This window comes from Aspergillus pseudonomiae, assembly GCF_009193645.1.
Source record: "Aspergillus pseudonomiae strain CBS 119388 unplaced genomic scaffold BDV37scaffold_83, whole genome shotgun sequence".
In the NCBI taxonomy this organism is placed as follows: Eukaryota; Fungi; Ascomycota; class Eurotiomycetes; order Eurotiales; family Aspergillaceae; genus Aspergillus; species Aspergillus pseudonomiae.
The window spans coordinates 1-127557 of NW_022476075.1; the positions used below are offsets into that span (position 1 = coordinate 1).

The 127557-nt window shown below is 49.5% G+C and overlaps 45 protein-coding genes across 45 annotated transcripts in view; 24 read left to right on the top strand and 21 right to left on the bottom strand.

The window, feature by feature from the left end:
* Positions 1–3240: 3240 nt before the first annotated feature.
* Positions 3241–6077, top strand: pxa1 (putative peroxisomal ABC transporter (PXA1)). The gene has a single exon (XM_032083039.1). The coding sequence runs from the start codon at positions 3440–3442 to the stop codon at positions 5900–5902; it is 2463 nt and encodes an 820-aa protein (XP_031937444.1). The 5' UTR covers positions 3241–3439; the 3' UTR covers positions 5903–6077.
* A 162-nt stretch (positions 6078–6239) lies between these two features.
* Positions 6240–7410, top strand: BDV37DRAFT_258374 (uncharacterized protein). Its single transcript, XM_032083040.1, has 3 exons — positions 6240–6586; positions 6974–7050; positions 7110–7410. Exons 1-3 carry the CDS (start codon positions 6388–6390, stop codon positions 7296–7298), a joined length of 465 nt encoding a protein of 154 aa, XP_031937445.1. The 5' UTR covers positions 6240–6387; the 3' UTR covers positions 7299–7410.
* Positions 7411–7650: 240 nt separating this feature from the next.
* BDV37DRAFT_274659 (transcription-silencing protein Clr2-domain-containing protein) lies at positions 7651–10878 on the top strand (the record flags this gene model as incomplete). Its single annotated transcript, XM_032085275.1, has 5 exons — positions 7651–9082; position 9298; positions 9590–9717; positions 9810–9962; positions 10040–10878. The coding sequence occupies 5 exons, from the start codon at positions 7651–7653 to the stop codon at positions 10876–10878; spliced, it is 2553 nt and encodes an 850-aa protein (XP_031937446.1).
* A 53-nt stretch (positions 10879–10931) lies between these two features.
* Positions 10932–13101, bottom strand: BDV37DRAFT_211468 (putative lysyl-tRNA synthetase). The gene is made up of 4 exons (XM_032080021.1): positions 12527–13101; positions 12305–12469; positions 11823–12248; positions 10932–11756 (listed from the first exon to the last, which is right to left on the bottom strand). Exons 1-4 carry the CDS (start codon positions 12825–12827, stop codon positions 11014–11016), a joined length of 1635 nt encoding a protein of 544 aa, XP_031937447.1. The 5' UTR covers positions 12828–13101; the 3' UTR covers positions 10932–11013.
* A 188-nt stretch (positions 13102–13289) lies between these two features.
* On the top strand, positions 13290–14180 carry BDV37DRAFT_258379 (Tim10/DDP family zinc finger protein). The gene is made up of 3 exons (XM_032083041.1): positions 13290–13332; positions 13383–13514; positions 13645–14180. The coding sequence occupies exons 2-3, from the start codon at positions 13417–13419 to the stop codon at positions 13829–13831; spliced, it is 285 nt and encodes a 94-aa protein (XP_031937448.1). The 5' UTR covers positions 13290–13332; positions 13383–13416; the 3' UTR covers positions 13832–14180.
* Position 14181: 1 nt separating this feature from the next.
* On the bottom strand, positions 14182–17280 carry BDV37DRAFT_258381 (putative Sin3 complex subunit (Stb2)). Its single transcript, XM_032083042.1, has one exon. The coding sequence runs from the start codon at positions 16770–16772 to the stop codon at positions 14202–14204; it is 2571 nt and encodes an 856-aa protein (XP_031937449.1). The 5' UTR covers positions 16773–17280; the 3' UTR covers positions 14182–14201.
* A 1201-nt stretch (positions 17281–18481) lies between these two features.
* Positions 18482–20501, top strand: BDV37DRAFT_258382 (ubiquitin-protein ligase RMD5). Its single transcript, XM_032083043.1, has 4 exons — positions 18482–18907; positions 19016–19143; positions 19215–19982; positions 20039–20501. The coding sequence occupies exons 1-4, from the start codon at positions 18787–18789 to the stop codon at positions 20255–20257; spliced, it is 1236 nt and encodes a 411-aa protein (XP_031937450.1). The 5' UTR covers positions 18482–18786; the 3' UTR covers positions 20258–20501.
* A 565-nt stretch (positions 20502–21066) lies between these two features.
* BDV37DRAFT_258386 (BTB/POZ domain-containing protein) lies at positions 21067–22543 on the top strand. The gene is made up of 4 exons (XM_032083044.1): positions 21067–21395; positions 21475–21825; positions 21930–22203; positions 22268–22543. The coding sequence occupies exons 1-4, from the start codon at positions 21220–21222 to the stop codon at positions 22307–22309; spliced, it is 843 nt and encodes a 280-aa protein (XP_031937451.1). The 5' UTR covers positions 21067–21219; the 3' UTR covers positions 22310–22543.
* A 31-nt stretch (positions 22544–22574) lies between these two features.
* On the bottom strand, positions 22575–25090 carry csn12. Its single transcript, XM_032083045.1, has 6 exons — positions 24207–25090; positions 24079–24151; positions 23875–24027; positions 23756–23817; positions 23288–23708; positions 22575–23208 (listed from the first exon to the last, which is right to left on the bottom strand). The coding sequence occupies exons 1-6, from the start codon at positions 24776–24778 to the stop codon at positions 23122–23124; spliced, it is 1368 nt and encodes a 455-aa protein (XP_031937452.1). The 5' UTR covers positions 24779–25090; the 3' UTR covers positions 22575–23121.
* Positions 25091–25441: 351 nt separating this feature from the next.
* On the top strand, positions 25442–26139 carry BDV37DRAFT_286884 (60S ribosomal protein eL20; the record flags this gene model as incomplete). Its single annotated transcript, XM_032088014.1, has 3 exons — positions 25442–25493; positions 25559–25920; positions 25981–26139. 3 exons carry the CDS (start codon positions 25442–25444, stop codon positions 26137–26139), a joined length of 573 nt encoding a protein of 190 aa, XP_031937453.1.
* An 819-nt stretch (positions 26140–26958) lies between these two features.
* BDV37DRAFT_258393 (cytochrome b5 reductase family protein) lies at positions 26959–28232 on the top strand. The gene is made up of 4 exons (XM_032083046.1): positions 26959–27056; positions 27117–27390; positions 27444–27521; positions 27575–28232. Exons 1-4 carry the CDS (start codon positions 27012–27014, stop codon positions 28141–28143), a joined length of 966 nt encoding a protein of 321 aa, XP_031937454.1. The 5' UTR covers positions 26959–27011; the 3' UTR covers positions 28144–28232.
* A 189-nt stretch (positions 28233–28421) lies between these two features.
* BDV37DRAFT_297134 (uncharacterized protein) lies at positions 28422–28875 on the bottom strand (the record flags this gene model as incomplete). The annotated part of the gene is made up of 1 exon (XM_032090266.1): positions 28422–28875. Exon 1 carries the CDS (start codon positions 28842–28844, stop codon positions 28422–28424), a length of 423 nt encoding a protein of 140 aa, XP_031937455.1. The 5' UTR covers positions 28845–28875.
* A 376-nt stretch (positions 28876–29251) lies between these two features.
* BDV37DRAFT_297138 (serine carboxypeptidase S28-domain-containing protein) lies at positions 29252–31171 on the bottom strand. The gene is made up of 3 exons (XM_032090267.1): positions 30915–31171; positions 30640–30854; positions 29252–30582 (listed from the first exon to the last, which is right to left on the bottom strand). Exons 1-3 carry the CDS (start codon positions 31131–31133, stop codon positions 29319–29321), a joined length of 1698 nt encoding a protein of 565 aa, XP_031937456.1. The 5' UTR covers positions 31134–31171; the 3' UTR covers positions 29252–29318.
* A 240-nt stretch (positions 31172–31411) lies between these two features.
* On the bottom strand, positions 31412–31959 carry BDV37DRAFT_258397 (uncharacterized protein). Its single transcript, XM_032083047.1, has one exon. It carries the CDS (start codon positions 31711–31713, stop codon positions 31438–31440), a length of 276 nt encoding a protein of 91 aa, XP_031937457.1. The 5' UTR covers positions 31714–31959; the 3' UTR covers positions 31412–31437.
* A 5668-nt stretch (positions 31960–37627) lies between these two features.
* On the top strand, positions 37628–39694 carry BDV37DRAFT_297140 (FAD-linked oxidase-like protein; the record flags this gene model as incomplete). The annotated part of the gene is made up of 5 exons (XM_032090268.1): positions 37628–37839; positions 37972–38241; positions 38299–38671; positions 38725–39257; positions 39307–39694. The coding sequence occupies 5 exons, from the start codon at positions 37628–37630 to the stop codon at positions 39452–39454; spliced, it is 1536 nt and encodes a 511-aa protein (XP_031937458.1). The 3' UTR covers positions 39455–39694.
* Positions 39695–43403: 3709 nt separating this feature from the next.
* BDV37DRAFT_211658 (uncharacterized protein) lies at positions 43404–44985 on the top strand. Its single transcript, XM_032080022.1, has 2 exons — positions 43404–44138; positions 44205–44985. The coding sequence occupies exons 1-2, from the start codon at positions 43590–43592 to the stop codon at positions 44673–44675; spliced, it is 1020 nt and encodes a 339-aa protein (XP_031937459.1). The 5' UTR covers positions 43404–43589; the 3' UTR covers positions 44676–44985.
* A 775-nt stretch (positions 44986–45760) lies between these two features.
* On the top strand, positions 45761–48604 carry BDV37DRAFT_274671 (urease Ure; the record flags this gene model as incomplete). The annotated part of the gene is made up of 6 exons (XM_032085276.1): positions 45761–45781; positions 45877–45963; positions 46035–46439; positions 46495–48171; positions 48227–48286; positions 48344–48604. The coding sequence occupies 6 exons, from the start codon at positions 45761–45763 to the stop codon at positions 48602–48604; spliced, it is 2511 nt and encodes an 836-aa protein (XP_031937460.1).
* A 151-nt stretch (positions 48605–48755) lies between these two features.
* Positions 48756–51750, bottom strand: BDV37DRAFT_297142 (putative DNA repair protein; the record flags this gene model as incomplete). Its single annotated transcript, XM_032090269.1, has 4 exons — positions 48756–50090; positions 50140–50730; positions 50782–51050; positions 51723–51750. 4 exons carry the CDS (start codon positions 51748–51750, stop codon positions 48951–48953), a joined length of 2028 nt encoding a protein of 675 aa, XP_031937461.1. The 3' UTR covers positions 48756–48950.
* A 534-nt stretch (positions 51751–52284) lies between these two features.
* On the top strand, positions 52285–52625 carry BDV37DRAFT_258444 (uncharacterized protein). Its single transcript, XM_032083049.1, has one exon. The coding sequence runs from the start codon at positions 52299–52301 to the stop codon at positions 52461–52463; it is 165 nt and encodes a 54-aa protein (XP_031937462.1). The 5' UTR covers positions 52285–52298; the 3' UTR covers positions 52464–52625.
* A 724-nt stretch (positions 52626–53349) lies between these two features.
* BDV37DRAFT_211685 (uncharacterized protein) lies at positions 53350–54660 on the top strand. The gene has a single exon (XM_032080023.1). It carries the CDS (start codon positions 53625–53627, stop codon positions 54516–54518), a length of 894 nt encoding a protein of 297 aa, XP_031937463.1. The 5' UTR covers positions 53350–53624; the 3' UTR covers positions 54519–54660.
* Positions 54661–55291: 631 nt separating this feature from the next.
* On the top strand, positions 55292–57438 carry BDV37DRAFT_211687 (nitrogen permease regulating protein NPR2). The gene is made up of 3 exons (XM_032080024.1): positions 55292–55582; positions 55650–56284; positions 56336–57438. Exons 1-3 carry the CDS (start codon positions 55540–55542, stop codon positions 57332–57334), a joined length of 1677 nt encoding a protein of 558 aa, XP_031937464.1. The 5' UTR covers positions 55292–55539; the 3' UTR covers positions 57335–57438.
* A 30-nt stretch (positions 57439–57468) lies between these two features.
* Positions 57469–60188, bottom strand: BDV37DRAFT_211708 (histone acetyltransferase NGG1). The gene is made up of 3 exons (XM_032080025.1): positions 59288–60188; positions 58717–59165; positions 57469–58666 (listed from the first exon to the last, which is right to left on the bottom strand). Exons 1-3 carry the CDS (start codon positions 59814–59816, stop codon positions 57683–57685), a joined length of 1962 nt encoding a protein of 653 aa, XP_031937465.1. The 5' UTR covers positions 59817–60188; the 3' UTR covers positions 57469–57682.
* An 818-nt stretch (positions 60189–61006) lies between these two features.
* Positions 61007–62513, top strand: BDV37DRAFT_286895 (RING-H2 finger protein; the record flags this gene model as incomplete). The annotated part of the gene is made up of 3 exons (XM_032088015.1): positions 61007–61099; positions 61158–61695; positions 61753–62513. The coding sequence occupies 3 exons, from the start codon at positions 61007–61009 to the stop codon at positions 62511–62513; spliced, it is 1392 nt and encodes a 463-aa protein (XP_031937466.1).
* A 523-nt stretch (positions 62514–63036) lies between these two features.
* BDV37DRAFT_258449 (uncharacterized protein) lies at positions 63037–64403 on the top strand. The gene is made up of 2 exons (XM_032083050.1): positions 63037–63515; positions 63643–64403. The coding sequence occupies exons 1-2, from the start codon at positions 63136–63138 to the stop codon at positions 64091–64093; spliced, it is 831 nt and encodes a 276-aa protein (XP_031937467.1). The 5' UTR covers positions 63037–63135; the 3' UTR covers positions 64094–64403.
* Positions 64404–64492: 89 nt separating this feature from the next.
* On the bottom strand, positions 64493–66118 carry BDV37DRAFT_258451 (uncharacterized protein; the record flags this gene model as incomplete). Its single annotated transcript, XM_032083051.1, has 8 exons — positions 66096–66118; positions 65969–66017; positions 65699–65906; positions 65626–65641; positions 65359–65559; positions 65158–65303; positions 64792–65104; positions 64493–64741 (listed from the first exon to the last, which is right to left on the bottom strand). Coding segments are annotated over exons 5-8 (686 nt in total), but the record flags the coding sequence as incomplete, so codon positions are not given.
* A 1680-nt stretch (positions 66119–67798) lies between these two features.
* Positions 67799–71477, bottom strand: BDV37DRAFT_274678 (uncharacterized protein; the record flags this gene model as incomplete). The annotated part of the gene is made up of 3 exons (XM_032085277.1): positions 67799–68718; positions 68768–70855; positions 70919–71477. The coding sequence occupies 3 exons, from the start codon at positions 71475–71477 to the stop codon at positions 67799–67801; spliced, it is 3567 nt and encodes a 1188-aa protein (XP_031937469.1).
* Positions 71478–72709: 1232 nt separating this feature from the next.
* Positions 72710–73654, bottom strand: BDV37DRAFT_286899 (60S ribosomal protein eL15; the record flags this gene model as incomplete). Its single annotated transcript, XM_032088016.1, has 4 exons — positions 72710–72850; positions 72913–73139; positions 73213–73369; positions 73568–73654. The coding sequence occupies 4 exons, from the start codon at positions 73652–73654 to the stop codon at positions 72710–72712; spliced, it is 612 nt and encodes a 203-aa protein (XP_031937470.1).
* Positions 73655–74996: 1342 nt separating this feature from the next.
* BDV37DRAFT_286900 (PSP1 family protein) lies at positions 74997–77711 on the bottom strand (the record flags this gene model as incomplete). Its single annotated transcript, XM_032088017.1, has 2 exons — positions 74997–75519; positions 75577–77711. The coding sequence occupies 2 exons, from the start codon at positions 77709–77711 to the stop codon at positions 74997–74999; spliced, it is 2658 nt and encodes an 885-aa protein (XP_031937471.1).
* Positions 77712–83456: 5745 nt separating this feature from the next.
* On the bottom strand, positions 83457–84586 carry BDV37DRAFT_286901 (NifU family protein; the record flags this gene model as incomplete). The annotated part of the gene is made up of 3 exons (XM_032088018.1): positions 83457–83612; positions 83689–84225; positions 84290–84586. 3 exons carry the CDS (start codon positions 84584–84586, stop codon positions 83457–83459), a joined length of 990 nt encoding a protein of 329 aa, XP_031937472.1.
* Positions 84587–85258: 672 nt separating this feature from the next.
* Positions 85259–87445, bottom strand: BDV37DRAFT_212162 (Zn(II)2Cys6 transcription factor). The gene is made up of 4 exons (XM_032080028.1): positions 87087–87445; positions 86483–87010; positions 86278–86418; positions 85259–86221 (listed from the first exon to the last, which is right to left on the bottom strand). The coding sequence occupies exons 1-4, from the start codon at positions 87144–87146 to the stop codon at positions 85373–85375; spliced, it is 1578 nt and encodes a 525-aa protein (XP_031937473.1). The 5' UTR covers positions 87147–87445; the 3' UTR covers positions 85259–85372.
* A 267-nt stretch (positions 87446–87712) lies between these two features.
* BDV37DRAFT_274683 (zinc finger HIT domain-containing protein) lies at positions 87713–88433 on the top strand (the record flags this gene model as incomplete). The annotated part of the gene is made up of 2 exons (XM_032085278.1): positions 87713–87828; positions 87941–88433. The coding sequence occupies 2 exons, from the start codon at positions 87713–87715 to the stop codon at positions 88431–88433; spliced, it is 609 nt and encodes a 202-aa protein (XP_031937474.1).
* Positions 88434–92288: 3855 nt separating this feature from the next.
* Positions 92289–94433, top strand: BDV37DRAFT_212231 (putative Ras guanyl-nucleotide exchange factor RasGEF). Its single transcript, XM_032080030.1, has 3 exons — positions 92289–93783; positions 93834–94262; positions 94316–94433. The coding sequence occupies exons 1-3, from the start codon at positions 92698–92700 to the stop codon at positions 94397–94399; spliced, it is 1599 nt and encodes a 532-aa protein (XP_031937475.1). The 5' UTR covers positions 92289–92697; the 3' UTR covers positions 94400–94433.
* Positions 94434–94704: 271 nt separating this feature from the next.
* On the top strand, positions 94705–95301 carry BDV37DRAFT_212237 (LYR motif-containing protein). Its single transcript, XM_032080031.1, has one exon. The coding sequence runs from the start codon at positions 94803–94805 to the stop codon at positions 95130–95132; it is 330 nt and encodes a 109-aa protein (XP_031937476.1). The 5' UTR covers positions 94705–94802; the 3' UTR covers positions 95133–95301.
* A 246-nt stretch (positions 95302–95547) lies between these two features.
* Positions 95548–97931, bottom strand: BDV37DRAFT_274685 (putative PP-loop ATPase superfamily protein; the record flags this gene model as incomplete). The annotated part of the gene is made up of 3 exons (XM_032085279.1): positions 95548–96670; positions 97118–97451; positions 97649–97931. The coding sequence occupies 3 exons, from the start codon at positions 97929–97931 to the stop codon at positions 95548–95550; spliced, it is 1740 nt and encodes a 579-aa protein (XP_031937477.1).
* Positions 97932–98176: 245 nt separating this feature from the next.
* Positions 98177–99983, top strand: xgeA (putative endoglucanase). The gene is made up of 2 exons (XM_032083052.1): positions 98177–99112; positions 99165–99983. Exons 1-2 carry the CDS (start codon positions 98793–98795, stop codon positions 99562–99564), a joined length of 720 nt encoding a protein of 239 aa, XP_031937478.1. The 5' UTR covers positions 98177–98792; the 3' UTR covers positions 99565–99983.
* Positions 99984–101519: 1536 nt separating this feature from the next.
* BDV37DRAFT_274688 (GNAT family N-acetyltransferase) lies at positions 101520–104983 on the bottom strand (the record flags this gene model as incomplete). Its single annotated transcript, XM_032085280.1, has 2 exons — positions 101520–101796; positions 103548–104983. 2 exons carry the CDS (start codon positions 104981–104983, stop codon positions 101520–101522), a joined length of 1713 nt encoding a protein of 570 aa, XP_031937479.1.
* A 499-nt stretch (positions 104984–105482) lies between these two features.
* On the bottom strand, positions 105483–107265 carry BDV37DRAFT_212286 (putative proline utilization protein PrnX-like). Its single transcript, XM_032080033.1, has one exon. The coding sequence runs from the start codon at positions 106911–106913 to the stop codon at positions 105513–105515; it is 1401 nt and encodes a 466-aa protein (XP_031937480.1). The 5' UTR covers positions 106914–107265; the 3' UTR covers positions 105483–105512.
* Positions 107266–109177, bottom strand: BDV37DRAFT_212285 (uncharacterized protein). The gene has a single exon (XM_032080032.1). The coding sequence runs from the start codon at positions 108897–108899 to the stop codon at positions 107619–107621; it is 1281 nt and encodes a 426-aa protein (XP_031937481.1). The 5' UTR covers positions 108900–109177; the 3' UTR covers positions 107266–107618.
* Positions 109178–109764: 587 nt separating this feature from the next.
* Positions 109765–111468, bottom strand: BDV37DRAFT_258494 (DnaJ family domain-containing protein). Its single transcript, XM_032083053.1, has 2 exons — positions 111043–111468; positions 109765–110992 (listed from the first exon to the last, which is right to left on the bottom strand). Exons 1-2 carry the CDS (start codon positions 111397–111399, stop codon positions 109811–109813), a joined length of 1539 nt encoding a protein of 512 aa, XP_031937482.1. The 5' UTR covers positions 111400–111468; the 3' UTR covers positions 109765–109810.
* Positions 111469–111497: 29 nt separating this feature from the next.
* BDV37DRAFT_258497 (mitochondrial 37S ribosomal protein mS37) lies at positions 111498–112557 on the top strand. Its single transcript, XM_032083054.1, has 3 exons — positions 111498–111840; positions 111995–112074; positions 112179–112557. Exons 1-3 carry the CDS (start codon positions 111714–111716, stop codon positions 112275–112277), a joined length of 306 nt encoding a protein of 101 aa, XP_031937483.1. The 5' UTR covers positions 111498–111713; the 3' UTR covers positions 112278–112557.
* A 42-nt stretch (positions 112558–112599) lies between these two features.
* BDV37DRAFT_258498 (cytochrome P450) lies at positions 112600–114703 on the bottom strand. The gene is made up of 3 exons (XM_032083055.1): positions 113993–114703; positions 112822–113924; positions 112600–112761 (listed from the first exon to the last, which is right to left on the bottom strand). The coding sequence occupies exons 1-3, from the start codon at positions 114322–114324 to the stop codon at positions 112625–112627; spliced, it is 1572 nt and encodes a 523-aa protein (XP_031937484.1). The 5' UTR covers positions 114325–114703; the 3' UTR covers positions 112600–112624.
* Positions 114704–114847: 144 nt separating this feature from the next.
* Positions 114848–117318, top strand: BDV37DRAFT_258502 (uncharacterized protein). The gene is made up of 4 exons (XM_032083056.1): positions 114848–114964; positions 115026–115139; positions 115190–116323; positions 116377–117318. The coding sequence occupies exons 3-4, from the start codon at positions 115251–115253 to the stop codon at positions 117116–117118; spliced, it is 1815 nt and encodes a 604-aa protein (XP_031937485.1). The 5' UTR covers positions 114848–114964; positions 115026–115139; positions 115190–115250; the 3' UTR covers positions 117119–117318.
* Positions 117319–117342: 24 nt separating this feature from the next.
* Positions 117343–118868, bottom strand: BDV37DRAFT_258504 (nucleolar and coiled-body phosphoprotein 1 family protein). The gene is made up of 2 exons (XM_032083057.1): positions 118734–118868; positions 117343–118673 (listed from the first exon to the last, which is right to left on the bottom strand). The coding sequence occupies exons 1-2, from the start codon at positions 118779–118781 to the stop codon at positions 117552–117554; spliced, it is 1170 nt and encodes a 389-aa protein (XP_031937486.1). The 5' UTR covers positions 118782–118868; the 3' UTR covers positions 117343–117551.
* An 850-nt stretch (positions 118869–119718) lies between these two features.
* Positions 119719–124405, top strand: BDV37DRAFT_274696 (GTP-Rho binding exocyst subunit SEC3; the record flags this gene model as incomplete). Its single annotated transcript, XM_032085281.1, has 4 exons — positions 119719–119800; positions 120020–122226; positions 122310–123427; positions 123478–124405. 4 exons carry the CDS (start codon positions 119719–119721, stop codon positions 124403–124405), a joined length of 4335 nt encoding a protein of 1444 aa, XP_031937487.1.
* Positions 124406–127139: 2734 nt separating this feature from the next.
* BDV37DRAFT_286919 (guanine nucleotide exchange factor DCK1) overlaps positions 127140–127557 on the top strand; it is a gene marked incomplete at both ends in the record, with an annotated part of 6354 nt that continues 5936 nt past the window's right edge. Inside the window, one exon of the mRNA XM_032088019.1 lies at positions 127140–127557. This exon is cut by the window's right edge and continues 5936 nt beyond it. Coding sequence (XP_031937488.1) covers positions 127140–127557 — 418 coding nt within the window.

Sequence of the window (127557 nt, forward strand, 5' to 3'; positions counted from 1 at the left end):
AAAAAAAAAAAAAAAAAAAAAAAAAAAAAAAAAAAAAAAAAAAAAAAAAAAAAAAGAGGAAAAAAAGATCACAACAGTCAAGGTTAGTCTCTCGGTCTGGACCAAGGATGCAGGGCTGCAGAATTGGGGCCGTCGAACCAGCAGCACCGGCACTAACAAGCACTGCGCCCGCTTTGACTGGTAGCTCCCAAAGCAGGTTTAGACGCTGTTGAACCTCACCAAACCTTGATATCAAAGCAATCTGATGGAGAGATACATCAGGTACTTTTGTAAGTCTAGCATAGTGTCATACCTTCTCCGGTAGTTGTTGATGCAGATTGATCGTCACAATTCAAGGAGGAAATCCCAATACTAGACGAAATGAATGAATGCATGGGTGTATGTATGTATATGTAGGCGTGCCCTAATATTATCACGCTAGCCCGGTGCTACATATTAGCTGGTCTGATGAAAGATAAGTGAGCTACTACCACCTTAGACCCAGGGAGCTTGCATCAGCTTGCATCCACTCCTATTATTGCTCACTAAATCCTGTCTTTCCCCCCATGATTCACCAATAAGAGAATCTCGATCCTGTCGTTCATCAGGGAAATGAGCTCTCCCAATCAGCCAGGTTGTTATTTCTTTACATCTGCCCTGCTTGATGTATGTATCCTGTCCGTACTCGGACTCCACAATCCATGAATATACAGACAGACAAGATAGACATACCTTCATCAGACAGGTGGGCATTTTATTCGCATTGTACCTGAGTGGGTATGAGTATTGGTATGGACGGGCGGGGGCGACAACCAGGGGTGACAATTCAGCGTTGGCTTAAGATTGGCTCGTTCCAACGGCGATGGCTCCATCTGAGCGCTTAACAAGGGGAAATCTGGGAAATTGTTATTCGTTCGTAGAAATAAAGATCTTAATAATACCGGTATTTCCTTTTACTTTTTTTTTTTTTTTTAACACTTTGCTTTTTTCATTTTCATTTTTTTTATGGCGTGCTGTGCTGAACTCAACTAATTTCAGTAGAGGTACCGATGAGGTACAGTAATTCTAAGGCCAAGTCACGGTTTGTTTAAGTAATACCACTGCCACCCTGCACCCTCACACCCTCACACCCTCTCCAACTACGCCCTGTACCATTCCTCATGATCAGATCAACCACAAAGATCTTCAATAGTTACCCGAATTCAACCCCCCCCATCTCAGTTATTTGAATATCACTTCCCGACTAGGTGACAACTCTCATTCCAAACCCCGTGGGTCACATCCGGTACGAAACGCCAAATAGTTTACGGTTATCATGGAGATCGTTTCCAATTCGGTGATACGGGATCTTAAATTAACTTCCCCCTTCTAAGATCCCAAGCCCAGCTCCACCCTCGAGGTGTGCAGGATAACCTGGCATTCATCCTATTTGTCTTCGTCTTACCGGAAGGACAATGTGTTCCGCAAATTTGCGCCTTCAGCTAGTCGTGTTATATGCAGTCTGCTCCTCTGACAATTTCTCATTGGATCAAACTTACATCCGTCCCATTTAAGGTACCCAACCTAAGGATTGCGAAGGAGACCTGACATTAGGGACGCACGCTGTCGAAGTATCATACTGTACGGGATACGAAGCTCGGAGCCCTGAACTCCACCTAACTTTCCTGGTTGATAGCCTTGAGTTTGGAGCTCCAGTATCAGTGCATTCCTACACCTGAGCTCGCACCACTAGCCTATTTACTAATCGCGGGCGCGAACTGACAGATTCAAAGTCTCCGTAGCTTTACCCATCTCAATCTAGGCGCTACCTCGTATCTTCTCTATGGACATACTCAACTTGCTAGAAAAGGCGTTGCTGTTCTCTTTTCACTTGAAGGGGGTTGGGTTCTATAGAACGCCTTGAATAAACGCTACCCACCAATGGAGATGGTCTCAGATATTCTTGGGCCAAGGAAGATCCCCATAATATTTGTTGAGCATAGCAGTAATTAATAGCAGGGTCTGGTTCAGCAGACCAAATGATCCCGGCTTTGGATATAGTATGTGGGATAGTGGATTCGTTGATATCCATGTGGATAGATTTGACGGTTCTGTATGCATCATTATTATCATTTGATTGATATCTCGTCATCCCACTACTCGCTGCCGATAGAAGAGCCAGCATTCACAGTTAATGCATTCCAAGCGGACTCCTCCGTACATTCCATTGGATACAAGGCATGTGGGGAGATGTAGGATGACAGGGAACGTCACAACCTGAGGCATTCGATATCCTCCAAATGTTAAGCGCTTAATATCTTGGCAATAGTAGAGACCTCCTCAGTCTCGGTTTTTTATCTCTAGTGTTGCTCCTACTTCATAGTCTCTGACCTGTAGTCCGACTGTGTACAGTACACTGATTTTGGGACGGTGGTACAAACGTAGATATATATAATAGTGCCCCTTCATGTCCGTGTTCATTGACTGCGACTTGAAAAGTACTCACTATTGACTCAGAAAAGAGCTCGACAACTCATCTAGTCTATAGATGCCGCCGCTATTGCTAGGCATATGATGTATATACCAGCCAGTCTTGATCCGGAGCTGGACATACGTGATCTGGCTTCCAACATGTAGGTATCGTGATGGCGCCCTTCTATGAATTTATGGGCCTATTCGCCTACTAATATTGAACCATCTTGCCAAGTAGAGGGGTCACTGCTACTATCTTTGCATGATAGGGATTGGCATTAAGTACTCGAATAGCACCAAGCACCCATTACTGCACGGATAAAGAGCCCGGCGCTTACGCGGACATAAGGCTAGGACAGCGATCAATTCCATAAATCCCGGATGCGATACCGGTTGAATACCGGTGAATCACCCTGTCTACTATCTACTGGTTGTGCTCTGATGTCCCTCGCGGGAGGCTACAGTAGAGTTCAATTCCATTGTCATTAAATGTAAAATTTTCCACGTGGCTCAAGGAATATAGCATCACACATAATGATACTTTGATGATTTTTTCTGAATAATTTTAACGATATGTTTAGGTGCCATAGGAAATGGCTATCTACGTGATGGTTTTTTCCTTTCCATTTATTTCTCTGCTCTGTAACAAATGAACCCTAAACATCATTGTTTCTTTTTCTTCGGGGTTGAAATCTGGGGAAACACGCCCGCACGTGAGCCCTCCGCCACTCCGCAATTTCAACAATCGACCCGAGGTTTTCACATGCAACTGCGCGATGCCGTCAGCAGCACCCATAATGTGACTTGTTCGGCAGATCGCCAACTTATCCGTGAACGAATCCATTCTTTACTATACTCCTTCACGACCACCTTGACTGAACACTCACCATACAACTCTCAGACGCGTCCTACTCAGACGCTTTCCTCATGGCCTATGTCGCCTTGGCCTAAGGAAGGGCGCTGTGTGAGCTACCCGCTCGACTCCAAGTGGCCCAGTAATTAAGTCAAAATGGCCGCCCAATCAACACTACGCTCCCGGGAGGATCCCCTCGCCACGCTATACCATTACTACCTCAACTTGTTTCGTTCTCGGTTTAAGCGTTCATCGAAAACAACCAAGCTGATCGCTACCGCTGCGCTACTGCTCTCGATCATAGCAACTGGATATGGAGGCTACAAACGACTACGCCAGAGGGCGAAGGAACGCGCCCAGGGCAGACGATTGTTACGGCGAAACTCCGGAATTAGGGGAAAGGATGGTTCTCGCACCATATACGTGCCTTACAAAGATTCCCTGACATCTAAAGTTACTATCCACCCAACGAAACCTACGACATTTGATGCGCACCGGAGGCTATTCTTAAACCCCCCAGCTCCAGCTCGCGCTGGAGATGGCGAATCCAACCAGATCCCACCACCGACAACTAAGCCGGGCCTGAACCTCGCTTTCCTTCACCAGTTTCTTAGTCTTGGAAGTATCATGGTCCCTAGATGGGGTAGTAAGGAGACCGGCCTCCTCATGGGTCATGGCGTATTTTTACTGCTACGAACGTACTTATCGCTGTTAATTGCAAGGTTAGATGGCGAGATTGTGAGAGATCTCGTTGCAGGGAAGGGCCGAGCGTTTATGTGGGGTATTGTTAAATGGTGTGGCATTGGCACACTTGCTTCGTATACGAATGCCATGATCAAGTTCCTGCAGTCGAAGGTGTCTATCGCATTTCGAACGAGACTCACCCGGTACATTCACGATCTGTACCTCACTGGTGATGACAACTATTACAAGTTGATGAATCTGGACGGTGGCATCGGTCAGGGTGCGGACCAGTTCATCACGCAGGATCTCACACTCTTCTGCTCTGCAGCCGCAGCTCTGTATTCCTCCATGGGGAAACCACTGGTGGATTTATTTGTTTTTAATTATCAACTGTACCGCTCTCTGGGGCCTTTGGCCCTTAGCGGAATCCTCACGGGCTATTTCAGCACTGCAATTGTTCTGCGCAAACTGTCACCTCCGTTCGGCAAGCTCAAGGCTGTGGAGGGCAAAAAGGAAGGAGACTTCAGAGGGCTTCACTCTAGATTGCTTGCGAATGCTGAGGAGATATCGTTCTATGGGGGAGCTGACATCGAGCGAGTCTTTTTGACGAGAAGCTTCAAGGATCTTCAGCGCTGGCTGGAGGGTATTTACAGCCTGAAGATTCGCTATAATATGCTCGAGGATGTTATCTTGAAATATTCTTGGTCTGCCTTCGGCTATCTGATCACGTCTTTGCCTGTATTTCTCCCTGCCTGGGGTGGCCTAGGTGGCGCCCTGGAGTTAGCCGATACACCTGAAACGGTCGGACGAGAACGGGGCCGTATGAAGGAGTTCATCACGAACAAACGGCTGATGCTGTCTCTAGCAGATGCCGGCGGCCGAATGATGTACAGTATCAAGGACATTTCGGAACTGGCTGGTTACACCTCGCGTGTCTACACACTGATTTCGACCCTCCATAGGGTTCATGCAGACGCATATTACCCTCCACGTGGCTCCCATGCGGAGTTGTACTCTCTGGCAGATGCGCAGGGTACCATCCACAATGGCTTTGATGGAGTGCGTCTCGAACATGTTCCAATCGTGGCACCATCTCTCTATCCTCATGGTGGCGATGAGCTTCTTGAGTCACTGTCATTCGTTGTGCATTCTGGAGATCACCTTCTTATCTCTGGACCGAACGGCGTTGGCAAATCTGCCATTGCTCGTATAATAGCAGGTCTATGGCCGGTTTATCGTGGGTTAGTCAGTCGACCAAGGGGATTTGGGCTGGATGGAATCATGTTCCTCCCCCAACGACCCTACCTCAGTGTGGGTACTCTGCGTGACCAAGTCATCTACCCTCACACGGAGGTCGACATGCGTGAGGGAGGTATATCGGACGCAGGTCTCCAAAAGATTTTGGATGATGCCCACTTAGGTTACCTCCCTACCCGCGAGGGTGGATGGGATTCTCGGAAGGAGTGGAAGGATGTCCTGAGCGGTGGTGAGAAGCAAAGAATGGCTATGGCACGTCTCTACTACCATGAGCCCCGTTACGCCTTCCTCGACGAAGGGACGTCTGCTGTCTCCTCGGATGTTGAGGGCCTGCTGTACGAACGGGCCAAGGAGCGTGGAATTACACTCATCACGATCTCTACACGTGCGTCTCTCAAGAAGTATCACACTTACAACCTCACCCTTGGCCTGGGCTCCGAAGGGGAACAGTGGGAGTTTGAGCGGATTGGCACGGCTAAGGAGAAGATGAATGTTGAGAAAGAGCTGCAAGAACTTCGTAAGCGGCTGGATAAGGTTGATGAATGGAAACAACGCCGAGAGGAGATCGAGAGCGAACTACGTAAGGTTTGGGTTGAGGAAGGAGAGCTGGCCCCACCGCCATATACAGAAGAGCCGGAGACAACTGAAAGCCAAGCGGTCGAGGAGTCTTCGAACTAATGTTGATTTTGGAACGGGGCAAGAGCAGTGAGTATATAATGTTTTGGACGTATTGGTATGTGCTTGAGATAGAAGTCAAGGTGCTGTAGTGGCTGCCACCCACCACGCCTCACTATTCAATGGAAATTAAGATTTATGTGAATTCTGGTAGTTCTTGAGTCTTCTTTGATTCTACCTTACTGCAGTGGGATTGATCCATCACCATCATTTCATTGTTTGCATCCATATGTAGTCACATGACCACCGGCCACTCAGAAGGGGCACAGCGGATCATCGCAGCTTTGATTTACGGGAAATCAAAATAAGAATTATTTTTACATCTATCAGAAGATCCACCCTTATACTTCTCTGAAAAATAACCTAAGGTCATGCGCTATCTGACCAATCAGTATTTCTACTCCTCTTAAGAATGGCATGTCTACACTATTTCTAAATTAAAGTCCGATACTCCAAAAAGGTGTCGGCTTCTTCAATTCTCTACTAAAATGTCCCTGCCACAACGACTACCCCTGGTAGAGGAAGGGCACGAGAGCGAGGATGTAGTAATAATCCCGATAGGATCTGTCAGCGATGGGGATAAGTCAACTTGGCCCACTGAAGCCAGGTTTGGCATGCCGGATGATAGCTCTTACCGGGAGAAATTGGCAATGCTATGGCTGCAGAAAATTGGAACATATGAAGAGGGTATGGATCACTTCTATTCTCTAATCTCTACTACGACTTTGTTGCCACCTATCGATTCTAGCAGCTGTCATGATCGTCCCTACTATTGCAGCATTTCCCCCAGCATGAACAGCAGTCCTCTTTAGTACCAATTTTGCTCGCCTGAGTTCAATATCAGCTGGCTATGCCTTACGCCACGCTGTTTATTTCACTGCTTTTGAATTTGCTTGATGTTGTATTGTGTATCTCCATTCACTATCTCGCCATATTTTGCCGTTCGACGCATGAGATAGATCCTGGGTCTAAAATTGTTCCTGTGGTTGCTTTGCACTGGTTTTTCTTGCTTTTTTGTCGATTAAAATTCACACATGGTCCTCAACTTCATTCTAGCTAAGCATTGATCTTCAGGGATGAGATATATGCTCAACCGCTTGCCAGATGGTTACGCCCTCTTTGATAGACCGCGTGGGACGGATCCTACCATTGTAAGTCTTTGTCCTACTATTGTACAAAACTTCTCTAGGTCTAACAGTATTCAACTCAGCGTGATAGATTCCTTTGGGGTCATCCAATTGGGCAATACTTCCCTTCGATACTCCAGTTCTTTCCACACTTTTATCATCTGATGACGGGCGCGGCGGGACCTTGCCATTGCATGCTTTGTGACAAAGTAGCAAAGCGTGAACAGGGTTCGGTGCTCCTTCAGTATTTTACATTCAAACCTTTTCGCTAATGTACTTCCAGCGATATTAAATGGTTCCCTACGAGGACGAGGACGAGGGAGAGGACGAGGGAGAGGAAGTTCAAATATTGCCAGGTCGGTCGACACGCCCCCTGGAGGGACACCACATCGGCTTCCTGGGCGGCCTCCTGGACGGCCTCCTGGACGGCCTCCTGGACGACCATATGGTAAATTATCTGGTAGGCCACCCGGAAGACCGCCTGGCAGGCCGCCTGGTAGGTCTGCTGCGGCCGGAGTGCGCGGTATCTTTGACAGTGAAGGAACACCGGACGTGTTCAAGATGGCCGTTATAAGGCTCAAAGAACGGGGGGTTCTGGATGAGAGAATAAAAGAAAATGAGAGCATGGACTGGAGGGCCGAGAGGACAGCACTTGACGAATATATTGAGCAATTAGGCATGCAGCCTTCCTACGTTCCTCGACCCGGAGAAGTTGTACTCTGGGCTCCGGAGTGTCAGGGGGAACTAGCCTGGAACCACGAAAACAAGTGCATCGAAATGTACTCCCCCGATGAAGACCGATGGTTAGGAACCCCCAAATGGCGGGCTGGTATTGTAGGCCAGACGCCAGAAGAAGATATAGTCCTTCAGGACTTAGTGAAAACGGCGCCCAAAAAATGGGATGTCAACTACTCTGGCTTTCGCGTTGAAACCTTTCCTGATCCTCAAAGTTACGACAAGAGCTACTCATTACACTACAAATATATCCGTCTGCAGTGTATCAAGCCCTTCAACGCATACGAGCTCTTTCTGCAAGGGATTCCGCCCGAAAATTTACATCCGTCCATCGGGTATGCGATGACGATTATGTCGTCGTTCAGTCTTCTGGACAAATATCACTTTAAAGGAGCTTGGCCGAACGCAGCGATTTATTGCCGAGGTATTTTCATCGGAGCAGAGCTCTTGGTGGTTGGCGATGCTGTCCGCTTGAAACCAAAGCGCCAATTTGACTCGTATGAAAGCCATGACGCCGTTGAGGATGTTATGGTCATTGACGAAATACGCCTGGAGCTTGTCAATTGCGTGAGCAATCTCACGTCGGACCAACTGGCAGAGCGATATCAGGTTCGAATTGCAGGAAAGGTCTATACGAACGCTCCCCCGAGATCGAGTACTGGGACCGACGGGACGAGCCAACCATTGCCTATGAGACCCGAGGAAGTCATTGACGTTTTTCAATCGATTGGCATGGGTGGATATGGGTCTTGGTACAGGGTGTGGAACGGCGCAACGGTGGAAGTCTCGCAGGATATGATAATTGGTCGCTGTTACGATCCCGATGCTATGAACCTCTTATTCGGGTCTTGCTCTCTGGGGCTGGATCTGTCGGGGGTGATCAAGGCGAGGGAGTATTCACGGAAAGTCGATGAACGTATTCCCGAAGGGAAAGGCTGGTTCTGGGGCGACTTTCGAACTCAGACTCTCGCGATTGATACTCTCAATGGCCAGGATGTGGGCTACTACAGCGAGGCCCGTGAAATCACGATGTGGGGAGCAAATCTCCGAATTCTCGATGGCACGGCGGATTCGGCGGATCTTCGCCTGGCCAGGCTTCCCGGCAATGTCGGTCGACCCTCGAAGGCTCGGTCCAACTTTTCAGAGATCGGCAAGCTTAGCAAGCTGGTCAGTACGGGTCTTGGGGCCGCAGACGTGAGCAACCCTGTAAGCTCCGAAGAAGGGCCCATCCTGCCAAATGAGGACGATACCTCTGGATCAGATGAAGTTTTTGCATTGGCCATGGACCAACTCCCAGGGGGAACGGACGAATCGGAGGAGGGTGATTACAAGCCAAGCCCTGGGCCCTAGGGCAAACGGACGAAGCAGGAGATCTTTGATCACGGATACTCTGAAGCTCGTTCCAGCCGGTGCTCTTCGCTCGCTTCGTGAGTTCAGACGTCAAGCACTCTCTCGACATTGATACCTAGCGCAGGACCTAGGTTGACAATTGAATCAATTGCGATTAGGAGGTTCGCTTATGGGGATGAACCACAGCGTCCTGGTCTTGAACATACTCTTTTATGTGACAATTGTAGATTAGGGAAGGATAAACATACATAAATACGATTAATCTTCTACCACCATCTTTCCTGTGCCTATGTATGTACATATGTATTGCGGTATGTCTTATCATGCGATAAGAGCAAGAAATCCCGCAGATAACCGGCACTCTAGAAGGCACCGGATTGGCCCGCCAGCCAAATACTACATTACCTTGACTAAAAGGCGGGGAATATATATATATAAAAAAATTTCTTGGGAGGGGCAACAATATATCTTCAACGAGAAACCTCCTGCATAATTATCAATCTGATTACACCCTCACAAGCCACAGGATTACAATCGCAACAATGGGTCTCGACGGCGTACCTCAAGCCCAAGCCGTAACAGTGAGTCTCAAAGACCTCATCGACGGTAAGCAAGCACCAGAAACACCTTATATATACTGAACTATACAAACACCCCTCTACAAGTGAAACTCGCAATAAACTAACCTTCAACGCCAGGCACCGTCTCCTTCGAAACCCTCACCGAAGCTTTCGGCCCCTCCTCCCTAGGCATAATCGTCGTGAAAGACCTCGACTCCGAATTCCAACGTCTCCGCTCCCAAGTCCTCTCTAACGCATCCTACCTCGCCGCCCTCCCCAACGACGAACTAGGTACACATCCACCCCCAAAGCAACCAAACTCGCCTCCCCTCCCAAAACCCAACTAACCACTCACAACCAAAACCTAGAATCCCTAACCAGCCCATCAGCAAAATACCTCGTAGGCTGGTCCTGCGGCAAAGAAACCCTGCGCTCCGGCCACTTCGACACGCTCAAGGGCTCCTACTACGTCAACTGCGCATTCTACCAAGACGCATCGCTGCAAGGCGCGCCGGCCGACAACTTCCCCGATCTATCCGAGTACACGGCGCCGAACATCTGGCCGCCGGCAGAGCGCCTGCCGACGTTCCGGCCGGCGCTGGAACAGCTCTGCACGCTTATCATCGACACGGCGGCGCTGGTGGCGCGGGCGTGTGATCGCTACGCGACGGCAAACATCGAGGGCTACAAGAGCGGGTATTTGGAGCATGTTGTGCGGACGAGTTTGACGACCAAGGCGCGGTTGCTGCATTACTTTCCGGCCGAGGAGGGTGCTTCCGACGCCGGAGAGGGGGATGATGATTGGTGCGCGACGCATTTGGATCATGGGTGTTTGACCGGGTTGACTTCCGCTATGTTTGTGGATGAGCTTGCGACTCCCCCCGTGCACGGAGCGCAGCTTGCTGAGTTGGGCGCTTCGCCGGATCCCAAGGCTGGGCTTTATATTCAGTCCCGCACGGGCGACGTGGTCAAGGTTAATATCCCCAGGGATTGTTTGGCTTTTCAGACCGGGGAGGCGCTGCAGCTTATTACGAGGGGGAAGTTTAGGGCGGTGCCGCATTTTGTCAAGGGCGCGAAGCCTTCTGCGGGGGAGAGGATCGCGAGGAATACGTTGGCGGTGTTCACGCAGCCGAATTTGGAAGAGGAGGTGGAGGGTGGGAAGAGTTTTGGGGAGTTTGCGAGGGAGGTCGTGGCGAGGACTTATTAGGGTGGTGGTTGAGATGAGAGGTTTTTATTATGATGACTGGTTTGTATATAGTTTCACATATTAAGGTTGCTATTGTACAGTTGAGACTGGGCTATCCAGATACCTATGACAGCAAGCATTTCCAGCTTAGAGGTTTCATCGCCGGGTCACGGCACGTAGGGTCCCGAAGGGTAGGACATCTGCTATCCTCTTCGCGCCGGTGAAGAGCATGCAGAGTCGGTCGATCCCGCATCCCCAGCCGCCTGTAGCGGGAAGACCCCATTCCAGCGCCTCAAGGTAGCTCTCGTCGATCTCGGCAGACTCGTCTGCATCCTTGCTGTAGCGTACTTGGTCTTCGAACTTGCGTCTTTGTTCCGATGGCGAGTTTTCTTCCTCGTAAGTATTCACCACCTCCTTTCCCTCGATGAACAGCTCTCCCCGTGCAGCAACACGCTGGCCGGTGACTGGATGGATAAAAGATTTCGACAGGGGCGATAGACATTCAGGAGGGTTGATGATAAAGGTCGGGTTTATGCATTCGGGTTCCACATAGATGCTGCAGAGTTCATCCAAAAGTCGGGGAAGTGTGGGAGCCTCGGGAATCTCGAGTGATAAGTCCTTGAACAGTTGTTTCACCTGGACCACGGCATCTGGAGATGTGAGATCTGGGAGCTTGCGGCCGATCTTCTCTTCAATGCCAGTGAGGAAATCGATACGACGGAACGGCGTTGAGAAATCAACTTCGGTGGGCTTCAGAGTACCGTCCTTGTTAAAGTCGTGAATATGTTGTGCCATGCCAGACAGTAGACTCTCTGTCATAGACAGTAGGTCTTCTAGGTTGGCATAAGCATGATAGAATTCACATGTTGTAAACTCAGGGTTATGGGTCTTGTCGATGCCTATGGAACGTCAGTCGCCCATGATAACTTTACAACAGAGCATGGAATGGAGAGAGCGTAACGGACCTTCATTGCGAAATGAGGGCCCAATCTCGAACACCCTATCGAAACCACCAACGACTAGGCGCTTCAGCCATAGTTCTGGTGCAATTCTGAGAGACAGCTGACGGTCGGGAAATTCGGTCGCAGAAGTATAGAAGGGACGAGCGATGGCTCCACCGGCGATCGAATTGACGATGGGAGTGTTGACCTCCATAAAGGACCGATCGAGGAAGAATTGGCGCAGATATTGGATGATCGCCGAGCGTGCCTTGATAATGTCGGCTGTAGTTTGGTCGGCAAGGAACTGGACATGACGGGGGTATGGCGAGTTCTCGTGCTCTTTCGCGTCCAGGGGGACATCATGGAGACAAGGAGACAAAAGCTGAGGCAGTTCAGTGGCCACAACTGTGAGCTCTCCTCGTCCAGTGCGGTGAGGTCTACCTGTTACGGCTATGGGAAGAGTTCAGCCTAAGTGAGCATACAGAGGTGGCTGGTGGGAAACGTACAGAAAGCATCACCGCGGCGGAGCAAACGATAGAGCTTTTTAAAGGCTTCCGGGGTTATCCCAGGCAGTTGACGAAGGTTGCACATAACTTGAACTTTGTGGCCATTTTGCACGATATCGAAGAAGATCAATTTGCTTCCAGCAAGTCTATACGTACGTATCCTACCTAACTAACCTAAGTACAAAAGACAACAAGGTAGAGCCGACTAAGGCTGAGACCTACCACGAACGACGACGGAGTCGCCTTCTACTGTTTCATTATTTTCTAGGTGGCTGTATCGGTCGCGGAATTCCGAGCAGCTCACGGAGCGACCGTCTGCTGCTAGGCGAGGATACGGATCAGGACAGACATTTTGAACCTCTTGTAACCGTTCCTTGAAAGCCCTTTCAGGCGAGGCTGCACTGCTGCTACTCCTAGTGCTTATAGAAACAATGGAGGGATGGTTAATTGCTTGGGCCAGCTGAGCTCCCGAAGAGTAAGACCATTTTACATTGGTAGAGACGGGCAATCCTGTTCTGATCATTCACAATTAGCACAGGATCAAGGCCATAATGTGCGTGAACGGAGAAGAGAAAACAATATCAAGCAATTGAATCCAGTCAGAGTCAAAAAGTAGCTTCCGTTGCGTTCATTGCCTGTTTGCAGGCGTCATACTGCAGCGGTTCTGAATTGGAAGGGATCTGATTCGTCCTCGGATGGCTTTGCAGGGGAAGAGAATAGAAGAAAGGCGCAAGTGATGGTTCTTACCTTGACCAAAGTCTCCCGGAGACCAACTGTGAAGCCCACCTGGGGCGAACTGAATGCATTTGCAATGGATAGGTGGTGGAAGACTACGAAGTCCGTCACATCGCGGACGGGAAGAGAGTGTGTGGGATTAAAACAGCAGAGCGAGCGAAACGCCGAAGAAAAATCGTTTGAAGGCGGTGAAGGTGGTCCAAGCTTCCGACTGGAACTTCCGATTAACCATCATTCCAGACAACATTTACCTCCATCCTCGATACCAGCATCATAACTTCTCTCTAAAATTTGTCAGTAAAAGTCCACTGATTAGTTATTATCAAAGCTAATATCTTCCTAGTTATTCTCCAATTACCCCTTTAGCAACCAACACCATGTCTTTCCTCTTTGGCGGCCCACCCAAGATGTCCTCGGCAGAGAAGATTGCTGCCGCTGAGACCGAAGTTGAGATGATTTCAGACATGTTCAACCGGTGAGCCCATTGATACACTCCCGATTCTCGCTCAAGATTATAATGCCTTGAAATTGTCTTCGATTTGCCGTTCACAAATACAACCCAATATTCCCATGGACAGCGATGCTAATGCCGACAATCTGCTTAGTCTGACCGAATCTTGCACCAAGAAGTGCATTCCCAACGACTACCGTGAGGGCGACCTGAACAAGGGTGAATCCGTCTGCCTCGACCGCTGTGTGTCCAAGTTCTTCGAAGTCAACATCAAGGTCAGCGAGAAGATGCAGGGCGAAGCCGCCAACAAGCAGGGCGGCGGTATGGGATTCAGCATGTAAATGGATGAGAAGTCTGCTGCCTCATGGACAAACCTCCCTTCCGAAACATAATTTATGTTCTTTTTACGCTCGGGTTTGCCTTTATGTTGCTCGTGTCAGGCGCGGATCTTGCCTTTGGGTTTCAGAGATCATCTTTTGCCGGGAAGTGTTGCATTTGGGTTTAGTTCTCAAGATTGTTGATTCCGGGGCACTCTATGCCGGCTGGTTATGATCGCAGTCTGCTAGATGGGTGCTGGGATGATAGAAGTGTTTGGGTCGGGGACATGGTTCTGCGCACGGCATGGTTAATCAAATCTTTTCCATATTATGTACAATAGAAGTGAATATATATGTCACAGTATTACATTACAGGTGCCGGTTCAAAAATCAATTACAAAGAGAACCCAGTGAATCTTCCTAACCGTGAAAGCCAGGAACAGTTCTGCTTTTCTTCTTCCCCACGGACCAGCGTCTTGACCCTTGTTTCTATCTCCTCAATGTGTCTCTCGAACTCACCTAGCCCAGTCTCGACTTCCTCAACCTTGGACCCTAGGACATTAAGCTCGTAATCTAGTTTTGCGCTCATCATCTCGACCCGCCTCATGTGGTCCGTGAGTGAGGAGTGTTCTTCAGACAGGAGATCGCATGATCTCTCTCGAATCCCTTGGTATTGGCAGAGCTTCTCCATATAGGTTATGTTGACCCTTTCATGCATTTCGTAAAGAACTCGGTTCAGGTCGTCTACTGAACCCACTTGCTTTTCAACCCAAGGAACAGTGCTCTCGCTCAAGCCTTGAACTCTGGAGCTGAATATTCGCGCGTCAGACACTAGTATATCCTCTTCGGTAATAGCTTCTTCCAGGCTGGCGTCGGGGTTTTCAGAGCCTTCGGCCTTCCCCTTCAACTCTTCCCATCCCAGCACAACCTCTTCGACAGTACTGAATGACAGATGTCGCGGCCAGTAATTATCCAAATGTTCAGTGTCGTCTGCACGATAAAGTTCAGCACTGCTCTGCGGCCGGCGCAATGACATGATGCCAAACTCTGACGTCTGATCTTCTGCGGCTGCGTAGGTTGATCGCGTCTTCCACCGCTCTAGATCTTGCGACTCCTCATCTTCCCGAGCTAAAGACACCTTCTGGGAGCTATCGGAGGGTTCGTTTGACGTTACAGGTTCAATTGTTATAGCTGGAAGTTTAACATCGGATGACTTTGGCACAAAATTATTAAGCGGTGTTTCGGTGTTCAGTTCGTGAGGCTGTGTTGGCATCTCGCTGTCAGGAACGCTCTTAGGTTCGGGTTGTCGACCACCGTCAGAAGTGATCTTGGAAAGGGCCATCTCAGTATCGCTCTCTAATGGAGGAATACAAGCTGTGCCACTAGGGAGATCCGCATCATCCTTTGTCTTCGGGAGGTGTGACCGTAGGCCATCCTTAAACCTGCCAAACCCAGCCCGCGCATCTGACACTTTTCCACTGACGCCTCGTCGTACCAACCTGCCTATATTCTGATCTTTATCATCTGCGGTGATAACTGGCTCGAGAAGTCTTCCTGGACGTTCCGACCCCTGATAAGACCGTTCGGCGACCAAATCATCGTGGGAACTTCGTTTGCGACTGGTCCATAGGTATCCACCCTGATCATCGGTAGTAAACATCATGTCTGCACCTGGATGTCCTCCAGCAAAGCCATCTCCAACACCGCCCTTGCGTGGTTTTCCTCTCCAAAGCCACTTTGCTCTTTCACCCGTGACTAACTGTGCGAAGTTGTCAACATCTAGGGTTTCGATATCAGCGATGCCGCCCTTTTCCCGACCCCGCACCATACCCATGACCATCTCGCCTCCATGGCCACTCAACTCAGCCATAGTTGACTTCACAGCATCGGTCCAGCCCTCCGCATTTGCGGCCTTTGCAGTGACCCGATGAAGTCGGTCCAATGTTTGACGGTCCAACCTCCGAGTCCGCTTCAGCTTTTGGGATTTCTGGAAGCTACTGATTCCTCTTTTTAAGTTAGAGATATCAAAGGCATCTTTGCCAACTGGAGCACCAAAAGCGTGCAGCCGGTTTCGAGCCCCCATCAGCGTCCCTAGCAGCGCGGCTACGGTAGTTGGTCCCAAAACACCATCGCTGGGTTCAATATTGTATAGATCCATGCCAATGTCCGTCCACCAGTCGCCAATTGCTGCTTCTGTCACATCACATAAGATTCCATCGACATACTCCGGAGCCAGAATGCCAAACATCATCAAGGCAATCTGACACTGCTTCACAAGCTCTACAACGGCCAAATAAAGCGGGACTCTCTCGCTGGTCCGGTAGAGATGGTAGAACTTGGCTTCAGTTGCGGCCGTTGGTGGTTGTAATTTTAAGCCTGCTCGGCCCGAACAGTTCAGCCGTTTCAAGTTTTCGTTCACGATAAAATCATCCTTGTGTTTATGGATATCACCTCCAGGCACCGGGATGACAGTAAGAGCCGAAGGAAATGTGCTCAAATCAGTTATGAACAGAGTTCCAAACGATGTCTCTTTCCTGCGTGCTTCGCATCCTGTAACTGCATCGAAATAGAGTTTTAAACGGGGAGACCAAGTGGATTCATCTGTAGGAACGCTTAGCAGTCCCGCTACTACTTTGTGTGAAGGCTCTCCCGTATAAGTCGTAATTATAAAAGTAGGATGAATCCTCGAACATGCCCATTGTTCAACAATGTATATCTCATAGCCCTGGAGAATCAAACGTCGATGCAGCACAATCGTCGAAGGGTCTTCTTCAAGGTATCGGAGCGCGACAGGATCGGTGAAGACGAGCCTCTGGTGACCAGGGAGAGACGGCTGCCTGTCAGGGTCATTCTGGGACGAAGGGCTTTCTTTGGGGGCAACTGATTGTTTCGTAGTCTCGCGCTGCATGGTAGTAGTAGTAGAAAGCGCAGCCTGTGCGCCGTTTTGCGTTGCGGTTTGCGACATGGTAGAAACAAGCTCCTACCGAGGTGGTAGTGAATGAAGGTTCATGTCCTTGAGGTTTGAACTGAAGAATCACGAGGAACGTAACCACGAGGGGTGCCCAGAGACCAAGCGCAGCGTAAGGGGAAAGAAAAGGGTTGACCCTCCTGGGGTCTGTGTCGTTCTGTCCAGCAAGCAGGAGAAGATGGTGACATATCCGAGGTGTGTTAATGTGGAGGTCTTTGCGGGCCTATAGTCTGAAACGTGGGGACGAGAAGCGGGAATACGGGTCAACCATGACGTTTGAACTTTGTCGACGGCTTGTAGAAAGTATGGTCTCCAGACAAAGATGGTATAGAGAGGGGGAATTCTGTTGCCATTGTCTTCAGCGACGTCACAAATGTCCATATTTATGGAAGCGGTGAGCGGCTAAGCCACAACAAATCTCAATTCAACCGTTGTCCAGATTCTCTCATGACTTAAAATTGATTGCTACTAATAACTCTATCGCTAGTCAACATGTGAAGACGCTTCTAGCCCAGAGTATAGAACGCCACATCTTCAGCACCAGCCAGAAAAAGCAGCTGCCTAGCGGCCCGTCAGCCACGCAATATATACTCTTAGAATTAGGGGTTGAGTGCACCGCCACATCTGGTGGTCAAAACCAGTTTGTGAGCGCTACTAGTCACGGGTATGTAGGAAACCTTCCTAAGCGCAATCCATGAAGCGCGTGGAATAGGCTTCTATTTACGTACTATCTACAAGATTTGTGATATACGAACTCCTCTTCTCTACAGGCCTCCAACATGGGAGGCAAACAGCAGTGAAAAGAAGACCGAGATTCTCGAGTACTTCCCAAATGGGTCGTGTCAAAGATGCCACAAGACGCACTCTTAGACTGGCTCATAGAAATATGAGTCAGGGCAGTTTATTTTCAAAAATTCCCAGCCGACCCTAAGGCCAACTGAAGCGGTCAAAAAAATAGTTTTCAACTAGCAAAAACACGATCTCGGATGTCTCCTCACTGATACGTGTATTGCCCGTGCACTAGGATGGAGAGGAAAAGAAAAAAGATCCTAAAGGGTTGGCGGGCGTCCCGGCATTATATACACACGCCAAGACCTGACTGGTGCGCTAGCGTAAGCGAGCTGCTTATCGGGTAAGCCCTCAATTGTGATTGGTTGTAACTGCAGTCGGGTCATCTCATTAGTACAGAACAGGTAGTACCCGTGACCTATCCATACACAGTAGATGGCCAAGAACACTGAGTAGTACAATCAAACTGGAGCCTGCTATGTTGCAGAGTAAGTGGCAGGCTCTTGTATTACAGCCATGTCGTAGCCGACTCGTACATCTATTTACGTACTACTGAGAACAGGAGGCCGCATCTTTCGATTCGTATTGTGTCTACCTATCTACTCTGTACGATAGCCACCTAGTACCCGTGGACACTAATTCCCATGCCTGTCTTGGTTACAAGTAGCCAATTACGCTCTGGGTTCTTGCTCCACTGTATTCCTGAAGAAGAAGAGCAATTGCTTCAGAAGATGATTCTTCTTCAGCTTAAGCTTATATACAGAATAGCGAAATTCGATCCGTAGACAAACTACGACTCTGTGGGCTTTGGAGTAAAGGAGAGAGACACGACAAACACTTTCAAGTGTCATCCGTTCCTCACCGTTTCACAGCAGCCCCTTGACTGATATGTTGGCAGCGTTGTCAGGAGGGGTAAAGGGGAAGCATCCCTACTACCCCGGGGCACGTGACAGTACATGTCGTAATGCCGTCCCTCCGACGATAGAGCAAATGACCTTTCAACCGACTCACACAACCTCCACTGCATGAACCAGATGACCTAGCTAGCTGGATCTACTAGAGGAACTGCTACTTGGTATTTATTTGCTACTTCAGCATATATTTAAATACTGGAACTTCAACTATAGCCCCCGTATGGCTATCGCCATATCACGGCGGTAACTTGTCGGACTCCGCTTTTATCACTACTCACGACTTACCAGAAATCGCCTGCTTCACCACCATGGATCTTGTTCAGAAGGAACATGAACGTCTTGGGAAGAAGATCAAAGCTGCTCAGGGCATCAAGAATGTTCAAACAACTATAGACTTACTACAGTCTGCACGAGATGCCATTGCTTCCGGTTGGTTCACCTCTCTTAGTTTCAGATGCCCGCCATTAGCTTTCACATCCCGCTTAACACTCAAACCAATCATGAACAAATAGTTCTTGACTACTTATAACTGCTTAGATCCGAGTCAGACATCTATGACATTGGCCAAGCTTCAGAACTCTGTGAAGTCGTCCTTCGACTCAATAAATGACAGCCTCAAGGACACTCATAGCAGCCTCAACAAGTATTCAAAGGCCTTAGATAAGGTATCGTCTCCCAAATCCCGGTCACAGGAGAGACTGAGAGCTCAAGAGCGCATTGCTTATATCCTCATTAGCTCTTTAAAGACAGACCGCTTCCAAGTACCGAACACGATGCCCTCGCCTCCCAAGAGCACCTCATCAACCGAGCTATCGCAATGCATCTCCTCCGAGAAGGACAATTTTCTGTCGCTGCAACGTTCCTTTCCGAAATGGCGGAGAAGAGGGCCATGGAGTCACAACAACAAGCGGGTACGAGTGCCTCGGAAAATGCAGCGACGCTCTTGGATATAGATGAAGTCCCGTCCAGCGAGGTTCGGAAACAGTTTGCCACCATGTATTACATCCTACATGAAATGAAAGAGAACAATAACTTGCTCCCGGCAATCCAATGGTCGAGGGATAATAGGGAAGCATTGGAAGCCAGAGGAAGTAACTTGGAATTCGAACTGTGCCGGTTGCAGTTTGTCTGGCTTTTCCATGGTGGACCTGATAAGCAGGGACCTATTCCGACAGGGCGGCAAGAGGCTTTGGAGTACGCCAGGCGCGAATTCCAGGGTTTCTTGCCGAGGTATCTCCGGGAAGTCCAACAGCTTATGGGAGCCATGGCTTTCTGTCCCAACCTGCAAGACTCTCCTTACAGGGCCATCTTCAACAACCCCTCTGCATGGGAAGATGTGGCACACTCCTTCACTCGTGAATTCTGCTCTCTCCTCGGGTTATCTGCGGATTCGCCTCTATACGTCACTGCTACAGCCGGTGCGATCGCTCTGCCGACGTTGCTAAAACTGCAAACCATCATGAAAGCGAAGCGGACAGAGTGGACCACGGAAAATGAGCTTCCGGTGAGCGCAGTTGGTGTCTTTCCTGTGCTATCTTCCACTAACTGTGTACAATATAGGTCGAAATACCGCTTCCACCGTCGTATCTCTTCCATTCTATTTTCGTCTGCCCCGTTTCCAAGGAACAAACCACTGATGACAATCCCCCAATGATGATGCCCTGTGGTCATGTCATCGCAGAGGAGTCACTTAAACGGTTATGCAAGGGCAGTAGATTCAAGTGTCCTTATTGCCCCAGTGAAAGTCATCCACGGGAGGCGAAGAAGGTCTTCCTGTAGGACAAAATAGATATGGGCCTTTCTGTTGCAGTATTTGAATGGCGTAATGGCGAGACATCTCTACACACATCAAGTTTTGGACTGGATATGAGAATCGAAATCGGGAGCGTGAGCATGTTACCTATGGCGTTTAAAGGTGATGGGCAACTTTCGGACTGGACATGGTTTTAGGGGCTATGCATATTGACAGCCCAAGCATATATCTCTATCAATGCTATGATTTAATTATTGACTTCAATGTGACGTTTGAAAAGCTTTACGAATGAAATTCGTTAGATAAGAAAGCAAAAGGATCGAGATGCGATTAACCCCACGTTTCCCCTATTAATGATAGATCCAATTCTGTTTCAAGTTTTACCAGCAGAGGAATCTGTAAGTGCACCAACACATGAGACATGCAAGTAAGAGATCGTCCAAATTCAATGGATGTATCAGTTTCCAGTCCAAACCGAAGCAAACAATTCGCCCATTGCGGCCTTGGGATCCACACCCCCTTACCCTTTTCCGTAACGTAATTGGGCAATGGCTGCCCCGTGACTGCGCGGACATTTGGCGATGCACGAAACCACTTTACGCGTGCATTACCCATTCTTACGCGTCTCCAATCATCATCGCAGATAATATTCTCGACAAAGAAAAGAGACGATATCCTTGCCGAGCTGATATTAACAAGATGGATGAATCAGAAAACATACAAAAGGCCCTGTTCACCCCCGGCGCCTTGGTCACAGATTGGCTCGACTTACTAGACCCCCTATTCCCCACAGTCCGTACTGACGGACGTTCATACGGACGCAGTACATGTATTCGCCATCCATTTCACAGTTTGCGCTGAGCTTTATTAAGAAAAGGAGCCCCTGAATCCATTGCTACCTATACTTTCCATATCTCTTCCTCATAACAAGAGAAATCGTCCCTCCCAAACGCCGACCGAACAGCATCAGCGTAGCGATCCCAGAAAAATGCTCTCCACAAAACGTACACGCACACCCCCCGGCAACCCAGATAGTTTCTCTTCTAAGTATGGAGCCGGAAAAATCGTATCTCGGAGCAGAAAGCAACAGCTGTTAAGGGACAGCCCGTCAGTATCGCGACGTCTAGACAGGCGTCAGGGCTCATCCAGCCCTCCACATGGACGGTAAGAGCCCCTGACCAACGCATACCCAGTGACAATTTATTCTCGCAAACGAAAATTGACCCGAATCATATATTGCTAGATCACTCTCGCCAGCCGTTATTACCCTCTGCGTAGGCCCTCAAAAACGCCTATTCGCAGCCCACAAAGACATCCTCTGCGTATCCCCGTTCTTCGCCGCAGCGTATACCCAAGCCCAGCCGTCAGACTCTCCCAACAGACGGGTGAACCTCCCCGACGAGCAACCGGAAGTCTTTTCGTGTATTCTCGAGTACCTCTACAAGGGCGACTATTACCCCCAGCTGGTGCACAACAAGCAATTGAATTCCTGGGAGTTGGAAGACACGGGGACCGATAAGGATGGTCAGAGTAATGGGGCGACTTTGTTTCATCATGCGGCTGGAGCGGAGATACTAAGAGATACGGCTGTTTAGTATGTCTTTTTTTCTGCAGCCCTTTCGCTTTCGCCTCTGGTTGTCCAACGTACTTGTCATGCATGAAAGGCCAATAGACTAACCTTCATGCTTCCCGAAACAGCTGCGCAGCCGATAAATACGGACTAGATCTTCTCAAACGCCTAGCCCTCCGAAAACAAGGCCTGCATTCCGGCATTCAATGTAGTACCATCCTCACCAGCGCACGATATGCCTACAGCAACACCCCCGAGAATGAGTCCAAGCTGCGGGCGCATTATCTCGCTTTGATTATTCGGAGCCGGTCAACGTTCAAGCGAAGCGGTACGATGCAAATGGAGATGGAGCAGGGAGGAAAATTGTTTTTTGATCTTTTCGTTGCAATGTGTAATCATATGGTGAGATCTCTCTCTGTCTCTCTGTCTCTCTGTCTCTTGTGATTGTTATTAACGTGTGTGATAGGATGATCTTACATCTAAGGCTGAGCCTTCTCCGGGTTGTTGATATCCACTGGTTTGGAGTCTTCGTGTGCCTTGTGTATCCGATATTTTTAATGTATGATTGGGATGTTATGCGGGCGGTACTTTTATTCACTGGTTGATTTTATTTTATTTTTCAGCCTGCGTTTTGTATTTTGTGGCTCTGTTTGTTAAGAGTCGACGCAGGCTGTCTTGGCTTGATGCCATTTTTGATCTTCGCTAAACAGCGTTATTCACTTCATACAGAATGAGGTGCTTTTATAGTGGTAGTTATATGAATATAATCCTATTTTTGCTTTCAATCCTCCACATCTTGTACCAGGCATGGTAGTGTAAGTGTAAGCCAAAGAAAGACTATCGTCCATGATGTGAGATCCTTAGGTACAATATTGATATTCTGAAGCCAATGCAGTGCATCTGATCATCGTAAATCATGCAAACTTCCTAACTTATAGCCATTGAAGATGCTATTTCTCTCTCCTGGCGTAGTCGTCGAATCTATCAATCGAGCAAGAAGACTCTGAGTCACTGTTATTCAGTAGTCCTTCATGATGCATTGCTGTTCATGTAGCAAAAGCTATGTTGTGAATCTAGCCATCAAGGGGTCGTGTAGAAGTTGGCCTAGGGTTTAAATTTGCGCATAGCGCAAGGCGCTAGAAGTTCTAGTGGGGAGGTCGTAAACGCTGAGCAGCGCAAGTTGATAACTAGATCTGTCCAGGACCGTTCAGATAATGATCCTCTGGTGATCGAGGATTTTGACGGTATATGCAGACAATATGGAACTGTGTAGACAATCGGCGCTAACATGCCTCTCGTCTTAAGTTGGCTGGGATGCTCTTAGACACCTGTTCCTGGGAACGCGGTGCCGCCCTTGCTTAGGACCACCATGCCGCGCTCCCGGGCAATATAGCCTTTCATAAGGCCCTATTTGTTGTCAGTGGCCGATGATCTCTCGTATAGCATACACGACGTAGACTACATGAGAATCGTTTGCGAAACTCACCTTGTAAATGAGGTTGGATAGCAAACACTCGACCTCGTCAATATCGACACGAGATCTATCATCTGCATGTGTACCTATCCTCAATGCTGCTGCGAACTCAGCAACTGGAACACGTGTACGTCGAATTGGCGGCTGGCCATCCTTGGATTCTTCAAAGCCTCCAGCGATGAAAACCTTTCGGAATAGGTTTCGCAATGCTATGTCACGTCCTCGTTCGAGGGGTAGGTAGATGCGTCGCTTGACAAATTCTTCCTCCCCTGCGGTCATAGCATTGTCGAAACCATTGAGATCGCCCTTCATGATACAGTTGCAAAGCGGACGGAACAACTTCTCAAGCCTGGGAAACGGAGCAAGAAGCTTCTTGCTTGGTAGAGTATGTGTCGTGACAAGATGACAAGGGATAAGATAAGCAAGAATCATCCTCCAAGAAGTTAGATAGTTTACTTGAGCGGGTGTTACTACACTCACTCCCTGTTTTTGATTGCATCTTTGTGACACATGTTCCATGCGTACGCCAGATGCTCTTCAGCCTATCCGAACGCAAGAGTTAGTCTCAGAGACCGACAAAGCCCGGAGCTGCTACTTACCTCTGCATAGTTCTCATCCAGAAAGTGGATCAATCCAACATAATATTTAAAGGTGACTATGTGAGACTTGGGAAAGACCTCCATATCTGGAAGGTCTGCTGATGAAGCTTTGAGCGCGCGAAGAAGGTTTTTGGAAAGTGAGACAGAATTGATCTAATATTTGTCAGAACATACATAGTGCTGTGGTGGTAATGCTTTCCGTACCTTGAAATAAGTTTTGAACAACAAATTTGTCGTATTATATATGCCCCATTTGCGCGACTCCTCAATCGGGGCTCTAGTTCAGTGATTAGCAGCGGGCTACAACTCATGCGGCCGCCTATGGAACCCACCTGTCACTTAGACATAAAGTAAACATTCGGTTGATTATACGTGCCGATTCCTCAAGCTTCGCACTCTTTTCGAAATCGGCCGCGATGTCATCCTGGAAATTGTCTCCGAATGCAACCGAATCTTGAGACGATAGTTCGGCGTCTGCTTTCATAGCGAAGATTCGCAAGTATTTTCCAACAACGTATAGACATGGAACTGTCCATGCCTGAAGACCGAAGTTCGTATAGCCCCGAATAAGGATATTTGCCAAGTCCTTCCAAGAATTGAAGACCTTTACCCAGCTCGCGCTTGACGGAGAGTCGGTGAATTTGGTAACTTCTCCGACAGCGGTCCAGTAAGTTGAAAAGATATCGATCCATGCATTTTGTTCTTGCTTCGGTAGCTTCAAGCCATTGGCCTGAAAGAGCGAATAGCGGAGATCTGAGGATACACGGGCAGCATTTGAGAAGCGGTAGAACGATTGGAGTCGTTGGGGGTACTCGGCGGGGGCAACGGGAGTAAGAGCAGCAGCAAGGCGAGGGCCAGAGCCAATTCGCTGGCCTTGAACGAAGTCTTCAAAGATGGTGGCCATGGTAGTATGTTCACGAATCAATCATAAACGTTCAGTGCCGGGTTAGCAAGTCGGGCCCATATCGCAAGTGTTCGGGCATTTGGCGGAGATGGAACCACGATATGCTTCCTCCGTACAAGTGCAAACATGAGGTGGGGAACGATGCCTCACCGCCAACGGGACCGATCTGATCAGCCACAGTGGCTGAACACCCAATTGGGAATGGTGTCCCGTGCCAAGCCTCAAGGTCGCTTAGGGTGGCAGCCCTAACTCAACGGAAATCACAAATCCCAATTTCACGAACGAGACCCAACCGGCATACCTCTCTCGAGCAACCACAACAGTCGACAAAAGTGAGTCCTACCCTGCCTATCTACCCACCATATTTAAAGGTCTTGTTGCTAACAGATTTACCAGATGGGTAAGTGAAAAAAAATTCCCTTCTTCGGACCCCTTTACCCTGGCGAATCGGTGCGGTGAATCCCCTTGCGAACGTTGAACGACACAATGCCGGAGAAAGAGTATTTTTGAGGAGGAGCATGAAGATGATACGGGCTCGATTTAGAGAAAGCGATAATGGTAGATTTCATGGAAAGGGGTTTAGTACGAATGGATGTTACGCACGGTCCGAAAGTTGGAATTTTTACGGTCGCATATCGTGGAAAATAATCTCGACTCTGGAGCATGGAAGTTATCGACAACGTATCGCACGGAACTCAGCGCACCGATTCCCGCCGTTGGGATGATTGAACGTCACGAATTGAAGACTTCAATGTGCCGATAACTGACTGGTTGTTATAGGGCGTCTCACCGAGTACCAGGTCATCGGGCGTCATCTGCCCACCGAGGCTAACCCCACGCCCAAGCTTTACCGCATGCGCATCTTTGCGCCTAACACTGTCGTGGCCAAGTCCCGGTTCTGGTACTTCTTGACCCAGCTCCGTAAGGTCAAGAAGGCCAACGGTGAGATCGTCAGCCTCAATGTCATCCCCGAGAAGCGTCACCTGAAGGTCAAGAACTTCGGTATCTGGATCCGCTACGACTCTCGCTCCGGTACCCACAACATGTACAAGGAGTTCCGTGAGATGAGCCGTACCGAGGCCGTTGAGGCTCTCTACCAGGACATGGCTGCCCGCCACCGTGCCCGTTTCGGTTCCATCCACGTATGTTTCTGCTGCTCGCGAACAATGGCTTAGTTTGAGTTGGCTAACGATACTGTGCAGATCCTCAAGGTTGTTGAGGTCGAGAAGGCCGACTCCATCCGCCGCCCTTACATCAAGCAGCTCCTCCAGAAGGACCTCAAGTTCCCTCTGCCTCACCGTGCCGCCAACACCGAGAACAAGAAGATCTTCGCTTACTCTCGTCCTGCTACCTTCGCTTAAATGTGAAATTTTGGGTGTTCGGGGAAGGAGTGTGCGGATGAAATGACTATGTTATGGCCATAGCATGCATGCAGGACAGAGCACGCAGAGAACATGGCGTGTATCTACAACCCAGATAATGGGAGAAATGGTTTTGATGTCTCACTAGTCCTCTGCAGCGACCTTTCTAGTTAAATCTCTTAAAAATACCGGGTTTGTCTTCTGAATGTGACGGTTCTCTACGAGGTGAATGAAGTAAATTTCCTGTTGGTAGGCAGGTCCCCCTCTATACATTGTATTCTCCACTCGAATCCTTTGTGTTGATAGGATACCGAGACAATTGTATAGCGTCGCTCAATACTACCTGTCGACTGTGTAGTGTGAGATGTCTCAACGTATACCGGTTATGTGTCGGATAGACACGCTTCAAGGCGGGTAGAGTTGCATTGCGTGTGTCTGTCTGGATTTCGGCTGGTTCCATCTAGTCCGTAGTTGACTGAACACTAGGACTAATGCTTAATCGGATATATTTCGAATCGGGTCGGATATATGGTTCGGATTCCATGGCAGCGAAAAAATATCTTCCACGCACTTCAAACAAGACAACGTAGCCCGCTGGCCATATAGAAAGCAATACAGGTCTTCAGTGTCTCCATAATCATGCGAGTTTTCAGAGCCATCATGCAGCAAAATGCAGCGGAATGGAGAGTCGCACGTTAGTAATAAGGCACGGAAGACAGGGATTGCGTCATGTGTAAGCGGCGTGGTCGGAGGGCGGGTCCCGAAGACGAAAAGAGCTCAGTTAAGGACCTTAGTCTCCAGCCGTATTTCTAATCTTCTCGCTTCTCCTCTTACCCCATTGAACACCCCCTCCACTCTCATTCACTTGGAAAATGTTCGCCCGTCAGACCTTCCGCTGTGCCCAGCCCTTGAGGCAGGTAAGAATCACTGGACTCTTCTCATACTGGTTCCGAACTTGTGCTGACCCGTGTGCGCAGAGCTTCCGCAAGTACTCTACGGAGGCTCCCAAGGCCAAGTCGCTGGCCCCTATCTACACTGCTGTCGGCCTGACCGGTCTGAGCGTGGGCTTGTACCGCTACTACTATGGAGCTACGGCCGAGGCTCCTGTTGAGCGCGCCAAGGTTTTCACTGGTGGTGACCAGGGATGGGTGGACCTGAAGCTGTCGGAAATTGAGGTCCTCAGCCACAACACCAAGAGATTGCGCTTCGAGTTCGAGGACAAGGAGGCCGTCTCCGGTGTCTCTATTGCTTGTGAGTGGCTCCGACGATGATCTGCCCCGATAGGCTTGTTGACGAAAAATTAGCTGCTCTCTTGACCAAGTTCAAGCCCGTTGGCGCCGAGAAGGCCGTCCTCCGTCCTTACACCCCCACCAGCGATGAAGGTAACGACTGGCCCTTTTATCATCATAATAATAATTACTTATGACCGTGGCAGACCAGCCTGGCTACCTCGACCTTGTCGTCAAGGTTTACCCCAACGGACCCATGTCTGAGCACCTGCACAGCATGAACGTCGACCAGCGTCTTTCCTTCAAGGGTCCTCTCCCCAAGTACCAGTGGGAGGCCAACAAGCACGAGCACATTGCCTTGATTGCCGGTGGCACCGGTATCACTCCGATGTACCAGCTCATCCGCCAGATCTTCAAGAACCCCGACGACAAGACCAAGGTTACCCTTGTGTACGGTAACGTCTCCGAGGACGATATCCTCCTGAAGAAGGAGCTCCAGCATCTCGAGAACACCTACCCCCAGCGCTTCAAGGCTTTCTACCTCCTCGACAAGCCTCCCAAGGAGTGGACCGGCGGCAAGGGCTACATCACCAAGGAGCTCTTGAAGACCGTCCTTCCGGAGCCCAAGGAGGAGAACCAGAAGATCTTTGTCTGCGGTCCTCCTGGCCTCTACAACGCCGTCAGCGGTAACAAGGTCAGCCCTAAGGACCAGGGCGAGCTGTCCGGTATCCTGAAGGAGCTGGGCTACAACAAGGACCAGGTCTACAAGTTCTAAACGATTCGGTTTTAGATTAGATTTAGATATGAAGATATCAGTGTATTTTTGAATGTCAAAACATATTCAATTGGAACATCTACTTGGCGAACTCCCTCCCTACAAAAATCTAGACCAGTAATGCAAACATACCACCGTTCGGAGAATAGTATTCAGCCCTATAAACACGATCCATCAAATAGCAAAAGAGATAGATATATACATCCACCCACCCAAGACCAGAATCGAATCAACAGATCAATACATAAATTAAGAAAAAGAATAAAATAAAACAAAGCTCACTGATCCCTCGCCTCCAAACACCCATCCACCATGGCATCCACCGCTCTCTCCCTCGTCCCCACCGTCAAAACCCCCCTCTCCACCAACATCATCAGCGCATCGCCCACCCAATTCTGACAATTCCAGTCCAAATCCTGCCTCCCGTTGCGCACCGGCGTCGCCGACACCGCCCGCCGAATCGTCTCCGGGCTCACGTCCCCGTCGATGTCGCCCACGGACACCGTCTTCGCCAGCTCGCTCCCGAAATCATGCGGATCGGCATCCACGTCTTCCTGGAAGATGAAGAGCCCTTGCGTGCCGACCACGTGCATCGTGCTGGTGCTGCCGGTCGCGAAGCTGAAGTGCAGCGCTGTGTGTCGGTATTCGGGGTAGTCGAGGGGGGAGCCCGTGTAGATTAGGATGGAGGATTTGGTGGTCATTTTTTTTTAAAATTTTTATTTTGTTGATTTTGATTCTGGTGAGGGAGGGGGGTGTTGTATGGCGGTTTGGGTGGTGGGGGTGAGAGGGGAATTGTAGTTGGGATTGTTGGTGGCTTTATATATATTGGAAGAAGAGGTGGTGAGGGTTGGTTTCTTATTTGGATTTATTGTACTATCCTCTGTCGCAGATAAGTGCCAAGACTTGTTATCGTGTCTGAACGATCTTGACCTTTCTTTGGCGGTTGTTTATGGTGTTGGGATGGAGTTGGAGTGGGTATTCATTCCGGTTGGGTTATCATCTCTGGTGTGGACGGACTACTACTTTATTGTTCAACTGACATGAGTACTAGTGGTTTATGTTCAATATCTCTATTCATTTGGGTCGATCCTATACTGAGGTAACCATCACACATTATATACCAGGAAATTATAATAACAAAGGAAGAAGGAAAAAAAAGTCTTCATAGGTCTGATTTACATCCACTTCCGCTGGATTCCCTTCGCATGTTCGGCGCGCCAGCACGGGAGCCACTTCTTCAACGCAAGGCTGAACAACTGGCGCGACTTATCAGCCGGCTTGTAACTCAAGCGGTAGTCGAAGCAATGCTCGGCGCCGGGGATGACATAGCCGAAGAGCACATTCTCGGGGGTCTCGACACCGCACTTGGGGATGTTGGTGGAGATCTGCACGCCCTTGGGCGCAAACGTCTCATTCGACAGGGGTGTCAACGTGCGCCAGGGATCGAACTCGCCCGCGCTCCAGAAGACGTTGGAGGGCCGGATGGTCCACCCGCCTGTCTCGGCGTTGGTCTCGTTCGCCTCCGGGTGCTCGGGGAGCAGGCCGCTCTTCTGCGCGCCGGGGAACTGGCGGTAGCAGAGCGACTGCTGGTACTCTAGTGACTGGTACTTGGACAGCAGGGAGTGCGGGCCCTCGTTGTCGGCCTGCAGGTAGCCCCATTCGGTGCAGTATTGCCAGGTCCAGCTGATGGTGTCCGGGTCGGAGAACTGCCCGCCCAGCTCGCAGGTGGTCGCGGTGGAATTGTCCTGGCCCTTGCAGTTGCAGTTGCCGTCGCCGACGGAGCTGCCCCACTGGTTGATGAGGGAGAGCAGCGGCGGCCAGGCGGCGAACTTCTTGGTCAGGGCCTGGGGGCCGATCTTGGGGGCGATGCCGTCGGGGCTGGCGGATTTGTCGAGGTAGCTGCAGAGCTGGGAGAGACCTTCTTTGCCGCCTTCGACGCCGTAGCTCTGGAAGAGGTTGTAGATGCTTCCGAGCGCGGCGGTGAAGTCGCCGTTGGAGTTGTGGATGCCTTCCTTACCGAGGAAGAGAGTCTTGATGGCGTCGGCGGCTTGGCCCTTCTTGTCGAGCTGGCTGTCGATGTAGTCGTTGATGGCCTTGAGGTCCTTGGCGCAGCCGCCGAGTCCGTTGGCGACCAGGCCGCGGTAGACTTGCTCGAAGTAGATGGTCATGTTGACCCGGGCTTCGACGGGGGCGGACATGGCGAACGAGGCGAAGATGGTGTCTGGGTACTCGTTGCGGGTGAACGCCGCGCGCATGCCCGGGTAGGAGCCGCCGAGCATGATCCAGGGAGTGGACTTGGGGCTCAAGTCCGTCCCGTTGAGAGTGAACTTCTCAGCGAAGTAGGGAAGGTCGGCTAGTGCCTGGCTGTAGGTGAGGTACTGGAAATGCTCATTGGGGGTGCTAGTGTTGATGGGGAAGGGCAGGGAGTCCCCGTAGTAACTTCAATCGGACGTTAGCGATCAGTCAGTGGAATGATGACTGGGTGGAGGGTCTCACCGATGCTCCCACACAAGACCAAGTCCATTGAACTCCTTCAGGTACTGCGCGAAGAAGTTGTCCGATCCGCCGAGATACGACTGCGCTACGGAGTAGGCATTGCCTTCACCGGCATCGAGGACAAAGACGGGGCCACCAGGCTTGTAGAAGTCCGTTGAGACCCAGTAGCGGTTCTGATACGTGCCCACCGATGAATCCTCGTGGTCAATTGGAATCTGACCACCGAGTTAGCGTCCACCTTGTATACGAGAAAGCTTCACTGGGGAAAGACATACCGATATCCGCCGGGCGGGGACCTCTGAGCCTGAACCGCGAGAAAGAGCGGTCTCTGCGACCTTTTCAGGATTGAACCTGGCAGTGTGGCCATCGATACCAAGTTCTGAGGCGAGTTGCAGAGTGTTGGCCTTGATGCCGGGGAGAAAGCTTAAGGCAGCAGACTGGCCCACCAGCAGTGTGAGGAGGGCCTTCGAAAATGTATGTGTGAGGGACACCATTATGGATCCAGAACCCCGGAGACAACTCGCTACGATGCTTTTGGGTCTTTAATTTACAAGATCTCACCGAGGACGAACTGCCTTACTTATAGCTTATCGGCTGCAGCTGGGCCCATGTCTTCTGTGCCCTGTTAGCTCTTCATTCAGCGCGGAGAATATGACTAGTGCCCATTGTCATGCCAGGCTAACTGATACTACCCTGCACGGAGTGAAATTGCCTGAACCGCGATCGGCGAGAGGCTTATATTGACATCGGGCCCACGGAGTCTGAGAGTTTATTATAGGACGAATTATCGTCTTCGGTCTACAGAATCGACCAGTCATACGGTGCTCGTCCCCAGTGGGGCATCAGTAGTGGGAGATGGCCTGTTGAGCGAGAGTTGAGATGGTTGACTTGACCGCCTCTGAGCCTCAAGCATGCACGAGGCTGTGATATCGGATTTTCCCAAAGAGGATGTGATTGACTCTGGAGTCCAGTCAACAAGATGCACAGTCTGGGGCCAAAAAGCCTATTCGTGATTCGATTGCCGGCATGGAATACGAAGAATCGAATTGTAGCCTGAAGCACAGTGCTGTCCATGTTCCAGGGTTCAGTGCCTGCAGATCCCTTGACAAATTAGGGTAAATAATCTAAGTGTAACGTTGCTATCGGAATCGATTTAGTCAATATGGATGGGTCGTAACTAGATCGTATTTAGTTAGCCCTAATGTGATGACTTGTGCATACTAAGACACGGCTTGTCCGGCGTCCCCATCATGAAGTCTTGTTGTTTCTCCAGCAGGCATATCAATACACCATCTCAAATCCACCATCCTCATGCTGAAAAATGTGATCGACATGAAGGACGTCGTGGGGGCCATGCTGGGTTTATTTTTAATTCTGACTGTACACCATCGAACGAGGCTGTTCAAACCTCTAGCGAGTGCGCAAGCGTGTCATCCGAATGGCCTCTACTAAAAGACTTGGCAGTCCAGTCGAACGGGGTCACTCCAGTGACTCCACATTCATCCGAGTCCAAACGGTGCCCAGGATTCGGGGCAGAGCCGGAGTCCGAGCCCATTGCTCAGCAAATCACCGATGCTATCAATCCTTCCCCACCATGTAACTATCGGTCTTTGCTGGCCGGAGTACCCGGTCGTACTGAGAACGGAGATGGTCTGCAGAAGGCGGAGCTTAGAGAGCTTAGTATGATTTGTATGGCGCACAGCCTCCACCAGCTTTCTCTTAGCTAATATTTTCCGAAGTCGTTGAATGCATGATGTTGCCCTAGAGGATGATGCCCAATTTATCCGTGGAGGAATCGAAAGTTAACTCACGTACCGTGGGATAGTCTTATAATCATTGTGCGTGTTGTAGAGGTAGTATTACCCGATACCTTTTTATTTGTGGTACATCTCCCAAAGGATCCACAGCCAGTAAGCCCATAGAGAAGGTATATTCTGTGAAGTGTCTTGATTAAATTGCCGTTGTTGACACTGAAGGTTCTGTGTTGGCTAGTTTAAACCCCATATTTCTCATGGTATATCCGGCACCTTCAGTTTTTTTCGAGCGGTAAAACGAGCTGTACAATGCTTCTAGAACTTCCGAGTCGTAAGTCTTGTGTCAATCAGGACGGCCTGATCTCATTTCGGAACCTATGCTCTTAAAACTAAGAATGATACTGCTCGGAGCCTCTCGGTCGATATGGGACCTGATGACAACAGTCGACAGCTCATACCCCCCACAGGAAGTGTTTTGTCATATTCGTCACTGAGAGCCACATCTCGAATAGGACCCAAATCCTTGAGGGATCGTGCGCTCTGAGTCCTGACAACCGAAACCGGCGAGAATGAGGCAACTACTAGCCATGAACGTTCTTTAAGTTAATAAATGGCGGTCCGACGATACCCTGGAATGCACCATATAGAGCACTGTCAATCGGGAACATTTATGGAGAGTAGACAAACTTCTCCGCTTCCCACCATACCCCGGGAGTTGCTGTAGCTGTGCGGTCCATGAGAAGCGACGCCATGACATGAGTAAATGTTTAAGATCAACCTGTATAATCCTCCATTTTGAGGATTATTTCATCATCTCGCTTCAACTAATCCGGGCTGCTAGACAAATCCTTTTGCACCTCTAACCCTACGGAGGGGTTGAAATAAAGTTCCGAAGGATTATCTAGTCATTGGATTTCAATTGTATTTGAAGGTTGAAAGAAGGAACCTCATATGATTGAAAGAGTGCGCTATGATCATGGGCTGTCTATGTGTTGGGTAGTGCAGGGTTGCTTGTCAGTCAATTATCATAGTCATAGGAGAAGTATTAAATTTGCCAAAGAAAACCCTTTTTACTGGACAGATGAAACTACCAAATCTCATAGCACTGTACACAAATAATGCTGAATAGATTAGATTCAATCTATATACCCACATATGCTCCACAGGAGATCGACAGGGGGTGGTACATTCCTGAGAGATTCGATCCTCCGCAGGTAGCCTTCCTAAACCCGTCGGAGACCAGTTGTCACAAGAGAATCTTTCTTGAGAGAAAGCTTTTGTCTCTCGTATTTCTGTTTTCTGAATTACTTGATAGTCTCTGTATGGAAGGAAACTCTTTTGGTTTCTAACAAGGAATTCCATCTTATGTTACTCTAACACCATGACTTCTCGGATTGAGTGATCAGAGTGGTCTTACGATGATACCGAAGCGCAACTTATAGAGGGTCTGTTCCGTTGAAGCATTGGGATAGAGCAGCAAAAGAATGCCACTTAGCATTCAAACTCTTACAAACCCCATCCAGACCCAGTGGTTGCTCTCCCCTTAGAAGCAGTCCAGTTGGCGCAGCCGGGAATAATGCGCTTGGTAAGAAGTAAAAGATGTAGCGTTCAAGAATACTTCCCAGGAACAGACAAAATGAAACTACTCTTTTCCTTTGAGGCTCTCCATTTCTAGCCATTGCATCCGACCACACTTCAGAGTCTTGAATACAATAACTTTCTCGCCGTTTCTAACTCAAAGATGTCGGACGTTGCTAAAGGCTTTGTTGGTGGCGTCAAAGACTTCGTCACAACCCCTGGGGTCATCCCGGTGTTGATCCACTGCTGCTCACTGCTTTGGAGGTGTCTAGGACGAGCTTAATCGATTCATGTCATCAAGAATGCGATTGCATGTGATGCGCAGGTAGTGAAACTGGCGCGAGAAGCCCTCAGCGGGTATTGCATTCGCCTCCGATACAATAATTATTTCAAGTAAAAAGAAGTGATTTTCCAGAAGGAGAGTTGCTTCCATTTCTTTACTAAAATGCCCTTTTTAGATACCTAGCTATTCATGCTCCTTGCTTCCATAGACGATAATTGCCTAATTGCCTGCTACCACGGGGCGTTGGTGAGGTCTCGGGCGAAGGAAATCGCTGGGCCGCTTGCTTGGTCCTCTGAATTCGTATAGCCCATACTGGGCGCCAGAGAGGCGGGGGGTGGTTGGTTCTGTTGACTGTGTCGTTCATCTTGGTAGGTTGGGAGGTCATATCCGGGGACATCTTGACAGAGGAAAATGAAGCTGAAGAACCGTAAATGCAAATACTGCCCGCAGTAAGATAGGAATCTATACTGATATTGTGCAAGTTATTTAGAAGAACTGACCACATTGATGTTGCTCTAGTTCATGAAGCCCAGGCTTTAGATTGGCAGCAGGATATGCAGTATGTATAGGTTGCTGTTGTCTAGAAAATCCAAAGAACCTGCCCAGCATGGAGCTCAAGAAGGTACTTTGCATAGGAGAGGGTCTTCAGGGTTTGCAGAACCAAGCCCAATCACAAGACCATTAGGGCTGCTATGCTGCCTATCCTTAACTTGTGGTACCTTACAGGCGTATGAGCTATGAGGGGGATTATTTAATAAGTGAGATTAGTCCTCACAAAGCTTGGTATACCTTGGCGAAGGCGGTTTATTGAGTTCGGTGAACTGTTCATTTTCATGGACTCTGAAATGGGACTGGCTTTACTATACCCTGAGTATAGCATGGGAAACAGCAATAAGTTCTGGAGGTGTCCTGCCGGAGCTTCTATTTAGGTTAGGTATTTCAGCGAATGGATTTCACGGTAAGAGGCAACTTTTTCCATCAAGTCATCAATGGCTCTCTATTGGTCGTCGACATGGAATTCGATGGGTTGGTGGTGGCGATCATAGACACGTTTCATTTGGACCGTGGCATACTTCATCGCTTCCTCGGCATCAAGCCTAATGCTAAAGTCTTGCTTATTCACGAGGCGGCGGAGCAGGTTCCAACGCTGCCTGATATCGACACCGAAAAGCAGTCTGTGGGGTGTTTGCTGAGTAGATGCGTTAGGCGAGTTATTAACACTTGAAATCATGGACGGTATATGGTCCCACTATTTGACTTTGTGGGAGGACGATAGGGTAGCGAAATGTCTGATCGGAATTTCGATTATTTGTACTGCGCCCCCACGCTCGTAGTCTAGGTTGTGATGCGGTATCACCAGGTAGCCGCAGTCAAACACACGGTTGAATATCGGAGTTGCGGAAAGGAACCAATTCGTCTCGGCTCTCACAAGTGCGGGCGCCTGATGTCCCCCGGGCCCTGATCGTTTTGACGTTCTGGGCCTCGTTATTAACCCGGTTGGTTTGCGAGGATCCTTGTGGATTCATTCATTCTGACCGGAACTGGGGTTAACAATTCCTTTTCTAATGAAGTTCTGGTTTCTCCCACGAGAAGGTTCCGGTGGGTCAATGTCGAGCAATGTATCTCAGCTGGACTCCAGAACCATACCCAAATCCAGCTCGAACTATGAATGCAAACTCTATGGTGTCGGAATACCTGGTCAACACGCCAGGTACCCCTATACCCAACCTGGGTATCGAAAGCGGGATACATTGTCGAGAGCCTCGTCCAAGGCGTATCCTGAGTATGTCTCTCGGAAGTAGAAAACCTCGTCGAGAGTGCAAATGGAGTCCAGGGTGTTGGATTCTGAAATTCGATATTCGAATCACATTTTCGTGAGGAGGGGGAAGGGGTCCCCTGGCCCTGAAGAAGGCAGATACATCTGTCTTCGTTATGCCAGAGCTTTCTTAGGTATTGCAAAGCCCAAAGTGAGGGTAATTTTATGAAACTGTCTAATATTGATGTATAGGAAGCATATGGCTCGAGTCAAACTATTTCCAATGTCCGTATTCATTTACATAGGGCTCTGACCGGGCGAGAATGCGCGTGGAGGATAGAGATCACGGCGATAGAGTGTTATGACCACCTGCTTGGTTTTGGAACTATATCTCTCATCCGGGCGAGAAATAGATAGAAGTCATGATAGTATGTAGGAGAGCCTTGATCTCTAGGTGAACCCAGCCCAGATACAGAGGGTTAAATAGCGAAGGAAGGACAAATTCAGAGAACACAGGCTATTTATTCACTAGTTTACACTTCAACACCTACAATGATTTGATATTCACGACCTAAAGTCATTCCCTTGATGCAAGATTGACACCTCTCATGCTGGTGAAAATGTCGCAAGACTAGTAACCGTGGACTGTCTATAAACCGTGATATTAACTTATATTCTCCTATAGCTCTCTTTTCCTGGAACTATGATATAAACAAAAGAATATGGAATAGGACTACATATCGATTCAGTGGACATGTATGCGATGATGAATGAAACTGAAGCGAATATACTTAACCAAACATTAGTGCTGTTGAGTTTCATAGGAACACCTTATTCAATAGCTAGTTTTGATCTCCGATAGTATTGTCCGCCTTCTCTACGGAATGTCTTTGCCTGGGCTCCAGAGGTCTTGCGCTTATAGAACCGGATTCTCTGCCATGATGAATGTAGGGTCAACTTTGCACGCGGAAGGTTGCACAGTTCCAACTAACGGCCATAGTGGGGAAAGGAGGATCGATTGACATGCTACTAGCCCTAATTAATGATGTTTAAAATGTCCGGGGGGGATTTAGGGGGAATTTGGCGGGAGGAAACTAAACGGCAGATCAACAAGTGGATCCAAGTACTGGATACGTAGTGTACATAGAATACGAGGCTGCTACTGCAGATCCATGGTGATCTTTGTTCGTTCCTCATGCATCGCGGCATTTTCCTTCAGTCACTACTGCATACTCTACTTCGCTTCATTGTCCAATTGTACAAGAATGACCATCGAGTGGCCCAGTAGGCAGCCCTTGAATTGACAACGGAGCTTCGTCTACTATGCCCAATGGAACTCTCGGCCCTGGGGTTAGTACGTGAGGTAGAGTGGTGCCTTTGAATGCGATCGCGGGACCAGACGGGATTTAAGTTTATACAGGCTTATCAGTATGAACAAAATAACTATGTATAGAGTGATTATGATGACAGTCTTGATAGTGGAATGTTATTCGCTTATTTCCGAACGAGAGCAAGACTAGTACGCCATGTACAGAAAATATTAAATTGTTGAACTGCTTCTTGATCCCTATGGCATCAACTTACATAGTTCGAGATAGTAGTAGTTGAGCCTACAATATGGGAGACCTCGACCGCCACGCCCTTCATGGCGATGCCCTGCGAGCCACCGGCGAACCTATCGCTCTCCCGCCAAATACCAATCTAACAAAGTTCAGAGCCTTCATTTCGCGGGTGACAAGTGTTGTAGATGAAACAAATGTTCAAATCATCCTGAGCGACGATGACATTGCTCAGGAAGAATATACGGACCCCTCCAGAGCTCATGACATGTTTCACATCCTCGACAAGACGCATTTCATTTCTTCAGCTGTGGTTGCACCTAAGAATGTCGCTGATGTCCAAGAAATCATAAAATTGGCCAATAAATTTGAGGTCCCTGTCTGGCCTTTCTCCAAGGGTAGAAATATCGGCTATGGCGGCACTGCCCCAAGAGTGCGCGGCAGTCTTGGTATCGACTTGGGCAAGAACATGAATAGAGTGTTGAAAGTTGATCCTCAGAGTGCCTATGCCTTGCTCGAGACTGGGGTGTCTTACTTTGACCCTCATGAGTATTTGGTTACGCACAACTTGCGGGATCAAGTGTGGGCGGACGTACCTGATGTCGGTGGCGGTTCGGTTATTGGGAACGCGCTCGAAAGAGGCACTGGATATACCCCATATGGTGAGCACTGGTAAGCTGTTAGAAGGAACTATGTCCAAAGGAGATCAGCTAACTGGCTTATTCATAGGATGATGCACTGCGGACTGAAGGTTGTCTTGCCCGATGGCTCACTCCGCACCGGGATGGGCGCTTTGCCAAACCCGAAAGCGGACAAGAGCAAACCACCACATGAACAGGAACCAAATGAGAGCTGGCAGATATTTGACTGTAGCCTCGGCCCGCATAGTGCTGGTATATTCTCTCAGTCCTCTCTCGGCATCGTCGTGAAGATGGGAATTTTGCTTCTGCCTAACCCTGGCGGGTACCAGGCGTACATGGTCACCTTCCCCAGGGACAATGACTTGAATCAGATCGTGGAGATACTCCGACCTTTGAGAATCTCCGGGGTAATTCAGAACACACCCAAGCTGGATAACGTCCTGGTTACCGCGGCCGTCCAGGTATGTCCGCCGAGCTATTGACCGTCATTTATCGGTTTCTCACATTATCTCAGAGTCACCGCACCGAATACACCACTTCCAACAAACCCCTAACTGACTGCCAGTTAGATGAGGTCGCCAAAAAGCTCAGTGTCGGTCGCTGGAATCTCTACGGAGCGATGTACGGCCCACCCGTCATTCGTGACGCTCTCTGGTCCGTCATCAACGCATCCTTTAGCAAGATTCATGGCGCCAAGTTCTATTTCCCCGAAGATCGTCCCACCGACACCGTTCTACAAACTCGAAGCAATACAATGCAAGGTATCCCATCCACAACCGAGCTTGGATTGCTATCCTGGCTCCCCAACGGCGGACATCTGTTCTTCTCTCCGATCGCCAAAGTAACTGGCCCCGATGCCAACGCACAGTACGGCCTCACCCGCCGCTTAAGCGAGGAGTACCGATTCGACTTTATTGGGGTGTTCATCATCGGGGCTCGTGAGATGCACCACATCGTCTGCATCCTGTTTGATCGGAAAGATCCCGATGCAAGACGTCGAGCCCATAAGCTTATTCAGGTCCTGATCGCCGAGGCGGCGGATCGGGGGTGAGGTGAATACAGCGCTCATCTTGCTTTGATGGACCAGATTGCTCAGACTTAACAACTTCAATGAGAATGCGCAGATGAAGTTGAACGAGAAGTTGAAGAACACGCTCGACCCGAAGGGGATCCTGTGTCCAGGAAAATATGGTATCTGGCCTGCTAATTACCGGAAGGAGGATTGGAGCCTACATAAACCATAACATTATTCAAACCAATATGCATACATACGCAAGGTTCATGTGCATAATACATATTGAAGACTAGCAGAAGCTAGTTACTTCAAGTTGCTGCTAAAGACCCTGGATAGTCCGACGGGCCGAACCGATCCGCCAAATCAGAACCTCCCATGGCACCGTTGGCACTTGGCAGCAGCAACAGAAAGCCGGTTTCTGTCGAAGATTGGAACAAGGAAAATTAATTCTTTTTAGTGCATCTGAAACACCAAAACTTTCCTTAACAGCTTTTTCAATATTCCGTCATGCTATTCGCTTGGCTTTCTGTTTAGGGTACATTTCTCCGGGCCGGCCTTGCGGGTATGGCTCGTAGCCAAGCTTGTGAGTTACCTGGTTTCTGGGAGGACTTTTCAACCGCTAAGGCCCATATACTCCGTAGGGGTCTTCCTCCCCGAATTAACGCGGACACAAGCTGAGTGTAGTAGCGTCGCTGTGGGGGCACAGAGCTAACGTTCTTTCTTTCAAGTGTTTATTTTCCAAAGTTCATTAGCTTTGCAATTATGGTATCAACATCTTCAATTTTGTTATTTGTGACACCTCCATTCAGCATGTGCTTGGTATTCTAAACACTCCCGCTTGAATGAAAAGGGCCTACGATAAATTATTGTTTAGCACTAAAATTGGAAAGCCGTGGCCGACGATGTACGTCTATTACGTAAAATGATGGACGGGGCTTCCACAACCCTAAACGTTGGCGTGCGGTGGGTACCTTAATCCTTTGGGTCGCTTTGTCTAGCTTTTCAAAGTTTATATCATCTAGAAGGGACGTAGACAACTCTACAATTTGATTAATTCTAACTCTTACAAGATGATGGTTGTTGTCGGGGATCGAGTTGATGACTTAGTTGTATAAGTAGGTTGCAGCAAAGGGGCAGTCCTATAGTAAGCGGGTAATTACCTCTTAGTCTTCATGGCATGGAGGACTCTATGAGGCTGAGGTATGTGCGGGGCTTGATTGAATAAGATTAGTAGAGCATTCTCAGGCGTCAATTCGTGCCATTGAACGCATATCACATCACGTCTTGAGCTGATTTGAGTTCCGATAGTGCGACCAAAGGGTTGAGGCTTTTGTAGCCAATACCGGAGATTTTGCTTGCTGCGTGAGATGATGGGTGCATATGCTGGAGTTTAATCCAGAGTTTGATGTGAGATGAATATATGTCTACGTTGGAAACTGTATTCCGTTGATTCTTATGGCAATGTATGCCACTGGAGGTCCTCGAGTAGCTTTGCGACTGATTGCACGCTACACGGAAGAGTCTTTAAGTCATGTCTAAATTCCAAGCAAAGTAGAAAGTAACTGACTGTATTATTGTCTTAATCTATACAGTCCGTATACCCTGTAGTATCAAGTGCATCCGGCAATGTCTCATGGTGGAGTTGTACCTTTCACGGCGTCTCTCACGATCCATGATTTGCTTTTGCGATTTGGGAAAACTAACATTGAGTACTAGCTACCATGCCCGGTACCAGCTGCCCCCGGCCATCGAGCTGGCCAGGTAATGCATACCTTATTACTACCTACTATATGGCATGACCAGCCCTCGTCCAAGCCACGGAGCTGTGGAGGCCAGCACAGAGACGCTCTGGCCCTCGCTTATATCCATCGATCAGACGCATTAAACTGGAGATCCATCATTGGACATGTCCATAAGGAGTGGAGACCATGGCGCAGTATGCAAAGATTGCGAACAAGGCCGCAGTCATATGGCTCGTTTGATCAAACAGCGCTTGATGTCAATGCCTTTGCTGGATTATACACAGTCTTGTCTAGTAGATGCTAATGATCTATCAGGACTCTGGAAATGTTCCGAGTAATCTTCTGTGTACATGGTCTGCTACTGATCGAATCATAAAAATAGATACTAGTGGGTTTCTCTGAAGCTCCAAGCCTGCATTGTTGCTTACGCGGGGGCTTATAGCCGCCCACTAACAAGAGTATCCTACAAGATTGCGATTGTCATTGCGCAGTGTTAAACGACAAAATTGTCGGTTCGAATTGATTTGTAAAAAGAATTGAAATGAGATTACGAAGAAAGAGAGAATAACGGAAAGGAAGTATTTGGACGAGCACTGGGAAAGGAAGAATAAAATCAGCATCCACAAAAGTGGCTACTCTGCAGACCCCCATTTGTGCAAGAGGGTGCAGGAAGCCCGGGACATCCTGGAGGGAATGGAGGGTAGACCGCCATTTGATTGGGGGTGCGCCCGTCGTGGTGAAGGCGAAAAGTAAGCGGCCAAGGTCGAGACCCGCGCAAGCCGCTTGGGCATTCTGTGGCATTATGTCATGTTGTTAGCGACCGCCCGAAGACTGTGGCGACTGCGCCATTTGTTTACCCTACCCCAAAGGCTGCGAGGGAAGCGGATAGCGATGACCTTCGGTTTTCTACCTACAGCGTAGAATGTCGGATCAAGGAGGTTAAATGGTACTCCCTATATGGCATTCGTGACTTAATAATCAAATCACAGGTTCGAGGATTGCGAAACCAGCTACATTCGTTTGGGGACTCTGTTGGGCCCTCCAAATCAGGCAGAACCTTTCGTCAGTGTTGCGTGGGCTAATGCGCCTGTCCAAAGTTCGGTCGAAACTTTTTCGTTTGAGTTCTGTATCTGTTACTGGTGAGGTGCGCGTTTCGCATTTACAAAATTAAGTGATTCGACGTCTCCGAATCTAGCAGTTATCCTCAAGAATATGCCAGAGAAAACGCGTGATGAGGGAAGCAAAGTAGAAAGCAGCTTCAGCAGATGCGAATCATTTCCGGGCACAGCGGGGTACTGCACAGTAGCTCTGCAGTGCCTGCACATCCATGGAGGGGCAAGGCAAAAGTACTCTCTACCCGGGACACGACAACATGTTGGCGGGGTTTGAACAAAAGGTAAAAAGGACGAAAAATAAGAAAAGAGAAGTAAAAAAAAATAAAAATAAAAATAAAAAAGCGAAGAAAGAAAAAGAAAGGATCATACTCTTTATATACACATATTTTTTATTGCCCACCTAAAAAAGGGCAGATTGAACAGTCCAACAAGAAGGGCAAAACAAACCAGAAATCCCGGGCTTCGCGGTGGAAAGACCGGGGGGGGGGTGAGTTGTGCAAACAAAATCTGTTGGCGACTTTGGTAGTGGGCATTGAACACCGTCGGCACAGCACTAGTGGGTTTCAAGTATTCTTGGTGTGCGACCTCAGGGGAGGGGCAAACGATGAAGCCTTGAGAGTTGAGTAGGCGCCTGGCGGGTGAGTAGGTCTAGCTAGTAGTAGGCCTTCTTGGGGGGGGGGAAGGGGGGAAGAGAATGTGGCCGGGACAGGCTGCAGTGCAACCGAGAGTTGGCCGGCGCTTAAAGGAGGAAGGGTCAAGGACTCAGCACCCTGCGGCTGCTGGGGGCGCTCAGAATCCTCCAGGAGACTCACGGGAGCCGTGAAGATTGCCAGCAGGTCAACAAGGCCTGAAGCACACTAGTGAGCTCCCCGTGCCCACTGTGCTAGGGCCCCTAAGCCTAAAACAGCGACTCAGCAGCCCTTCAGGCGTTCAGCGCCCATCAGCGCCCACTATTTAGTAGGGCCTATTTCCCCCTCTACCGCGACCCCGCTAGCGAAAATTTCTTTTCTCTTTTTCCTCGTGCTGAATCCCATTATTCACTCTCTTCCCTCTCTCCCCCTCTGTCTCCTTCTCACCAAAAGCAAAAATTATCCGAAGAGTCTCTTTCTCAGTGGAGTTTCACTGTCTCTTTAATCATGTCGCGCAAAGACGACACTGTCACCGTCAACATTGACGATTTCACTAGAACCCGCGATAGCGTAAGTCGCCCCCTTGTTTACTGTCCGCCGGTCGCGCCCGACTGGGGTGTCCGGCGCAGCGCTCAGGTCTTCTCCCCTGTGCATCACGCGTCCTACTACATAACAACGCCTGCTTTGTGGCTTAACTCTTCCCCCCCCCCCTTTTGGCTTCCTTACCCCCTCCTGGCAACTTACATTTCATGTGTGTAATTTACCATCAAACCAACCTGGGTCGCTCCAAATCTGGACATTACCTGTAACATCATCCCGTTTTTGCGCCACTGTTCTTGTTTGCCTTGACCCAAGTTCTTGCTCCCTACCCCTTCACAATGGCGAAACGCGCCTCGATCCCTGATCGGAGCCAGTCATCCTTGGACCTTATTACCTCTATTGCCCGTGCTACTAATTCCGTCAATACGGCCACCTCCGGCATCCGCGCGGTCGCTTCTTTCCCGCCTACCCAAGCTCAACTAACGTACGCGCAGGTGATCGTTAGTCTCGCGCAACTCCAGGCGGCTGTCTCCAAGCTGTCGGAGGCTTATATCAACCATGCGAACACCGTACTGAACCGCGGCCCGACGGTCGACATCGGGAACATCGCCAGCATCATCAACCCGCTCTATGAAAGCGGTTTGCTGGGCGCCCTCGGTGCTCGCGCTACTAGCCCTGGCGCAAAGTCCGAAGTGGGCGAGAAGAAGAAGCGCAAGCGCGCTCCCCCGGACCCCAATGCGCCCAAGCGCGCCTTGACCCCTTTCTTCCTTTACATGCAGCACAACCGCAGCAAGATCGCCGAGGAAATGGGCTCCGATGCCAAGCCGAAGGAGGTCTCGGACGAGGGTACCCGTCGCTGGGCCGTGATGCCCGAATCGGAGAAGGAGGTAAGTGTTCTCTTCCGCCGGCTCCCAACTCGTCGCAGCGCCATGACTAACTCGCACGGCGCGTAGCACTGGAAGAAAATTTATGCGGACAACCTCGCCGTCTACAAAGAGAAGATGAAGGCCTACAAAGAGAAGATGGAGGCCTACAAGGCTGGTCTTCCTTTCAGTGATGACGCGAAGGCCGCCAACCAACTGCAACAGGAGGCTGACCGTGCGGATGCCACCCCTGCTGAAGAGTCCGAAGAGGAGGAGGAAGAGGAGGAAGAGGAAGAGGAGGAGGAGCCCGAACCCGTCCGGGAGCCTACCCCACCACGCTCTGGTAAGCGTCGTCGCAGCGAGGCTGCTAAGGCTGCCAAGGAGGTCGCCTCTCCTGCGGAGACCAAGAAGGCATCGCCCGAGAAGAAGCGGACGCGCACTCCCGCCTCGAGGGAAAAGAAGGTGCAGGAGGAGACCCCCGCCTCGGCTCGCAAGTCGGCTGCGACAGAGAACAAGCGCGGCAAGAAGAAGCGCAAGAGTGAGGCTGTCGCGGAAGAGTAAAATGGTTCTGCGTCTGCATCTTTGGATATGGTCGTGGGGGTTTACTGGAGGGGACCGGTTGTACAGACATTCGGCGCATCTATGTTGATTTTTGGGGAATTGAACCGTACTCAGTGCTCCCTGTACCATACAGTGCGATTTGCAGCCGGATCACTGGTTCGGTGCTCTGGGGTCGGGGCAGTTTGGAGTCTTTTTTTTACAGTTATCTATTTTCAGGAGCTTCGGTTTGCTTTTAGGTCTAGCTTGCTCAAACGGGAAACGGATCTTTCAGATTGATCTTAGCGAAAGTTAAAAATGAAAGCAATGTGCATTTCTTTTCCTTGGGGGTTTGAGAGTTGCCAAATAAAAAAAACCGTGGAAGCGATACCGGAAACGGGGGGATGCCTAAGAATCCCTAAGATACCCGATGGCTGGCGCTTTCTGCACACGCGAACAATGCATAGCGTCGGCTACCCCAGACGTGCAGGGGTGAGGTTGCAGTAGGGTGCCGTCTGGGGCGGCTTTCCATGGAATGACTCGTGGTTATCGATCGGACGGCTAGCCGGCACGGTTCGTGCAGGATTGCTAGATTGCTATCGACCCAGTAGAAAGCAAAAAGAGTTGTTAGTCAAAGAGATGAATGAATGGTCCATTGGGCACGGCCAACCATAGGCCGAACGAAGCCCTTATCAGCAATGCCGGCAGCGTATCTCGGCGAAACCCCACATCAACATCCGGCCTTCGCCTCTGCCTTTGGCGCTTCATTTATAAAACCCGCCCCGGAATCCCTTCGTGCAGGTCGCCTCCGGTCTCTTTGCCCCTGAGAAGGTCGTCGTCGTGCGATATCACATCCCCAAGAGTTCGGTGCAAAGTCGACTGGCCATTGGTCGCGTGCATCCTCCTCCAGGTTTCCCCCCGGTCGCATCGGATCCATTCCTTTTTTTCGCCTTCTTTTTATTAATCTTTTCTGTTGTGTCATCCACTCCCTGTCCACTGATTGGCCCATCCAGTCCCGATCGCCTGCTGCTGGATATTTGACAGCGTCGGTGATTCGCAGGCCAAGAGACAACGATTGAGCTCCGCTTTGGAAACTACTGTCGGCGAAGATGCACCTCATTCCCAAGGAGGTACGTCCACTAAGCAGGGATCCTTCCGGGAGATCCAGATCTATAAATAATCTCCCATAGTACCGGTTTGATACTGACATCGGTGGCTGCGGTAGCTGGATAAACTTGCGATCTCGCAATTGGGCTTTCTGGCCCAACGGCGTCTCGCACGTGGTGTACGACTGAATCATGCAGAAGCAGTGGTATGTGGATCGGCCATTCTCCGTTGCGTAGTATCTATGGAAGAGGACCAGCACTGACATCCCTCGGGTAGGCTTTAATATCCTCGAACATCCAGGAGCTCATCCGCGATGGCCTCTACTCCGTGGCCGACTTGATGTCCATCGGCAAGACCATGCTTGGTCGTCGTCATGTCTTACCGTCCGTGGTCTCCACCCTGATAGAACTGCAGGTCGAAGGCACGTTCCCGACCGGCACGTACCTCGTAACAGTCCACCACCCCATCAGTAGCGACGAAGGAGACTTGGAGAAGGCACTATACGGGAGCTTCCTTCCGATCCCCCCAGCGGACGCGTTCCCGGACCCGGACCCGAACGACTTTGAGCACGAAAGGATGCCCGGTGCCATCATCCCCGTGAAGAACGAGCGCATTACGCTGAACGAGGGACGACGGAGAATCAAGCTCAAGGTGATGAGCAAGGGCGATCGGCCTATTCAGGTGAGTGCATTCCGGCCCCGTTGAATTGTACGGTACTCATATGATGAACTTGTAGGTTGGGTCCCACTATCATTTTATCGAAGTGAACCCGCAGTTGCATTTTGATCGTGTTCGCGCGTATGGTTATCGCCTAGACATTCCTGCGGGAACATCGGTACGATTCGAACCTGGAGACACTAAGACTGTGACGCTTGTGGAAATTGCGGGCCATCAGATTATCAAGGGAGGTAATTTCATTGCCTCGGGCAAGGTCGATTTGAGCAGAGTGGACGAGATCATGCTGCGTCTGCAAGCGGACGGTTTCGCTCATATTGCCGAACCCACTGCGGATGCCGCCCTCGTTACCCCGTTCACGATGGACCGAGAGGCCTACGCTCGAATGTTCGGCCCTACTACTGGTGACCTGGTTCGTTTGGGATTGACCAACTTGTGGGTCAAGGTTGAAAAAGATTATACGTCTTACGGTGATGAGTGCAGTTTTGGCGGAGGCAAGACTATCCGAGATGGAATGGGTCAATCGTCGGACAAGTCCCATCAACACTGTTTGGACACGGTTATCACGAACGCGCTGATTATCGACTGGAGCGGTATCTACAAGGCCGATATTGGAATCAAAAACGGTATCATCGTCGCCATTGGCAAGGCTGGAAATCCCGATATCATGGACGGTGTACACCCGGAAATGGTCGTGGGCTCCTCGACGGACGTGGTCGCTGGTGAGAACAAGATTATCACCGCTGGAGGATTTGATACGCATATTCATTTCATCTGTCCTCAGCAGGTGGATGAAGCGTTGGCTTCCGGAGTCACTACATTCTTGGGTGGAGGAACCGGCCCTTCGACAGGTTCGAACGCGACCACTTGCACCCCGGGACCCACGCATATGCGCCAAATGATCCAGGCTTGCGACCATCTCCCCATCAACGTAGGTATTACCGGCAAAGGAAACGACTGTGGTGGAACCAGCATTGAGGAACAAATCTTGGCGGGAGCCGCGGGACTGAAGCTCCATGAAGACTGGGGCTCCACTCCTGCAGCCATTGATACCTGCCTGGATATGTGCGACAAGTACGACGTGCAGTGCATGATTCACACCGACACTCTGAATGAGTCTGGTTTCGTGGAGCAAACCATTGAAGCCTTCAAGAACCGCACGATTCACACCTATCACACGGAAGGAGCCGGCGGTGGCCATGCCCCTGATATCATCTCCGTCGTGGAGCACCCGAACGTCCTTCCCAGTAGCACCAACCCCACCCGTCCGTTCACGATGAACACCCTGGATGAACATCTGGACATGCTGATGGTGTGCCATCACTTGTCCAAGAACATCGCCGAGGACGTTGCGTTCGCCGAGAGTCGTATCCGTGCTGAGACCATCGCCGCCGAAGATGTCCTCCACGACCTTGGCGCTATCAGCATGATGTCCTCGGACTCGCAGGCAATGGGCCGCTGTGGCGAAGTGATCCTGCGGACCTGGAACACGGCGCATAAGAACAAAGAGCAGCGCGGCCCGCTGAAGGAGGATGAAGGCACAGGCGCCGACAACTTCCGCGTCAAGAGGTACATCAGCAAGTACACCATCAACCCAGCCATCGCCCAGGGCATGTCCCACATGATTGGCAGCGTGGAGGTCGGCAAGATTGCCGATTTAGTTATCTGGCACCCTAGTTCTTTCGGTACCAAGCCGACTCAAATCATGAAGAGCGGAATGATTGTGGCTGCACAGATGGTATGCATAAATTTATTTCCCTCAACATGACACAAGACACTAACATGCTATTCAGGGTGATCCAAACGGCTCCATCCCCACCATCGAACCGATCATCATGCGTCCCATGTTCGGAGTAAGTCCCCTCTCGGATCCTTCCAAGAAAACCCCCCCTTTTAACATGATATCCCAGGCCTACGTCCCCAGCACCTCAATCATGTTCGTCTCCCAAGCCTCCATCGACGCCGGCATTGTCCAAACCTACGGAATCAAGAAGCGTATCGAAGCCGTCAAGAACTGCCGCAACATCGGCAAAGCCGACATGAAATACAACGACACCATGCCCAAGATGCACGTCGACGCGGAAAGCTACGCCGTCGAGGCCGACGGTGTTCTGTGCGACGCCCATCCCGCCGTAAGCCTACCACTTACGCAAGACTTCTTCGTTTACTAGAACGATGATAAAAAAAATTCTCTCTCTCTCTCTCTCTCTCTCTCGTTTTTAACTTTTGTATTCCCGTTTCTGGTTGTCTTGAGATACCTAGCCTGTATGCGTGCGCGTGCTTTGGCACATTTCCTTTCTTAACTTTCTTGTTATATAGACTAGGGTATAGGTTGGTTTCTTTTGCATCTCGGCAGATGTGTGCATATGAGCATGTGTTATGAATGTGTGTAATGATTGATATCCATCTTTCTTTTTAATAATTAATTACTCCGTGTTTCCTCTTATAAATATGTGTATTTCAGTATATAGGGTAATAACCCCCCCCGGGACTTTTGTTTAGTCCATGGGGTCGCAATCACAGCTCGATCTCCTCTTTGGTGTGATTGTCCCCCACCGAGACAAGCCCCATCGACGCCCAGGCCTCGTAACTATCCGCTTTAGCAGCTAGATACGCGGCTCTCCGTATCCGGGACGAGCTGTTGCTTCTCTTTAGGGCATTGGCCGTCTGGGCATCTGCTGATAAAGACGCCGTAGTCTGAACCAATAGTTGTTCTCGAGTTTCGATATGCTCATCAACTGCACCATCAAAACCCATCTCACTGGCTGGCTCCAAGGGCTGTTCTTGGGATGCAAAGGCAGAAGAGGAGATGGAGAGTGAAGAGCTGAATTGGCTTTCTGGCTCTGGTTCTTGTTCTCTAATATCGTTGTCCGTGATACCAACGTCGATTTCTGTGTCGAGGTCACTGTCAGATTGTTCATCGACGTGATGTGATGTCTCTCCAATTGCAGTCGTCTTCCCCTGATAGTCGGGTTCCTTGTCTTCTTCGGTGGACCATGAAGAGGGGAGAGACCCAAGGTGGAATGGTGTTTGGTCCGAGCGAACGTTGTTTAGGAAGTGCCATGCTTGGCGGATCTCGCTTCGTCTGGCTTTTTCTGTTGCTCGGGTTGATTCTGGGGTGGGGCGTGGTGCTTGGTTGTTGTCTTGGATGGCCTCTAGGGATGATGGTATGGGGATGCAGTCTGAGGATGAATATGAGGATGAGAGTATGTTTGGTTTTGTAGTGTGGGTTTTGTAGGGTCTTGGTTGCGGCTGTGTTTCCACTTGTGAGCTTGTTGTGTCTGGTTGGGAATTGGTGCGATTTGGGGCTCCTCTATCTAAGCTTGTATCGTCGCCGGGGTTGCTGGTAGAAACATCCACTGGGGTTCTGGCCATGCTGTCGAGTTTACTGGATAGCTGGCTCGATTGTGATGTGGGCTCTTCGTAGCGAGCTCGTTTCCTTGAGCAGAGGTCTTCGTCGTTCTCCAGCATGTCTCGCATATGATGGTCGTGGGTGAATTCTGTTCCTGAGCACAGATGGCCGAAGAGACTTTGAATGGAGACGTCCTCGTCCCACGTTAGAGGATCCACTGTACAGGGGTATATGTCTTTTGGCTTGAATGCGGAGACCAGCTCGCATAATTCTGCGTAGGATGAGTGGCGCGAATATGGAAAGTGCTACTAGATGTCAGAGCGTATCCGACTCAGTTTATGCAACCCCACTTACAATAACTGTTGGAGGTGAATTTCCTAATGTATCATGTCGGCATGTTGATCCTTGGTTGTTATTGGACCAGTTTTTGCCATGGAAACGGCGTCGACTGAGGATGTTCACTAGGTTTTCCAGGGGTATGTCATGATCATCTTTCATCTCATAACTATCAAGCTGGAGTGCTTTGCTTTTGGACCTGAAGGCCTCGATAATCGCCTCTCGGGTCTCCAAGAGTGTTTGAGAATCATGGATCCTTTCGAGACAAAGTTTCTCTAGCTGCTCTAATGCCAACTCGTTCGGGATCTCGAGCTCATGAATCTGATACAGGTCGCCACCTCCGCCTCCAGCTCCAATTTCGGGTATTTCCGAACCGTCATTCGTTCGACTAACTATCGGGATTATATAAACCGGTTTCTTTGAAGAAATCACCGAACATTGTACGCCTGGCTCACAGCTGTGGATGCGGCATTCTTCGTCTTCGCTTAGACAGCCAGGAACAAATCTATTGCCGAGCTCAAAGCCACAAAGAGCAGATGCTTCGCTGGTCCCCTTCTGAGCGGAAACGAGTGATCTATACAGACCCATTTGGTACCGATCCACATGGACCTGTTTCATCAGCCTAAGAATGACAGTAATGGGGACATATCGTATGTATACCTTTGAGTTGAGAGCAGCAGAAAGTGCCATCCAGACTTCCTCGTATCCGAAAGTCCATGCTCGGAAGTAAAATGTAGTGTCCTCTGGGTATGATGCCACTTTCTGCAGAAGCTCCGCCAATCCTTTTGCCTTGGATGGGAATGTACGGTATATGGACGAGTGGCGAGCAAACGTACTGTCGAGATAGATTTTATCCAATCGCTTACCACTCAGAGTGTATGGAATGAGAACTGGATGCCGGATAAGGCTGTTTACCCACCAAGATTCCGCTGTTGTTTGTCAGAGCTACGGGTCATCGAGTGGGTTGCTTTTTGAGGATACATACCGCGAATGTCGCCGGTGTAGAGAATGGATTTTCCACTACCTTCGATGAGAAACATCACCGCCCCTGTACAATGATTGGCGTCTAGTAGGGTAACTCGGATGGATAGCCGAGGGGTAAGTTCGATCATCGTCGGCGTGTTTAGCGGAATCGGTCGCTATGTGGTATTAGGAGGGAGAAGAAAGTATCATGGGGAGACAAGTCACCAAAAGTTTGGACAGATGTTTGTAATGCAGCCTCCGGGATTCAAGGATGCCTTTGCTGAAATTCATACGGTGGGGATATTTCTCGATGTGTAAGAGTAGCTATGAACAAAGTTAGTATCTGATATGTTCGTGAGGAGGACAATGACGGATAAATACCTCTCTAGTTGCTACCGAACAGTAGATGAATGGAGCTCGGAAGGACTCCAAGCCCTGGAGATGATCACTGTGGACATGGCTGAGAAAGCCTGCCAGTGGAGGAGGCCTATCTGGGTTTTTGCGAAAGTAATCGACTTTGTCCCTTAGTAGCTATGACTTTTGACAATGTGTCTTATTATTGCTCACTCTGAATATAAGGGAATTCTATCCGATTATTAGATTCTATGAATCTTAAGTATTTGATCATTGATACGTACCATGGACGATCCCGTCAAAGGTCGACATTGGGGAATACTACAGCTGAATGAGTATATAAGCTCATTATAGTGATCGAAGTTGGTACCTTCTGTGTGGATGATTATACCAGGTACTAGTAGTACGGAGTAGTTCGCGAAAAACATCCGATAAGAAAACAGATCCGATAAGGTTGCCTTTTATCCTGAGGTGTCGAAGGCGGAGTGAGATTGGAGTATAACCGCAAGTGCGGGATATCTCCAAATTCCCCCAATGGAGGAATGGATGTCGTAGACCGATTCTTGAGGAAATCTTACCGCTTCTTCATGCTTCATAGCGAGCCAATGAGGGTGTAGAAAATAAGATTATTTTTTATAATTTGCTAAGTTATCTCTTCTGCTTCGTTTTCTAATGGGTCATGTTCGTTCATCTCCGCTAATCGAAGCGGTGGACTTTAGTGATGACAACATTTTTCTCTGACAGCTTTGGAATAGCTGCAACAACTACCAAGACGGTACTCCTTGTCCAGACTCTAGACCTTCTATCAATAGCCCTGTCGCCTCTTTGCCCCGTTAAGACTCCTCCATTCAAGTACCTACATGGGCCCCTGCCTGAGACCTAGACCACCGGGGTCGGATCATCGACCAAGTGGCCTTGCAGGCGGCCAGCGCGAGGCGAGAGTGGGTGAGAGACCCGCTCGCCAACGCAGTCTTGCTCAGGGCTTTTTTGGATGGAGAAGCATGATTCTGTTGTCCCGGAATTAAAGTTAGCTAACTCACTCACAGTCACTAGTCAAGAATACTCCACGCAGTTGTTCCTTATGCGCTGTTCCATGCATGCATGACGGTGTTGTCAGCAGACATCATGATTGTTCATTTTCAGATGAAAACTCTCATATATAATAGACATCTCGCTCCGGTTTTGGTTTCTTTTTCTTCTAATTTGTTCCTCCACAGTTTCAACTACTACTATTGTAATTCATAATTTCCAATCACCCGTCCGTCGACTGCATTGATTGACATCCTCCTCTGTCGAGTCCCGCCATGGGTATTTCTGTCTTTTAGTTCAGGAGGCGGAAAGTTTGTTAGCTTTGGGTCACCACAAGTGCCTGAGGCCAAAGCTTCTTGGAGAAGTTTCACCTTATCCTGTCCAGGGGCTACGAAGGTCCTTTCATTTGTGAAGAAAAAATTAATAAAAATAAGACAAAAAAAAAAAAAAAAAAAAAAAAAAAAAAAAAAAAAAAAAAAAAAAAAAAAAAAAAAAAGAAAGAAAGAAAGAAAGAAAGAGGAAAGGAAAGACGGCTACCGACAGATACCATACCTCTAAGACATTCATCGTCCCACCTCGAAGTTTCCCATCCGATAACCATTGCCATCACCCAATCTATAGGCAAGAAGTGAACTATTGACACATCACCCACCGCTACTGCATGGTTGTATGCGTTGGACGGACGCTCATTGACTTCTCTGCTTGCTCATTGGAAGATCCCGGATTTGTTGTTTCTGATTGAGGTTCTCCTGGCGGCGTGAATCAGCCAACTGAAACTCTAGTGAGATCTGGTATTCTAGATCGCTATTTGCCCATCATTTTCCTACTATTGAATTGGCGATCCCCATCTCGCTCCCTTCCGCAAACAAGGCAGTTGGAATTTGCGATTTCCCTTGCCCTTCCCGTTTCGACGTATTCCTTTTCTCCTAAATATAGCAGGCGGTTTTAAGCCCTGCCTACTAGGACTTTTTCTCTTTTTCCTGTTTATTTTCCTGGGGAAATTACCAACCCTTGAAGTCGTGTGTCTTAGCCGATCCCCTGTCTTTACCCCAACTTGACTCCTATCGGGCATTTGATACGGTACAATTGGCAATCACCAACTACTTCTGTCGCATACTCTTCATACGCATCATCGTCCAGTTTGACGTCCCTTCACCATGCACAAACCTTCTTTGGCTCAGATTGTGCACCATGCCACCTTTCCGCGCCCGCGCACGAGCGATCCAGCGACATTCTCAGCTCATATCACGCGTAACCTCGTTCCCGAAGTTCGGATCGAAACGTCGACGTTCTATGGATCGCTAGACACCGTTGAAGCTCAATATCCTGGCCTTGATTATTCGTATGGCCCGCATCGCATGAGGCTCAGTCGGTTCCCTTGGCATCGCCGGCTTTTTAGAGTCTTCGACGAGCTCGGTTTATCGGAAGCCGAGATATCCTCGCTGTGTCGCTGGGAAGGTACCAAGTCGGCACGGGAACGGTATGAGAAAGAAGAAGGTGTCAAGGTACAAGATACGACGGCCAATGGTGTCCGACCAGCGTCGCCATCCCCGCTGCCTTCTGTCGAGGTTCATTTCGAAGATGGTCCAGAACGGGTGAGAGAACCAGAGGTCAAGGCTGAAGTGCGCGAGCACTTCGTTCCTGTGACTGACACCATTGATGACCGCGGTGTCGACTGTGATGTGCCTCCGAAGGTTGAAGAAGACTCGAGCGACGAGGAAATGGAAAGCTGTGGCGTGGAACTGAATCATCGTCTTCTCGCAGCAAGTGCCGCCCGCGAACGAGGCGCCAATGTCCCGCTCGACGAGGACTGGGAGCAATGGTTGAAGGAAGCTGGTGAGCGGGGAAGTTACGCCGACGTAATCAATGCGATCCGAAGAGGCCAACCGTTGGATTTCTTGTATGACATGCCGTACCTTAGTAGTAGGACAGGCGCTAGACGATCCGTATCGCTCTCGGAACGCATCATTCTTCCACCAACGTCCAGCTTGCTCGCGGCGAGCACTTCTATTCGACGCCCTCCTCATTCTCCATCAGGAACGGCACGATAAGACCCATCCGAGTGATGCTCGGTTCGATTTCTTTCTTTGCGTATCCTTGCAGTTTCTCAAGTTTTAGCAGGCAGGCATGTTTGTTTTCCATCTAGGTGCATTTATGGCGCATCAGCGGCGGTTTCTTCTCTCTTTTCTCCATCTATACGGGGCATAATACTCTGTTCGATCGTTACTGTGGACCGCGATTAGGCTTCTTTCTCTCACTTTTCCCGACCGCTGATTGTTATAGATTTCCTTGCGTTTAGCCCTCCCGTCGAATCCTCTAATACCCCTCCTGTCTTATGTCGTATCTCGTTGCAGCATTGCATAAAATGGCCATTGGTGTTTTTGTCGTCCAGAAAGTGACTTCGCCGCGATACATTCATGAAATCCGTAGTTGTGCCTTCAAAAGTCTGTTGCGTACTATCTTCTTTTGGTCATTTAGTCTCGTCATGAACGGTCTCTTGGCTGATAACAACAATCGAAAGGCCCCTCCCCAGTTTAATCTTCACTCGGAAACTACTCCGGTACGATATATATAACTACCCTCTTCTGGGATGACTGAATAACAGGGCATGGTTCCTTGGGTGACAGCTGCCAGGCACATGGAGACTGGCGATCGACTCCACTGATGTGTATATACTAAAATGTCACCTATTTCCTAGTATAGGAATAATGACTGGCCAATGAAGGTGGTTATTGTGTCGTTATGTCTCTTTATTACACACGTAGATCTAGGTCACACGAGGAATTCCCCCCGTAATAGTAGTATAAATCTAGATTGCCCGTGATACAATGAGTGCTATCTTTGTCACGGGGCATTGGAGCTTCAAAGTCTCCACTTCTTGGTACTGCGGTAGAGCTCCCCGCAATCTTCCCTCTCCACTTACTTCTCACCGCAAACACCCCCCCAATTTTTTGCGCCGATAACAGAGAATGTGCTTATGCTACGATGCAATTAGACTCTTAAGATGATGTTCTCTAGCTTACTATAGCACTTGTGACCACCCTTCCCGACACTCGTCTCCCTACAACCACCATGATCAAAGCGATCTTCTACAGCAAGTTCGACACCCAGGAGGGTAAGTCAATCATTCAAGCTCACTAGGCTTTCCAACAAGGCAGTCAGTTAACTAACACAATATTCAGGGCCTAAGGTCGTCCACCAAGTCCCCGATGGCGCAATAGTTCCCTCCTCAACCGCTCCGTCGCAACCCCTCTTCCTGACTTTTTCCGACATCTCCTTCTTCGTGATCCCCCGTCAGGAGCTATGCGGAAACTTGATGCAGGTTTGCACGAATGGGTACCGGATACTTGGCTACCCGATTTGCATGAAATCCCTGCGCTATGATCGCAACGAATTCATCTTTAATTTTTGCATCGTGCTCGCGGAGGAAGAAGATTTTAGCACGTACAAGAGCGTGGTCCAGAAACTTGCGGACCTGATGCATGGGCTAGAGGAGCAAGGCCAATTTCTTTCCAGGGATCATTCAAAAAGCGGCGAGGGGAAGGTTTATAGCTTGTGTGAGACATTGATGGAGGATCTCAATAACTATTGCGAATGCATGATTCCCATCGGTACGCAACTTGCTACAAACAGAGCGGGAGGGGATGAAAGGAGGTCAATTGCTGACGTGAATGATACAGACGAACTAAACACCTTGAATATCAAGTTATTTCCTATCTATCCCTCTCCTCCGTCCGTCAAAGCCTGGCACGTTCCCTTGTTCACTGTTCGGTACCAAACCTTCATGGATGAGAACTGGGATCTTACAATGCAACGAGTATGCTTCCTATAACATTGAGGGCTCTGGCACAGTTTTGACAGGATACAGATCGTCCCTCACATCAATGGAGTCAACAGCATCCGCATAATCTCCATCCTTGCCGACACAGACTTCTCTCTCACCTGCCGCGCAATCCGGCACTTGCTCTACTACAATTGTCTCTTCCTCCTCGACATCTTTTCTTTCTCTGCAATATACGCTCCTACAGCTCAATTCAGCTCTATGATTGCCTCAAACGAGGACATGCAGCGAGAATGCGCACGCTATGTCAACACTCTCTTCGCATCACCTGCTGCCGCGTCAACCTTTACGAATCCTACCCGAAGCTACGACCCGGACGCCGTATGGCCGCCCCTCGGTGAAATCGTCACAGGCACTAACACTAGCGTCGATATAGCGAGCAGCAATGGCAGTATTAGCCCCAGGAGCTCTAGTCCGGCCCCTGCCATCACAGCGCCAGGAAGCACAATAGCGACACTAGAGGACCAACAGGAGAGAGAAGTAGTCGACGGAGTGGGACTGGTCGAGCTTTACGCCAGCCTCAAACAAGGCCAAAGCGTCAAGCAATGGTATATGCACTATAGCCGACAACTAGCCAACATCGACATTCGTCGCTTCATCACGTTTGGCATCATCAAAGGGTTCCTATACCGTGTACACAAGTACGCCTACGCGACAGGTTTCCCCGCTCCACCCTCGAAATATCACCATCACCACCACCATTATCACACTCACAGCGGTCCATCATCTAGGGGCCCCGGAACAGGGACCAATAGTCCCTATGCATCAAGTGTAGGCGATGACTCGGCGCCCATCGCCGCGCACCAGCATGATGGACCTTCGAATTCCGTACACAGCGGGAGTCGTCCTGGGACGGTGATCGAAGATGAGGACGACGAGGACTACATCGACGATAAGACTTTATCCAAATATCTCGATGGGATGCACTGCTTTGATCAAATATGTACTGAACTGGAAATCAGCGAAAAGGAATTTACCGCTAGGTTGAAGCGGTATCCCGGGGAGGTTTTAATCATACACCGATGACCTTCTCTCGGTTCAACCTATCTCTTTCTTTACTAGGATTTAATGATACCCAATAAATGAACGCATTAGATGGAAGAACATATTTGAAATTTGACTCTTCGTTATTATTGAGTACTTCGGCGATGATCATGTACCCTCCTTCTAATATAAACCCCAACGCCAAACACGTAAAGCCCCCATAATTGACGCTCAAATCAAACCAACGACTTCAATAACACTCAATCCCCGGTATGGACCAACGTGTAAGGCGAACGTAACCGGGGTTGAAAGGGCAGTAGAAATGTACATAGAAAGTAGAAAAATAAACCATCGTAGGTAAAGTTGCATGCGGAGCGAGAAGAAAATAGATCACTCCTGCTCCTCATCCCAACCTTCAACTTCTGCCTTCTCATACTCAGCCATGAGCGACGGGTCAAAGACCGACTCGTTGTTCCTCGGCACAGAAGTCTTGCAATCTTTGAAAATCGGTCCGATACAGTCACGCCAGCGCTTGCGTCGGTCCATGAGAGTGCGAGCGACGTCCCCGATAGCGGGACGACCCACACCAGCGGCACTGACAACGTGGCTGCCGCCGCCAGCTCCGCCTGGCCTGTGCTTGGCCTGGGAACCCTTCTTGCTCTTCCCTAATGTCCGGGTCCGCTTGAGATAGGCCTGTTGTACCTGCGAGTCGAGATCGTCGTGGATGGTCATGTACTCCTGGTACGCCATGCGTTCACGGGCGATTTCTAGTAGTCTTGCTTTTCGGGCGCTGTTGACAATCATTTGCTTCTTTAGTTCGCTTTGTAGGAGACGTAGTCGCTGAGCGATGTCGTCGTCATAATGGGCGTCGTAATCGGGATTGTCCTCGGCACCTAGGAACCCTACGTGACGGAGTTCTGCTTTGAGGCGCTCATCGAGTTGGGCGTGGTCTAGCTTCGCAGCGGGCACTTTGAAGCCGCTTGGGGATGCATCGGGGAACGATGTCGCGGAAGGTTGAGGTTTGCTTTCTGAGTCTCCTCCAATTGGGTGATCGAGGTCCATTGCGTCGCCGAGTGAAGAACCGTTCGGTAATTCCCCGTTGACTGTACCGTTGGTGCCAGGGTTTTCGTCGGGAGCGCGGTGTTCGTATCGTAGTAAAGAATAGAGACGGCTAACTAATGGACCAACTGAGACCTTGTCCGTTTCCATAGTTTCGTCTGTCACCTGGTCAATGTTCCCACGTCCCTGGTTCAAGGGCAGACGCTCCTTGTTGCCGTTCTGGTCAACATTCATCAGCCCATCCTCCTCGGCCCAGATCTCATTGTAGTGCCTCTTTCCACGTCGGGGCATGATGAACGGTGTCGCTCGATCGCCCTGTGCGAGTTAGCTACGAGGCGCACTAGGCATCAACTAAGGAAACCAACCTTCTCTTTGAGGAAAGCAATGTCTTCCTCCATCAACGGGCGGACATATGGTTCGACGTACGCGAGGAATGTATTCGCGCTAACCTGGTTTGTAGGCTTGGAGTTGCTATAGTCTTTATCTGGGGCTACTCCAGCCATCATATGGCTTAAGTCGCTGGCCGGGAAGCGAGTGACGCTGTAAATTTCTTTCCTTTCGTCATCGGTCATCTCAGGAGTGACATCACGTATATGGTATATGGTCGGATCGTCGAATTTCACGGGATTTGGACCGAAAACTTGGATTTGCGGCACAGCTGGAGCCGGTTCAGGCTGATGCGAGTCTGAGCTATCGTCCGACATGGGCGATCCAGGAGCTTCAGCTTCTGTGTCAGCCTTTACTTTGGGGGAATTGGGTTCCGGCGGCGACAGTGACGATGTACTCTTCGACTTTTTAGATACAGGCGATGCAGCTAAAGCAATTAAATATTAGCCTGCGACTGCAACATAGCAGCGCCGCAAATCCGAAGGGAGTCGGCTTATGAGTGACGGGGCTGGACTGCGGTTCAGGTGAATGTGAGGAGTGCCAACTTACCACCCTCCACTTTGGTTTCCGCACCATCTTGTCGAGAAAGTTCATGAGCGCCATGAGCTAATGGGCGATCTTCCCTTGAACTGCTACCCCGTTCTTTGCGCTTCTTTAATTTCCCTCCCTTGGGCGCTTTCGATTCCTCCTCTTCATCATCTGCCTCGCGCTTCATTTTCGGGCGGTCGCCGTCGTGCTCGGACTCTTCCACTACCTCTTTCCGCTTTTGAGACAGCTCTCTGATGCCAGCATCGCATGCATCGCTACGAGTTTCTGCCAGCTGACTGAGTGTCTTCAGATGCTCCATCAATGTCTCCAGCGATTTCGAATCGGGGATAGGACCGACACCACCCATCCGATCCAATATCTCTCCATATTGCGCGGTAACTGGAACGAGCAGTTTCGATACATCATTGTCGAGGTAGCTGGATACAGGGGCGGTGGTCGGGGCACTAAAACTCGAGTTGGGTGTGGTGTTTCGGCTTCGAGAGGGGCGCGCTTCACGGCCTTTGCCTTTTCCTTTGCTTGCGGAGGGCATGATGTGATGATGGCCCGAAAGAGTGTTTAAACTTGAGGAGCGGGTTGTGGAGCTCTATGTTTGTTTTGGATGGCTTTAATATCCCATATCATTCGATTTCCGGGCAGGGGTTGACGTATCATTCGTTCGGTTTACGGGGCTTTATGGAGTGCGCTTCGATCACTGGTTGCAGTTCATCAATATAAGCCCTGCAATAGGCTCTGGCCGTGTTCTCTTCTGTACTCCATCATTATCGGGATATCACGATGTTTCCCCAGACTTGGCACGTGAGGTCACATGTAACCACGTGATTCTATAATCGATGATGATCAGCGATTGCCAAATATAGTAAGCGATTGGCAAGTGGAGAACCTTCGTTTGAAGTAAACTGAGATTCTACTATTTATCGACCCAAGCTGCCAGGATCACCAAGAGTTGGCCAGTGTTACACCTATGGGCATCATGGCTAGACGTTTAATAACCCCTCCTGCAAATCAAAGCCACAAATAATGCAATATAGGTGGCTTTGCTCGCCCTATGCCGCTCGCTAGGGATGCACATACATACATGGATGGAAAGCCGCATTCTTATCTATTATCTAGTTTACGAGATAGGCTTCTTCACTCGTCAACATTCCAGGTGGCAAAGTGCATTGCTTCCATTTTACTTGTCTCGTTTCCTGTGCCTTTTTGTTGTGGGTATGGAAATGGCTCGTCACACTGACGGCGGAGATATCCGAAAACGTCATGCAGTCGAACTGCGAACGGCAACCCGAAGCCAGCGGCATGGAGAAAAGACTGAATTCAACGGGATTCCAAGGGATGTATACAACCACTATACAGGAATAGGGAGAAAATTTTTCGCCTCACCGCAACCACTTTTGAGGAGTGTCGGCAGTCGAAGCGACCATCACGGCCAACCATGCGACCTGTCAAACATTCCGCTTGAAACCATCGAATTCAATCCTTACATTCTTCCTGATTTAGGTGCAATACTTTAGATTCTGTCTCGACCGCGCAATTTAATGAAGATGTTTTGTTCGTTTTATCTCTAAGCCCCGGTTTTCCTGTTGTAAGACTGTTCTTGTTGTTTCGCCATGTGTATGGTCCATATGATTGTTCCTGCCGAAAAAGCTGTGCCACTGTCTTCGACTCTGTTGATTGGAACCGATTCCACCTTTCACAGTATATGCGAGAAACAAAATACCAACAATGTCTCCACCTGCTGCGGCGAAGTCTCTCACCACGGCCGCCACACTCTTTCCAGGTCCAGGGAGAGCGACGAACACTACTCCATCGGCCAACGTACGTCTCAAGGGACTCCACCTATTGTATGAAGGGAAATTCTTACACTGAAGGACAGGACAGCGCAAGCTTCCGCTTCGTAGTGGATGGTACGGTTCAGACACTGTCCTCCCAGAATACTACAGGAAATGCCCCAATACGAGGACTCCTGTTCGTTCCTAGTCTGGATGTTGAGGATTCGTGCAACAATCTCACCGCTCCATTGATACCTGCCCATGTCACCCGCCATCCCGACGTTGATAGATTCAGGTTTCAGACCATTGGCCTTGCGCCGTGGGTGAACACTGAATGTGCTGAGTCGTTCATTGACGCCTCGCAGCGTGTGGGTTCCGATGCGCTGGTCTTCTTCTTGCCTGGGAGCAATAATACCAAACCACCGCCAGCTGAAGATCCGACGTGGTCATTTAAAGACGGTGGGGATTGGAAGAACCGAAACATCCTCCCCGTATATGCGATCCCTGGTCCGGCGGGTGTGACTCTCATGAATCAGCTGGCGTGGTACTGGGGGAACACAAGCCATGCGTACAGTGGTCACAATGCCTCCGCATCTGTGACAGGTCGGTCTGACATACGGCTGCTTGGCCTTATTGATTTCGGTAAGACTAAGTATTGCAGTTATCCATCCGTGACGGATGCTAACAAGTGGTCTATAGAGAGGGATCAAGGTAAAATGCCCAGTCTCTGGGGGTTCATTCTTGCTATTCTAGGGACAATCTTGGTTCTCAGCATGATTGTTCTGCTCTGCTATCAATTAGTACAGAAGAGGCGTCGGGAGAGGCTGCAACGGAGGATTGAATCTGGAGAGGCAGATATGGAGATGCTGGGTCTGCACCTCATGAAAGTCCCACAGGAGATCTTGGATACACTGCCAATATACACATATCCGGACTGGAGCGCATTGGGTGACACCCCTGAGTCCAACGACAAGAGTTCCGTACAGTCCAAGGAAGTCCAAGAATGCATGGAGGAAAAGGAGAAAACAGACACAAACCCCGACGCCATCACAGCAGACGAAGTACAGAATGACAAGAAAGAAAGCCAAGAGAAAAAGGAGCCAGGAGACGAACGATTGTCGGGCGATGCCGACAACTCCCCCAGCACGCCGTCCCCTTCTCAGTCTCAGTCCTCAATCAGCTGTGCCAAAGGCCGCCCGCCCAAACTTAAGAGACTGAGCCACTCGCAAACCACATGTGCCATCTGTCTCGAGGACTTCGTCCCCCATGAGTCTACTGTCCGCGAACTCACCTGCAGTCATATCTTCCATGTCGAGTGCATCGATGCCTCCCTGACACGGAATAGCTGTCTATGTCCGATGTGTAAGAAGAGTGTTTTGCCGCCAGGGTACTACCCGGTGCCTATCACCAATAGGATAGTCCATCGCGATTTCATGATGCGGAGGGCGAATTCAGATTGAGTTGGGTTTTGCTCAGGAGTTGGTTTAGGTGGCTGTATTTGATGGATATATTATGATACCCTGCATGCTTGGCTGTTTGTTTTTGGTATAGGTCATATCATATAATACATAGATCTTCAGATGTTGACTTTGGGTCTTGATGGTTTTTATCTTTTCATCACGCATTCTTGTATTGGTAGAACGAAAGATGGCATTCAACTCAGAGAAAGATCCAGGCTATTCTTTATTGTGCTACAGGCGATAAACATCATCATCTTGTATTGAGCATATAGAACAGTTCAACATAGTCAACCGAGAGTAAAGATGTGCTTTGTATGAGCTGCCAGTTGAATAGAATACTCTCAAAAGATAACGATAATATCTCCATGAACTATCTAATCGACTAGACAGCTCAGTAATATTCAAGATATACATCGGATAAATGCACCTCTCCGTCGTCGTCTATGTACGTCACTCGACACGCTTATCGATAAGATAAAATAAATCTTCTCCACCACCAAAAAACGGCCTCACCTCCAACACCAACACCCCAAAACAACAACTACCAAAAAACGCCCCCTCCACCCTCAATTCCTCCTCCGTCTCCCTCCCAAACAACCCAAAAGAAACCCCAAAAAAGAAAATGGTAAAACCACTAACCTTCAAAGGCGACAAGCCCAAGAAGACCAAAAAGCGCAGCGCTCCCTACCCACCCAGCAAACCCACTCCCGGAACGAAACCCACGCAAGAAGAAACCGCCGAGCAAGAATCCACGGCCGAAGACCAGAGCTGGGTGTCGGCGGACGCGCCCTCGGACATCGCCGGCCCCGTCATCATCGTTCTCCCCTCAGACCCGCCGACCTGCATCGCCAGCGACGCCAATGGGAAGGTCTTCGCCAGCGAGATCGAGAATCTGATCGAGGGCGATCCGGGCACGGCGGAGCCGCATGATGTTCGGCAGGTTTGGGTTGCGACTAGGGTGGCTGGCACGGAGGGGATTAGTTTTAAGGGGCAGCATGGGAAGTATGTCTTTTTCTGGTCCTTTTTTCTTTCGTTTTGTTTGTTTTGGGGAGGGGGGTTTGTTGTTGTTGTTGTTTTACCCTCCATTCTGGGGCGGAATGAAGGAAGGTTGGCTAATGTCTGAGATTAGGTATTTGGGCTGCGACAATTATGGAATCCTGAGTGCCGCGTCATCGGCTATTTCGCACCAGGAGTCGTTTGTGGTTATTCCGTCCGAGGTGCCTGGGTCGTTTTGTCTGCAGACTGGTGGTGGTGATAAGGAGACGTTTGTCTCTGTGACGGAGGGGAAGTCGAGCAAGGCGGCGAGTGGGAGTGTGGTTGAGGTGCGGGGCGATGCGACGAGTCTCTCGTTCGAGACGACGATGAGGATTCGCATGCAGGCGCGGTTCAAACCGCGCATCAAGGCGAGTAAGGAGACGAAGGCGAAGGAGAAGATTAGCCGGAAGGAGCTGGAGGAGATTGTCGGGAGGAGACTGGATGATGACGAGGTCAGGAGGCTGAAGAAGGCGAGGAAGGAAGGGAATTTTCATGAGGAGGTGCTGGATGTTAGGGTTCGGGGGAAGCATGACAAGTTTGCTTGAGTTGGTTTTCTATACTCCCTTTTCTTTTTTTATGCTGTTGTTTCTTTGCTGGGTTGGGGGATTCTTTAGGGTTATGCATTGTATCATGTCAATAATTGAGCTTTTATTTGGGATGTCTATTGGGTTTGGTTTGTCTGTACTACTTATGCTTGCTACAATATATGGAGCTTTGTGTTCTTTCATGTACTATATAGGGTTGAGGTGGATAGTTCATATGTGAATGTGGCGATTGTGTACTCACCAATCGATGTGAAATCAGGCTCTAAGATAGAAATCAGATATCACTTGATTACTTCCGACGGCCAGACCCGGGCAAATAACGTCATGATAAGGTTAGGACCTTGGGGGTTGCCCTCAGGGTCCTCAACCACTACTATTTAAGATGGAAGGCCCCGTATATTCACATATAAACATTCATTACTCATCAATCGGTGGTATCTATATATACAAGAATCTAGTCAAAAGTGATAGCTGCCTTGATGGCAGACTTGTTCCTCATCGACTCCAAGCACTGTTCCCACTCCTCAAGTTTGAACACCTTGTTCACGATGCCCTTGACCTTCACCTTGCCAGAGTCAAGGTAGTCAATGGCGGCGGGGAACTTGTAGGTCTCGGAGAAACTTCCGATAATAGTGATCTCGTCGCCAACTGCCCCGAGTGTCAGTCGTTACACACCGCATGAGAGGAGGGACACTTACAGATCTTGCTGGGAGGCCAAGAAACGCGGGCCTCATTGTTGTACACGCCGTACACGACGAGCTTACCGCCGCGGCGGACATAGTTGATGGAGTCCTCCAGAATCTTGACACTGCCAGTGGCTTCCACGACAATGTCGAACCCGTAGGGGTTCTCCTTCTTCAGCTTCTCGAACTGTGCGCTAGGATCCTGACGCGACAGGGCGACATATTCATCACCAGCTTCGAGGGACTTGGCCAGGTCCAACTTCAGACCTTCGGGAGCGGCCACAACAACACGGCATCCACCGCACTGGCGGAGCAACTGAGCGAGGATCTGGTGGGTGTTAGAGAGACGCGGGACAATCTCCCGGACATAGGTCAACTTACAAGGCCGGTGGGACCAGCACCGAACAACAGGACGGAAGAGCCCATCTTCGGAGCGATCTTGTCCAGACCGTGAGCGGCGCACGAGGCGGGCTCGAGGAGGGTGGCATCGACGTCAGAGAGGTTCTTGATCTTGAATACCCTGCCAGCTACAGAGAGTCAGCAATGACATGGTAGTGGATCCCAGCATCTGCCACTACTTACCAGGGTAAGCGCAGTACTCGGCAAAACCGCCGTTCATGGTGACACCGTGGGCCTCGAAGTGTTCACAGAACAACTCATCTCCACGGCGGCAGTAGAAGCATTCACCACAGAGCTCCGAGTTGTCAGCGACGACCCGCTCGCCGACTTGGAAGCCCTTGACCTTGGGGCCAACAGCCGCGACGACACCAACAGTTTCGTGACCTGACCACACATATCAGTATGTTGTATACCCCGAGGGGACATGGCGACGTGGAGTCGTTGACATACCAGGAACCAAGGGGAACTAGCACAGGGTCAGCCCAGGCTCAATTGGTTGAATGTGGGACAGTTGGAATCATACCTTGGCAATGAATTGACCCTCGTGGATGTGCAGGTCAGTACCACAAACACCACAAGCCTTTACTTTGACCTATAGCAATCCGTCAGCAAACGGTTTGCACGGGCAGCCATAGGACTACCAAAAGAAACTGGCACATACCAAGACATCATTGTCACGGAGCTTGGGAAGGGGAACGTCAACAACAGCATGTTTCTCAGGCTGCTCATATCTGATATGGGACGTTAGCACTGACCAATTGGATGAGCAAGGATAGTAGGGGTCCGTCGTTACCTGAGAGCCTTCATAGACTGAGGAAGAGACATGGTGGATGGTTGTTGTTCTAAAGAAGGTCAGCAATTGTTTGTGGTGTGGCCTGAAGACGGCTGGCCGATTGATTGCCAAGGGAGGGGGGTCTTACAAGGATATTGGAAGAGGGAATCAGGCAAGGAAGGGCAGTCAGTATTCAGGATAAGGATACGATGATGGATTGATTGACTGAAGGTGAGAAGGAAGAATGGAAAAGCGAGAGAAGAGCAAGCGAGGGAGGAGGAGATATTTGAATGTCTTGCTGGAGCCGTGAGGATGGAGGGGCACTGAGGGGAATGAAGTCAGTGTCGCCGAAGAGGTACGAGTGCAAACACCTGTTGCTATCCAATCCCCTACTGCAGTCCATAGTATAACTTCGTTCTGACCAGGTTCACTGTCCTCCGGGTCCACTCGGCCAATCCTGGTGGCATCTCAGCGAGTGGGGTCCCATCAGTTGACTGTTTCTCAAACGCCAGAAAGCCCTCAATGCAATCCTAGCCGGATCGATGCCTTATTTTTTTTTTTATTTACCGTTTGCCTGGTCAAAAGTATAATACCGCACCTGACCGGGACGACACTCGATCCGATAGGATACGATACGATCTGAATTCCACCGCTCAGCATCCTGCGTGGTGGTTGTGTACAAGACGACAAACACATCGGCAAAAGGGTCAAAGCTACGCCCAAGACCAGAAATGACTTCATAGAATCAGCCAGAACTCAGCCCCACTCGGTGCGTACTAGACCAATTTACCTACTTACTAGCATTTACCTACTTCCGGACGGGTACACTAGACTCGCATCGTCGTCCCATGACTTCACTCCCCCACTTCGCGTCCCGCAATAACCTCATCAAACCCCCCAAACAAGGCACACGAGGAGAAAGCCAGCGAAAGGAGAAGACAGAGAACCTCCAGGAACCACCCTATCGAAACAATTTGGTTCCTGATGGGCCATATTAGAAGCTTTGTCGAGGCGGCGGACCCGCCCCCTGACCACCACCATCACTGATATCATCCACGAAACCGTCCATGGTTCTGGACAAGGGACACGCGATGTATGTCCCTCCGGAAATCCAGATCGCAAATACACTCCACGCCTTGCTCCACCTTTTTTTTTTTTTTTTTTTTTTTTTCCACCACAACCTTAGCTGTTAGGTCGGTCCTTACTGCCACTTCCCGTCAACAGAGGTTACTCGTTGCCTGAGGACTGAATTGGCGCATCAGGTGATACAGTACTTAAAACGTACAGCCTTAGTATGCATAATGGCGTTCCGAGCATGTTTCCTAGGCCGACAGAAAAGGAAGACACAACAGAAAAGACTTAAGAGTAAAGCAACAATGAATCTAGCCACCACCGCTGGTCCTTCTTAGTCAGTCCCGATTGATCAGTCAATGGCAACAAGACCATGGCGAGATCTTTCAAGCCTGTTATGATAGCATTGCCAACAGGACATGCAGAGCAGCTCAAGTTAATGCTTGTGGCTTGGGTCCCATGACCATAGAGCTCCCTAGCTCCCAGAAGTCCCTGAACTTGATACGAAATATATATCGAGTTCGAGTAGTACCAATCTAAGCGAGAATACGGCGACTGCAGCCGGTGTATTTCTGAGGTCTGGCCGGGTCTATTCAAATTTTGCTAGTTGATGCTACCTATACTGTACAATGGAGGCTCCCGCATAGAAAAAGCAAGACGACGGACAGGAAAAACTATTAATTATATTTTAACCAAAGAGGATAAACGCCCCTAGGATAGGAATAGGGTCATCACAACATCGGAACCAGTCGTCTCAGGGATACCAGCCCAGTGACACGTCTATTTCAGTCCAAATCCTTCACTGTTGAGCACTGCTCCCCAGAGTCTCCGCTCCAATTGTTCCCGCGTAGTATACCGATACAGCCCTAGCATATTGAAACATGTACGTGCAGTTGGGAATCGTGACGAATCGTCTCCGAGACAGGCCACCCGGATTATGAGACTCGTTGCCCCCATGGCTGGAATACGGTCACTGCCTGTAATGAACGATAGTATCTTTCGCTGTGCCTGCGGCTGTGTGTGCTCGAAGAAATTCCAGAACCACTGCACGACCGGCACCATCTCTGGCCGGGGGTCCGACCAGTTGTCGTACGTGGCAACTGCCCGTAAGGACGCCACATCCAACGGTTCGTCTGAGCCGCGTACTAGAAGTTCAATCTCTTCAGGGCGAAAGAGGGACAACGCATTGCCGCCACAGACAGTGAAGAAGCCACGTTTGAAGGGCTCGAACTGTCTGGTAACGGCCGTATCCAAAAGGTAATGAACATACAAGTCCACAAACTCCCGTCGGTTCGCATTGGTAACAGGCCGCTTGTCACCCCCGGTGCAGAGCGGCACCGCAACTACTTCGCCGTAGCGATCCATTTGAGCGACAAAGTCATAACAAAAGGTCTCCGCAACATCTCCTTCGAAATCCAGAAGGGCTCGGAGGCCCTTCGCAAGTGCAGGTCGATACTCAGCCAGGTCATCTAGGCTACACTTGTAAGTCGACCGTGTTGTTGCAGGCTGCGGTCCAGTCGTCTGCGGAGCGGCAGCCAGGAGTTTCTTGAATGCGAAGGGGGGAAGGTTTATATCAAGTATTGTGGAGTTGTAAATGGCTAGTCCCAGTAGAACTCCGACCAAAAAAAACTGCTCCGATGATTCAAAGCAGTATGGATTGAAATAACAAAACTGCGAGTCTTCATCATAGATAAAGAGTCCTGCACACACGTTAGTACACATATTTATCAAGGGCAACGAAAATCCTACCATGATGAGGGTCAAAGATCTCCCGAACCAACAGCAAGAACCATTCCTTGCGGAGACCGCCTGCGTCCACACCCTCTTCACCAATGAATTCAATACGGAGGCCCTTCTTGATCTCTTCTTGACTCGAACCTACGACTTCACTAACACTTCGTAGGCTATCATCGACCAAACAATCGCGTCGCACCCTCAACAAAAGATACTGGCTGATCGCTTTCCGACTCAATATGCTATTGAAGAAGGCTTCACGGGCTTTGACTTCCATTTGTCGCCGTGCATCGTGCTCAAGTATATGAATCTTGGCCCAGATGCTAAGGAAGAATGGATATTGACAGAAAGAGAACTTCGTGCTTTTAGACTCCCAGGCTTCAAAATCAGTCACAAGGTCCGAGTAGTCTAGCAATGTATTATAGAATGCGCTGACTGGGACAATTTGCCCTCGTCGGTATCCTTGAGGCTTGGCCGCAGAACCTGCTTCCTGACCGAGTACTCCATCCGGCTTTCGAGCAATGGTGGCGTTGTTGGCTGTGAAAAGAAGTGACATTACCCTCGCTGCTGCCCGAAGCTGCCAGTCATCACTATAGACCACTGGCTGATCACGTTTCTCGTTGGCCTGTTTGTTGGTGCTTCTCCCATTAATCGCCGCGTGCAATTCCGCTGGCGTATTGCCGGCGGCGCTGGAAAAGCTCGGGACTAAATCGTCGTCATGCTGTGCCGACTCGCTGCGTTTCCGCCCATGTTGACGAGTCAGACGATATGTCACGAAGCTGCCGACGAGATCGACAAGCTTTTCAAATTGCCCAGTTGAAAACCGCGAAAACCAAGAAACAAGATAGTGATGGCAGTCATTGGGTAAATTCGCCAACAAACCCAATATCCGCTTGACGATGCCGGAGTGGTGGCCGGGTCCCCCGCTCCGATGTCTGGAGGGAGAATTGATATCAGGAGGCACTAGTCTATGAGCTGTATCTTTCGTATTAGACGGTCTTCTGTGACTACGGGCTGCAGAAGCGGCTCCAGGATGGAGCGCGACGTGTTGACTCGACGAGTATATCAATGGATTCACCAGGAGCATCAAGAGGAATCTAATATCCTCTGGTCTCTTCAAAGGCCGCCGGGGCCGCTTCAAGAGATTCTCGGTAGCTTTCATGAGTGTCCTGTGCAGGTGCAAGCGCGACTCCATGAATTCTCTTTCAATTAGGCTCATGTCAGCAGTATCCCACCTCTTATTCCTTGTACAGTCATCTTCGTCGCATGCATCAAGAGGCTTCAGCCCTGACCACTGCTCAACCCATGACGTTCCTGCTGTCATGATCAACTGGTACCAGTGTGCCAGTTCAGCCCAGTGGATACGGGGACTCCTGGAGCTGACCGCCCGTGCAGAGCTAGTCGGTTTTTCTTTCAGGTGATGGGAACCAGTTTGTTCGGTTTCGTTCATCCACCAGGAGGAGTTTTCGGCTAAATCTCCTAACAGAAGAGTCTTTGCATCTGGTTCAAATACTGGATGTGCATGCGTAACACTATTGTCCGGCTTGTGTTTAGGAGGGCTGCATTCACTTGTAGACGGTGGCGCATGTTGTGTCGTAGTGAAAGAGCTGTTGAGGCAATCACAGCCTTTGAATGAACTTATGATGTACTCTTCCACCGCCCTAAATATGTAAGGGCGATTTGGCCTATCCCTAGCGGCATAATCGCATGGTCGCAAAGCTTCCCGTGGAGAACGGTCTCTTTTTGGCGTGTTCTGTACATCCCGATTCCTCATATGGGAGTCTCTTCCTTCGGTTGGTAGCGAAAACGGAGCAACATTAGGTTTCAAGTAATTTGCTGTGCCATTCATCACATCCGGCCTGCCAGACTTACTGGACGCTGACGCACTACGACCCCGAGGGTCTACCGGCCGGGGTTCGGTGAGATATCCAGACGGTTTACCCGGGGACCTTGATGAATTTTCGTCTTGTCCGTTGATATGTCTGTCCGCCTGGCTTCCCGCGGGGGACGCTCGTGGGCCCCGCCCATCCAAGAGTTGTCGGAGATAGCTCGAAATGCATTCATCAATGATAGCTTTCGTTCGTTCGACGGACAATGGAATAGCTAAACCATGCAGACTAAAGTTAGACAACAAGCATTGAAGAGTGTTTTGACGCTAGAGCGCACCTTTCCTGGGGATCGTCGGCAATGGCTTGTCGTCCTTCCCTGGATGAGCATGCCCGCTCGACTCGATGGGCCCTCTGGACGGTTCCAAATCATTGACGGTGAGGCATTCTGTACATCTAAAGACTTTGAGGTTCCGGGGCCATCGGACAGAGCAGTTGCATGTCATGCACTTTCCTGTCGTTAACTCCTCCCCCGGTGACAAACGTGGGGCGCCTTTCCGAGGGCTGCTGGAAAGGGGATCTGGTAAGTACGTGACCTCATCATCATCATCGTCGGAATCTAGAAAGTCATGCTTAGATATCGACTTGTTTCGCCTTCTGCCGGAAAATGGTAACGGGAATGGATGGCTGATCGAACGAGAATGTCCTCGACGTGGAAGAATATGTGGCGGCGAGGTTGCTAGATTTGCGACCATGGAGGGCGGAAATTGGGCTTCATGGGGCAATGACGACGGGGCGCCCCTCTCCGTCGGCAAAGGAGGGAGGGGCGCATTTAAATCGACAACATTTGAATGTGAAGTTGAAGGGTGGGATGGATTACGGGTAGTCCGCGGCGGCATATGGGCGCATTTGTTTAATTCAGGCTCCTGCTGTTGAGTTGATTTGAGCCCGGCAATGGAACAAAAGTTGCCGGGTGGGTGGACAATATAAAAGGGAACAAGATCTTGTTTGTCGCCCAGAGATGTGGCTCGAAAGATACAGCAGGGGGGTCAAGTTTTGCGATTCCAGGTCAAGCTAAGTAGTAGGAAGTAATAGTAGTAGTAGTAGTAGTAGTAATAACCGGGACCGGATGCTGCCGACGACTGGCAAGCTAACTTAGGCACTGGTGCACTACCTAACTTTGGCATGGGAGGAAAAGGTTAAGAGTGTAGCCCACCAACCGAAGTGGAGATTCAATTACTGTACGCCGGAGTAGTTCGTTGCTGAATTGATGAGTAGTAGTGACACGAATAAGGGTCGGAGGGGGGAAGAAGTTGTATGTAGCACAAGCGAAGGCAAACCCTGCAGATAAAAAAGAAAAGGAAGAACCAGTCGGACTCGAGATGATTTGAAGTAGTAGAGACAGTACGACGGATTAGGGAGGTCGCATGGGGGGAGGTGAAACCGTGACTTGCTCCGTAGTTGAAAGTTGCAATCCGGAGGGGACAGCCTGCCTTAGGCAGCCCACCTTCCCACACTGACTTTGCCCTATGAGTGGCCGGTCCATGAACGCCGGGGCAGTTAGTTACGCGCCAATGTGACGCTCATGCTACTATTTTGGGCGTCTTGAAAGGTCTCCATAGCGGTAAAACCTGTGCACCGTACTAGCCGTCAATCCCCGCTAGAGATTTCAATGAGACTGAGAAGTCAATTGGGCGGGTGTCACTGTGCAATTAAACCTGTCTCGCAATTGAAACACCATCTTCGCTACCACCATCTAGTACTTCTGCTTATCCATCCGCCTGAGGGAATTTCGGAGATTCATCCTCCTTGGAGCAAATTTATTTCACAACTTCTTTCTACTCATGCCATTGCAAAGCGATATGCCGATGCCCTGACCCTCTTGCCAGCTTACATGACCTACGAGATGCTCCAAGCGGTTGAACAGAAATAGTCATACTTCGTTAGGGGAATATAAAAATTGAACCAGTGAAAAGATTTTTGCTAACATCCGATCCGAAAGATCTGTTGCATTATGCTCGCACCCATTTCAAGGATATAGTCATAGAAGCGAGTTTTGATCGAGATAAACACATCCTCAGAATGAGATTTTTTCCACGACACACAACCCCAGCTATCCACCAAACTACGCTTAGCGGTATCTCCAGTAGCTCTGGGTGTTCTGGAGCTTCCAGGTGTGGCGGCGACCAGCCTTGGTGTTGTTGTAGCGGTGGCCCTTGTTGATACCACGGGACTTCTTGCCAGTGGCGGTAAGACCACGGGCCTCGCGGTGCTATTTGCAGAAAGCCATATCAGCAATGGTCTCGCAGAGAGACTTGGGCAGGAATAACGAACCTTGTGGACAGCATTGCAGATCCAGTTGATGCGGGCATCACGACGGATGGCCTTGTGCTGGGGGTCGACAAGGATAACCTCGAAGTACTTGTAGGTGGAGTCCTGGTTGATCCAGTAGGAGTTCAGGACGCGCAAGTTGGCGCAACGGCGGCCAACACGCTCCTCAGCGGTAGCACGAAGAGCACGCTGGTACTTGAGCTGGTTGATACCCTGGTTGGTGGGCTTGCCTACAATCAAAAACTGTTTAGCTCTTGTCCTTCCCGGCGTGCTGCACAATACTGATGGAGATTTTCTGCATACCGTAGGTGGCACCCTTGGGGGCGGGCCTCTTGCGGCCACCGCGTCTCACACGGATACGGTAGACAACATAGCCCTGCTTGGCCTTGTATCCGAGACGACGAGCCTTGTCGGGGCGAGAAGGACGGGAAGCACGGTGGATAGCGTTCAGCTGACGGAGCTATATTGATGCACTCTCAGCAAAGTTCAACGAGTGTATAGCAAGACACACGAAGGAATGTGCCACATCCATCCGCCGGCGAAAAAAATCGTATCGAGCCGCCCAGTAACACCCTCTGAAGAAAAAGGTATCCTATGGCATAGCACACGAGCATCCGGCGGGATGTTAAATGATCGATATTGAGGGGGGGATTCTCACCTCCCAGCAACGGACACGGAGAAGGAAGCGGACCACATCGGACTGCTTCTTCTTCTGGATTTCTTCCACGTACTTGAGGGCACCCATCTTGAAGGACACAGATAAGTCAGCGTCAGAGAATTGATGGCTCCCAATAATTCCAAAACCGTTGTTGAAATCGTCTTGAGAACTCAGGAAGACTTGGGTATTATAAACATACCTTGTCGGCGGTGGCAGGTCGTCTGTTGTCGTCGAAGTCGCTGCTGAGGTGTTGAAGGAACAAGATCTCTTCAACGAGGTTGTGTGTGGGACGCTAGGAAATTAGGCGAGATCTTCCGCATCCACCAACCAGCGTCCATGCAAGCCCTGTGTATGCCTGAGGTGTCAAATACCCGCCAAGATCTGAAAATGGTTAGTGTGGAAAAAATAAAAAAGCTCTTTAGTTTTCTTTTCAGCCTTAATATCGTTCTACTCTGTAACCTAGCGCCTTAACCTTAAGGCAGCCAAGTTGCTCTTGTGGCGAACCCGCCTGCCTACAAACGTAAGCCTCAGCTACAATATGTACCTCCCTAAAGCGGACAGGGCTCACTACTAGTATAAGTTCTTTCTTGCCAGTCTCTTCTAGTAGAGGGACACAGTCCCAGTAGGTAGTAAATATTGATAACTTTTGAAAGATTCATTCTGTCAAATCATGCATTCACGATATCCCCTTGTATTGTAGACACCTATTCTCCTTGCTCTCAATGAAGCTGACAAAACTTGAATATTCATTTAAGATAAGCATCGCCTCAACAACTACTACTACTACGAGATTCAAACAGAGCACAGATCGCAGATTGATACAGTAGGCAAAAGAAATAGAAATTTGCGAGTACAAGCAGGGAAATCGCGCCAACTCCTGAGAACATCTTGAAGATCAAATTCAAGCAACCGAGCATTTAGGTCATGAAGCTGAAAGTCTATTAGGTATCGACACTAGCGACAGATCGTTATTTCCGTTGATCCGTGACATGCATTTTCTAATTCTTTAACAGGCGAAAAAGGAAATGAAAAAAAGAACAAGAAGAACGCACATTACAGACGAAGGGGAATAAGGTAGACAAAGAGTGGCGGGGAATTAGGGGAAGAAGTGATACAAGGCAAGCATGAAGATTTAGTCGAATTCTTAGCTGAAGGAAGCATTCATGACGTGAAAAGAGGGGTGTGTGAAATACTGAAAGGAGAGGCATAACGAACAGCTGTCTTGCGCCATTTCGTTTTGTCCACTAAGCCCCAGGGAGGAATGACCGTATGTATCAGATGAGGCTTTGGTCGCAGTAATGTAACGCTTCGAAGAAGACTGAAAGGCTATAAAGGCAATATCAGAATAGACTGTTTCCATAATCAAACACTCTTCTTCTCAAGCTCCCGAGACACACCACTATGCTAACAGAAGGGCATAGGGTCAGCCTCAAGAACCTAGAGACAATCCCTGGAAGCGGCGCGTCCAATCTGCAGGAGACTGGTGAATGTGAGGACCAGCAGCTGTTCCAGGACTAGTGGCGTAATCAACATAGCTAGACTCTAAGCCACCATATGCTGCTGGTGGGTAGGGAGAAAAAGGGTCACCGGTGGCGAGCGAACCCAAACCCGACTCTGGCTGGCGGATACCCTGCCCGAAAGGTTGATAGGACTCTGTGTATGCGGTACGCAACGCACCCATCTGATTGGCAATAGCTTCTCTATCAACCCCGTCGCGAGCATGGCCGTATGCCCTGCTTTCCGGGTGATGGGATCGGTCTGTCTGGGTCTCGGTATTGTAACCCAGAGGGTTTGGAGGCTGCAAGCCAGCAGTTGGGGGCGTGACAAACGAAGCCGGATTGATGGCTGACATCCAAATCCTAGTCTTGTAAATTTTGAATAAATCTGTCACAAGAGAGTTGAAGTTGATATATGAGTCCGCGAAGTAATAGAACGTGAGTTTCTTCCAGTCCCTGTGAAAATTTGTTAGCGTTGATTGTCATCCATAATAATCCTCATACGATTCTTACATTTGGAATTCCGCATCAAGTATCTCCATGTTGAGCCGATGTTCTGCAACTTTCTGCTGGCAGACCCGCTTGGCCTTCGCCTCGTTACCTTCTTTATCACGCAATGTTAAAATCTCATGATTCTGGGCAAGTCTCTTAATCAATTTTGGCTTTATATCTGCAGACGACTCCTGCACTCCATGAGTACCATGCGGGCCCATGCCACCAATAGCGCTTCGGCTGCTCAACCCCCCCGAGGGACTGATAACGTTGGCTGCACCGCTCTGACCTTGTCTAGAAAACATCATCAACCATTTGTAATGTTCTTCAGCATACTGTTGTTTCAGTTCACGGGCCCTTTGCATGGAAACATTTGCATGTTGGATGGTTCCGAGATCGGTGCCGCGGTCGGCTTCAACGATGACTAAATCGCCGGGCTTCACTTGAAGGCCTGTGTCTTCTTGGATATAGAAAACATCCGCACGATGGCACTTAAACGTCACAATATAAAGAAGCTGGTTCTGGTGTGAATGCGCGAGGCCGGCTTGGTGGCGGGCATAGACGGTCGGCATCGTATATGCTTGGTGAAGTGACGCTGGCACTGCGGAGGGAGCATCGGCCACACGAAGAGCTTGGTCTCGAGCAAAGTAGGATTCTGCAAATCGACGAGCTCGTAAATACTCCGTTTCCATCTCATGCTCCTCGGGACGAGGAGCCATATGAACACGATAATACTCACGATTCTGGCCTTGCGCATTTGAAAGGGAAGGTTCAGTGACACCAACATAGCTATCCTCCCGGTCTCCAATTCCAGGTCTCGAGGTTGCGGCGACTTGCGATTCACCAGAAATAGAACCGTGCCGAATAGGGATATCGGCAAAAGAGTGCCGTCGACTCTGAGGAATATCGGCCATACTGCCAAAGCCGAGGGAGGTCTGCCAGTGGGCCTTCCTGACATTATCGAGAGCTCTGTTTTCCAGTGCAGTGAAGGGTGGAAATTGCTTTTCGAGGTTGGCCGAGTGCTCGGAAAACCTCCTTCTGGTACTGCCATGGATACTGTTGTAACCAGGGATGTCACGCACTTCGTCAAGATCTTCCACTGCTAAATCTGCCTCCTCTGGGACACTGCCGGGGATGCGGTGCAAGTTATGGGCACCTGTGCCAACTACGTATCCGCCGGTCGCGGATGCGGACGACATAGCACGGTCTCGGAAGCTGCTATCCATCTGGCCGGCAGCTTGACGCAAAAGAGCGTTCTCTCGAGACAGCTGTTCAATGGTGCGGGCCTGATCGCTGGCGTAATTGCTGAAGCTATGCTCTGAACCGTTCGGGCTTCCGTCCTCGCCGTCGTCGTCTTCGCGAACCCGGCCGAGAGTAGCAGGATCATGACCCAATTCTCCAAGGAGGCTAGGCCGAGATGAGCGATGTTGCAACGCCGAGAACTGACCACCATTTCGAGATCGAACGCCAGAGTAGGTCGCACCGGGCTTATTTGCCATTAGATTTAGGAATTCTGGGTCTAATTGGCCTACCGAGTACGACTGCGAACGATAGGTCTTAGGGGTTGGGTGGAGTGGAATTGAGAAAGGAATAGCAGATTCGCCAGATGTCGTGCGGGTTGTAGGGCTCAGCAACTCGTCATTGAAATAGTTGCTTGCAGTTGAAGGGTTAGACATAGTGGGTGATGGGACGATTTCAGCCAAACGAGGAGGAGGTTCTTTTCGAGATTCAGTGTTCCAGATTCCAGTGCCCCATGGGAATGAGCCACTCCCAACGTGATTCCAGTTGATTGAACTGCTCATTACAGGGCTCGTGCTAGGCCATCCGGATTGGTCAGTCGCGGGACTAGTTGGGTTTGAAGCGCCGGAGGACAAGGGGCCAGTGCTGGTCAAAGAAGCCTTTCGATGGATATTGGCAGGCACTTCATTGAGCCACGAAGTACGACGGGCAGGCTTTGGAATGGGGGCAATGGTAGATGTAGACGTGGCCTGCATGTGCTCCACGTCGTCATCTGACGATGCCAATGCCTCTGAATCAGGCGTCGAACGGCGAACACCTGGGTGAGTTTTCTCCAGTCTGACAGACGCAGTAGCATTTGGCGTGGAAGAAGTGCTAGACTTGGTTGTCTGCACCGGTTTATTGGCTTGCGCAGCCATAGTGTTGTAGAAGTTGACGAAAGAGCCCCTCTCTAGTTGTAGAGAAACGCAAGTCTTGCTAGACTTCTAAGTTATGAGAACACAGGAGACCTAAGCACAAGCTCGTTAGTCAGTCGCATGCAATCTACTGTGGCTAGGAACAATAAGGGCTGTCTTCCAGGTTCGCAACAGCACGGGACAATTAACCAGTGGCTAGGAGGAACACAAGACACTTACCCGGGTATTGTAGGATCAAGATCAGCAATTATATGCTGATAGGAGGGATGAAAGCTTTGTGTTTAGCGCTCAAGTGTAGTTGAAACAGTTCACTGGTCGGTAGTGAAAGAATCAAAGTTCAGGAAGCGTGTGGTCAACTTTCGAGATGAGAAACTGAGCAAGGTTAACAAACGATGTCGAAACAGTCTATAATTTCTGAAAACAAGTCTTTCAAAGAAACAACCAAAGACAATCTGAGGTTTATAAACTCTCTTGTTGTACTAAGGTCAGTCTAATTGGCATAGATATTGCAGAAGTGTGCAGTAGAGCGAACAAAAACACAAGAAAGTCTAGAGAAATCTTTGGGAGATATGGATAACCGACAGAAGGGAGTGCAATATATCTGGATATGTCGAGTAAAGGGGAAACAAGTCGTGTCAGAGGATCACGGCGATGAAAGGGTATATACACCGCCAACAACTGCGGGTGGCGATATTGGAAGCTGGACGTGGTGAATTGCCGGATTATAGCATGTCAGATGACTGCCAACCCTATGGAAAGGGAACCTCAACGTAACAGAGCCCTTGACCATCTCTCACGGACTACCAATGAAACTGGTGAATCTCTGGTAGTATGACGATGTTCACTTAGGGTCCCTGGTGTAGTTGATCCGTCGAGCTTTGAACGACATTGAATGACAGATAAAATAAGGATATGCATCCCAAAAACGAGTTCATGCGGTGCTCTTCTCGGCATTCAGAATGATTTGTGCATATTGCTTGAATGTAAGGTGGATGCTACAACATGACAAAGCTTCCCCATTGGGCCCGAGGCAAATCGCGGGGAAAGAGGAACAAAAAAAAGCAACATAAAACATGCAGTGGAATGCGGGCTGCGGGGGGAGAAATTGTGGGTTGCTCGACATTCATCTTAACAGCCTTGAAACATCAAGTATAAGAAACTCTTTGTACATACCGTTCGCAAGTACAATTTCGGATCAAACCAGTAACCGATATAGGAAGCGTGAGAAATTGCCGATCGACTCGACAGGTTACCAACAAGCAGATGAAGTTCGTGATCGCGTCTGTCAATATGGCCGGGGCCCTGTGAGCGATTCTGCTCATTCTATCATATGATGCCTCAACTTACCAGTCTAATAAAAACGAAACTTTTCTTAATAGTCTATCCAATCCCAAATAACAAGGCAGTCTTTGAATCAAATGGGCATCTCCGTTGCAGTATAAAAGAAAGTAATGAGTGCGCTGAAAGAAGCGACCAGGCTTCTATCGAAAATATGCGTAGAGGGCGTCTTGTAAAAGGCCGTAGGCAAGGAGATTGGGCAAGAGGGGCCCCTATCCGAGAGAATAATCGTTCTGTTTCTTTCCTTTTTTTTTTTCTTTTTCTTCCCTTTTTTTCCCTCTTTGGTTCTTTGAGTAATATTTTTTTTGGTCTTTTTTGTTTAATAAGAACGTTATTACCCAGCTCGATTCAAATGGATTCCGTTCACGGAGAATCTAGAGATACACTCGATGTCGGGTTGCGACAAGAGAGTTGGTCCAGAGAGCGCGGGTTCGCGGACGGTAGCGTGACCATGAAACGGATGACGTTGGGAATCAGTGTGGCTCCAGTAACTTATGGGTAGATCCCCTTAAGAGTAGCGCATCTTCGAGGCGGGCGCACACGAGATCACTGGTGAGATAAATGAACCGTCGCGATTCAATAAAGCAGAAATCAAATTGATTACGAAGGACGTTTTCTCTCTTTTTATAAGTCTTTTTTTTTTATTGTTGTTAGTTCGATGGTTGTTGGTAATTGCGAGGAGAGGTTGGAGGCGTGAGGGCGAAAAGTTAAAAGCGGCGTAGCAGCTTCGTAAAGGTGCTTTGGAGAGAGCCCGGAGTGTGGCTTCTGCAACGTTGCTGGATCGATCTGTCGCCCCAAAATGCGGGAGGTGGGCCAGGGGCACAAGGCGGGTGACGGTGCTCTAAAGGTTGAGTATGGAGAAAAGTGAGGCAGAGGAGATCAAATTCCAAGGTAGTATCTGTTCCGAGAAGGAGTAGGATGCGGGAAAGAAAAGAAGAAAGAAAAAAAAAAGAGAGAGAGAAATCTCAAGGGAGGCGAGAAGGAAATGGGAAAAAAGGAGGAGAAGTTGTACAATGATGAGCGAGGATGATGGATAGATAAAAAAAAAAATGCAAGCTAAAACCGTCGCAGCAGCTAATGTACCTAAACCTCAGGCCACTGAGAGTGGACACGAAGGAGGAGAACAACGAGCCACGGGTCGGGGCACCGAGAGGAAGTGGCGCAAGTGGTCCGTCAAGCTACTACCATAATCGTGGTTAGGTTCAGGGAGTCAGTTCATTGAGCTGGTTGGTTTATTGGTCTGTGCCTCTGAACGACATTCATACATGGGTGGATGGACCAACCAATGTCGAATTGAGCTCAGGAGCGGGTTTAATTACTTTGGGGTGGTAGGCGGGGTAAGATATTTTGACAGAAGAGCCTAGATAAACCTCGCATGGAGCCACAGGTCGAGTGCAGAAGGTATGAAGAAAGCGGCGCGTGGACGAATTGAAAGGTACCCATGCGCCGGATTGATAGGAGGGGGAAGGAAATACTACAAGAAAGCATTCGTCGGTTCCAACTTTTCATCAGTCCCAGTGGTGCCTTAGGTATGGAATCCATGTAGCAAAGATCATGTAATGGAATGAGTGGCGGCAAGTGAGTGGTGGTCGTACTTAGTGTAGTATGACAGACAGACAGACAGGTGCAAGGAACTGGTCGGCCATCGATGGAACGCTTTGAGTGGGTCAAGTGGAGGTCAAGTTGAAGATCCTCCGGGGTTTCGAAAGGAATCGGATGCCCCGAGCCACCGCTCAGTGTCCTTGAATTTCAACTAGTCCTGTCGGTGAACAGACATAAGTGGATGCCTCTCCATTGTATATGTACCTATCTACCTTCAATTTGAATAGAGAAAGCGAAAATATCTGTCGCTACAATCTGTTCTATGAAAAGAGATTGAGGATGCAAGCTCTGAAAAGGGTTTGTCAACGCATTCAATTGCATCATCCTCTTCAAGCTTGATGCACAGCGCATGCGACCAAATACCTATACTAGCGCTTGACTACAGAGGCCCAGCCGTAACAAAGAAATATATAGCTCGGTTCTGAGGGGGAGAGAGGGAGGAGAGTAAAATGGGGAATGAAATGAATTGATTGATTAATTCATCCATTCATTCATTCATTCATATGAAAACCGTCGGCTGACATTAACACTGGATGTGTGTGGTGGTCTTCTCCCAGTTGCCCCACCATTTGGTATGCGCTACCATCTGGAGGTTTTGTTGAGGCCACCCGGAAGCAACCCGAACAGGGAGCTATCTTTTGTACTCCGTATATATGTACAATAGGGAAAGGAAGCGAAACAAAAAGAGAAAGGCCAAAATTGAGTCACCCATCTTATAATTATTGTCAAGTTCTACTTTCTTGTCTTTTCCAATTAGATTTTGCTTTTCCATTTTTTTTACTTTTCTTCCTCCATCGTTATTCCCAGGGAAAAGGGTCACGGGTGTCAGACCACTTCTTGTATCATAACGTCATACTGTCGTTACGTTACACTCCACCATACCCGACAATCTTTGGGTCAAAACAGCAAAAGCGTCCAGGAAGATTGTTCGAAGCAAACATCTCAGGTCCCAGGTACATGATTAACCCTCCCATACTTCCACCCATTTGTCGAAGGACGTCGAACATCATCTCCCCTCTTTTGAGAAGTTCTGTTGGACCAACCATGTGCCACACTAAAAAGAAGCGCATCCGAATTGCGGGGGAAGAAGGACGCAATCAAATCATTGTCAGGAAAAAGGATGACCTCCTCACCAGTAAAGTTAGGGTCGAAGGATTGCCCGTCCAATTACGAGACGCAAGTTCCCATGTCATGCAGGATCTTCTGCCATCCAAATTGCGGAGAGAGCTTTCCCGCATTGGTTCTCTCAACCCACGAGCCGCCTTTGCATTTGCCTAGGCTCTTTCTGCCTTTCCAGCCATATTATATTCCCCGCCATCAGAGGAGAGAGATCTCCCATTACTCACCGATATCCCCAAGAAGTAAGTTCTCTTTACAGTGACTGTTTTTTTTTTTTTTTTTAGGCCCCTGGCTACCCTTTCGTTGGTCCAAGGGGGGTGCAACATGACGGACAGTTCAAGAGGAAGAGCTTCTGGTCCCACCCATGGTTGAGAGCTGCTGGACCCTTCCTTTGGCCGCTGGGTCAATGATGGGTAATGACACCAAAAATCCGATGGTAACCCACGGATTGCTGGAGGTGCATTCCAGCCTTCAACGCCCCATTCACTATGGAATATTTCAACTGAGACCGGATTGGTGACGTGGGGATGTTGCACGATTACTCTCATTGATCATCATCTGATACGGTATTGACACGATTTCTTTGATCAAGGTTTCCCTTTTTTCCCTCTTTTTCTTTCCCTCTTTTTTCACATTCGGATCCTTCTTACTTATGTAGTTTTCTTTTTTGAGGTTTATATTCCCCGAGATTCGGTTTAATGCCTTTTTGACTGGTGGTCTCTGCCGGTACATCAGTGTACACAGATATATATGCCATACAGCAGGCGGAAAGAATCGACACCATACAATACCTCAGCCACACACACACACTCACACACAAGCAAGAAACCAATTATTCCATTCCATCCTCCACCACCCACCGGCAATGTCCAAATGCCGATCCGATCTCTCACAATTTTCAACCTCATACAGGAAGACTATGATTTTGGCCGCATCTAGAACCCCGTAGCCCCTTCCAGGCAGGTCCGACCATGTCTAGTTTTCATATAAACCTCCAGGTCTCGAAAGTCAGGTGCTTCCCATCCCGTATAGTAAAATCTGAGGGCCACTAGCAGGAGTAACTAGAGGATGTATGTCCGTAACCCAAGAAATCGACTAAATTAACCCTACGCTTGAGCGCGCACTCCCCCTCCCCTCAGAAAGCAAGTCCATTGCATCTTTACTCCGTAGTAGGCCACTCTTCTCCAATTTGGAACTCCACCTTCCGAGCTTCCACCCGACGCTAGTATCTTTGTTTACAATTCCCCTTGCAGTATTGGTTCTTGCTTGATTGGGGTAATTTGTTGTTGACATGTGTCTTTCGTTCTTCGGCATTCGGCTGCCCATTCCCGACGCCCAGTTTGTCCCGCCATTTTGTGGCGAGCGGCTGGGATGGTGTATGGTTGTGGCGAATTTGGGACTTTTCCAACTTGGGTGCCTGGATTGCGGGAGGTAATGTTGTTAATCTATTGTTCTTGCTTTGATTTCTTACTGGGTTTGTTAACTAGTCCTGCTCAGTGTCGTTGTAGAGAGGTGTATGTTTTTGTAATTGATTTGACAGTATTGTACAAGGTCCCATTGCAGCATTGCAGAGACGTAAACATGAGCATTTCCATACGCGAAGCTATTCTATCCACTCATTAAAACATTGATATGCAACCAATGGTATATAAACGAAACGAACAAAGACATGGGCAGAATACAATGCTTTTATGGGGCCGAGTCCAGAGTACCCTTGCCTCCCGTAGAAGCGGTGGCAGCGGCACCCTTCTGCTGGCGCAACTTCTCTTCAAACTTAGCGAATTCGTGCATCGAGATCTCCTCTTCTTCATCCATCACCTGCTCAACTCCTTGCACTTCTTCGATCTGTCCAGCCATGCACCATTAGCCACCTACTCCAGCAAGCAACCCCGAAGGGGAAATAAAAAGGCGGGAAACTTACGTAGTGCATAAGCATAGACTCAATGCCATTCTTCAGAGTGACGGTGCTTGAATCGCAGGTCCGGCAAGCGCCGCGCAACTTTAGCATCACAATACCGTTCTCAAAACCGCGGAGCTCAATGTCGCCGCCGTCTTCCTGGATTGCCGGCCGGATTCTTGTCTCCAGGAGCTCCTTGATCATGCTGACAACTTCGTCGTCCTCTTCGTTGTAGCTGAGTGATTCCTGCTCGCCGCCCTCCTGTGCGCTCTCTCCAGACTTGGCGACCGTGTTGACGATCGGCTCGCCGGAGGTTACAGCCTGCGTAATCAAGCTGAAGACTTCGGGTTTGATATGGGCCCAGTTTGCATCGCTTGCCTTGGTCACCGTGATGAACTCGGGCCCGAAGAAGATGGATGTTACACCGTCAACATTGAACAGGTTCGCAGCCAAGGGGGAAGGGTGAGGAGGAGCGAGGGTAGAGCGAGGAGACAGGAACTCGAGGAACGATGTCGGGAAATCCTCTGGGAGGACACGATGGTTAGGGATGAACTTCAGAGCCTAAATCCAAGTCTCAGTGTCAGTATTGGTCCAATTTAAATGGTCTGAATGGCGATTGACCTACATCGGGATTCGGTGTGTTCTCGGTCTGGATGAAAATTGAGCGCTTGCTGACTGGAGATGGCCCATTCACGCGGGTCACCGCAGACTGTTGGTGAGGCCGCAAAGTCGGCCGGTGACGAGCCTCCGAGGCAGTAATAGCGGGCAACCGAGCCGAACGGTGGATAGTTCTGTAAGATGCAAAAACATTGGGGATGACGGTGCACGAAGAAGCCTCAACCACGCTCAAGCGCTGTGCCGTGACTCTGGAGTTCAGAATAGTTCGCCTAAGCATGGTGCCGGATACTGAGCTGACAGACATAATGTAAATTTAGCAACCTAGTAGGCTGGGGTATCTAGTTTGTCTGTTTGAAAGTGCTTCTGGATAGTTGATAGAAAGTACATTTCTTCCGACCGCCCGGCACTCTGACGCAATAAAGTTCCACGTGACCTCGGGAAAGGAACTTGCTGATAAATCGGTAATTGACTCGAGCCAATCACAAGGTGGCAGTTTTGACATTTACATTGCATTCCGCGGAAAGCGAGACATCGAAGTCCCAAGAGGTATGCTTTGAGCATTCCTAGGAACAGTTGTCTTCTCATTCTTCCAAAGGACCTCTGTTCTTTCGAGGACATGTGTATACAGTACATGTTTCACTATTTACAAGTAACTCAACATATATTTGTTCCATGCCCACACCATATGAAAATCTTGTATATGTAAACTCCAGGGTCATAACTTCTGATATACGGTTGTGATTATTCGTTTTTGATAACGTACCAGCCAACCACGACAAAAGGTGGGCTTTCCTGATCGAGGAGACATTCTCGGAGCATAGCACTAAAGGGCTTAAAGCTGATAAGAGCATATGCTCATTCATTATGCGAGATAGACGACACGTTCAGAAGTTTCCCGGACAAAACTCACTGGAGCTTGGGCTCAGTGAGCATTGATGGTGGCACATGAAAGTTGGTCTCTGGAGGAAGCTTCCATAGCCAAGCTTTTGTGCTTGCACGGTCGGCTTATTCTGGTCGTACCCGGCGTGACCCGACGTCTTGCTATCTTGTTTGCACGGGCGTTGAAATGCTGTAATCGCCAAAATCGCTCTCACTCAGGCGATATTGGTTTGGGAGACAAGTACCTCCTCTGCGAAAAACGGTATTTGGGCCAAACCATGTCCTTCAGAAAATATCCGATACCAAGACCTAGTTGAGGCAGAAGCACAAACACTCCCTGGCACCACCGGTATTTTTCGGCAAACTCGTGTACGCTATAGAACTGTGCGCTCTGACTCAAGGGGGCAAGCAGTAACTGGGCGCCTAAAGTTTTCAAATCCGGCTGTAAACAGTAGATAACAGAGCGACAGACCTGGTCAGCATAGTGTTCGGCAAGGGTAGTGAAATCGGCTGTGATTTCAGAATTCGGCGTGACTCTAGAGTTTGCGTCCTCGCCAAAAGTTGAGTAGCAGTTAGCCAGAGAGACATGGTCTGCCGGAAGTTCAAGAACCTCGAGTAACTGGTCGATTAGAGGATAGAGCAATACTAATGCAGTCCAGTATATTAGATGAGCCTCTGCACACGTGAGAGACGGGAAATGAAAGGGTACGGGCAATAATTCGGTGAAGAGAGAGCTTCTAAAATCCTTTCGACAAGTCATATGAGCAGGGAATACTGAAGGTTTCCCGAGTTCCTTCTGTGTCATGCAACAGATTCGATGAAGTGTCTCCTCTAAAGAGAAACAAGAGAATAACAATTCTCGCCCAGTGTTTTGAATCTGGTCGTGGCCTTCAGCCCCCTCCTGGAGAAGGCTGTCAACTTGTTCCATCAACACGGAACAGTCCGCCAACCGATCAATAAGCTCATCTATGGGCTCAGGACTATCTGTGTCTTGCAACGAGCTATCCTGCCAGGGGTTGTACAAAGTGGGTGCTTTGCGTTTTCCAATCGCATCGCACAACTGGTTTACTAAGCATTAGCAGGTAGAAGCGGCCTCTCTAAAATCAGAACACTAACAGTGACGAACTTGAGTTGACGACGAAAGAGCCTGGAGGCAGCGGTTTCATCATCTGGTCCAGAACACTGGTTGATGATCGCACTACTCCCTTGAACATGAGCAATCCACGCCCCAAACCCAGGAGGGGAGCAATTGATTAACTGCTTCGCTGTCAGCCGGTTCGATAACAGTGGAACCGAGTGCAAGTATATCTGTGATACATACTTCGTATATCTGGAATATTATCGTGGTATACAAGATATCGTTTCCGAGAGTTCTCCCCGAGCTTATCTTACCATGTAGCATCCGAATGGCATCCCCGTAGATTTCAGTGCTGCTCTGCAGTAAATGTCTATCTTGATTTTGTTTTGCTAAAAACGCCGTGGAGAGAGCAACGACCGCTTTGTCTAGGAGCAAGCTGCTTCCGGATAGGTCTGGAAGGGTTTGGAGAATATTCTTCCCCGTTCTGTCGCATATATATTGCGATTGGGGTAGGTATCTGTCTATGAAGGACTGGAACAATTGAGATCGGACCTCCACATTAGTATTCAGCTGAGGAATTCCGGGTCCCGCCTGGTCTACTTGGTGAGTCCTAGGACCGTCCAGGAGAGCTTTTGGACGCCGAGCGAACTTTTGCGCTCCATCCTCCATTGCATTGGAGGATTTATGTATGAAAACCCTTGGCCGCCCATAACCGGCGCAGAAATGGCCGTTCTTAACGCACCGGAAGCATTCTGGTTTGGCTTCATCGCACTAAACATGCGTTACACTCCAATGGCCCGGAATCTGTTGGTTTACTGCGTGGGAATGAGTTTATGTTCAGCCTTACCTTAACCTTTCGGCGCCGGCATGTATTGCATCCGGTTGACTGAAACGGTATGCCGCCCATTTTCTTGACCCGATGTCATCTCAGGTTGCCGCGCGCCGCAGAAGTGAAAGAGGCGAGCTAGATTAGAATCTGTCTTGGATTGGTTGTGGATAAGCTGAACATGCAAATATTGTCTCTCAAGTTACTACATTCTCCTTCTACACCAGGAGGATGAACCGTGGAAAGTGGCCGAGGATCACGTGTGACCATTAAGCGGCTGATCTTACCCCCCACTCTCTGGTTTTTTCTAGAGGCCCGAATATAGTCATAGTGAGAAAGTTGTGGCCGATGATGTCTGCAAATAATGATGTGGCTTTTCCCATATGAAGGCTGTTGATTAATCTTGAAGCATCTAGGACGGTCATCATGATATTATGGTAACTTGCTGCAGCAGAAACACTAGTCCTTTCCAGGCATGGTCTTATGATGACTCATCACTTCCAGAGCTCTTTTATTCTCGATTGCCATTTTCGACCGCTTCCAGCCCATCCCAGTTGTTTAGGATCGACAAGTCTGAACACTAAAGGCTTATCTTAATAAGCCCATTGTGGTTGGATGTTCAACCATGCTTGAGGGAGTCTGATTGAATGCTGCGCAGCTGCGAAAGCTCTAAGGCTGCCCATAATAAGAAAATGCCTAATACATGCGAGGTTTGCGCCTCGGAACTCTCCAAATACCGATGTCCCACATGTGGGCTGATGAGGTAAGTTTCATGATTTCATCAAGAAAAAAGAGAGAGAGGGAAAACTGTGAAATAATTCACAGATACAAAGATGGCCCTTAGAAAATCAAAACCACTAATGCACATCCCCCAGTTGCTCGCTCGCCTGCACCCAATCCCACAAGATCTACTGTGCGCCCAAAGCGCCATCACCAAAGACATCTGAAGAAGTGAATGGTACCCAACATCAGCCAGAAGAAGTCAATGGGCATACTGGTGAAGATACGCATGAGTTACAGAAAGGTACCGATCCCAGTGTTTTAGGGTCTTCACCTCAGCTTAAGGAGCTGTTCGATCGTTATCCCACACTCCGTGACCAGTTACGAGATATCTATAAGGCTACTCTTGAGGAGGAATGGACTGAGACTCAAGCTCATGGGGGCCGACGACCCTTCGGACGGGGAAAGGGAGCCCCTCGCAACCGAGGACCTTGGACTCGCGAGAAGGGCTTCAATAGAGGTTTGGGGAAAGTCAGAAAACTAAGGGAGATGTGTGAAGAAGGCTCGGAGATCGGGAAAAATGCCGAAGGTTACATGCGATTCGTAGCCTTGGTCAATGGAGAGCGTTTCCCTCACGAATCTGCATGAGGTGTACTACTTTGTTCGTTTCCTCTTTTCTCTACCCTGGGAAACATCTCGCGTGCATAGATCGGGAGTTTTGGGGTCATGTATCTCACCAGACATTCTCGACCTCGATTAACTGTGCCAAGGCTGAATATGTTGGGGGGGGGGGGGAAACCATTCAATAAACCGACAGCCCTTCACCTCGGAACGTCCCTCAGCAGAGGACCGGGTATATTCGTGATAACCTTGACTGATGTACAGTTCACTTTAGCGATTTAAGAAGAAGAACCTAAATAATCAGGGTATTCAAGTAAGAGGTTATAAGGTTCTAGGCATACACATATTCACTGATCCGACTATGTCAAATCCGCCGTCCGTTCCGCTGCTGGGTGATTAGACGAAAATTATTGTCTTACAAATATAAGCTTAAACACTCCCTACCATTTTAGGAAGGCTGGAATAGACAAAATGGCCGTGGCCTTCATCGCCATAGCGGAGGGACGTACTCCGTTCAAGGACTTGTCGACACTCGGGCCATCTTCGACATAAACCAACTAACTTAGCAAGCACAATGTTCCCCATAAAAATCTAAATGAACATCGTTTGACTGGCTGTCTGACAGAGACTAAGGCAGTTTTAAATGACAGATCCGCTTGAGGCTGGGCCACACAAAGCCGCTGGTGTTAACCCGAACTAGGTTGACGCCGAGGAGCTGAACCAAAGTTTTGTGATATGTGTGATAGACAGGTAAATATGGAGTACACTGGCTTCCTTTAGTGCTTGGAGGTTGGTAATAAGCGAAGATATCCGTGCGGTCTACTCCGTATGGAGCCTCGGGATGTCATTGAATAAGTGCCTGAGGACTAATGACTCAGTAAGTACCGAATCAATTGAATCGTCTGCCTTGATTAATCCAACCTTAGGAAGGTACACAGACCCTCTGGAGAACAGGAGTTGATGTGACTCTAGAATTGGGATCGAGCAGTCCGCTCATTATTGGTCTGGATCCAAGCCCCCCCATCGACTCGTGGGGAAGGTCGTGCAACGCGGCCTTCATTTGACGAGGTGAAACCGTCCCGAACTAACTATGGTCTTAGCGTATCCTTGAGAAGTCGAGACACCCATCATAGGACCTCCAATGGTAAGCGAGCCCTCAGGGAGAAAAAAAAAAAAAGAATGGGACTTGAAAGATGGGCTATTGGGCGGGTCTAGTTACCTCATGAGCATCCCATGGCAAAACAGGGCCGTAGATGAAAAGAGGTTGTTAACAGATGATGGTCGTAAACTCATAAGTAGGTAGGGTTCGGTGCGGACTTTCCTATGGGGAACATGTGCTGCCTTACCTAGTAATATATATGCCTAGGTATAGTATACTTCGCACTTATTACCTCCTTTAGGCTATTCGCAATACCTAGGTTGTTCATATCTGTATTACTTACTATGTGGCATAGCATGTGTCTACTAGTATCGGTAATGTATAGTCCATGGGAATGATCACCTCCTCAGGGGGGCATTTTGCAGCAATGAGATACCTCATTCCCATCCTCCGATTCTGATTCGGAGAGGCCATAAAGCTACCGTCTCATTGTCTGTATCACACATGGCCATTGATGTCTCCCGGTAGCCTCCGAAGCCCTTTTTTGTACTCGAGTCATCTAGGGAGTAGTCACTTGAGTTTCTCATTTTTTGTCTTTTGTTTGTGTTTTATTTTAACTGGGTCCTTTCTTCAGTAAGTTTCAAGCTGACTGTAGTGTTTACTATTTATTCTTTATTTTGCTCCTCCCTTACATAGAAACAAATAATAAAACAAAACCTGGCTAAAAACCATGCTCCTCCTATAAGACGAACTTGTTGAAGGGTCCCGTCGGCTTCCCACGCGGTGTGAAGATCCCAACCCGGACGGGCGCACAACGCCTTTAAGTACGCAGAAGTTAAACTATCTTTTCCTGTACAAGGTATTTCCCTGGCAGGTCGACATCGACGGGTACTCTTTGTTTTTTCCCCCTTCATCTGATTGATTCGCCAACAGGGCACTCGTGCGTGCGTGTGTTTCTAAATATAATAACTGTCCAGCTTGCTTCCGACCAGCTTCTCCATCGTTTTCTGGGGCTCTGTCGGGCCAGTGACATCGCTCGGTCTGTTGCGCGCAAACTCGCCGTCGGCTGATCTTACGACCACTGAAGCTCCTCCCCAGCATAAAAAGTATTTGCTCTCAACGTCACTAGCACTCTCTCGTGAGATTCTGTCCAACTCTTATCTGCGGATACTGGATTTCTCATTACTAATTTTGGATTTGTTTGCGTTTAGTTTCACCCTCCGGTGTTCGGCTTGAGAAGCATCACAGAATAAAAAATAAAAAAAAAGGGAGAAAGAGAGAGAGAGAGAGAAAGAGGAGAGGAAAGCATAAGGAATTGACACCCGTGTTAGAGGAAATCTAAGGATCAAATTGCCGATCGTCCTTGGGATCTCTTTAAACAATCCCCTCGATTGCAAATACTCCGATAACTTTCAGCCTGGGTTGCGAGCGACAATGGATGAGCTGCCGTGCCTGCTTCACTTACTCACGTAGCAGCAGTTGGACCTTGCGCTATCGGACCTTGTTTGCTGTATCGGCTATTCCCTAACGCCGCGGCGCTGGGTTCGCGCGAGCATCACCCATTATGACCTCCCAAACACCGCGACGAGAGCGGTCATCTAGCGACAAAGCCCAAGCCGTGTTCGTTCCTCAACGGCCAGGTCTTCCAGGTCGAACAATTTCCGCCCCTGCTGGTGGTCTGCATAAACTTGATTCTTCCAAAGTGGCGATAGAGGCCGGGAGTAAGATTGAGCCGCCTGTTATAGAAGAAGAGGACAGCATGGGATCCTCCGGAAAGAATGGAGTTCCATCTGCCCGTGCTGGCGATGAGGTACAGCCAAAACCATCTGTGTTGCAAGATCCAGGAAAGCGCATCGATTCTAACCGTGATGCACTGTGCAGACCTCGTCGAAGCCGAACTTTCCCCTCGTTACCATTGCCGTTGTTGGCCAAGACAAAGTAGGTAAAACAACGTTTATTCAGAGTGCCTTGGATATGAAACAGCCCCTTTCGTCACGAGCGACTACGAAGAAGATGTCGTTGGACGGGACTGTGTATCTCGTCCGTCTATTGGAGATGAATACGAAGGAGATATCAATCGGGAATGATGGCCTCCTGGAATGGCCACGAGTTGGAAACGACTCCCCGCCAGTAGACGGCGCTCTTGTTGTCCATGATATGACACAGTCTGTGGGTCTCCCTGAACTTACAAGGTTGTTGGGTATGTGTCTCTTCTTTACAATCCCTAATAATGTCTGCATGGTTATTGTACCTCGCCGGCGCATTTACTGATTTCTTGTATAGACACATTGGCAGCATATGCATTCCCATCTGTATTGGTCGCCAGCAAATGCGACATTCAAGCACCAGATGGACCGCTCGAGCCTGCGTTGAAGAACTACCAAATTCACAAGACATCCCCAGAGTCGCCGCGGTCGCAAAAGATGTGTATTTCAATGGTTCTGCGTGAAGTTATCAACAGTAAATACGGTAAGCCTGCCAACAACTTCATCCCATCAATACTGTAGTACCCCTTATTTCACGCACCCCACATAGAGGAGAGAATGAGAAAGGGAAGAAACTCTGGGCTGTACCGTTGCTTTCTAAATTCCTATCTCATATTTCTTGGCCAAACCCCCTTGAGCGGTCCGCCACGTTCTCGCTAGTTCCATGGCGCGGCCTGAGACTAGCGTTCGCGTCCTCCCTTGTCGGCGCCGATCTTCAGGATGTCGGCGTCGCAGCGTGCAATCCGGCTTCCGCTGTCTACTACTACTACTCGCTGATTAGAGCAGACTGAAAACTAACAATCTTTTAGACCCCATTGATTACTCGTACCCATTCAAAAAACCCTCCACGCAGGACTGGCATCACAGCCGTGCCAACTCTGAAAACCCCACGGCTGCATTAACTGGAGCTGCGGGCGGCCCCATCACTAGTACCTTTGAACCGGGAGTCGATGGGTACGGTGAAGACCGTCAGCCCACCGACCCCTCGAATTCTTCAAACCTGGCCTCCAATGCGCAAGGCTTACGATTCTCCCGGAGCAATTCGTATCCGGTGCGACCACATACACCTCCTTTAGGGACTCGATTGAATCCACAAAAAGCATCAACGGCGGAGGAGTCACCGGGGAAGGATGACAGTCGACAGCAGCGACTTCATGCGGCCTGGCGAAATAGTGGTGGCTCAGATGCCTTTAACAGCTTTCTAGAGATGGACAACGGAATGGAAGGGCCAGCTAGCGCTCCCTCGAGTCCGGAAAGCAAAGAAAAGACATTGAGCGAAGGATCTTCCAATGGATCCTCGAATGATGCCGGATTCACGTTCGATGAACTCGTTGATCGCCTTGTTGCACAACCAATGTCGAAGCAGGACTCCAAATTCGCGTCTATATTCCTCTGCCTTTATCGCAAGTTTGCCGCACCGTCCACTTTATTGAATGCACTTATCAACCGCTTTGAACGGAACGAGAAGAATTTTACCGATCAACTGACTCGCATTGCGGACCAGCTGAGGTTACTCAATATTATGTCCACCTGGGTATCGGAGTATCCAGGCGACCTAGCCTACCCTAAGACCCGCAAGCGGATTACAGATTTTGTGTCTACTCTGGAAAAGAGTCACTTTTACATGTTTGCCGCAAAGGAGGTTGGGTCCTATCTCGAGAATAATGCAGAAGATGATGATGTAGGCTGGCCATTCAGAGATGGCGACGTTGATGAATTTGACGGGCACGAGACTTTCCTTAACAACTCCGGTCGGAGCTCACCATCCTTATTCCTTGGCGGATCGACGATGGACGAAGGCGAGGAGCACGAAGAGGAAGAAGACCCTATATACAACATGAGTGCGTTAGATCTTAGTGAAGGCGCGCCAGACCCATCTTCGAAGCTTTCGAACTCGGCCACCTTCGAGAAACCCGGCACCGTGTCGAACCAGTCGTTCACATTTTTGAGCATGGAAGCTGCACAGAAGGAATCTCAAAATCTGGAACTTACCCCTCGGCTATCATTGTCAAAAATGCAATGGCGACAATTCATCGAAATACCTGATGAAGATTTCGCGCGCGAATTAACCCGGATTGACTGGATCATGTTCAACTCGTTCCGGCCACGGGATCTTGTGCGGCATGTCAGTATTTCTGGGCCGGACAAAGACAAGATAAAGAGTTTAAAGCATGTCAATCGGATGATCAAACAGTTCAATCATCTAGCATTTTTCGTTGCTAGCGTTATCCTCTTCCGAGACAAGCCTAAGCACCGAGCGAAGGCATTGGAAAAGTTCATGAACGTTGCACAAGTGAGTTTCTATATCGCTCACATTTTCTTCTTGCGCTGACCCTCTACTAGAAACTGCGTCGATTAAATAACTATAATTCTCTCGGTGCAGTAATCGCCGGAATCAACGGAACACCCGTGCATCGACTGTCGCAGACGCGCGATTCCGTGCCTGTTCAAACGCAAAAAGATTTCATGAGGCTGGTTATCCTCATGGGGACACAAAAGAGTCACTTTGCATATCGCCTAGCATGGGACAATACCTTCTCAGAAAGGATCCCATTCCTCCCACTGCATCGGCGAGATCTGGTCTCCGCTGAAGAGGGGAACAGAACGTTTATAGGAGAAAACAAGTCTAGGATCAACTGGCGGAAATTTGAGGTGATGGGGGAGGTTGTATTGGGTATTCAGCGCAGCCAGAAGACACCTTATCCTCATCTACAAAGGTATGAGGACGCAGCCAGACTGGTACTTGATGTCAAACTATCGGGTGACGATGAGGTTAGTTTTATCCCCTCCCACGTTCCATTTCTACGATTTGCTGACCAGCCTAGGATTTGTATGCACGCAGTTCCCAGGTCGAGCCATCTGCTGGCGGCGAGACGGGACGCAAAAAGTTCGGCTGGTTACGGTCGTAAAAGGGCATGATGGAAGATTCCTCTTTTCTCAAATTTCTGTTGTCATCTATGTCCATGAGGGTAACGATTACATGACCCAGTCATACACTTGTACTGACGAGATGCCTGATGAATGATGATGATCGTCTGGTCTATGATGTACATACATATCGACATGTCTAAATATATTATTCCTGCTACATCTAACATAGCTCTATCGCATACACATAATTTGTCCCAATAGCGTCACGTGATCCCATACAGAGGGTAGTAGACGGAGGTAAAACAACCATCCCCGAACGATCCACCACAATCACCAACCAAATAAGCTCCTCAGCAACACCTCCAAAACACCCAATACAAACAAAGATAAAAAGCCAAAAACAAACGTCACACTATAAAAAAGAAAGAAAGAAAACACAAAATGTCCCTCCAAGCCCAGGCAAGATCCACCTACCGCGCCCTCCTCCGCGAACTCCCACGCCGCAGCCTCTCAAACCCAACGCCTCTCCACAACCGCATCCGCGAGCTCTACCGCGACCAGATCAAATCGGCGAACGAAGAAACGCTGCATGCTCATATCCAGGAGGCGGAGCAGGTGGCGCAGTATGCGCGCGCACAGCGCCAATATCTTGCGCTTGTTGAACGGTATAACCCGGGCATGACGTTGGATGAGCAAGAGAAGATTAGGCTTACGGCTAGACGGGTTGGAATGAATTTGCCTATTGAGGCTAAGGATCGGAAGGAGGAGTGAAAGATTTAGGGGTACACTGGTTGTACGGGGTGGATGGGGGTATGGTGAGGAAAGAAAAAGTTATGGTGGTAGAACTTGTGGGTTCATCTATACGTGGAGTTCGGGTGTCTTGTATGATTGTGTTATTGTGTCATTTATAGATTGTATATTATTCTATGGTATCTGGCTGACTGAGTATATAACTCAAGTGAAGTCCGTTCATTCATTGTGCGTCTGTCTTCGTGATGTCTTTGGTGTTGCACCATATATAGTAGTGGGCCGTGCGGCGTCGCGGAGGGTACTCTCTGCGCTGGATGACGGGCTTATGTGTGGACGACGTTTGTCGGCCATTGGTGACAGCTGTAGCCCGTACATGTGTCTGCATGTAGCGATCTGGGGATCTACGACGGAAAAAATTGGTTGATAGCAGGCGGACTCAGCCACCCAATTGAACCTTTTCCATCTGTCGCATGAGTGTGCTGCTGCTTTCTTCATCTTCCAACCCAACGCCCACTTCGATCGCGGTCTTGGGCCGGTTCTTATTCAGTCCTTCGAGCAGGGTGCATGCCTTGCAGATCTTCTGACTCGATATATATCCGCAACGCTCGCATATGCCCATCGTTTGCGTCTTAATGGTCTTCTGTGTTGAGCCCTTGATCCCCTTGTTCTGCTTCTTACGAGGAGCAGGAACATTCTGAGCCGGTAGCTTGATCTCAACCTCTCTCGATTCCGCCGCTTCATCATCAGCCAGCTTCTTTTCCATCTCCGCCATCTCGCCACCACGCGTCCGGCCATTCTGACTGCCACATCCACCAGCCGACTCGTCATCCGCAGCTCTAGCACAGGCTTTACCCTTAACCTCCGCAGGGACAAGCTCTGCCATGTCCTCCCCACTCTTAACAATATCCAAAATCGAGCTGGGCCGAATCTTCTCCAAATCCTTAATCAGCGTCCGTGCACTACCCCGAAACGCCTCAGGCGAGTAGATACACTCGGTACTGAAATAATCCAGCTGCTTATGGTGGGCATAGAGCACAATTTCCTTCTCATACGCATACTTCAAGGGCTTACTGCGCTTGATATCTGACGCAGCCGAATCCGTAACGATACTCGTACCCCTCGACAAGCGCGGCAGATCGCCCCGCAGCAGATTCATCATAACCGTCTCCGCAACATCATCCGCATTATGCCCCGTAACAACATGTTTGATCCCTAGTCGCGCCGCACCGCGGTCTAGCGCCTGGCGTCGGAACACTCCGCAATATGTGCAGTTACCTTTCTTGCCCACCTGCGCCACGACCTGATCCATCGTCCACCCGTATAGTTCGTCGTACCCGACGATCTCTAGTGGCATGTCATATTGCTCTGCATTGCGTTTGACTGTCTCTAGACTGTCGTCGCGATAGCCTTTGATTCCCTCGTCGATGGAGAGGAGGCAGAGATCAAGGCCATAATTGTAGCGCTCATTCAGGGTCTTCAGGACGGAGGCAAGGACGGTGCTGTCTTTTCCACCGCTGGCACCGATGGCGACCCGTTCCCCAGGGTAGAAGAGGGAGGTCCTGGTGATTGTTTCGTGGACTTCGGTTTCGAAAACGTTGATGAAACAGGTTCGGCAGAGCTTTTCGCGGTTCTTTGGTCGGATGATTACTGCCCGGTTGGTTTGACAGTGGAAACAGGGTGAGGGCGCCATTCTGAATTGATTTTTGAGTATTAATTCAAATTGGCTTGGGGTTTGGAGGGGAAGAAAATCAGTGATAATCGATAACCATGATAGGCTTGTGAGTTTGCTTTGTTTGCATTGCGGAGAAGGAAAAATTCGAATGTTGTTCCAAACAAAAGTAAGCAGAACAAGAAATGACTTCACTGCACAGAAAAATACAATCACAGTTTGATTCTAATTAAAATTTTTGGTATCTCTATACCTATAATATACATAATCATGACCCAACCACATCTAGCTTATTGTGGGCTGTAACAGAGTACAGGAAACATCGAGAGGACTTTACAGCTTCCCCTTGAACAAGTTGGCAATCATCTCCCGGCCCGTGATTCTAGAAGTAGCCCACAGAGTCGGGAAATCCAGAGTGCTGGAGAAAGTATCGGCATATCCGAAGAAGAGCATGGGAGGGATCCAGCCACGGGCATATTCCAGCGCGAAGCAGGACGCATCCATCTTGTATTGCTTCACCTCACCACGTCGGAGGTGGTGCACGCTGCCCTGAGGGTAGACCTCAGGTTCGTAGGATCCAGGGACATAGGCAAGCTGGGTACCCTGAAGGATGTTGAAGTAATCATCCGCAGTGTGGCGGCCAGTGTGGCCTTCGGTGCCGATTGCGGTTCCTGAATTCCGAGGTGGTTAGCAAGAAGGGCATTGTATGGGCGCGCCGTTGGAAATGGGTCTAAATAAAGGGGGATGTGTGGAGAGGAAAGAGTTCGAGAGCCGCACCAAAAATAATCAAGTACTCCGTGATACCTGGTTGAATGTTAGCAATTTGTAGGACTCGGAGGACGGAAAAAAGGAGATGGATTCCGCTTACTAGCATGAATAATATACATGGCACCCATGGCACCACCGGCGTTGTTGAACACCCATTCCTCTTCCCTGTTCAGGTGGTTTCCGGGGACCTTCTCATCTAGCTCCGAGACAATGTAATTTACAACGGCACGAGTATCGTTTCCGTGGGCAGCAATTGCACGCTGAGAGAGATCATGCAACTGGCCGGGTTCGAAGATGTAAAACTGCTCGAGACGCGCATTGAGGTAATTGTACAGGCCGGCCAGAACGGCCAGTAAGGTGGCCAAGAGGGTGAGGGTACGCATGAGGAACGAATTGGATCAAACGGGTTTCGGAGGAATTAGTTAGTCGACAGGAGATGGAAGGAATGCAAATTGAATCCGAGGGTGTCAGATGGATCAGGAACAACAATAACAAACGTCGGTGGCCGCGGAGTGCGGTACTGAAAGGGCTTAGCGCGGCCCCGACTTGGGTGTCTTGGCTTTGTGGGGATTTTTTACTCTTCTTCTACTTTATTTCTTGCGAAGCTCCTCCCGAATATCCCCTGACCATTTATGACTACCGGTATCACTTTCACGAATGCCGACTCAGCAAGGTCAATCTCGGGAAATCTTTCTGTTGGCCAGATCTCTTATATTGGGCTATATCTGGTGCATTGTTCCTTCAAAATCTCTTTGAAGACGGAGATGTCTCCGTCCGGCTCACATGTACTCCGTAGATCGTCATTGTGCAGTCTTCTCAACAATGACAAACGTCATCCAACCTGTCTCTCCGATGTTCACCCGTATAGTGGCTCACCGGATAATTAATTTCCTTAGCGATAATTGATGGAGTTGACTGTCTCAGGATGAAGAACTTTAACTCCATGGCTCCACGCTTCAGCGGGTCCGCCGGATACTTCAAACACCGGCGCATCGCATTCAACGCTTGATTTAGGCCACCATTCAGCGCTCGTTCCCTCTGGCATGAGGGTGGAATCCTCTAATCCCAATATGCCGAATTAACCGGAGATTAATCCACGGTTCAGTGTGTTTCTAACTGAGGATATGTCTGAGAGGAGCAGGTATATATACCGGCTTCTAGCTCCGGATCGACAGCCAGAGGTGTCTATCCAACGAGCCGAAAACCTAGACATACAGTTTTAGCCATCACTTGATATATCCAAAATGAAGTTCACTCCTCTTGTTCTCGGCTCTCTCGCCTCGGCTGCCGCCCTCAACCGCCGGGCGGATATGTGTGGCCAATGGGACACTACCACTACCGATAAGTTCACTTTGTACAACAACCTCTGGGGTGAGGCCAATGCGGACAGTGGTAGCCAATGCACCGGCCTCGATTCGGACAACGGAAACACTATTGCCTGGCACACGAGCTGGAGCTGGACCGGTGGGGCTGGCCAGGTCAAAAGCTTTGCCAACGCCGCTTACAACTTCGAGGCCACTCAGCTGAGCCAGCTAAGCAGCATTCCCAGCACATGGAAGTGGCAGTATGTCGTCATATCAACTAGATTTGTTTAGTTGGGTACTAACTTCCCCTAGGAACACTGGTTCCGACATTGTTGCTGATGTCGCATATGATCTCTTCACCTCGTCCAGCGCAGATGGAGACGAGGAGTACGAGATCATGATCTGGTTGGCAGCCTTGGGCGGTGCTGGTCCTATCTCGTCGACCGGATCTACGATTGCTACCCCCACCGTGGGCGGACAGAGCTGGTCCTTGTATAGTGGCCCCAACGGCCAGATGACAGTGTTCAGCTTTGTCGCCTCCTCCACGACCGAGGATTTCTCGGCTGACCTGAACGACTTCCTCAAGTATCTGCAAGAGGAGCAGGGCCTGCCTTCCAGCCAATACCTGACCCATGTGCAGGCGGGTACTGAGCCCTTCAGCGGAAGCGACGTCAAGTTCACCACCTCTTCCTACTCTGTCTCTGTTGCCTAATCGCCATCCTGTCAGCAGGTTTGGTGACAGTTTTGTAAATAGTTTGAGGCGATGCTAGGCGCCGTGTTTCAGGGACTGTCAGGGATCGCGGGATGAATGGAGGGGGAAATGTTCGGGATATACATACCTCAGGAAGGAGCCTGAATCATCCCGTGTTTTGGCGAGAGGGGTACATGCAGTCTGTTGCATGGTTTATTGTGATTATTTGTGATGGTTTTCTTCTACCCGCTCGCTCCAGTGGAGCTGAGGCATCTAGCTCGTTGGGTATATAGGTTTTATTTAGAAATCAAGGTCGAAACATCTAAATATAAATGTCCAGCGTCTAATGCGACCATCGGATGGAACGAAGCGTTAGAAGTGGCGCCGTATAATTATAGAAAGGCGACTAACTCGTACTAGTAGCGAAGGGTACCTGTAGGGAAAGTACTAGTATCTATCTTAAGATATTAAGTCGAGGGATTTACAGCGTCTGCACAGTCGGCGCTTAACCGCCTGCAGGAACCAAACCCAATCAAACTAACCAAACATCCCAACCTCAGGCTCCAAACCTCCACTTCTGTAGTAGTCAACTTGTGACCAACAGTACATACATCTCAACAGGCATCAATCACCACCCCCCCCCAGTACAGGATCATCACTAGTCGCTCCTTCTCTGGCGTAGGGAGCATGACGAAACCCCTCGGGTGTCAACTGTCAGGAATCGTACCCTATTCTGTCATACATACCATCGCATGATTCTTGACAGGATGCGCGCCATAGGATCGTGCGAACGCCCGCCACGATGTAGGGGAAAAAACGCGACCGCCGAAATAGGCCTTCGTGGCGAGCCATCCACTCGATGAGGAAAAAAGGTCGATAACCCTTGATTGAATCGTATCTCGTGTTCGGAGATCTGATTGATGGAGAGCTTATTGCCAATCATCCGCCCCCCCTGGGGTCGCGCGCCAAATGAGATCATGGGGGAGTGGATGGCCGGTATGCACGATGCGCGTCCAACCGCCGTCCTTGCATAGCGATGGCCAGCCTTCACCTCTGAACCGCTGAACCGCTGAACTAACTATCCACTAGCAGGGGATGTCTTGCCCTCATTCTGAGTTTCTGATAGATACTTATATACAGTCACTCACTCGCTGCCTTTGTTCAGCATGGCATTCACACACTTCAAGCTTTCTCTCTCTCTTCTCTTTTTATATATCGATCGGTCGGTCTCTTCATAGGTCTTTCATTATCATATTTTCTCTATTAATTGATCGACTTAATTATCACTGAATTAATTTTCCCTTCCAATATTGTCTTACCGCCGCTCCATACTTCGGAAGGTGATCCATCAGGTTGACACGACAACCTCTACATTCCTCTTACCTGCTGGCAGGAATTTTCGCGACTCTCCTAAATATACCCTAGATTTACATTCCTTGGAATTTGTCTACAAGGCAAACATTGCCTCTTTTTATCCGTTGCTCTCGCTCTGTTCTGTTCCCCTCTTTTCCCTTTACCAAATGCACACCCTGACCTACCCTCCGTTCTATACCACCGCCGCCATGGAGCAAGTCAGCCAACCTGATCAAATGAACCACTTCCAACATCTCAATCGAATTGCTCTACATGAGTTTGTCCGACTACCAGTCTCTCGTGAGATGGTGGCGCATCTAGCGATGCAAGCCTCACAGGTCATCCGCTGCGAACCTCATGTGACCACGGCCAGCGCTCATGGTCAACCAACACCTCCCAGTACACCTCCATTGGATGCGGTTGATTCTCAACTTCCGCCTTTGCCCTCAGTCGAAATGTTTATCGCATCACTAGTCACCCGCTCTCAGGTTCAGGTTCCCACCCTGATGACCTCCCTAGTCTATCTGGCTCGTTTGCGTGCTCGTCTCCCGCCTGTCGCAAAAGGCATGCGCTGCACTGTTCATCGCATCTTTCTCGCTTCTCTCATCTTGGCAGCCAAGAACCTAAATGACTCTAGCCCAAAGAACAAGCATTGGGCTCGTTATACTACCGTCAAGGGCTATGAAGGATTTGCCTTCTCCCTCCCAGAGGTCAACCTGATGGAGCGACAGCTTCTGTTCCTCCTTGATTGGGATACCCGCGTTACTGAAGAGGATCTGCTCTGTCACCTGGAGCCATTTTTGGCTCCCATTCGTTACCGGTACCAGGTTCAAGAGCGTGAAGCCGAGATGCGCCAGCCCCGCGAATGGCGCCGTCTTCAGGCCTCCGCTGAACTCCTTGCTTGCCGTCTTCGTCGTCAGAAATTGGAAGCTCGCCTTGAGGCTCGTCGATCAGACTCTGTCCATCGTCGCCAGCGACTACCCGCCAGCCCTGCATCGTCTGTGTCGCTGTCTTCCATGTCATCCAACGCGTCCCCGGCTTCCTTGGCGGACACTGATCGCCACAGGCCGTATCGCCCGCGGAGACGCCCGTCGACCCGCAGTGGTGCTTCTGTCTCCCCTCCATCTGCGCAGGATGTGCCGTCATTGACCAGAGTGGATACGGTGCCTTCATTGAGCTCGCGCGCATCTAGCATTGCGCCAAGTTCCCGAAATGCCACCCCTGCTAGTCTGCGCCCATCCAGCTCGATCACCAGCATGGAAGCTGATATTCGAGTGGTTGATGGAGCGGGTAGCCCATCTCTCAGTTGTGGATACATTCCCGTATCTTCGATGACGTCCAACCCCAAGATGGAAGAAATTCAGCAGCCTACCAAGAAGGTCCGCATGAACGGTCATGCTGGGCACACTGGGTTCGTGGCTCGATTCCTGGCCTCTGCCGCCGGTTCTTACATGGGTGGCCGAATGCGCTCTCACGTTTAACCATCCTACCTCCCAACTGAGCTGGTCTCAGCTATTGATTAACACCCTCGCCTTTCCATCCCCATCCTAGCACCCCACTGTTATCTAGAATGATAATTTGCTTCTCATGTTTTGTCAGAAAAGCGTCCCCCTGATATCCAGCAATACCCCACCGGTAGGTCTACATTCGTTTGATCATGCATTGCATTGGCGTTGTTATTTTCTACGTGTCTTTGTCTATGTTCATGCCAGCTCTCGTTCGTTACTGTGATTTCCTATGGCACTTTCGTTGGTACCCATTGTTTAGATATCACGCACTCCACCAATCTGTTATGCATGTATGTATGATGCCCTAGCTTACAGACTAGTCTATGCTATAATCAAATGCTCTTATACCACAGTCTATAAATAGACAGCGGAGTCGTCTTACATCCCTGTTAGCGTCTCCCAAGCGCTCTGTGCGTAGACAACCATTGACACCCGCACTGCAAATCCCTGTGCTGCATACCCCTCAGCGCGTCGATTCCCGATCGACAATGATCAACAAAAACAATCCGTGCCAGGAATTTCAACCGCCACGCTCCAGCAACAGCGTATGCGTACCACATTAGTCAAGGAATGTGACCCGCACGGTCTAGAATCTGCTAGATCCATCGGAGTTGAAAAGCGCGACGTGCGAGGAATTCGCCAGCGGATGATGAGAACATAATTGCCGGATCCCCACCACAGGCTTTTCCGATCAAGACACCGATCGAGATAAATATACACAGTACTCCGTACAGGGGAAGTGGGGTTCACATTCTGCGCTTTGGGGTTTGGATGTGCCGCTGATGATTCTAGACTCTGGTCTTATCTTATCCTTACTTGGGGAGGGTTTTGTAGAGATGAGATATCATGAATCAGGTTGACCGATGCTAATGTTTCATTTTAACCGTCAGGATTCGTGATTGTGATATTCTTCTTCTTGACTTTTAAATATAAGTTTGTGCTTCTGATGTTTGCGTGTTTCAAATAGCAGGGGCTTCCCAGCTGTCGCGTTTGATTTTCATCAGGTTGGACTGTTTGTGTGGGAAGCTTACTTCGCCTTCTTTGTAGAAGCCTGCTTTCTGGAGATACTCGAGGACCCTATTTGTTTTTCTTTTGTTAGTCCTTCTGTGGGCATAACGTTGGGCTATGGAGGGGATAACTTACTTTGTGTTGTCCACTCGAGGCTCTAGCATGACTGTCTCGGTGCGCTGGTCTGAGAGCCAGCAGTAGTGCACCAAGGCGCTCAGCCAAATTTGCACCCGGTGCGCGCCACGGTACTCTTGCTCTCCGACCAGCAGGTGGATTCCCCGGTCGTAATTGCCGGCGCCCCCGATGAGCTGTCCCAGACGGTCTTCTTTGACCCAGTAGATCTCGAAGTACCCGAAGGGTTTGCCGTCCCAGCATCCAATCACCGGGAAGCTATGTCGACTTTTCAGGTTATTGCGGAGAAATTCTTCCTGGTGGGAGATGGGACCGGACTCTCCCCATGCTGCGCTGACTCTTGGGTCGTTCATCCACTTGTGCAGGTAGTCGAGGTCCGAAGGCGTGTTCGAGACCACTGGGTCACTGGTTGAGGCTGAAGAGGTATGTGCTTTACTTGGTGCCCCTCCCGGCGCCTGAGTCTTCTGTGAGGGGAGGTACGGGACACGGAATGAGAGGTATTGCCCGACGCTGGGAATGTATCGAATGTAGAAAACGTCTCCCTGGTGTGGTGGCTTAGGTCTGATTGGGTGTCGAACTCCATTTGTGAAGATGTACTGAGTGGCTGGCGGGGGGTAGAAAGTTGGAAGATTGGTGCTGGAGGCAAACGGCCCTTCGTTGGGTGCGTAGTGGCCAGCGTCGCTGGGCGGAGGACCAGAATCAGCGAGGTACATTGTCTCACGGGTTGGAGACGACAGCTGGCGGGTATGATGCGACGAGCCGGGTACATTCTGCCCTATATTCAGAGGGCTCAAAGAGAAGACGAAAAGACGGGGATCGATCTGCCAGAAGGAGCGTCGGCTCACGAACATCGCCTCCCAGGACTCGTTATCGAAGGCATCCGGGCCCACGGATGAATCCTCGGTGGCAATCAATCCCATCCGTTCCAGCTTCTGAAGCACGTTTCGTCCCTTGAAGATGCCCTCACGCTTGATATTGACCCGCCATTCGCCCTTCGGTCTGCCCGCCACGGGCGTGCGCGACGAAGCCTCCGTCTCAAGGTGAAGGTCGGGTTCGGGCTCGTGGAAGTACCACCAGAGAGTGACCCAGAGCATCATGGCGATCTGGCGTGAAGCGGAGGTGGCGAGTTTATGCTCGTTGTTTGGGGGGCTGACAATGGCTGAGAGGTACAGGCAATCATCCTGCAAGGTCGGTACTGTGAATCGAGAGCTGTGCGACTGATCGTCACTCTTCCCTCCAGCCTCGCGAGCTCCGTCATGCGCTCCATCGGATTTCCCCTTCTCCTGGGTATGCTGTCTGGTATACAAGACGATCGTCCATCCTGGAGGGAGTAAGGAGCGACCTAAGTGTGCATCATTGATCCTGAAGGTCAAGCCACCGAACACTGGCGACACTGAGATTAACTGCCCGTTAGGCAAGTGGCAGACGTTGTTGCGCATGACGAGGGATGACCTTTCTAGCCAAGCCAAAGGAATGGGGATTAAGGGAGAAGAGACAGATGAAGGACCGATAGGCCTTAAGAAAGGAGGTGTGCAGAATTCAGAAAAGGACCGGCGTGGAGGCGAGTGGGATGATCCTCCCCATTGCCCCTCATCGCAGCCAACTGATCTCCCCGCTAAGAAAAAAAAGAAAAAATAAAAAGATCTAATCAATCAGTCAACCAAACTATGAATTGCAGATCAGCAACACTGTTTGATTAGGATCACCACGCCGATATTCCTCCGACGAGTTCATGTCCACGCCAGAAGGGGGGAAATTGGTTTCAGTTCAGAGATCCTGCAAGAGCAAATTGGGAGGAAAATGGATGACGCAACAACATTACGCTTTCCTCGAGTTTCAGGTTTTTGGGTCTACAAAACCAACACCACCGAAGATAAGCCATCCATTAGGTATGGTAATAATAAACTAAGCTACACCGGAAAGAAAATACACTTAAGAAGGGGGAGGAAAAAAAGAAAAGAAAGCAAATTAGAAGTCTTCCACCAGGGTGCCAATATTCCGCTGCCGCGCCAGCTGAACGAGATCTCCGCCAGTGACCAAGTCCATCAATCCCATCCCCACACCCTTGAAAATCACATTGCCTCGCTCAGCCCACTCGCGTAAGCTTTTGCCATCGTCCGTCTCTTCGTCCTGGTCTTGGGCAGCACTGCGCACCATCAACAGCTCGCCCAGCTCCACAACTTGATTCGGCTTGATCTCCGCTTGGATCAGCTCTCCAGCTTCCTTCAAAGCCGCCTCAAGGCTGTCCACAACCACAACTCCGCTACGCTTGACGTGTTTGTGGAAATGCCGATGCGACCCGTGTGCCTTGACCTCGTCGCGGATGATCTCTGGAGGCAACTCGCTCATGTGTGGCTTGTACGAACCAATGGCGCTGATCAGTCGGCCTTTCCGGCGGGCTTCGTGTGATGTGAGTATCTCCCCAGGGAAGAGTGGCTGAATGGATGGAGTGCAGCAGAAGATCGCATCAGCTTTGTTCAGGGCATCCTGCAAGATGCGCGAGTACTCGACGAAGTCGCTGCTAACAGCTGAGAACTTTACGTCACCCCGCCAACTAGAGTTCTCTGGTGAATAGATGTCTCGCAGAAGTTCTGCTGCCCGGTCGAAAGATCTATTGATGATGAAGACCCGTTTGATTTCCGATCCCCGCAATGTCAGTGCCAGTCGTATGTGCCAGTACGCCTGCTTGCCTGCTCCGAAGACTACCACTGTGCGCACTCGCTTGCGCTTGTTGAAAATCATTGTAGACGCTAGCGCCGTGCGGAATGGAGTGAGCTCGTGCGCATTGATCAAGCCAAATGGCATGCTTTGCTCGTCAAGCAGAGTCACGCTGCCCTGTGGGGAGGTGTCTCGGGAACCAGCTGAGGGCCATGCGCCCATTGTGTTGGACAGTCCAGTATTGACCGGTTGTTTGTTCACACACCCCGACGGCAGCGACTTGCTACTGGAGCTGATCGAGGAGCTTTCGTCTTCCTGCGACGAGACAGTCAAGTCACTCATGTCGGATGACAGCGAGCTCATGGAATCCCTCGACCCGTGCCGACTCCGTGACGCCGTCTTTTCGCCCTCGGGTATATCCAAACCGGTTTCTACGGCACACCCCGCAGTGCCCCCATCCTGGAGCGAGATCATTTTCATGCCGATGGTGCGGCCGGTACTGGCGGGCATGAATAGCGTCGTGGAGCCATTCTTGCGGGTGATTGCAGTTCTTCGGGGTTGATAGGTAGCGGAGCAGCCCTGTTCCTGGTTTCCCGTCGAGTATTCTCGTAAGGCCTGGGCTAGGTTTTGTTGTAGCGATATAATCTCATCGCGGGTCAGCGATAGCAACAGCGAGCGGAGCTGTGCCTGCGAGAGGATGGTCAACGGCATGGGGAAGATCGTAGTATGATATCCTTGTCTCCACAGTTTACAAAAGGATTGTGGACATTAGGAGAAGAAAAAGCTATTGTTGTAGGAAAACGAGGTTCCACGGTTGGAGGAGGAGGGACCGAGTTATGGTGGGCGGGCGGACTTGATAAGGACTGAGGGCTGCGAACGGACATTCAACAATTCACCTGCCAGCCAAAACGGACCTAGACTCAGGGGGCGGGGACAGATTAAAATATAACATACTACCAGCATATAAAGATCCGCGACCATTCGCAAAGAAATAGCAAAGAAATTGCAAAGAAATTGCAAAGAAACGCAAGCCATCTTGACCGACCTTGGCGTCAGTATCGCATCGAATGAAGAGGACCGAGAGGGTCGGAGAGTCGGCGTTGAGGACCGTGATGACGACGGTCAAGCCTCTGGCCGAGCGAATAATGAACGCGGAGCGGAGACAAGACCCATCCACTCCAGTGTACTAGTCCCCGGTGGACAACAATGCTATCTTGCTACTGTGCAGTATGTATATGTATTCAATGATTTATGCTTGCCCTGGCATAGCTTGGATATAGTGCGGTTACCGGCCCGGGTTCGAAAACATCCCCTCCGCCGCAACATCACAAAACGCCTCGATTCAAAAGGAAAAACTTCAATAGCCAAGAAAACAAAGGCAAAAAGGCAAAGAACCAATCAAAATGTCGTGTCTCGCTACGTCCCCCACATATCATCATTATCCCGGACTATATCATCTTCATTAAGAACCCGTAATCCGCTTTCCTTGGCTTCTCGTTTCCTCTGCCGCTTGGTGACCATCCGACTGGGTGTAAGCGGCGTGACTGGCGTAAATGGCATATACGGGCTGTATGGCGTGGGCATCCCCGTTCGAGGACCATTCATAGGTTTCAAGGGGCGCTCCAGAACGGTTGTCTTGGTGGCAGGCGCACTTTGTTGCGGGTAGGCGTCACGGAAGGGCAAAGAGGATGAGCCGTGGCCAGCCACGGACATACTCAAGGGCGCCGGGGCTGGCGCCCGTGAGCCCTTTGACACTCTCTTCTCGCCTGCGCCTTGAATTGTCACCACTGGCGGTGTTGGCGGAGGCGGTGGGTTGTAGAATCGCGGTGTCAGGGGAGGCTGGTCCTCTCCATACGACCTGGATGCCGTCACGTCCGGGGAGCCCAACGGGGAGGAAATTGGTAGCTTCCGAAGAGGAATGCGAGGGGTACGGGGGGTACGCGGCTTGCCAGTGTTTGCCTCGGGGTGAGACTTGCTGTTGAAAAGGGAGAGAGAAGAGATTCTGGACAGGCGAGAGCTGGCCCTCGGGCTCGCTGGCATCTTCGCTGGAGGAGGGGGAGGTGGTGCTTCTGACAGCCTCGACGAACGATCGGTGAACGGGTTCGTTTGAGCACTATCCGGAGAATGAATCTCACTCTCCTTCTCAGCTGCCCTCCGCTCATCGTGTTCCATAACAGCGGCGTACAGCATTTCCATTTCTTCCTGCGCTCTGCGCCGGTCCAATGCAACCACCGACTCGTCAATGGTAGACACGCTGCTGTTATTGGCTATATGAGACCGTGGGCCCTTGCCCAAACTGCTCCAGGATCGATTGAACCCGTTTGGCATACCCGGACTGGGAAGATTGGCAGAGATTGGGGTGACTGGGCTTGGATCCATACTGGGCGGAGGCTTGACAGGCTTCATCATTTCTACCTGCAACGAGAAGTTGGACGATTGCACTGTCCTTCTCAGACGACGCCCTACAAAGAGGAGCAATGTCAAGAGGATCGCGACAAAGATTACGTACGCTCCTACAATGCCACCGATTTGGATGGCGAGGAGAGACTGATCCAAGGTATAAGTAGTGGGGTGGCCGTCAGTCCGACGGCTCAGGTTCGGAATATGAATCAGGAGATTTGACTGTTCCTGGGATACTGATCCAGTAGCAACCACAGGAGATAGTAGAGCAGCAAGGATTAAGTGAACTGGCAACATTGCTTGTTTATGGACCCAGATAGCAAACCTAGTGATTAAGTCTCTTTATTAAACATAGTGGCGGATCGCAAAGGAGACCGCAAATCCTTTACAGAAAGAGACAGAGTGACACACATCCTGAAAGAAGAGGGGGGTATGAGCGACATATTGAAAGACGGGTTCTGAGTGATTGGATGTGATAGTGTGAAGCGCCAGCCATGGAGAAGGTTGAAGTGCGATGGAGATCCTCCCGTTCTGTGGCTCTATTGGTGCAAGTTACGCGCCCTCTGCACATCCGATCACACACGGCTTTCTGGACCACTGGCTGGTCAGACCTCGATCCTGGTGTTACTGTAGATTTTGGGAATCTCAGCACAAATAAGATGGAAGTGCTTCGTATATCTTCGGGATGAGGATGTTGATTGGCACATTCTCGATATTCCCACTTCCGTATCACAAGCTACAGACTAGTATAGGCCTGTCACTTGCAAACTTAGGGCAAATTCAGAGACAGTATTTCTAACTCTGATTAGCTAGATTTTGTCTACTTCCTAGGTCATCCATCTACTTACTTCTGTTTCAGAGACACTCGATAAGCTTAGGTTGCGTCTGCAGCTTCTTACTAGTCTTAGGGTTCCCTGTCACCCCGAAGGAGCCAGAATCATATACAGTAATATACTGGCAGAGGCTACCATAGGTACATCACATCACATCATATGTCCAAACTTAAACAAACCGCTCTTCAACTGTGCAGTGTTGGTGTCCAGTGACGGAGGGGCCGACACCGTAGTCGGTGAAAGTATTCATGATCTTCTAATGCGGAACGGTCTGGGTTTACGACGCTTATTAGACAGGAGCATGACCTTTCCATATCACATGGCAATATCGTACAATATATACATCAAACATATATACACATGGCTGTCCATCCGCTAATCTTTCTTTGAAAACAGGTCCCGCCAGAATTCCTTGAATCCATATCCTTTAGTTTTATCCTCCTCATAAACTTGTGCGGTAGTTGATGTGCTTAAGGACTCGATAATGCTGGACGCTTTAGAGCCTACCGATTGCGAACGACTGGTCCTCTCCGTCGCGCGCCGTTTAATCTCCTCGGCTAAAGTTGGTGCTACATCGGCGTAGCACGTAGATAATTCACGTTCCAGATTTATGTACGGTTTCTGAGCAACAGGTGGTGCCTGTAGGTTGTAAGAGCGAGTGAGAGTATTGAGATTCTTGACCGCTAGCTCATAAAAAGAGCGCTCTGTTGAAAGATACTGGGGGTCACGTAGTGGCGAAACATATGGCAGCCGGGGGGTTTCTTTGGTTTCGACTTCAGGCGACGTAGAGGCTAGGTTTTCGTCGTCGTTCGGATTCGTTGCGGATGGCTCGACATTATAAAGCTCCTGGAACGATCGCTCTATCTTGACTTTCTCTGCCAAACGGGCTTCCGCAGCGGCATAGGCCTGAGCACGCCTCATCTGAGCTTCCAGAGATCCTCCTTCACTCGCAACTAATCTAGCCGCTTGCCGTCTCCATTCGGTTCTTAACCGCTGGCGAAACCGATCAATCTCCCTCGCCAGCTCCTGTTGTTTCTCGATCCACGGAGGAACCAATTCTTGTTTTTGAATCATCTTGTTCATGAAATATTCAGTTGTATCGATGAATGCACTATTTGCATTATGGTCGGTCTCTGTATTGACACCTTTCCCTCGTTTTATTCGATCGAATTGGCCGCGCGACATCGCATCCTCTATCCGTTCGTTCGCAAGTGACGCTAACCCTTGGATCGTCATCGGCATTGGTCGGCCACCAGGAGTGAACCTCTCTCGCATTTCTCGCCGCATTGCCTCACGTTCTTCATCCGATACCCCAGGGCTTTGACTTAGGGTGTACGTAGATGTGCGGTCTTTGGCTTCGGCGAGGCGGAGACCAGGCGACCTTGAAGACTTGGGAGAGATACGCATATCAACGGGATTTGGTTGTGGGATTTTGTAGGGTACGCGCATAGGTTTCTTCGAGCTGTCCAGCATGCGCAGTGTGACATCGTGAAGGCTCTCCGTTCCCGACCATGGCTCAGCTGCGGCGATATCTTGAGTTCCTTGACCTGCACTCGACTTTAGAACGTTAGTTTAGGGATCTCCAGCATCATTGCATATGTACATACAGGCATATCGGCAACTGCATGGGCGGCTGCATGGTCACTTTTGAATGCAGTTGCTGTGATTCTCTCTTCAAGTTGTTTCTTCAGATCATCCGAGAACCCCGCGTGTTCCATATTTTTTCGCGCCGAGCGGCCTCCTTCAAGCATGGCCTGTTCTGTCATTTCCGATAATCTTCGCGCCATGGCGCCTTCTTCGTTATGTCCATCTTGTAATTGCGTAGTCTCGCTGTTTTCATTCGCCTTCGAATCTGCATCTCGCCACTGGCTTATCGCGGAGAAACATCTCGATCTCGGACTTTTTGTTGTAGATAATGCGGATAGGTTATTGAAGTTGAAAGCTCCCGCATGCCGTTTGCTCATATCCGCCAATATTAAAGAAAAGCAAACCTGAATGTGTGTAGTGACAGTAGCAGATAGCTCTTATCTCCAACGATGGCCCTGTAACTATAGTCAAACTCACAGGACTATAGGGTGTTATGTCAGCCACTTCCGCGGGCAAAATTGCCGAAAATGTCTTGGCACCTCCGAAGGCTTTCCGACATCTTTTGGAACCAGAGCCCACAACTATACATTGACCTGCACCGGCGCTATTGGTGGCATTCCGTCTATCCAATCAATTGCATTTGGGTTCCTTGAGTCGCAGAAGTTCAGAGAGCACCGGAAACACCGTCAATATGCCCCCGAAAGGTGCCACGACTCGTCTCAACCCGGTCCGTCTGCAGACCATCCCTCACCTTCGAGTCCGTCGTCCGAACCAGCATGAGCAGAACCCCTGTGTGACAGTCATGTCTTCGATGCTGAGTATGTTTGTTCCTGCTTCTAATCCCTGTCGCCGGGACTTTCCAAATAGGACTTTCGCCGTGTTCGATTGTCGAGCTTCCGTGTTCCGGGCAGCTCATGGGGCTGTCAACAATTTTTCCACCGGGATGATATGCTAACCGTGGTTTACTGATAGGCTGCTGGGCGTCGGCTGGATACACTGCGGAGGGATGCGCAGCCCTTGAGCAGCAATTGAGGCAATGCATGGATGCACCTGTACGTATCTTGATTTCACTCTGCTACGCTTTTCGCCCAACTTCCTGGCCCATGTCCGCTTTGGAATAGCCGTGCTAATGATATCTTTCTTTCTTGTAATATAGAAACCGAAGAGCAACAAGAAGAACACCATCAACTACCACCTCATGAGAATGTACCCCAAGGTCGTCGGTCCCAAGAAGAGGGAGGGTACTCTTGGTTAAGAATTCTTTGACTACAATGTTTGTTGATATCCCGAAGCGTCGCGCATCATACCGGTTATACGATGGTATCAAGCAAGGTTTTTATATTGGTTGTTGGGGGCCCCCGGGATGGGTGATGAGCGTGGAGGCTCTAGATTGAGTCTTGACGGGCTCGGAAAGAAATCTTTATGTATCTGGAGTTATAGGCTTTTCGTTTACGGGTGGATGTGAGCTTGTATTACGGGCATCCCCTTCTGTACATTACATGTGCTATGTTATAAAGAAAAGAACATGTTTCAATCCTAACTATTGAGAAGACATAGCTAATGATCATAGTGATTGTGGGCATGTCAACACTTGGACACGATCTACGCAGCTTCAAACTTCAACACCAGTTTATCTCCGCGGGGCTTAATCGTATAGGCGTCGATTGCTTCAATGTTTTCGTCGTCTACGATGGACGTCTTGTAGTTGCTGTAGATGGCCGCCGTTGCTAGTTTGATTTCTATGGGTAGGGGTGTCAGCTTGGGGAGGCTTTGTATATGGGGAGCAGTGGTCAACTTACCTTGCAAGGCCAGATTGCTTCCAACACACATTCTTCCGCCACTCCCGAAGGCCCAGAACCACCGCCTTCTTTCTTCGAGGTCGGAATCCGAGTTGACACCCTTAAGCCACCGCTTAGGCTGCCATGCCTCAGGATCCGGATACACATCAGGGTTGCGATGGAGCGAGTATGCCTGCGCATTAACTCTGATGTTTGCAGGGATATCGCTGTACCCAGCCAGGGTACAGGATGGATAAGGTGTGACACGAGGCTGTATTCCAGGGATTGGGGCATGCAGGCGTAACGTTTCCGTAACTACGGCCTCAAGGAGAGGTAATGAATCAACCGCTTTTGCCTGAGGCAGGCCCCTTGACGCACTAGGTGGGGGAAACAGAATCTTAGGCTCGAGCGTCAAGAGCTCTTTCCGCAGCTCTTCTTGCAGGTCCGGATGACGAGAAAGCTCCCAGAACAGGTAAGTGAGGGCGACTGCGCTGGTTTCAAAACCAGCAGTGAGCTGGTCATACATTTCGCAGGCAATCTCGATCCGCTGTTGCTCCGGGCTCTCTTCTGTGTTTCCCTTTTGTGAGGACTGCTTTATCATTGCTTGCTGGAGCTGCTTGTATGCCACAGGCTCGACACCGGCGTCGGTTGATTGCAGGCATTGTTCTGCTCTGTCACAGAGGTCTAAACACCAAGCATCAAGCGCCGCATTGGCCTCATCGCACCATCTAGGAATCAAAGGAATACCAATGGACTTCGTCCAGGATACAAGGCCAGGAACTTCCTGGTGGTAGAACTCATACGGTTTCCTGCCCTGGTAGTAGTGGAGCATCCTCTGCCGGAAGGGTTCATCTTGAAGCCAGTTGGTTCCATTCGCCAAGCCAAAGAGATACGCTGATACAAAGTCTATGGCGAGTGCCTGATTGAGATCATGGACCTCCATAGGCGCGTTTGAGGAGACTGCTTCTTGGATCATTGGAAAGAGGCGATCGAACAAAATAGTCTCCGAGATCAGACGCATATGAGGCGAGGACTGCAAGTATGACTTGCTATAAATATTAGATAACATCCTTTTACGAACAGAATGGGGCTTGCTGCCAATCATGGTAAACATGCTGACGGTACTTTATAGGATGAAGCCTTTTATCAGCTCTAGTCAAGACAGTCACAGTTTGATAGAGTATAACCTTACCCGAGTGACCCGAAGACCCGTGGATACCATTCATGCTTTTCGAATCCGCCTGTGTAAACGGTTTTGATACCACCTTCAACACAATTGATGGATATCTCTGATGGGGAAAGCCGCACAATCGGCCCAAGTCTTTCATGGGCAGCCTGGATGGTCCGGTTGTTTTGACTCCGGAAACGCTTCCAGAGCATCCAAGCAGGAGATATAGGAACTGTCCAGTGCGCATTGGGGATCTTGGACAGTGGTGAGAGGAATAGGGGATACACAATACATTTATATAACAAGGTAATTGACAAGACAATCGCTGATATAGCCACTATAGGCGATCCGGCCATGTTTGCAAATGTTCACTTGGCATCAAGATCAGACAAGGGATGTGACAAAGAGGACTCTAGGAGACTTGTGTGCAACCAGGAGAAGGGATAATGGATACCTTGTATTTAACTGCAAGACTCGCCAGCCATTATCAGGTTGAAAAAGCGGTCGATGCCGAGGGACCCTTGCTACAGGGTGGACCTACCATTAGGAGAAGCTTCCCCCGCATATAGAAACTTTTGACGAGAGGAGTCGAGTTGGCAATCCTTTGGGGAAAAGACACGATAACAAACCCCGTATCCGATGAGTGTCCAGTGATCTAAGAAGACCACTATGAATCTATTTAGTAATGAGTGGCGTCTCTATGGTTGAATTGCTCCTTCAGTCTGCGAACACCCCACATTTGAAGAGACCTGATAAGGAAAGGTTGAAGAAAGTGCGGAGATAAGATTTATTGATTTATCGGAGCTGATAAATAAGCGCAGGATTGAATCTGATTGGAATTTCATGTATGACATAATGCCCGAATTCCCACAACGCAAAATCACAGTCACGACCCTGGTCTTGTATCTTTAGCTACTAGGTCTTCTTTTTCAATGTGTGTGGGTGTAAAATATCTCCTCTGACAGTTTTTGCCATGAATCCTTTGCCATCCGAAGAGTATTCGAGTGTCTCACACCATGGCCTCACTACTATGTTCCCAGGCTGATGGTCCAAACAGCCTTTGCCTTATTGTTGATTGCAACATGTCCTAAACCACCGTGGAAAGGACCTTAGAGATATACGTTCACAGACAGATTATGATGTCGGTAATGCTTTAGACTAGAGTACATATGTGAGTCGTGTACATCTACAAACAGTTTCGGATACTCATGTACTTTCAAGGAAATCGCCACTAGACCTCCTCAGCATTCTTCGCCTTTAGAAAACAGCTTAGATCTTCACTATGTTGTCTAAACTACCTGTGGAGATAATCTATCTCATTGCAACTTATCTACCATCTGCCAGTGACTTAATACATATCGCGCAGACCTGCAAACGATTGTATGGGTTTGTATCTGCCGAGGATGGGCGTGTTTTTCGCGCGTTTATTGAGCATCGGTTTCCTGGCTTTGTACCGTCTTCATTCTGGAAAGATACCACCCAAGCTCTGACTTCTCGCTCTCGAGCTCTGGACAAAAATGCGGTAGTTAGTCGCTTCGTTGCGAAGCCTCCTACTCGTGCTGAATTGGGGATTACAACGCGAACCGACAGACCCACCCTTGGATATCGCCCTGCAATTGATTCATATGAAACCTGGAACGGGAGCACATGGGCGGACCGCAGGGAGGTGCTCGCCTGGGGCGGCGGGCATGAGATTGTCATGAAAATCAAACAACATGGAAAAGCCCGGAATCACCAATGGGCCATTTTCGATGATTTGGATGTCGTCAGCAGCCATGATGACATCTGTGGTCTGCATATCCTGCGACCGGGGCATTATCGCAAAGCGGACGATAAGGAGCATGTAATCTTTGGTCGAATGCGCGGCGAGCTTCTCCATGTTGCACTTAAGCCTAACGAGGACACACATGAATACGTGCAGCGATACCAGACATCTAACTCTGGGCTCGAACATATCGATCTGAGCGAAGGACCAGACCCGATTCTGGCTGCACATGACAAAAATGGAACGATCAATTTTTACAGTACTACCAAGGATGACGACGTGGTTGAACCCTTTGGGCATATTGTAATCGAATCAAGGCTTGCGGCACGTAATAAGTGCTCTAAATTTCTATCTCCGACCCTATTTGCTATAGGCACAGGGCGCTCTGAGAATGCGCTGGCTATCTCTTCCATTTCATCGGAACGGTTGGCGCTGGAGCGAGAGATCAGCGTGCGCTCATTAGATCTTGACGTACGGCTTGGCTCTACTGCAAGTGTCATTGTCAATGCAATGGCACCTCTATGCGGACAGGTTACTACGGGGTCCCCTGGTAGTACATTCCTCGCTGCTTGGGGTGATCGTCTAATCAGGTACGATCTCTTGCCCCTATCATTGCTTGTCGATACAGCTGACGATTGCGCAGACTCCATGACGTTCGTTCAAACCGGGCATTCGAGTCCACTTATAAAGACCCAACCGACCAAAACCAAATTTACTCCCTTCACCCTTTTGGCCATGACAGATTTCTCGCAGGAGCCGGCGCAGATGCCGTGGTGAAGATCTTCGATCTCCGGATGCCAAAAACCTACAGTTACACAGATTCCAGGGCTTCTTCCATTTACCAGCACAGCGTGCGCCGTCGAAAAGCCTCAGCCTCAGGAGGAGAGATTGCACCCCCAGTAGAGAGCATCAAGTATCCCCGCAAAGATTTCTCGATGTTCCTGTTCTACGCACCGCCACTGTACCCAAATGCCCCTCGGAGGCGCCAACGTGAATCCACTCCTTACCGCGGGGCCATATACTCCCTGTGCTCACCGTCACCTCTGTCGCCCACGGTATACGCCGGGATCACTGACGGTGTCGTTCGACTAGACTTCATGTCAACTGATGACTTGACTGGTTCGTGCAGGGATTGGTATCGGGAAATGCTTGATATAGACCTAGAAATTCAGGAGGACATGACGATTTACAACCCTGAGCGAGTTCTGGATTTGTCTGGGTACGAACGGCCGGAACCTGATGACACGACGACAACTTCTCCATTGAGGACACAGAAGAGGTTCGCGTATATTGATGAGAGTAATATCAAAAATGAGCAGCTGACGGGCTGGGACCGGAGGTGGAACCCGATGGAAAGATTTGCAGCCTGGAGACGTCGGGATTGAAACTGGATGGCTTGATAACCCCTATAACGTTTTGTTCCTCTGTTGGCATACAATCTCGGAGTGTTGGTTTTTGGTGCTGTTGGTTTGTTGCTTGGTAGTTAACTATCAATATAGGGTGGTCGATGTTTATGGTGGGGACTCTTAGATAGGGAAGTATTCGGTTGGTTCATGGGTTTTTTAAAGGTCACAACAGTAATTTAGAGACAATTGTTAAAAATTTTGACTTTTTTTTTAGGTGAAAGTTTGCACGAATAATTGAATAGAAGTCCCAGCTCCATCAGCGCCTTGCTTGTAGTTGTGAATAAAGAAATGGGCAAAACGATCTAAATATGTAAACCTAGATCTAAGGGTCTAAACTTTTGTAGAGCATATTAAAAAGTGGATGGTATGCTGAACATGACGACAGCCGGCACAACCCAACTCGATCCTCAACTTAATCCTCGAACTTGAACGACTTGCCTCCGGAGATATCGATGGGACCACCACGGTAAGAACCACGCTTCTTCTTGTTCTTCTCTTTCGTGAAGCCCTTGCCACGAGTTACCGAGAGATCCTTGAAGGCTCTGTCAGCATAGGCATAGGGGACGTAGTCGTTTGAAAGCAGGTGGTCGGTAGGCTGTTCACTGAGAAGAGCCAGAGGAGTAGGGCGGGCGCCAGTGTGCTTTTTCCCATATCCGGGGGCCGGGCTAGCACTAAACGAACCGGTCACCGGTGTCGAAATGTTAGTAGATTTCTGAGCACCCGAGTCGGAGTTTTGAACTGTTTCACTGCCGGAGGAACTCTGAGAGGATGAAGAAGCCTTGTTGCCCTTTCCGTCTTCCTTGTCCGAGTCGGAGGAAGAGGAAGAATCAGAGTCGGAGTCAGAATCGGATGACGAGTCGCTGCTGCTGCTGCTGCTGTCACTGGCTGAGGACGATGATGAAGAGTCAGAGGACGAGCTGTCTTCCTTAGCTGCGACCTTTGTCTTCTTATTCTGAGGGGCTTTGTCTGACTCGGACTCGGACTCAGAAGACGAGGAATCAGACTCGGCCTTCCGCTTAGTACCCTGAGGCTTGGCAGGAGCAGGGGCTGCCGCCTCCTCCTCGCTCTCATCATCAGCATCGCTATCGGAGGCAGAAGAGGAAGAGGAAGAGGAAGAGGAAGAGGAAGAGGAAGAGGAAGAGGAAGAGGAAGAGGAAGAAGAGGAAGAGGACGAGGAGGAAGAGGAGCGCCTAGATTGTTTCTTCGACTGCACTTTCTGCGCATCGTTCATCTCAACATCAGAATCGCTCGACTCATCCGAACTGCTGGAACTTTCTTCGCTGCTGCTGGAACTGCTGGAGGTCTCTGATGAGCTGGAATCGGAAGATTCCTTGGTAGCCTTTCCGGTACTTGCCCACTTGTCGAAAATTTCGATCAAAGGTGGCACATTCTTGGTGTCGGACGGCGACTTGCTAACGGATTTGCTGGCTAGTTCTTTCGAAAAGGCCTTGCTGGTACTGGTGAAGCCAGATTCGATAAGAAAAGCTTCAATCGAGGCGATCAGCTGGGGAGGAATAGATGGTGCGCTCTTGGCCTTTCGAAGCCGAAAATTGTCAGTAAATCAATCCTGGTTGAATGACTAGAACCATCCCACCTTCTTATCCTGAGCCAACTTGGCAGGAGAAGATTTCTTTCCAGCCATAATGATAGTTTTATATTCAGCGTCTCCCAGATACAATGACTGTGTTATCACTGTACGAAGTACTGAACCTTCGTCTATAGGTTTTCAAAGGTTTCCTTGGAGCAAACAATAAAAAAAAAAAAAAAAAAAAAAGAAAAAAAAAAAAAAAAAAAACAAAAAAAAAAAAAAAAAAAAAAAGGGCAAAAAACGCTAAGAAAGCGGTCAATTATAGCGCATTCTGTGATTGGCCAACCAAAGTATCACAGACAGTTTCATTCACGTGGGCCCTCGTGACATGCTGAGTTTCAGCCAATCTATGCAAACCAACAATACTCCACTGGAATCGTGAAGAGGAAAAGTACGACTAAGTTGAGGTTATGAGATGTAATCAATCAAAAGGATTCACGATGTAGAATATGTGACTATGAGTTCCCAATTCTAGGTTCTTCAACTTCGAGTCTATCAAATAGACGGTAGCTGGCTGCACTATATCAACCTCCGGAACGCAGTACATACTCCGTAAGTATGCAGTAACCACGAGCTCTCCGCCCGCTGGTTACTAGCGCCCGCCGTCCATTCCCCCAGTACGTAGCTACTGTACAACTACCGGCTCGCTCCTCTCTGTGGGCTCTTGATTCAACGCCAGCAATCCATGCTGCCACTATTTGGCTTTCTTTCTATACTTTGACATTTCTTTTAATTTTTCTGAGTCAACTACCTCACCAGCCGTCCTCCGAACACGGCGCGCACCGTGTAGCCTAACCCCGATACACCCGATCATGTTCACCTGGCCTCTGGTACCTCCTAAGTAAAACAGGCTCCCGGCAATTGGAAAGCAATAATGAACGGTCGTGATCGCTCGCGGGGCCCGCATCCCGGCGAGATCCCCCCTCAAAGGGATCTGCGTCGAGTCGGTGAAGGTCGCAATGGAGGTCATACTGGGCATGGTGAGGCTACAATGTCGAGGGCTGAGAAATTCGAAGATGAGAAGAGACGGATCATCCAAAGCTGCTTCACAAGGAAAGATGGCGATGGCACGTGTATGTATCTCTCTTGTTGCGCAATGTTGGTTTAGTCGCTTTGCCTTGATTGAAATGGGTTTCGTCATGTCAAATCGTGTATAATAGGTGGCCGCTTTCTCATCTGCCGCGCCTGCTAAGACCTGGACGAAGATCTTTGCACGGCGAAGGGTAGGACCAAGCGCAAACCATGGAGGGTGGATTCGCGGATGGCTTGCTGACTTGTCCTACTGTTCCTAGTGGCTGAATCCTACATAACACATGTTCGCATCACGGAAGATGCTGCGTATCCGTCTTCACCCCCTCCGCCCAATTCCCCGCCCGACAACAAAAAGCCTCGAGCAATAATTGTTGCTGTGAGAAAGTCAGGTAGGGTGCGTGTGCATAAGGCTAGAGAAAACAATGATGGTTCGTTTTCGATTGGGAAAACGTGGATGTTAGACGACCTGTCTGCGATACAATCGTTCAATGCTTGGGTACCATCGTCTCCATTGGAACAACAGCAGAAACAATGGGCCTCAAATGTTGGCTTTGTGGTGACCATTGGGAAGCCCTATTACTGGCAGGCCAGGACATCTAAGGAGAAGGAGTTCTTTATCGGTAGTTTAGTGAAAATCTACAAAAAATATACCGGGGGGAAGGTACCGGAGCTAATGGGCTTCGATGATCTCGAGCGACAATTTCTTGTGGGAATGCCCCCTCCAGGCCCTAAACACCCTGGCCAAGGACCCCCGCGACCTGATGTGGCACTTCCTCCTCCAGGCCCACCATATTCATCCCATGGTAGCCGGCCTCAGTCTCCTTACTCGAGTCGTGCGCCTAGCCGGGATGGGCCTCGTCGGCTACCCTCTGAAGAGCAATCCCTAAGAGCCCAACGAAGTCGGGATCAGATGGGTAGACCATCTACTGCCCAGTCTGGTCAATCTGGGAGAAGCATCCCCCCACCGCCTGTACCGCCTCAGCACCCCCCGCCAGTTCCCCCTGACCAGCGAGACCAGCCACCTCCCCGCTCAACTGAGCGTCTTGCATCTGAAAACCGAATGCACAAGTCACCTGTATCTCCCGAATCGAGGGGCTTGGACATTCCTACCAGTTTACTGGCCGCTTCGGCTTCGAATCAGCGGGATCGACCCAGTGGAGAGTCTGAACGTAACCTAGTTACACGCCCTGAGGTCCAGCCACCGCCGTTACGCGATGGGAAAGGTGTGCCAGAGCCAAAGCTTCGCACTGAGGATTTGGCTTTCAGCTCGCCTAAGCACAACAAAGACGGTTCCCGACCTACCACGGCACAATCGGTTCCGAGTGAGAGTCCAAATGCCAACCCAAGTCCAGCAGGCAACCCGGGGCCTAACCCAGCTTTCAATGAAGGCAGTATCAAGAAATCCAGCCCCGAGGCTCCCTCGGAGTCTCACGACAATATCGCTCCCGAACACACTCCCGATACGCAACCTGTCGAGATACCACCTGCGCTGAAGCTGGCCACGTCAAACGCTGCCAACGCTCAGATGACCGCCGATGTTACCGAAACAATAGCACCCGTAAGCAAGACGGAATCGCAACCCAGCGAATTGGTCCAAGAGGGTGGGCCGATCTCTCCGCCAGCCAGTCCCCCTGAGGTACCCACATCACCTGTTGAAAACGAGGCGGATGCACATCGCCCCGGCCTTGGGCCTATGATCAAGAAAAAGCAGAGCAAGGAAGTTGTCGGGGCATTTCGCAAAGCCGCTACCACTTACGGCGCTTTCAAGCCGAGGCCTGGTGGTGCTGGTGAGAGACTATTAGCAGCCGCAAGGAAACAAAAAGCTGAGGAAAGCAATGGGCCCGATGGAATCACTGGAGTGGTGCCCGCGCCCTCACTTCGTACAGCCATTGAACCTGTGGTATCCCCCGAAACACCGGATAAAGAGATACCAGCCCTTCCATCTCCAGCGAAGGAAGTGCCCTCTCCAGCCAAGTCTCCTATACTGGAGCCACCAACAGTTGAAGTAACTCAGGCTGCCGCTGAAGAAACTACTGTTACGTCGGTGGAGACTCAGGAGGAACCGAGAGACACTTCGAGAGCTACCGTGAAAGTCGTTACGGACGAACGAGCGAGGTCTGTGTCTCCATCTCCTGATGGTCGACGCCGCAGACGCCACGAAGACAATACCATCAAATACTGCCAGGCGCTTGGGATCGATCCCAGCAGCATAAGTGGACGTGGTGCAGACTTTGACGACATATTGACTGATCTTGGGTGGAATGGACGCTTGAATGATGAGAAGAAAATCGAAGATCTTGAGGCGGATATCCGCCGTGAGATCGGTCGTGTTGAGGCTACCAGCTGGCTAGGTAATCTTGAGCAGCAAGAAGGAAAGATCGATCAGCTTGCCAAGTTGATTGATAAGACTATCGAAGAGTGTGAAGAGCTGGATAATCTTCTAACTCTGTACTCGCATGAACTCAATGTAAGTCACCAAGCCCGCACAACGAATATCCCGTCACTCTGTCTGTACATACTGTTCTACGTATTTTCTAACTCCGCGAACAGACCCTTCATGATGATGTATCATATATAGAAACGCAGTCTCAAGGTCTGCAAGTACAGACCGCCAACCAGAAACTACTCCATAACGAGCTTCAAAATCTGCTGAAAACTCTTTCTATCTCCTCTGTTGACTTACGCTCCTTGAAAGAGGCCTCGCTCAGTAACCCTGACGGGCTAAAGGATACTGAGACTGCATTGTCAACGCTGTATAAAGCTATGTTGATGATTGATTCTGATATATGGCAGAATAAGAGGCGATTAGCCGATGCGGCTGGGGATCACGGCAGTGTGGGTGTGTATGCTGATACGGAAATTGGCCAAATGCGTGCGATCAAGGAGAAGAAAGAGGAGTATCGCTCACAGTCCCGGTTGTTCTTGCAGCGACTTAAGCAGTTTATGGCTATTGCTTACAAGGTTGCTGAACAAAAAAGGGTCGACACTGCTGCTAATAGCACGAGAGATCCTATGAAACTCGACAGTCGAGCACGAGAATACTTCCGCCGGGAGCTGTGGATGTATAATGCCTTGATGCTTTTCGCAAAGGAAGTCAGCAATGCAGAGTGGCATGGGCTTATCAATCTGTACGAACAACAGGCTAAACAACCTTACCAGAATGAGTTTCGGGACAATAGCCTTGCTTGGAAAAAGGCGTCGAGAAAGCCCACTGGAGAGGAGCACGAGCTTCTGTTCACACATCAGGAGAAAGAAAAGGAAAATGAAGGTATCACACTGGCTGCCAGAAAGTTGACCGTGAAACGAGGAAAGACTATGAGGGCTGCAGCGGGTCTACGGCTCCCTTCTGGTGACAAACAGCATGGACGTCTGGAACCTTATGAAGCGTTTGCAGGCGCTCTTCATGAGACCTTGAGCATGATATCAGAGGAGCAGAATTTTCTAGTTCACTTTTTCCACCTAAGCTCACTGTCGCACGTCGATTTCCCTGACCTCGTTGCATCTGCTCACCCTGAGGAACGCCGGTTACCCGACTTTGGCGCCAAGCAGTTGCACGATACCGATCGAGGAATGGCACGGAAGGTGGAACAGATTATGGACGAACTGTTTTCATTCTGGCCGAACGATATGCAGAACCTTGTGGATTTGTCCATCCAGGTTGATCCTCTGTAAGTACATCACGAAACAACCCCTTTCATGCCGCGCTAACTTGTTACAGACAAGGAATAGGTATCCTATTTGCTTTGGAAAGGGCTGTTCTGGATTTTGAAGACACCAACCAAGACTTCATTGTTCATTCACTCCAGAAACTCCATTCCCGGTTGATTGGTCTCTTTAATCGCTTTGTGGACGAGCAGATACGTGGAATTGAAGACACCAAGGTTAAGGTGAACAAGCGCAGGGGGGTCATCTCCTTCATGCGCGTCTTTCCCCATTTCTCCGCGGCTGTTGAAAATATGCTGTCACAGCCCGCACACGAGTTCTGTGATATTCGAATCAGCGTTAATGAAGCTTACAACCGCATCAACCGGGCCATGTGGGAGTCACTTAAATTTATCGCCAAAGAAGCTCCTGGTCAACCTCACGGCGCAGCGGCAACTTCGGGCGACCCAGAAGACAAGGAGGCACTGAACTATCACATACTTCTGATCGAGAATATGAACCATTACATTGAGGAGGTAGATGTTCGAGGCCTACCGGTGCTAGAAAAATGGCGCGAGCGGGCTTACCAAGATTACCATGAACATATGAAGCTTTATCTAGACTCTGTCATTCACCGGCCACTGGGCAAGTTACTTGAGTTCGTGGAATCAGCGGAAAGCTTATTGGCGACCACAAGCAACCCGGCAGATATCTCGAGCCGCCCTAGCCATTCGCGCTCGGTAGCGAAGAAAGTTTTAGCCATGTACGATGCGAAAGAAATGCGGCGTGGTATTGAGGCGCTCAAGAAACGGGTGGAGAAGCACTTTGGCGATGCCGATGACCCTGGACTCAGCCGTAGCCTTGTGTTGAAGGTGCTACGAGAATGTGAGAGTCGGTATGAGGGGGCGTATGATCGCACTCGACGCGTCCTCACTACGGTGTACGAAGGCCAACTAGACCTCGAATGGCGTATGGAGGATGCAATTACCATGTTCAAGAAATAATCGGATGCCCTGTGTACTACAAATCAGCACCTCTTCTCTGTTTGCTTGGGTGTTCATTTTTCCCTCTGAGATTCTGCCTTCTACAAGTACCCTTTCTCTTTTCTGTTCTATTTGCACTGGTTTGCTGGATGGGGAGCAACGGAAGCATTTATCCTTGTCCATGGGTCATAGAAATGGGGCGTCTGGATTGAGTAATACTGCGTTATATCACCGTTCTCATGTTCTTTTTTGCCTTGGTTTATCATTCTCCTGCATGATCCACGACTATTGGTAGTATATAGGTGTCTTGGACATCTTGAGGAGGATAGTGATATGAATGTACTATGACCTTGTCACCACTTTGCTGGAGCTTTTATCCTCAATAATGGGCCATCTGCGTACAGAGACTGGTTGTTTCAACCAGGCAAGGTGACTGGCGAACCAGAATAGCCTTCCCACTGGGAGGTCAACCCAGCGAACCAGGAAACTCAGCCAACAAGGAAGAGAGGCAATTGATGGACGATTTCAAGTAACGCACGTATCATTTTAGCCCCTACCCACATATGTAATTACAGGTAATATGATCAATTGCTAGAAAAGGTAGACATGGATTATGTGAAAACAGGGGGTAACAAATAAATTAGTACAGTACAGGCATCACCGAAAAGAAGTGGACGGAATCACCGTACAATGGACCAATCGGCAAGCAATTCTTGTGCTACGAATCCTAGGTTCTAAGTAATAGTATCAGGAAGGGTAGAAAGGACTCAACAGTAGGGAAATAATGAACGAAAGAAGGAAAGAAGTACGGCACTTGTAGTAATATGCCGAAGACTGGGAAAACCCTTGCTCAGGCCGGATTCTAATTCGCACGGATCCCAGCCATCTTAGCAGGAGTTGAGCATGGATGGAGAAAGTAAATGTTTAAGCGGCAACGCGCAACACACTGGTGACTCTGCAGGAGTTTCAATTACTCCACTACCTTATATTTATTTATACTACTTGATATATCAGATTCTTGAATGCGAACACTCCACTTATCTCGTGCCAGGCTCTCTTCTTCTACCCCTGGTGATACAGTTAACGCGTCTATATATTAAGCCACGGGATTGAAGGCCTACATTAGAAGAACTTCATGTATCGATGAGATGAACTTCTAAACTTTATAGATCAACTTTATGGAAAGCTTCCTTCATCCCTGAGGCTCCACACAAGGTATTATTAGTGCCCAACAAAGAAATGTATCCGATAAGGTTATTATATCGTCTAAGTGTACTATTCCAGCCACCTCGGTGCCACTAATTGCCAGATGCTGTGTGTTTTGTTTTCGGAGTAAGAATGGCTCGAATGTACTTCTCAGATTTTGGGCTAAACTCACGGGCCTTTTCTTCGTATTGGAGGTGCTCTGGACCGGCAGGCATGTGTAGAATATATTGTATTCCATTCAACCACCGTGAAGAAATATGTATGTACATGGTATGGGGTATAGATCGACAGCTTTGAGACAGGAGAGCTTCACTTGTGGGGGTGACTTGCCCCCCATAACTCTGCCAGAGTTAATATAAATAACACCTCGAATTAAGTGTATAATATTCCTTACTAAGTAAACCTTGGACCCATTTAAGTACAGAAAGAGGAACCTAAAAAAGAACAAGAGGAGACAAAAGAAAATCAGCCTGTCTTCTTAGTCCTACGAAGTGGGCCCTTTTGACTCGACCGCCTCTACTCCGTACTCCCAATCCTGTACCCTATATCCGATGAGAGTGATATATTGATATATATATGTATATATGTATATATAAGCGGCATCCAATGGTAATTGTATGCTAGCCAGGAAAATCCCTCAATATAGAAACCCCACCCAAAGTTCACTTCATCCTATTCATGGAACATCCATCTAGGGGACGAGTCTAGCCTCAGGCACCTCCCACCCACTAACCCTTGTGTTCTCCGCCTCCCGCTCCGCCCTTTACCCTTTCGAGGTCCTTTAGTCTGTGGCCGGTCACTTAAAGTAGGCTCTTAGTACGATCGCGATTCCTCCGTCTCGATCATTCTTCCCCCAATTCCTTGGGATTACGCTCTCTATATCCATCCCCCAAATCTCTTGCGATCCACTACGTCGTCTTCATATATTCTTTTGGTGCTAATTCTTATGGAACATTCTTCTCGTGGTAAGCTCCTTCTATCCCCTCCCCCTTCGTTCGTCTGCTTCTCCACAGTTCCCGCCAAGATGAATACAGATGGTTGGGCTCCACAGTACAAACCATCTGGCATCCACTGCTAGGGGGAGGAAAGAAATTGGGAGAAAAAGCTCAATTAATCGATATGGCCACTTGGGTGACCGTTTTTGTTAACCCCATTGTATCTCGGCACCCCTATGTGGAATAGTCTTTTCTCAATTGCATCCAATTTCTTTAAATCACCGTGTCGCCTGAGTCTCGAACGCGGTCGTCGCTGGAAATCACAGCTACTAACAGTGTGGATTTGGTGATAGACTTTTAGTGGCCCTCGCCCCCCTTTAAGGATACCAATTCAGTCACTCGATTACTTGTTCGCAATCCGCCCACTTCGAAACCCCCCAGTTCCTCTCATTTTCGCAACAATAGGAGAGCTGCATGTAGCGTCCCAATCCATCGATCAACAAATAATTCCATCACCCACTCTCGCCCCCGCTTCACCGATACCTCCATTCCTCTGACAGCAGTTTTGACGACCGCTGCGGGGTGCGCTCTAAACGGCCGCCTCGATAGCAGACATGCCCTGGCGGCCTCTCTCTCGAATCGCTTTTGCTGTTGCTATATACCCGTTTCAACCCTCGACCCCAGCCGATTTACCTTTGGAGCTTGGCGATGAGCTATACATAATAGAACAAGGGGGTGCCAATGGAGAATGGTGCCGCGGCTATCTCGTGGCTCCGCCATCATTGTTGGCGGGCTTAACGAGCACAAAAGGACAGACCCTGGAAGCGAGGGTCTTCTCTGGCATTTTCCCCCGCAACTGTGTCGAGATTCGCGAGGTCCTGGGCGATGCAGACGGGCAGCGAACTTTGACAAATGGAGACAGGAGGAGTATCGAAACAGGGGACGGCCCGGACGGCGATGTGAGGAGTAGTGTGGTCTCTTTGCATGATGACGAGTTTATGACTGGGGAAGTATCAAACGTTGTGATTGCTA

Bases quoted from the DNA above. Each gene is read 5' to 3' on its own strand.
- pxa1 (XM_032083039.1), top strand. From the start codon at position 3,440: ATGGCCGCCCAATCAACACTACGCTCCCGGGAGGATCCCCTCGCCACG.
- BDV37DRAFT_258374 (XM_032083040.1), top strand. From the start codon at position 6,388: ATGTCCCTGCCACAACGACTACCCCTGGTAGAGGAAGGGCACGAGAGC. The intron at 6,587-6,973 runs GTATGGATCACT...ATTGATCTTCAG, and splicing joins AATTGGAACATATGAAGAGG to GGATGAGATATATGCTCAAC. The intron at 7,051-7,109 runs GTAAGTCTTTGT...TATTCAACTCAG, and splicing joins GTGGGACGGATCCTACCATT to CGTGATAGATTCCTTTGGGG.
- BDV37DRAFT_211468 (XM_032080021.1), bottom strand. From the start codon at position 12,827: ATGATCAGAACAGGATTGCCCGTCTCTACCAATGTAAAATGGTCTTAC. The intron at 12,470-12,526 runs GTAGGTCTCAGC...TAGGTTAGTTAG, and splicing joins CGACTCCGTCGTCGTTCGTG to GTAGGATACGTACGTATAGA. The intron at 12,249-12,304 runs GTACGTTTCCCA...CTCTTCCCATAG, and splicing joins CCGCCGCGGTGATGCTTTCT to CCGTAACAGGTAGACCTCAC.
- BDV37DRAFT_258379 (XM_032083041.1), top strand. From the start codon at position 13,417: ATGTCTTTCCTCTTTGGCGGCCCACCCAAGATGTCCTCGGCAGAGAAG. The intron at 13,515-13,644 runs GTGAGCCCATTG...CAATCTGCTTAG, and splicing joins ATTTCAGACATGTTCAACCG to TCTGACCGAATCTTGCACCA.
- BDV37DRAFT_258381 (XM_032083042.1), bottom strand. From the start codon at position 16,772: ATGTCGCAAACCGCAACGCAAAACGGCGCACAGGCTGCGCTTTCTACT.
- BDV37DRAFT_258382 (XM_032083043.1), top strand. From the start codon at position 18,787: ATGGATCTTGTTCAGAAGGAACATGAACGTCTTGGGAAGAAGATCAAA. The intron at 18,908-19,015 runs GTTGGTTCACCT...ATAACTGCTTAG, and splicing joins ACGAGATGCCATTGCTTCCG to ATCCGAGTCAGACATCTATG. The intron at 19,144-19,214 runs GTATCGTCTCCC...TATCCTCATTAG, and splicing joins ATTCAAAGGCCTTAGATAAG to CTCTTTAAAGACAGACCGCT.
- BDV37DRAFT_258386 (XM_032083044.1), top strand. From the start codon at position 21,220: ATGCTCTCCACAAAACGTACACGCACACCCCCCGGCAACCCAGATAGT. The intron at 21,826-21,929 runs GTATGTCTTTTT...TTCCCGAAACAG, and splicing joins CTAAGAGATACGGCTGTTTA to CTGCGCAGCCGATAAATACG. The intron at 22,204-22,267 runs GTGAGATCTCTC...CGTGTGTGATAG, and splicing joins TTGCAATGTGTAATCATATG to GATGATCTTACATCTAAGGC.
- csn12 (XM_032083045.1), bottom strand. From the start codon at position 24,778: ATGGCCACCATCTTTGAAGACTTCGTTCAAGGCCAGCGAATTGGCTCT. The intron at 24,028-24,078 runs GTACGGAAAGCA...GACAAATATTAG, and splicing joins TGTTCAAAACTTATTTCAAG to ATCAATTCTGTCTCACTTTC. The intron at 23,209-23,287 runs GTGAGTTTCGCA...GACAACAAATAG, and splicing joins TATCCAACCTCATTTACAAG to GGCCTTATGAAAGGCTATAT.
- BDV37DRAFT_258393 (XM_032083046.1), top strand. From the start codon at position 27,012: ATGTTCGCCCGTCAGACCTTCCGCTGTGCCCAGCCCTTGAGGCAG. The intron at 27,057-27,116 runs GTAAGAATCACT...CCGTGTGCGCAG, and splicing joins GTGCCCAGCCCTTGAGGCAG to AGCTTCCGCAAGTACTCTAC. The intron at 27,522-27,574 runs GTAACGACTGGC...TGACCGTGGCAG, and splicing joins CACCCCCACCAGCGATGAAG to ACCAGCCTGGCTACCTCGAC.
- BDV37DRAFT_297138 (XM_032090267.1), bottom strand. From the start codon at position 31,133: ATGGTGTCCCTCACACATACATTTTCGAAGGCCCTCCTCACACTGCTG. The intron at 30,855-30,914 runs GTATGTCTTTCC...CTCGGTGGTCAG, and splicing joins TCCCCGCCCGGCGGATATCG to ATTCCAATTGACCACGAGGA. The intron at 30,583-30,639 runs GTGAGACCCTCC...GTCCGATTGAAG, and splicing joins GGTCTTGTGTGGGAGCATCG to TTACTACGGGGACTCCCTGC.
- BDV37DRAFT_258397 (XM_032083047.1), bottom strand. From the start codon at position 31,713: ATGGACAGCACTGTGCTTCAGGCTACAATTCGATTCTTCGTATTCCAT.
- BDV37DRAFT_211658 (XM_032080022.1), top strand. From the start codon at position 43,590: ATGGCGAAACGCGCCTCGATCCCTGATCGGAGCCAGTCATCCTTGGAC. The intron at 44,139-44,204 runs GTAAGTGTTCTC...CACGGCGCGTAG, and splicing joins TGCCCGAATCGGAGAAGGAG to CACTGGAAGAAAATTTATGC.
- BDV37DRAFT_258444 (XM_032083049.1), top strand. From the start codon at position 52,299: ATGGGCCCCTGCCTGAGACCTAGACCACCGGGGTCGGATCATCGACCA.
- BDV37DRAFT_211685 (XM_032080023.1), top strand. From the start codon at position 53,625: ATGCACAAACCTTCTTTGGCTCAGATTGTGCACCATGCCACCTTTCCG.
- BDV37DRAFT_211687 (XM_032080024.1), top strand. From the start codon at position 55,540: ATGATCAAAGCGATCTTCTACAGCAAGTTCGACACCCAGGAGG. The intron at 55,583-55,649 runs GTAAGTCAATCA...CACAATATTCAG, and splicing joins CAAGTTCGACACCCAGGAGG to GGCCTAAGGTCGTCCACCAA. The intron at 56,285-56,335 runs GTATGCTTCCTA...GACAGGATACAG, and splicing joins GGGATCTTACAATGCAACGA to ATCGTCCCTCACATCAATGG.
- BDV37DRAFT_211708 (XM_032080025.1), bottom strand. From the start codon at position 59,816: ATGCCCTCCGCAAGCAAAGGAAAAGGCAAAGGCCGTGAAGCGCGCCCC. The intron at 59,166-59,287 runs GTAAGTTGGCAC...TAATTGCTTTAG, and splicing joins GGAAACCAAAGTGGAGGGTG to CTGCATCGCCTGTATCTAAA. The intron at 58,667-58,716 runs GTTGGTTTCCTT...TAACTCGCACAG, and splicing joins TTGCTTTCCTCAAAGAGAAG to GGCGATCGAGCGACACCGTT.
- BDV37DRAFT_258449 (XM_032083050.1), top strand. From the start codon at position 63,136: ATGGTAAAACCACTAACCTTCAAAGGCGACAAGCCCAAGAAGACCAAA. The intron at 63,516-63,642 runs GTATGTCTTTTT...GTCTGAGATTAG, and splicing joins TTTAAGGGGCAGCATGGGAA to GTATTTGGGCTGCGACAATT.
- BDV37DRAFT_212162 (XM_032080028.1), bottom strand. From the start codon at position 87,146: ATGGGCGGCATACCGTTTCAGTCAACCGGATGCAATACATGCCGGCGC. The intron at 87,011-87,086 runs GTAAGGCTGAAC...ACGCATGTTTAG, and splicing joins GCCGGCGCCGAAAGGTTAAG to TGCGATGAAGCCAAACCAGA. The intron at 86,419-86,482 runs GTATGTATCACA...ACAGCGAAGCAG, and splicing joins TAATATTCCAGATATACGAA to TTAATCAATTGCTCCCCTCC.
- BDV37DRAFT_212231 (XM_032080030.1), top strand. From the start codon at position 92,698: ATGGACAACGGAATGGAAGGGCCAGCTAGCGCTCCCTCGAGTCCGGAA. The intron at 93,784-93,833 runs GTGAGTTTCTAT...ACCCTCTACTAG, and splicing joins AGTTCATGAACGTTGCACAA to AAACTGCGTCGATTAAATAA. The intron at 94,263-94,315 runs GTTAGTTTTATC...TGACCAGCCTAG, and splicing joins AACTATCGGGTGACGATGAG to GATTTGTATGCACGCAGTTC.
- BDV37DRAFT_212237 (XM_032080031.1), top strand. From the start codon at position 94,803: ATGTCCCTCCAAGCCCAGGCAAGATCCACCTACCGCGCCCTCCTCCGC.
- xgeA (XM_032083052.1), top strand. From the start codon at position 98,793: ATGAAGTTCACTCCTCTTGTTCTCGGCTCTCTCGCCTCGGCTGCCGCC. The intron at 99,113-99,164 runs GTATGTCGTCAT...AACTTCCCCTAG, and splicing joins CCCAGCACATGGAAGTGGCA to GAACACTGGTTCCGACATTG.
- BDV37DRAFT_212286 (XM_032080033.1), bottom strand. From the start codon at position 106,913: ATGCCGTTGACCATCCTCTCGCAGGCACAGCTCCGCTCGCTGTTGCTA.
- BDV37DRAFT_212285 (XM_032080032.1), bottom strand. From the start codon at position 108,899: ATGTTGCCAGTTCACTTAATCCTTGCTGCTCTACTATCTCCTGTGGTT.
- BDV37DRAFT_258494 (XM_032083053.1), bottom strand. From the start codon at position 111,399: ATGAGCAAACGGCATGCGGGAGCTTTCAACTTCAATAACCTATCCGCA. The intron at 110,993-111,042 runs GTATGTACATAT...AACGTTCTAAAG, and splicing joins ATGCAGTTGCCGATATGCCT to TCGAGTGCAGGTCAAGGAAC.
- BDV37DRAFT_258497 (XM_032083054.1), top strand. From the start codon at position 111,714: ATGCCCCCGAAAGGTGCCACGACTCGTCTCAACCCGGTCCGTCTGCAG. The intron at 111,841-111,994 runs GTATGTTTGTTC...GTTTACTGATAG, and splicing joins AGTCATGTCTTCGATGCTGA to GCTGCTGGGCGTCGGCTGGA. The intron at 112,075-112,178 runs GTACGTATCTTG...CTTGTAATATAG, and splicing joins GGCAATGCATGGATGCACCT to AAACCGAAGAGCAACAAGAA.
- BDV37DRAFT_258498 (XM_032083055.1), bottom strand. From the start codon at position 114,324: ATGGCCGGATCGCCTATAGTGGCTATATCAGCGATTGTCTTGTCAATT. The intron at 113,925-113,992 runs GTAAGGTTATAC...CATCCTATAAAG, and splicing joins CGGGTCTTCGGGTCACTCGG to TACCGTCAGCATGTTTACCA. The intron at 112,762-112,821 runs GTAAGTTGACCA...CCCTACCCATAG, and splicing joins AAGCAATCTGGCCTTGCAAG to AAATCAAACTAGCAACGGCG.
- BDV37DRAFT_258502 (XM_032083056.1), top strand. From the start codon at position 115,251: ATGTTGTCTAAACTACCTGTGGAGATAATCTATCTCATTGCAACTTAT. The intron at 116,324-116,376 runs GTACGATCTCTT...ACGATTGCGCAG, and splicing joins TGGGGTGATCGTCTAATCAG to ACTCCATGACGTTCGTTCAA.
- BDV37DRAFT_258504 (XM_032083057.1), bottom strand. From the start codon at position 118,781: ATGGCTGGAAAGAAATCTTCTCCTGCCAAGTTGGCTCAGGATAAGAAG. The intron at 118,674-118,733 runs GTGGGATGGTTC...CGGCTTCGAAAG, and splicing joins AGTTGGCTCAGGATAAGAAG to GCCAAGAGCGCACCATCTAT.